The sequence below is a fragment of the Coregonus clupeaformis genome, unplaced genomic scaffold (genome assembly GCF_020615455.1).
Source record: "Coregonus clupeaformis isolate EN_2021a unplaced genomic scaffold, ASM2061545v1 scaf0010, whole genome shotgun sequence".
Taxonomy (NCBI): domain Eukaryota; kingdom Metazoa; phylum Chordata; class Actinopteri; order Salmoniformes; family Salmonidae; genus Coregonus; species Coregonus clupeaformis.
In genome coordinates, this window is record NW_025533465.1 from 886293 (window position 1) to 988075 (window position 101783).

At 43.9% G+C, this 101783-nt stretch overlaps 6 protein-coding genes across 15 annotated transcripts; 1 reads left to right on the forward strand and 5 right to left on the reverse strand.

The window, feature by feature from the left end:
• The first annotated feature begins 10508 nt into the window (after window positions 1–10508).
• LOC121551026 (telomerase RNA component interacting RNase) lies at window positions 10509–12573 on the forward strand. The gene is made up of 3 exons (XM_041863549.2): window positions 10509–11352; window positions 11716–11793; window positions 11881–12573. Exons 1-3 carry the CDS (start codon window positions 11089–11091, stop codon window positions 11983–11985), a joined length of 447 nt encoding a protein of 148 aa, XP_041719483.1. The 5' UTR covers window positions 10509–11088; the 3' UTR covers window positions 11986–12573.
• Window positions 12574–12686: 113 nt separating this feature from the next.
• On the reverse strand, window positions 12687–24592 carry LOC121551025 (ubinuclein-2). 4 transcript variants are annotated; one of them, XM_041863546.2, is made up of 17 exons: window positions 23964–24592; window positions 23462–23593; window positions 23242–23349; window positions 22447–22557; window positions 22230–22336; window positions 21583–22048; window positions 19386–19456; window positions 19131–19260; window positions 18858–18964; window positions 18596–18706; window positions 17581–17724; window positions 17432–17482; window positions 17272–17314; window positions 16013–17140; window positions 15376–15580; window positions 13693–13761; window positions 12687–13444 (listed from the first exon to the last, which is right to left on the reverse strand). In XM_041863546.2, exons 1-17 carry the CDS (start codon window positions 24273–24275, stop codon window positions 13398–13400), a joined length of 3342 nt encoding a protein of 1113 aa, XP_041719480.1. In that variant the 5' UTR covers window positions 24276–24592; the 3' UTR covers window positions 12687–13397. The 4 variants fall into 4 exon arrangements, 3 of the variants coding, with proteins under 3 accessions (XP_041719480.1, XP_041719479.1, XP_041719481.1); XM_041863545.2 differs by having other exon boundaries at window positions 12687–13465; window positions 23964–24591; XR_005997013.2 differs by having other exon boundaries at window positions 13438–13465; window positions 13693–13854.
• A 363-nt stretch (window positions 24593–24955) lies between these two features.
• Window positions 24956–36528, reverse strand: LOC121550672 (intraflagellar transport protein 56). 5 transcript variants are annotated; one of them, XM_045212401.1, is made up of 20 exons: window positions 36377–36528; window positions 35617–35751; window positions 31656–31742; window positions 31448–31562; window positions 31313–31362; window positions 31048–31193; window positions 30935–30982; window positions 30607–30778; window positions 30368–30442; window positions 30162–30264; window positions 29984–30039; window positions 29696–29734; window positions 29507–29560; window positions 28184–28247; window positions 27973–28061; window positions 26123–26206; window positions 25936–26005; window positions 25732–25838; window positions 25490–25623; window positions 24956–25287 (listed from the first exon to the last, which is right to left on the reverse strand). In XM_045212401.1, the coding sequence occupies exons 1-20, from the start codon at window positions 36377–36379 to the stop codon at window positions 25176–25178; spliced, it is 1743 nt and encodes a 580-aa protein (XP_045068336.1). In that variant the 5' UTR covers window positions 36380–36528; the 3' UTR covers window positions 24956–25175. The 5 variants fall into 5 exon arrangements, with proteins under 5 accessions (XP_045068336.1, XP_045068338.1, XP_045068337.1 ...); XM_045212403.1 differs by lacking the exon at window positions 30935–30982; XM_045212402.1 differs by lacking the exon at window positions 29696–29734.
• Window positions 36529–42736: 6208 nt separating this feature from the next.
• LOC121551023 (40S ribosomal protein SA) lies at window positions 42737–46139 on the reverse strand. Its single transcript, XM_041863543.2, has 8 exons — window positions 46062–46139; window positions 45526–45686; window positions 45074–45192; window positions 44464–44709; window positions 44072–44200; window positions 43784–43925; window positions 43479–43526; window positions 42737–43332 (listed from the first exon to the last, which is right to left on the reverse strand). The coding sequence occupies exons 2-8, from the start codon at window positions 45569–45571 to the stop codon at window positions 43238–43240; spliced, it is 825 nt and encodes a 274-aa protein (XP_041719477.2). The 5' UTR covers window positions 45572–45686; window positions 46062–46139; the 3' UTR covers window positions 42737–43237.
• Window positions 46140–50762: 4623 nt separating this feature from the next.
• LOC121550707 (mitochondrial glycine transporter B-like) lies at window positions 50763–56566 on the reverse strand. Of its 2 annotated transcripts, none has more exons than XM_041863066.2 (8): window positions 56496–56566; window positions 54799–54958; window positions 52821–52945; window positions 52345–52429; window positions 52048–52227; window positions 51750–51918; window positions 51347–51513; window positions 50763–51116 (listed from the first exon to the last, which is right to left on the reverse strand). In XM_041863066.2, exons 2-8 carry the CDS (start codon window positions 54934–54936, stop codon window positions 50994–50996), a joined length of 987 nt encoding a protein of 328 aa, XP_041719000.1. In that variant the 5' UTR covers window positions 54937–54958; window positions 56496–56566; the 3' UTR covers window positions 50763–50993. The 2 variants fall into 2 exon arrangements, with proteins under 2 accessions (XP_041719000.1, XP_041719001.1); XM_041863067.2 differs by lacking the exon at window positions 56496–56566 and adding an exon at window positions 55081–55172.
• Window positions 56567–57047: 481 nt separating this feature from the next.
• On the reverse strand, window positions 57048–92178 carry LOC121551022 (myosin-9-like). 2 transcript variants are annotated; one of them, XM_041863542.2, is made up of 41 exons: window positions 91936–92178; window positions 79357–79691; window positions 77801–77957; window positions 76794–76821; window positions 76538–76631; window positions 75784–75804; window positions 73856–73948; window positions 73676–73739; window positions 73366–73464; window positions 73143–73286; window positions 72961–73056; window positions 72460–72731; window positions 70487–70660; window positions 70043–70216; window positions 69811–69925; window positions 68418–68605; window positions 68126–68247; window positions 67893–67962; window positions 67612–67772; window positions 67384–67492; window positions 67122–67253; window positions 66778–66984; window positions 66549–66686; window positions 66306–66429; window positions 66056–66227; window positions 65693–65905; window positions 65294–65438; window positions 63626–63832; window positions 63414–63518; window positions 63137–63289; window positions 62752–63000; window positions 61599–61811; window positions 61250–61462; window positions 60967–61128; window positions 60693–60821; window positions 60300–60388; window positions 60064–60187; window positions 59736–59944; window positions 59415–59523; window positions 59012–59184; window positions 57048–58752 (listed from the first exon to the last, which is right to left on the reverse strand). In XM_041863542.2, exons 2-41 carry the CDS (start codon window positions 79684–79686, stop codon window positions 58644–58646), a joined length of 5886 nt encoding a protein of 1961 aa, XP_041719476.2. In that variant the 5' UTR covers window positions 79687–79691; window positions 91936–92178; the 3' UTR covers window positions 57048–58643. The 2 variants fall into 2 exon arrangements, with proteins under 2 accessions (XP_041719476.2, XP_045068321.1); XM_045212386.1 differs by lacking the exon at window positions 75784–75804.
• Window positions 92179–101783: the final 9605 nt, after the last annotated feature.

Below are 101783 nucleotides of genomic sequence, written 5' to 3' on the forward strand. Positions count from 1 at the left end.
GTAATTAAGTCATGTTTTTGTCATTTGAATAATAATTTAGTCTAGTTAATTTCAAAATTATGAAAATAGTGGGCCATTTTAGTCAACTAAATGTCCTTTCATTTTAGTCACATCATATTTGTATTGCCTCATTAACCTATAGTAAACATAAATCACTGACTTCCATGTGCACATACATAGCCTTGTCCTACCAACATATATTTCTGCTGTTGGGAAGAGAATAGGATGTTATGCAGAAAAATGACAAACAATAACAAATTCAGTTTACACAGATATTGCACATTACATTTAAATAAACAGACACGCTTGAGAGTAGCAAAATCACCAGTGTTACAGGATTTGGTTTTTATATTTTGAGGTTGGATGTTAGCAGGTGGGGCGCACCGATTGGTGTCATCTCGTTAGTCAGTCTGTATTACACCTGTGCTGGTTGGTCATCTCATTAGAGGGAATGTGTTTCACCTGTGCTGGCCCAGGTGCTATTGAAGAGTGGCTGGCCCAGTGCTCCAGTTGTCTTGCAAGACCTTCCTATTTGATTTGATTTCTAGACAAGCAATCCTTTATCTGATCTTCCCTGTTTTCGTTGTGTGCCACTTTTTTGACCAGATAGTACCAGTCAGGCAGCCAGATTGGATTAGTCTGCCGCCGAGTGTAAAAATCGTCTGTCCTCGGTTGCACCACTCACTACCGAGTTCCAAACTGCCTCTGGAAGCAACGTCCGCACAATAACTGTTCGTCGGGAACTTCATGAAATGGGTTTCCTTGGCCAAACAGCCGCACACAAGCCTAGGATCACCATGCGCAATGCCAAACGTTGGCTGGAGTGGTGTAAAACATGTTCTCTGGAGTGATGAATCACGCTTCCTATCTGGCAGTTGAACGGCCGAATCTGGGTTTGGCAGATACCAGGAGAGTGCTACCTGTGCCAATGCATAGTGCAGTTTGGTCGAGGAGGAATAATGGTCTGGGGCTGTTTTTCCTGGTTCGGGCTAGGCCCCTTAGTTCGAGAGAAGGGAAATCTTAACGCTACAGCGTACAATGAATTACATTCTAGATAATTCTGTGCTTTCAACTTTGTGGCAACAGTTTGGGGAAGGCCCTTTCCTGTTTCAGCATGACAATGCCCCCGTGCACAAAGTGAGGTCCATACATTTTAGTCATTTTAGCAGATGCTCTTATCCAGAGCGACTTACAGTTAGTGAGTGCATAAAAAAAAAATTCATACTTTTTCACACATTAATGGTTTGTCGAGATCGGTGTGGAAGAACCTGACTGGCCTGCACAGAGCCCTGAACTCAACCCCATAGAACACCTTTTGGATGAATTGAAACGCAGACTGCGAGCCAGGCTAATCGCCCAACTTCAGTGCCCGACCTCACTAATGCTCTTGTGGCTGAATGGAAGCAAGTCCCTGCAGCAATGTTCCAACATCTTGTGGAAAGCCTTCCCAGAAGAGTGGAGGCTGTTATAGCAGGAAAAGGAGGACCAACTCCATATTAATGCCCATGATTTTGGAATGAGATGTTTGACAAGCAGGTGGCCACATACTTTTGGTCAATGTTAATAGTTGGTGAAAGCATAGACTCCACACATGATAAGGATATGTTATTTGTCCGCCTGTGACCTACGATTATCGATTTACAGCCAGGAGAGTCAAGGATTTCATTTTATACTAAACAACAAACCTCTTCCAAGGTAAACTTAGATTTGGCCTGAGTTTGCGCTAGAGCTACATTGCACGTGTCAAATGAAGCGTTAGGTTATTACGAACTAAAGTAGCCTATTGTCAATGCTCTACGATAATGTATGGGTGAATTAGAACATCAAATGTCCACCCAGTGACAAGATTTTTACGCACGAAAAGCGTGGTGTTTTTATCGTTCAATCTTTTGTGTAGCCTTAGACTGGGAAGGGGGTAAAAGGAAAGATGGACAGTCATGTAGCAAATAAAATAGGCCAGATGGGGAGCGCCGGCCGGACAGGTAGGTAGGTCCGGCCGGGTAGGTAGATGGGACCAGTCGGCCGGCCAGGTAGGTAGGTAGGGCCGGCCAGATTGGACTAGTCGGCCGACTGGTACTAGATAGATAGGTAGGTATCTAGTAACAGCTATCTGGCAACCCATATCTACGCCTTGTACTAAGACACTGTAACCATTTGCTCAAGTGTCAGGCAAAAGCAAAACACCCTCCAAAATGAAGGACCGGGCCGCCCCAGTATCTTCCCCGGCTGCTTAACAGCATCGCCACTTTTTTGTTTGTTTTTTGTAACTCAAGCATGCATGGTGTGAAGGGGTTGGTGGTTTTATATCTGTATTTTTCATTGTATCACTTTTTAATCATTGCATAGAGGGTTATATAACAAATTAAGATATGAGACAAGTTTGTAGTCCAGTCTTTTCTACCATTTTCAACTACAAATAAAATGGGGACTAAAGCTACCACAATACTGGTGCTTTGTTTATGTAGCTCACTTTAACTGCTTTATAATAGAAATACCTACACAGACTCCGTTGATTTGACACTTCAAAAGATGAAGGGACATGGGGACACAGAATTGGAATATAATACTATAATATATTATGGGAAGCCATGGCTAATACTACTGAACGGATTCATTCGTGTCTCCTCTGTCATGAAAACAGGTTGTTTGGGCTAGTTGTCCTTGTATAAATGTCAGGAAAACAATATAAATGTGTTCACTGGCTCTGAGCTGTTTAATTAAATGAGAAAAGAAAGAGGGCTTCAGCCACCTGTATTTGAAAAAGCCAGTGATGAGGATAGTTTTTGTAAGTTGGCCTCCAGTACGGTAGAAGGCGCCATATGCATTAATTTACTAGGCTGATTGACGTGACTGAGGTGAAGAGCTTTTTGAGTCGATGCGACATGGTAGCGATTCAAGAAACATGAACCATTTGAACAGTTTGCTACTACAGCAGATGAAGGAGCAGAAAGATCGTGGAGATATGGGTATTGACAGTGAGGAAGAGGGAAAGGACCTCAGGGAAGCGGTAACAATGCAGAGAGAAAGAAAATAAAGAAATAATAGATACACAATGAGTAACGATAACTTTGCTATATATAATGGGTACCAGTACTGAGTCGATGTTTAAAAAAAAAAAATGTTTAACCTTTATTTAACCAGGTAAGCAAGTTGAGAATAAGTTCTCGTTTACAACTGCGACCTGGTTAAGATAAAGCAAAGCAGTGCGATAAAAACAACAACACATAGTTACATATGGGGTAAAACAAAACATAAAGTAAAAAATACCACAGAAAATATATATACAGTGTGTGCAAATGTAGCAAGTTATGGAGGTAAGGCAATAAATAGGCCATAGTGCAATATAATTACAATTAGTATTAACACTGGAATGATAGATGTGCAAGAGATGATGTGCAAATAGATACTGGGGTGCAAATGAGCAAAATAATTAACAATATGGGGATGAGGTAGTTGAGTGGGCTGATTTCAGAAGGGCTGTGTACAGGTGCAGTGATCGGTAAGATGCTCTGACAACTGATGCTTAAAGTTAGTGAGGGAGATAAGAGTCTCCAGCTTCAGAGATTTTTGCAGTTCGTTCCAGTCATTGGCAGCAGAGAACTGGAAGGAATGGCGGCCAAAGGAGGTGTTGGCTTTGGGGATGACCAGTGAGATATACCTGCTGGAGCGCATACTATGGGTGGGTGTTGCTATGGTGACCAATGAGCTAAGATAAGGCGGAGATTTGCCTAGCAGTGATTTATAGATGGCCTGGAGCCAGTGGGTTTGGCGACAAATATGTAGTGAGGAGCAGCCAACAAGAGCGTACAGGTCACAGTGGTGGGTAGTATATGGGGCTTTGGTGACAAAACGGATGGCACTGTGATAGACTACATCCAATTTGCTGAGTAGAGTGTTGGAGGCTATTTTGTAAATGACATCGCCGAAGTCAAGGATCGGTAGGATTGTCCGTTTTACGAGGGCATGTTTGGCAGCATGAGTGAAGGAGGCTTTGTTGCGAAATAGGAAGCCGATTCTAGATTTAACTTTGGATTGGAGATGCTTAATGTGAGTCTGGAAGGAGAGTTTACAGTCTAACCAGACACCTAGGTATTTGTAGTTGTCCACATACTCCCGTCGAGAGTAGTGATTCTAGTCGGGTGGGCGGGTGCCAGCAGCGTTCGATTGAAGAGCATGCATTTAGTTTTACTAGTGTTTAAGAGCAGTTGGAGGCTACGGAAGGAGTGTTGTATGGCATTGAAGCTCGTTTGGAGGTTTGTTAACACAGTGTCCAATGAAGGGCCAGATGTATACAAAATGGTGTTGTCTGCGTAGAGGTGGATCTGAGAGTCACCAGCAGCAAGAGCGACATCATTGATATACACAGAGAAAAGAGTCGGCCCAAGAATTGAACCCTGTGGCACCCCCATAGAGACTGCCATAGGTCCAGACAACAGGCCCTCCGATTTGACACATTGAACTCTATCTGAGAAGTAGTTGGTGAACCAGGCGAGGCAGTCATTTGAGAAACCAAGGCTATTTAGTCTGCCAATAAGAATGCGGTGGTTGACAGAGTCGAAAGCCTTGGCCAGGTCGATAAAGACGGCTGCACAGTACTGTTTATTATCGATCATGGTTATAATATCGTTTAGGACCTTGAGCGTGGCTGAGGTGCACCCATGACCAGCTCGGAAACCGGATTGCATAGCGGAGAAGGTACGGTGGGATTCGAAATGGTCGGTGATCTGTTTGTTAACTTGGCTTTCAAAAACTTTCAAAAGGCAGGGCAGGATGGATATAGGTCTGTAACAGTTTGGATCTAGAGTGTCACCCCCTTTGAAGAGGGGGATGACCGCGGCAGCTTTCCAATCTCTGGGGATCTCAGACGTTACGGAAGAGAGGTTGAACAGGCTAGTAATAGGGGTTGCGACAATTTCGGCGGCTATTTTTAGAAAGAAAGGGTCCAGATTGTCTAGCCCAGATGATTTGTAGGGGTCCAGATTTTGCAGCTCTTTCAGAACATCAGCTGTCTGAATTTGTGTGAAGGAGAAGCGTGGGGGGCATGGGCAAGTTGCAGCGGAGGGTGCAGAGCTGGTGGCCAGGGTAGTGGTAGTCAGGTGGAAAGCATGGCCAGCCGTAGCAAAATACTTGTTGAAATTCATCGATTATTGTAGATTTATCGGTGGTGATAGTGTTTCCTAGCCTCAGTGCAGTGGGCAGCTGGGAGGAGGTGCTCTTGTTCTCCATGGACTTTACAGTGTCCCAAAACATTTTGGAGTTAGTGCTACAGGATGCTAATTTCTGTTTGAAAAAGCAAGCCTTTGCTTTCCTAACTGCTTGTGTATATTGGTTCCTAATTTCCCTGAAAAGTTGCATATCGCGGGGGCTATTCGATGCTAATGCAGTACGCCACAGGATGTTTTTGTGCTGGTCAAGTCTGAGGAGAACCAGGGGCTATATCTGTTCTTAGTTCTGAATTTTTTGAATGGGGCATGCTTATTTAAGATTGAGAGGAAAGCACTTTTAAAGAACAACCAGGCATCCTCTACTGACGGAATGAGATCGATATCCATCCAGGATACCTGGGCCAGGTCAATTAGGAAGGCCTGCTCGCTAAAGTGTTTTAGGGAGCGTTTGACAGTGATGAGGGGTGGTCGTTTGACTGCGGACCCGTTACGGCGCAGGCAATAAGGCAGTGATCGCTGAGATCCTGGATGAAGACAGCGGAGGTGTATTTAGAGGGTAAATTAGTCAGGATGATATCTGTGAGGGATACGAGGTATCCCGATGTGCAGGGGTACGAGGTAATTGAGGTAGATATGTACACTACCGTTCAAAAGTTTGGGGTCACTTAGAAATGTCATTGTTTTCCATGAAAACATACATGAAATAAGTTTGAATAGGAAATATAGCAAAATGAATAGGAAATGTAGTCATTGACAAGGTTAGAAATAATGAATTTTAATTGAAATAATAATTGTGTCCTTCAAACTTTGCTTTCGTCAAAGAATCCTCCATTTGCAGCAATTACAGCCTTGCAGGCTTTCTAGTTGTCAATTGTTGAGGTAATCTGAAGAGATTTCACCCCATGCTTCCTGAAGCACCTCCCACAAGTTGGATTGGCCTGATGGGCACTTCTTATGTACCATACGGTCAAGCTGCTCCCACAACAGCTCCTATAGGGTTGAGATCCGGTGACTGTGCTGGCCACTCCATTATAGACAGAATACCAGCTGACTGCTTCTTCCCTAAATAGTTATTGCATAGTTTGGAGCTGTGCTTTGGGTCATTGTCCTGTTGTAGGAGGAAATTGGCTCCAATCAAGCGCCGTCCACAGGGTATGGCATGGCGTTGCAAAATGGAGTGATAACCTTCCTTCTTCAAGATCCCTTTCACCCTGTACAAATCTCCCACTTTACCACCACCAAAGCACCCCCAGACCATCACATTGCCTCCACCATGCTTGACAGATGGCATCAAGCACTCCTCCAGCATCTTTTCATTTGGTCTGCGTCTCACAAATGTTCTTCTTTGTGATCCGAACACCTCAAACTTCGATTCGTCTGTCCATAACACTTTTTTCCAATCTTCCTCTGTCCAGTGTCTGTGTTCTTTTGCCCATCTTAATCTTTTCTTTTTATTGGCCAGTCTGAGATATGGCTTTTTCTTTGCAACTCTGCCTAGAAGGTCAGCATCCCTGAGTCGCCTCTTCACTGTTGACGTTGAGACTGGTGTTTTGCGGGTACTATTTAATGATGATGCCAGTTGAGGACCTGTGAGGCATCTGTTTCTCAATCTAGACACTCTAATGTATTTGTCCTCTTGCTCAGTTGTGCTCCGGGGCCTCCCACTCCTCTTTCTATTCTGGTTAGAGCCCGTTTGCGCTGTTCTGTGAAGGGAGTAGTACACAGCGTTGTACGACATCTTCAGTTTCTTGGCAATTTCTCGCATATAACAACAATAGACTGATGAGTTTCAGAAGAAAGTTCTTTATTTCTGGCCATTTTGAGCCTGTAATCGAACCCACAATTGCTGATGCTCCAGATACTCAACTAGTCTCAAGAAGGCCAGTTTTATTGCTTCTTTAATCAGCACAACAGTTTTCAGCTGTGCTAACATAATTGCAAAAGGGTTTTCTGATCAATTAGCCTTTTAAAATGATCAACTTGGATTAGCAAACACAACGTGCCATTGGAACACAGGACTGATGGTTGCTGATAATGGGCCTCTGTACGCCTATCTAGATATTCCATTAAAAATCAGCCGTTTCCAGCTACAATAGCCATTTACAACATTAACAATGTCTACACTGTATTTCTGATCAATTTGATGTTATTTTAATGGACAACAAAATTGCTTTTCTTTCGAAAACAATGACATTTCTAAGTGTCCCCAAACTTTTGAACGGTAGTGTATACATATAACTAAGAATAAAATGACAGGTAGAAGTTGTTCAGGGTCCTGTTGGTTCCAGACATGGTGCATCGGTACCGCTTGCCTTGCGGTAGCAGACAGAACAGTCTATGATTTGGGTGGCTGGAGTCTTTTACCATTTTTAGGGCCTTCCTCTACCACCTTCGTGTCGTCTGCAAACTTAATGATGGTGTTGGAATCATGAGCAGCCACGCAGTCGTGGGTGAACAAGGTGTACAGGAGGGGACTAAGCACACCCCTGAGGGGCTCCCATGTTGAGGGTCAGCGTGCGGATGTGTTGTTGCCTATCCTCACCACCTGGGGGCGTCCCTTCAGGAAGTCCAGGATCCAGTTGCAGAGAGAGGTGTTCAGTCCCAGGGTCCTTAGCTTAGTGATGAGCTTGGAGGGCACAATGGTGTTGAACGCTGAGCTGTAGTCAATGACCAGCATTCTCACGTCGGTGTTCTTTTTGTCCAAGTGGGAAAGGGCAGTGTGCAGTGCAATACAAATTAAGTCATCTGTTTGGGCGGTATGCGAATTGGAGGGGGTCCAGGGTGTCTGGGATGATAGTGTTGATGTGAGTCATGACCAGCCTTTTTAAAGCATTTCATGGCTACAGATGTGAGTGCTACGGAGCGATAATCATGTAGACAGGTTACCTTGGCGTTTGTGGTCACAGGGACTATGGTGGTCTGTTTGAAACGTAGGTATTGCAGACTGGGTCAGTGAGAGGTTGAAAATGTCAGTGAAGACACTTGCCAGCTGGTCAGCGCATGCTCTGAGTATGCGTCCTGATAATCCGTCTGGCCCTGTGGCCTTGTGAATGTTAACCTGTTTAAAGGTCTTATTCACATTGGCTACGGAGAGCTTGATCACATAGTTGTCCGGAAAAGCTTGTGCTCTCACGCATGGTTCAGTGTTGCTTACCTCGAAGCGAGCATAGAAGGGATTTAGCTCGTCTGGTAGGCTCGCGTCACTGGGCAGCTTGCGGCTGGGTTTCCCTTCGTAATCCGTGATAGTTTGCTAGCTCTGCCACATCCGACGAGCGTCAGAGCCGGTGTAGTAGGATTCGATTTTAGTCCTCTATTGATGCTTTAACCCGGACGCTTATAAGAAATCCCACTACACCCTACGACGAACCATCAAACAGGCAGCTCCTTGTAAGCGGCATCTCTAGCCTTTAGCTCTGTGCAGATGTTGCATGTCATCCATGGCTTTTGGTTGGGATACAGTGGGGAGAACAAGTATTTGATACACTGCCGATTTTGTAGGTTTTCCTACTTACAAAGCATGTAGAGGTCTGTAATTGTTATCATAGGTACACTTCAACTGTGAGAGACGGAATCTAAAACAAAAATCCAGAAAATCACATTTTATGATTTTTAAGTAATTAGTTTGCATTTTATTGCATGACATAAGTATTTGATACATCAGAAAAGCAGAACTTAAGATTTGGTACAGAAACCTTTGTTTGCAATTACAGAGATCATACGTTTCTTGTAGGTCTTGACCAGGTTTGCACACACTGCAGCAGGGATTTTGGCCCACTCCTCCATACAGACCTCTACATGCTTTGTAAGTAGGAAAACCTGCAAAATCGGCAGTGTATCAAATACTTGTTCTCCCCACTGTATGTCCGTACGGTCAATGTGGGGACGTTGTTGTCGATGCACTTATTAATGAAGCTGGTCACTGATGTGGTAAACTCCTCAATGCCATCGGATGAGGCCCGGAACATATTCCAGTCTGCGCTAGCGAAAGAGTCCTGTACCTTAGCATCCGCTTCATCAGACCACTTCCGTATTGAGCATGTCACTGGTACTTCCTGTTTGAGGTTTTGCTTGTAAGCAGGAATCTGGAGGATAGAGTTATGGTCAGATTTGTCAAATGGAGGGCGAGGGAGAACTTTATGAATTTCTGTGTGTGGCGTAAAGGTGATCTAGAGTTTTTTCGCTTCTAGTTGCACAGGTGACATGCTGGTAGAAAATTTTGAAATCACCGGCCACTAGGAGCGCCGCTTCTGGATGAGCATTTTCTTGTTTGCTTATGGTGGTGAATAGACGTAACAGCTAACAAAAATATAGATTAAAACTCTCTTGGTAAATAGTATGGTCTACAGTTGATGACGTATTCTAACTCAGGCGAGCAGAACCTTGAGACTTCCTCATAGCCGCGGGATGTAGGGGTGTTGAGGGTGCTGCAGCACTCCCTGATTTAGCTTCAAGATGTACTTTTTTAGGTGCATTTATCATGTAGTGTGCGTGGCTGGTGTTACGAGACTATCCTGGTGACTGACCAATTGGACATGGCCAGCACTGAGTATGCACACTAATAGGATTGTCAAATTAGATTAATATAATAGTTTGATTTAAGCGTTTAGCCTACATGCTGAGCAAGAACAATGATTTCCCTATAAATAATCTTGTTTACATGACACATCTGAAATCAGGCTACCTGATGTGATGTTAATAAATGCACAAAATTTTGGCCCACTCCTCCATACAGCACAAAAATAAATGCCAATCAAAATAAACGTTCTACCACAGCGACCATATTATTTTGGGGAAGCCTATTTGATTTAGGGTTTGGACATTCACTCTGGAAATACCTTCAGTCTCTACTGAGTTAGGTAAATCAGCTTTTAGTTTTCTTGTACTGTTCCACAAATAAATCATAAAAATGTTCTTACATTTTATGTTTTGGTTCCTCTAGGGTCAATTCAGAAAGTTGACTGAGGACCCTATTACTGATGAATGTGTTTGTTTTTTATGACCGTGTTTTTCTTTCTGCTTGCATTTTGTGATGTGTGTCGTTTCTGTCATTCAGGGCTCATCTGTAAACGAGACCTTGGACTCAGTATGACTCACTGATAAAATAAAGGTTAAATAAAAAGATAGGGCCAAGTAGTGGAATAGTGGTGAAAGGTTTTAATGGGTGAAGGGTTAGTTGGTAGGGCATTTTTTCTTCCCTTTTCATTTCACCAAGTGTAATGAATTCACACTCCAGAACAGTAGGCGGACACAGCTCACACAGTAGATGGCGGCATGCACCTCTAACGAATGTTTGCGGACCACCATAATACCATAGAATAAGAAGATTGACGTGAGGTGCTGACGTAAATGATAAAATGAAATGCAACATGGCGGATAGCAAGTTAAAGAAAACCACATTTGGACAAATGTAGCCAATATATCCGTAATATACTTCACTTTGAGAGTCGTTAAAAAATATATATTATATATAGCTAATGTGGTTAATTTTTGTATTATGCAATAGTTTAGCTACTCATGACTTCACATAATTGTTTGGTCATTAGCTAGCTGACATTTTTCGAATAGCTGGCTACAACGCTTACGTTAGCTAGCCACCAACAACAAGCCTGCATTTTTTTTCGCCGTAAGGACATGTGCTAGCTAGCTGGGAGGTGGACAAGTGTCGCTCCGATTAATTTATGGATTTCCAAGTTTTTACTTTGAGACGCCCGTTCTTTTTTTAATTAGACGGCTTCGTATGCTAGCTACTTTGGCTCAAAGGTTGCTGCTTAGTTTGGGGCTCGGGTGGAGTCTGTCAACGATAGCATTTTTTTGTGAGGTAACTAACTAGTTAGCCGGCTTTAGTTTGTGTTATTGACACAAACGACCAGAGAGCACAGTTGCAGAAAGGAACTAAGCCCTGCTACGTCGAAAAAAAGTTAACATGGATCCGAAGCGTGGATACAACAGAAGACATCAAAACAGCAGCGATTCGAGCAGTAACAGCCCGGGGTCGCCTGCCAGTCCTGCACCGGGAGTCAGCAAAGCAGCGGCGGGCAATTCATTTGCCAATGATGGAAGTTTTATGGAGATGTTCAAGAAAAAAATGGAGGAAGAGAAAAGGAAAAAAGAAATGGACCAAGATAAAAGTACTGCTGACGAAGGACAGTCGACACAGGAAAAGAAGACTCCAAGTGTGACCAGCTTTGTAAGGGGTTTGGCAGTTGTTAGCTAGAGATTGTAGCCAATGGAATGTCTCAATTAACAAATTACAAACATGATTTTGTTTTTTATCCACCACACACAGCTCACGTTAGTGAATAGTTACGTCACCACCATAGGGATACATTCACACGTGAAGAGGTGCACTGCAGTGTCACCAACGATTAACCTGAAATCCACATCAGGTCTAGACATTGGAAAGCATTCATTAGCTACTCAAGACTTCAGGGATGTTTCCCGTGATAACATAGGCATGTTCTGTGTTCTCTCGTCTTGTGTAGTCTCCATCATTGGCAGTCCACCCGCAAGGGCTCGTATAACGGTTTCAGTCTTCTATCCCCTAACCCAGGTGGGGAAGCGCAGAGGTGGCTCTAAATTGGCCCTCAAGACTGGCATGGTTGCGAAGAAACAGAAAGTGGATCCTGAGGTTCAATAAATATTTTTTTCCAGATTGTCTTCATGAAATACCACTTGTGTCCTCTAAGCCCTTGTCTAATTATTTATTGTTTTCCAGATGGAGGGCAAGGGGGATGGCTGGACAAAATACATGGCAGAGGTGAAAAAGTATAAAGCCCACCAGTGTGGCGATGATGACAAAACCAGGCCTCTGGTCAAATAGACTCTGGAGGACCTTTAGAAAGAACAATCAACAGGAATTGGGACAGCCATCAAACCTTCTGCCAGACTTTTTAGTCATTACAGCTGTATAATTTGTCACCTATTTAATATTTGTTAAATCTTGTTTTTCTCGTTTGCGTTTTGGGTTTAAATGAATGTCAGCTTGTGTGCTGTGTGGGGCAATAGTAGTTTGATGTAGAGTTAAAAAGGCTTTTGGGACTATTGGAGTACATTAATGGTCCTGCTTGATTATTTAAGGTTTATACTGTCAGGATTGTAGCTCCTGGATTAAGTCATGAGTTATTTTTTGAGTTCGGTTGAGATATGGCATTTGATGTCAGCTAAATCAAAGTTGAAATTATAAGCACCGCCCATTGACCTGTGTGTTGTGCCTTGGGTGTGTTGGCTTTGTCTGGACCCCTAACCCTAAAGAACCTCTGCTGTTTCAACCTCAGTCTGGAGGAAGCACAGAAAGTTGTGCAGCCTTGAGTGTTGATTCATTTGCCTTTTTGGGCTGCTTCAGATAAGCAACCGTCAGGCAGTTTCTCCTGTTTGTTACCCCTGTCAAATAAACTTTTGATTAATCAGACTCCATTCCTTTACTCCAGGTAGCATGGCAAAGTGTTTCTTGGCAATACTGACCATTTATGGATTTTAAGAGCCGATATTGAGACTTACTAAAAGTATATCCGAGTGGGAAGAACTAACTTTCCACTATGTGGATGTTACTGGCTTGTTTTCCATTTTTATAGGTTATGTCGTGTTGTAGCACTTCATAAAAGCGAGTGAAGGCACAAGACATGAGGGAACCGACTTACCCATGCTGATGACCATAGAAAGTCACCAATATACAATTTTGTTATAATCCTGCATAGTTCATGGCTTTTTGTTTTATTGAATTTGGTGGAGTTATGTACAGCAAGAAATACAGCTCCGGTCCCTAAACAAATTCAACAATGTTCGCATTAGTATGCTTTCTTACAGGTCTTGATAATAATTACACTGAAAAAGAAGCACCAAATAGACACACTAACCCAGGTATCAGAGAGGGTTACACAAACATATTTGCACACTGACCCTAAAGAATAGTGCATTCACACACACACACCAACAAGCAGACCACTCATTCATTATCCCTCCCTGACCACAGTGATAAAGGTCTGTTCTGTAAACATTGACAAAAACAAACTTGTCATTAAGCCTTACAATTTACAATATTAAAACCGATATCAAATTGCTGTTAAAATAAGTAACGCAGCCGGAAGATTATCGAGAGGGTCCAATTCCCCATTTCAGCCCCATCCTGCGTTTGGGCAGTTCATCTGTCAGTCATTCAAAGTAGTCCTAGTTCCTGATTTGTCCTGATAGCTGTCATATCATAGTGGATGTCCTCAGTGTTCCAAACAGGTGTGGTCAAAGAGACTTCCTCTTCACATCCCCTCCTTGGGTTTGATTGACATCTGGACAGGAAGAGTAGAGTTCTTGAAATATTGATAGGAAACAAAAACAAATATTTAAACACATAACACAAATAACAACCACTGACATGACTAAAGCGACAGGCATGCAACCCACCACCAAACAAGCACAGAGACTACGGAGGGACAGACAGGGAAGATGTCCCCAAGAAAGAAAGAAAACACCAGACATTTGAAGTGACAGCGGGTTGAGAGCAGAGAGCGGGGTCACAGGGAGGGACAGATTTTACCTGAGAAAGCGAGCTGTAAGTGAGGAGGCAGAGCAACCTGAGACCCTGACTGGAGACTCTTTATCAGATCTGAGGAGAGACAGGAGGACATGGGAGGGAGGAGACGACACACAGAGGAGAGTGTAGGTCAAGGGCATGGTGGGATAGGAAAGGCAGTGTAGACTAAACAAGAATGGGAGGCAAGACAAGAAAACAAGTTGAAAGGAAAAAAGATGAGCCAGGTCAAATAGTAAATGGATGTAAAAGCACAGGAGAGCAGTAGATTAATGGAAGAATGACATTTTAAAGAAGAGGCACAGAGGGAGAAGGGGAGAAATGAACCAAAGAAACGATATGTGAGAATGTCAGACAATGGAGAAAAACCTTGCATGCTTCCAGACACAGCATGGGGATTTAACACAATGGTCCAACAACATAAAATACACAAAAACAAACTCTACACACATACCAAGACATCAACATACACACAGACTAGATTAAAGCAACCCCATCTCAATCAACAGCTGTTCTACATTCATCAACTCCATTCACCAAATGTCATAATCCTTAACGGGAGGATACAGGGCATTCGGAAAGTATTCAGACCCCTTCACTTTTTCCACATTTTGTTAATTTACAGCCTTATTCTAAAATTGATTAAATTGTTTGCCTCCCCCCTCATCAATCTATACACAATACCCTATAATGACAAAGCAAGAACATGTTTTTAGATTTTTTGGCAAAAAAACAGTCATTTACATAAGTATTCAGACCCTGTTCTTTGTTGAAGCACCTTTGGCAGCGATTACAGCCTCGAGTCTTCTTGGGTATGACGATACAAGCTTGGCACACCTGTATTTGGGGAGTTTCTCCCATTGTTCTCTGCAGATCCTCTCAAACTCTGTCAGGTTGGATGGGGAGCGTCGCTGTACAGCTATTTTCAGGTCTCTCCAGAGATGTTCAATCGGGTTCAAGTCCGGGCTCTGGCTAAGCCACAAGGAAATTCAGAGACTTGTCCCGAAGCCACTCCTGCGTTGTCTTGGCTGTGTGCTTATGGTCGTTGTCCTGTTTGAAGGTGAACCGCCGCCCCAGTCTGAGGTCCTGAGCGCTCTCTGTACTTTGCTCTGTTCATCTTTCCCTCGATCCTGACTAGTCTCCCAGACCCTGCTGCTGAAAAACATCCCCACAGCATGATGCTGCCACCACCATGCTTCACTGTAGGGATGGTATTGGCCAGGTGATGAGCGGTGCCTGGTTTCCTCCAGATGTGACGCTTGGCATTCAGGCCAAAGAGTTCAATCTTGGTTTCAACAGACCAGAGAATCTTGTTTCTCATGGTCTGAGAGTCCTTTAGGTGCATTTTGGCAAACTCCAAGCGGGCTGTCATGTGCCTTTTACTGAGGAGCGGCTTCTGTCTGGGCACTCTACCATAAAGGCCTGATTGGTGGAGTGCTGCAGAGATGGTTGTCCTTCTGGAAGGTTTCTTTTTTCATTTTTTACATTATCAAAAATGTCTAAAAACCTGTTTTTGTCATTATGGGGTATTGTGTGTAGATTAATGAGAACAATAAATAATTTAATCAATTTTAGAATAAGGCAGTAACGTAACAAAATGTGGAAAAAGTGAAGGGGTCTGAATACTTACCAAAAGCACTGTACATTTTTCAGTTTTTCATGTTTCTGTGGCCTGGCTGTGTCACTCACTCTGGGTCAGGGAGAATGCTGAGCTGTTGCTGGCTGAGGAGCCACTGGCCCCGGTGCTGGAGCCGGCTGTGCCCCCTAATGGGGGCAGGTTTAAGAGTGAAGGGAACTGGAAGGGCAGGGAGACGGGAACCAGCCCCCCCAACATCCCAAAACCCAGTGGGAGAGACGGAGCAGAGCCAAGAAGGCTGCTGCTGGCTGAGGACACCTGAGGACAAAGGCATATAATTAAGCAATAAGGCCAGAGGGGGTGTGGTATATGGCCAATATACCACGGCTAAGGGCTGTTCTGGATACAGCCCTTAGCCATAGTATATTGGCAATATAACACAACCCCCTGAGGTGCCTTCTTGCTTTCATAAGCTGGTTACCAACGTAATTAGAGCAGCAAAAATTAATGTTTTGTGGTACTCGTGGTATACGGTCTGATATACCACGGCTTTCAGCCAATCAGCATTCAGGGCTTGAACCACCCAGTTTATAATTAGAACTACAGACCCAGACAAAATATAAACATACACATAGATCAAATACATAAATACACAGATAACACAAACCACACAGACGATAAACTCATTTTGAACATTTGCTGCACCATGACCTTGTCCCACCCATCTACCCTCTCCTACTTCTCACTTACCTGTGGCAATTGAGAAGAGACAGACTGTGTGGAGACAGATTTAATAGGCTTAGCCCCCTGAATGGTTCCACCTGCCGGCCTTTGTCGCTGATTGGTCGAGGTTGTGGTAGGGGAGGGACTGGATCCCGAATGCTTGCTGATGGATGAGGTGTTGGTAAGGCTGGTGTTGGCGCTGCTGCTGATGATCTGAAAGGGGGTCTTCTGCCCTCCTGGAGGGGTGTAGCTGCCCTGGACAAGTTTGGCTGGCCCTCCCGGAGCACCTGAGAAAGGTGGGCGGAACCCTGCTGGGCTTTTGGACGAGTACTGGTGTATACTGGAAGCTGCCTGAGGCCTGGGATTGGGGGAGGGTGAGGAGAAGGTGGTGGGCGTTAAGGGGTTGGGGAGGCGAGGGGTGAGTTTGATGATGGGTGAGGTGCTGCTGTGGGAGGACTTGGTGAGAGTGGCCTGCATGGGGGTGATGAAGTTGGACTGCTGCTGAGCTTGGGCTCCTGAGAGAGAGTGGGAAAAGGAGGGAGAGGGGGAGGAGAGGGGGGGGTCACCGCTGTTGGCTTTAGTATTATTGCTGCCAAAGCCCTTCTGATTGGGGGGCGGCCGTGGCTTAGGCTGGGAGTGAGAGCCGGGAGTGTTGGCTTTACTCAGGCCCATCCCAGCAGGCCTCTGAGTGCTCAGCACTGATTGTCTGTGAGCCTGAGCCAGGGCACCTCCACCCTTCATCGACCCCAACCCCTCGCTCCTCACTGAGGACAGAGAAGGGGAGACGGTGGGAGGCCGAGAGAGAGAGGAGGGGGAGGAGGTAGAGACGTAGAGAGGTGTGTTGGAACTGGGCGTGTTGATGGTGTTCTTCTTGTGCTTCTGGAGAAGAGGTGAGGCGTGGAGGGAGGACGGGGCGGTCTTGGGCCTATCAGGGGAGGGGGGGCTGTCCCCTTGGACCAGGCCCTTGGCTGCGTTGCTGAGGAGGGCCAGGGCCTGAGAGATGGAGTCCAGGGCGGGGGCGGTCAGCTCTTCATCCAGGGAGTCCAGCAGACAGATGGGCTCAGCGGGGGACTGGGAGGGCCGACAGGCCACTGGGGCTACAGGGGAGGGGGTCGCACCAACTGAGGGGGTGGATCTCTGGACCCAACCACCCTCCTGGAACACCAAACAACATAGGAGATAGAAAGAGCAAACAATTAGTGTGATGATCTAAATCTATTCAAACAACAATGGTATTGAAATGACAAGCATGCAAGTAATGCATCAGTAGACTGCAAAACACTAACCTTGGGTTTAGACTTGGGAGTGGGAACCATCTTTTTCTTTGCTCTGGATAACAGTGAAATCAAAAGGAAAATGAGTGCATAATTAAGAACACCAGTGTTAACCTTCACTTAAATATAGTGATTTTTTAAATAAGCAAAGTATATCAAAGTAATGACTCACGGATTGCCTGTGAGGTGACCATGGACCATGAGGCTCTCTTTGAATAGCATCCTGAGGAGGAGAAGAACATGGAGAGATGTGGTGAAATGCAAACTAGGTTAAATGGTCAAATGTTACACTTCAACATGCAAACACACACACACACTGACCTGGCCTGCATCCAGCCCTTGGGCCACAGTGGTTTCACCTCAGTATCCATGAAGACCTTGAGATAGTCCTCTGGAGACAGGGAGCTCTGGCCCTCCAGCTCATAGCAGCCCAGCTTCACCCTCACCAGGTTACACAGCAACATCCTACAGACCAACACACGTTTCACCAACTATGCATTACAATTTGTGCTCCACTGTTGGCGAATGATTTGTTCTTTTTACTGAGTCATGATTCGCTTTTCTGAGTGACTCGTTCATTTTAGTCATTCGTTTGACTTGCTGGCTGCATTTAATTCTACAGCAGGATTAATACGCACTCCTTCTGTGACTCCGGAGATGTGCTCCGACCAACAACTGTTCGTCATATGCGCGCAGGCAAAATAGATAATGCTGCAAGCAGCATAGAGAAGAAAAAATACAAGTTTAGAACTGATAATTGATTGCATGGTGCAAGAATGAACACTATGATGGACACAGCTTTTTAGAACCAAAAGATACACAGCTTCTGCTCAACGAACTCGAGAACGAATCGTTGTGAACTGCAAACGATATTGTGCTTATCACCCTCACACCAGTCAAGCAATGCATTCCGCCAAGAGTTTTTCACAATCTAGTCCGGTTGCGGCCACAACTAGACCTTGTTTCAAATGTACCAAGAAATAATTGTATTTGTATGTCTAGAAATCAACAAATATACATTGTTTCAATCACACTTTTACAAGTCTGTCACAAATGACAGCTCCAATAAGCCCCTTATGGTGAACGACCTATGAACGAGAGGCTTGTAGAATCATGACTATTTCGAGTTTTCAGTTTATCGTTCGCCTGGGGTCCTGCGTGCTCTGGGCATTACTGACTCAAATGAACGAAATGAGTCGAAAGATTCATTCATTTGACTGAACGAGTCGAAAAGCTCTGAGTCAGTAAAAAGAGCCGAACTTCCCATCACTACACTAAACCAAAAACACCTGTATAACATAATTGTATGACATTACATTCACAAATGAGAGCTCACCTGAGCTTCTCATCCCAGACAAACTTCTTGCGAGGTCCCATCACTCTCTTCCCAGGCTTCTCCTCATCCTCCTCTTCTGATCCGTTCTTCTCCCCCTCTTCTGACTGCTGCCTGTAAATACACAACCCAGAGAGAACACTGACGAGGCATGGAAAAATAGACAGCAAGGGACAAAAGGGTGAGGACAAAAGGGGAGGTAGGAGAGGAAATAAGAGGTGAACAGAACGCAGGAGAAGAAAGGAGCCAGAGGAGAAGGCCTTACTTGGCCACTTTGGCGATGCAGTCCATGTTGTATCTGGCGATCTGCTCTGGCATCACGCTGCACACAGCCAGCTTCAGCTTCAGTAGAGGGGAACGCAGACGGTCATCCTGGATGACAGCGGATGGAAAAGGTTCCAATCACACACACCAGATGACACTCACGCCACACACTCCGTTAACAAACATCATCTACAATTAGATAGAAGCCAAGAACAGGCATATGTGCACACACAAACATACACATAAAATGTCAAACATTTTAGTGCATACACACCTGGATATTGAGGCTGAGTTTCTTTAGGCGTTTGAGCAGAGCCTCCTTGTTGCAGGGCACAAAGGCCTCGAGATGGGAGTAGACTGAAGAGCGCACTGCTGCCGGCTGCTCCTGAACCTGCAACTCAATACTGACCAACACACAGAGGCAGAGGGTTAGACATTAAGATAAACACTGACTAACACATGCAGAGAGATGGTCAGGGGAGGAAAGACAGTTTGTACAGTTGTAAAGACACTCAGAACTAAGACTCACTCCAGTAGGATGTTGTTCATGTCCAGCGTGAAGAACTTTTTCCTGCCCTCTTGATCAAACTGATGAGAAGCCTGTTTGTTGGAGAATAATTTAAATTCAGAGATTCTATAAAACAAAATCAATTATGCTCAATGGACACTGAAATGTAATGCACCGTAATACAACTTTGCTTCTTTAGTTTAGATTACCTATATCACTGGATACAGTGAGGGAAAAAAGTATTTGATCCCCTGCTGATTTTGTACGTTTGCCCACTGACAAAGAAATGATCAGTCTATAATTTTAATGGTAGGTTTATTTGAACAGTGAGAGACAGAATAACATGTCAAACATGTTATAAATTGATTTGCATTTTAATGTGGGAAATAAGTATTTGACCCCCTCTCAATCAGAAAGATTTCTGGCTCCCAGGTGTCTTTTATACAGGTAACGAGCTGAGATTAGGAGCACACTCTTACAGGGAGTGCTTCTAATCTCAGCTTGTTACCTGTATAAAAGACACCTGTCCACAGACGCAATCAATCATTCAGATTCCAAACTCTCCACCATGGCCAAGACCAAAGAGCTCTCCAAGGATGTCAGGGACAAGATTGTAGACCTACACAAGGCTGGAATGGGCTACAAGACCATCGCCAAGCAGCTTGGTGAGAAGGAGACAACAGTTGGTGCGATTATTCGCAAATGGAAGAAACACAAAATAACTGTCAATCTCCCTCGGCCTGGGGCTCCATGCAAGATCTCACCTCGTGGAGTTGCAATGATCATGAGAACGGTGAGGAATCAGCCCAGAACTACACAGGAGGATCTTGTCAATGATCTCAAGGCAGCTGGGACCATAGTCACCAATAAAACAATTGGTAACACACTACGCCGTGAAGGACTGAAATCATGCAGCGCCCGCAAGGTCCCCCTGCTCAAGAAGTTTGCCAATGAACATCTGAATGATTCAGAGGAGAACTGGGTGAAACTGCTGTGGTCAGATGAGACCAAAATCGAGCTCTTTGGCATCAACTCAACTCGCCGTGTTTGGAGGAGGAGGAATGCTGCCTATGACCCCAAGAACACCATCCCCAACGTCAAACATGGAGGTGGAAAAATTATGCTTTGGGGGTGTTTTTCTGCTAAGGGGACAGGACAACTTCACCGCATCAAAGGGACGAGGATGAAAATGGGTCGTGGATGGGTATTCCAGCATGACAATGACCCAAAACACACAGCCAAGGCAACAAAGGAGTGGCTCAAGAAGAAGCACATTGTGGAGGGAGCTGAAGGTTCGAGTTGCCAAACATCAGCCTCGAAACCTTAATGACTTGGAGAAGATCTGCAAAGAGGAGTGGGACAAAATCCCTCCTGAGATGTGTGCAAACCTGGTGACCAACTACAAGAAACGTCTGACCTCTGACTGCCAACAAGGGTTTTGCCACCAAGTACTAAGTCATGTTTTGCAGAGGGGTCAAATACTTATTTCCCTCATTAAAATGCAAATCAATTTATAACATTTTTGACATTCGTTTTTCTGGATTTTGTTGTTGTTATTCTGTCTCTCACTGTTCAAATAAACCTACCATTAAAATTATAGACTGATCATGTCTTTGTCAGTGGGCAAACGTACAAAATCAGCAGGGGATCAGATACTTTTTTCCCTCACTGTAAATAAATCACCTGCCCTTTCACTCCTCCAAGCCTCACCTTATTGTCTAAGCCTCTCTTTGACTCCCTTCGTTCCAGTACCTCTCGCTCTTGGCCTCCTCTCCTCCCTGCCTCCACTCCTCCTCTCTCTACCTTTCTCTCCTCTTCCTGATATTCCTCTCTTGCCCTTTCCCTTCACCCTCACCGTTCTGTCAGAGAAAGAGTGGGAACTTGTTTTCCCCTCATCACCTCCCTCAAAGAACATCACTGCTCTCTTGTTGCCACAGCAACCTCTACTTCTCACTCCTACTTGTGCCCCTGAGAGAATGCCTGTGTTACTCTTGTCTCTTTATGGAAGGAAATATCGGAACGGTGACAATCATCACTTTCCATTTTTAAGGGGGAAAAAAATCAATGCATTCCATGTAATGTGCTTGAACGTTTTCAACGAGCAGCGAGGGCCTTCAGACCCTACAAATCAAACAAAGAAACTGACTGAAGACCTAAAATATCTCTAAATATGAAATATATCTGCAGCTGGATATGATTGAAGATGTCAGTCACTTACCACTCGGAGGTCCTCAATGCGCTTACTGAGAGGAGCAGGCAGTCCATTGGGCAGAGGAGGAGGGGGCAGGAGACCTCCTTGTGCCCCCTGGACCCTACCCTGGACCCTACCCGGAACACCATTCTCCCCCTGTGCAGGGCTGGAGGGCTGAGGAGAGTCCAGCAGCCCAAAGTCCAGGTCGCCCATCATGTCCTGCAGCATGTCATTGTTATTGGCCGAGCCCAGCAGTGACATCATGGCAGGGTCGTTGGCCAGGTCGGCCATGCTGATGTCATTGGTTTTAGGGTGGGTGTTGAGTAGGGCACTGTTGGCGTTGTGCTGGCCACGGGGCAGACAGGGGTTCTTTTTGCGGTTCTCCTCCTTCTCCCGTGTGAAGCGGCGGAGCATGGCGGCCAGATTCAGAGAGTCCTTCATCAACTTCTTCCTCTTCTTCTTCTCTGGCCGGTGGACATTCAGGCCAGACACTCTGGAAGATAACATAAGACCGTTGCGTTGATACATGGAGGTTGTTACAAGCCATAGACATATAGAATGAATATGAAGCACACGGCTCAAGTCAAAGTTGGGCAATAAGTTCATACATCAAATATGAGCTTATACATCAGATAACTTCAGACGTGGCACAACAGACGTATAACATTGCTCACCCTTGCTTTGGCATCCTGATCTTCCTGGGCTTCTTCTCATCCATGTTACTGCCATCTTGCTTTTTCCTTCGCTTCTTTATCACATGCTCCTCGCCATCTTTCAACTTCTACAGACAAGAGGAACAAAAACTGAGCTTGTCACATGATATAGAAATAGAGTTTAACGCTGAATAATATTTGTTCATATATTGAAAAGGCATGTGTGTGTGTAACCCACCTTGAAGTCCTCTCCCTCTGACTCAGAGGCTGCTCTGAACTGCAGGGTGCCAGTGTTGATGTAGAACCCTCCCAGCTTGGTGTTGAGGGAGGCTGGCACCAGCTCATCATACTGAGGGGGAGAGAGTAGGTAAGGGATAATCAACAAGGGACTATGCATTCTCTGGAAATAATAAACTACATGGAAGGTGTGTTCGACGACGCGCTAGCGGAGTGGAACTAACCTTCCATGGAGTTGCATTATTTTCCAAGTTCATTATCCCTTTTATACCATGGCTATAATTTTACAAAGTTACAGTTAGAAATGTGTTCAACATCCACTGAAGTAGCTAGCAAGTTTACTAGATATAGTAGCTACAGTAGTTGCCTTGGTAACCAAACAAACAGACTTGCTAGTTTAGCTAACCAAACAATCAGTCCTAGCTTGCCATTATGAAAATTGAATTCAACAATGGCAATAATGTTCTCAATTCGACTTTTGCTTTCAAATGCAGCTCAAACATAGAACATGTAAGAATGAACTATAGCCATTGAATTCTACCGTGCTGATATACTGTGCGTTATAGGGAAATAATGCACGCTCTAGAATGCCCTTCAGGCCAATCAGAAAAAACTATTCAACAATGCCATGGTATAACGGGTTACAAACAGCAGAGAAACTAATATGCAAGTATGGGGGAGAGGAATGCAATGTGTTAATGAAAAAGTATCTATGATACAGTGGCTAAGGGTAAAGTGCAAATATGTTCAAGCATATGTTGACACTTGTTTACATGAGTCTGAAGAGGGTACTTACAGCCTCAGAGTTATCAATGAATGGGTCAGTCTCATCGTAGCCAAAACCAATGTCGATGAGATCCTGCACCCTGTCCTTCCTCTTCTTTTTCCCTGTATTGCCCTGTGACTAGAGGAAACAAACGATTACAATTGATTAGGTGAGAATATACAATGCAAATGTAACTAATTAAATCTATGTGTAGGCCTATTTGTTTCCACCACAAAGTAAAGAGACCTACATATTTGCTCTCAAATTTCTTGGCGAGCGCCTCTACTTCTCTTCTCTCCTTCTCGTTGTCTGCAAAGGGGTAGTTGGGGTCCAGGTCTGGCGTCAGGCCTTTAGGAGGTCCTGGAGCAGGAGGCTTCTTCACCTTCAAGAGACAATCACGAATGTCAGAAAATTAGAGTTGGTAAAATGGGTTCAAATGTGGGTTTTTAGTAACTTATTATTTAATCTTACAGAAGTTGTACATCCAGCAAGATGGGAACTAGATGTGTCATTACCATATTATATGATTTATATAACGGTAATATAAACATGCATATCAAAATTAGAATGGTATAGCCTAAATGAAGTTGGCATGCTTACATCATATCTAAGAATACTGTAGCTACAGTTGGCCAACATCGCTCTTGTTGACAACAGCACCAAAGCCTCGAGAGCTTACTTCAAACAGCCTACGCGTTCACCGGCCCGGCCTGTGTTAACACTTGTAGCCTTGACTGATTTCACGACTTTACCTGAGTAGATTGAACCAGTTCACTGTAGTTGAATTCAGCAGATCCCCGTTCGCTGGGTTCGGGCAAGGAGAGGTTCAAGCGCACTGTTACACGTTTTGTTTCCGCTGAATCCCCGTCACCGGCTTTCACGTTACCGAATGGACTAGCACCCGTACCACCTTCTGGCCCGGTTGCTGCACTTCCACCCCCTCCATCTTCCCCCAAACTGATTTCGGCCTCATCTTCCCGGCGGCGTTTCTTGGACTCCGAAGGCGGTGCATTGTTGTTAAAGGAAGAGATTGTGACAAACGGTACTTTTCTCGGCTCGGCCATTTGATGCTGACCGTCACAGAGCCCCTCGCTACGAACACACAAGGGAGGGCGAGACTTCACTGAACTAACGTTACTGTAGCTTGCTATTTAAAATTGGGAATGTTCGACAACTAACGTTAGCTAGCTGGTAAGCTATGTCAACTAATAAAATGACTTAAACCACACAGTGGTATCTTCTGTACCTCCCAGGTTAGCTCCAGGGCCTTTAAATCACGATGAAGAGTAGTTATAATTGTTTCAATGAAATTGTTAGGTAGCTACCGCAAAGAGGCATCTGAAGTAGCCATCTTGACCATTATTATCATTATTCAGTGAGAGTAGTAACTGGGCGTGCGTATGAAAAGAAAGCGGAAGCAGAACAGTCAGGGAGCAGTCTTTGACCAATTATAGAGTGAGAACGCCCCTCAAGAACCGCCCACTTCGCATACTAGCGCGAATATGGAGAATCGATTGTTCCCTGGCTCTGGCACGCACGCGGGATGTTTTGACGAGGTTGCTTGGAACACTTTTCCCTGGACTGAAGGCACTGGAACAACGCACGACTACCTTTCATTAGAAAATATGCATTGTAACCAACAAATTCGAATGTTTTATATTGCTGTATGCATGATAAGCACTGGTCTTTATGTGCTCTAAAACGTTATGTCAAGGTCAGCAATAGTGAAAGCACAGATGCAGTATAAGATTAAAATATTTATTCACATAGGCAAATATGTACAGAATAAATGTGCAAAAAAAAAACACCATACAAATGTACTTACAAAACAACAAACAGGAAAGAGATAAATGCATACTGAACAAACTGGCACTTATGGTGAATTATTGCACTTGACTGTCAGTTTGCCCAAAGGACCCTGTTCTTCATATATGCTATGCATTCTTAAGTAAGGAATGATAACATCACAGAGAAACCCTGTTGTCCTTGGCCCATTTCTTCAGAATCCTGATGATGTATTCCACCTGAGGGTTCCCAGTGTTTCTCAGCAAGGGCAGCACTTCCCTCAAAGCCTCCCTGTAAAATACATACAATTGCGCACATTATAGTAACAAACACTCACATTGTTAGACCTCAGCAATGCAAAATACAGCCCATCATGTCACAAAAATGTGTAGGTCACTGAGCGAAGGACAGATTATTTAAACGCTATTCAAAGTGGTGACATTCATGATCCCATATCAATCCAATAGATTGCTATGGTAGACATGGTACCTACCTGGGTTCTCTGCTGGCCAGAATTAGCTGAAAGATTCCCACACAAGCTCCCCTTTTGCCCTCCCAGTACTCAGGGTTGGGGTCTAATCTCTCTAAGACATCAAATGCTTTTGCTGAGTAGTAGAACTGGCCCATCTGTAGATGAGAGAGAAGAGTTACATATGGTGCAAATGCTCTCAGATTGAAGGTGAAGTGAAACATTTAGGAAGTTGAGTGATTTTGGAAGTATTGAAGGAGAGCAACCTTGTAACAGTCGTTGGCAATGAGCTGCAGGAGGCTGAAGGACTCTGCTGAGGTCTCCATCTTCATGTAGAGGTCCCAGGCCAGGCGGGCCTTCTGGTTCATGATGTCTAAAATAGGACAACAGTGTTCATTGACAACAATAGAACAACCACACAGTGTTATACCAGCAAATGTTTACATCTTTTAATGAGAAGGAGAACATACAGCAGCGTGCTAGCCAGCTCAGGTACACATAGTCACTCTTGTTCTTGTCATTCTGAATCAACAGGAAGATCTGGGAGACAAAGAGAAAGCACACACTTTTAACAGACACTAAAACACATACATTCGTATCAGTGAAAGGTAACAAAGTGATATCAAATAATCCCAAAATTACATGTCAAGGTTTTACCTCCTCTGCCTCCCTGTAGTTGCCAACAGCAGCTTTGGCTTGTGCATAGTTGAAGTTGAAGGCATCATCGTTGTAGAAGTAACTCTGCGCAATGAGAGTTGAGTATTTAGAATCCATTGAAGAATAATAATAGAACATCAATATTCTATGTGGACACATACAGTGCTGCTTGAAAGTATGTGAACCCTACAGGACTGGTCATTATTTTGCAATAAAATATTAAAATCCTTATCTAAACCCCAATTCGTAATAAAGACCTGCCAAGTAAATGACCGAAGCAAAAAAAAATGAAAAGATTTGTTTATTTAACAAAAGTGGTTCATTTCACAGAAACTCAGATTTGATGTGTGCAAAAATATGTGAACCCCTTCAGTAACATAAAGTCATTTAGCAGACGCTTTAGGAGGGTTATGTTGGGGACATCGATTACTGACGAAACCTGGCAATAGCTGGTGGCACCTCCATTAGCAGCGATAACTTGAACTAAATGTCTCCTATAGCCTGGAAATCAGTCTGACATCTGTTTTGAGGGATTTTTGCCCACTCCTCATTACAGAACTCCGCCAATTGAGTGAGGTTTGAGGGGTGTCTGGCATGAACTGCCCGCTTCAGGTCCTGCCACAGCATCTCGATTGGATTTAGGTCAGGACTTTGACAATCCAAAACACAAATCTTCTTCTCCTGAGCCATTCTTTGGTAGATTTGCTTAAATGCTTTGGGTCGTTGTCTTGTTGGAAGACCCATTTTCGGCCCAGCTTTAGCTCCTTGACTGACGACCTGATTTTCTGTTCAAGAATCTCGTGGTATACCGCAGAATTCATGGTTCCCTTAAAGATGTGGAGTCGTCCAGGTCCAGAGGAGGAAAAGCAGCCCCAGATCTTGACATTCCCACCACCATGCTTGACTGTTGGGATAAGGTTATTTTGGTGGTAGGTATTCGCCAAACATAGCAGTGTTGATTGTGACCAAAAAGGTCAATTTTGGACTCATCGGTCCAGAGAATGGACTTCCAGAAACCTTCAGGTTTGTCCAGGTGGTCTCTGGCAAAGTTAAGACGAGCAGTTTGGTTCTTTTTTGACAGCAGAGGCTTCTTCCTAGCAACCCTCCCATGAATGGCATTCCGATTCAGTGTTCTTCTTATTGTTGAAGCATGCAGTTACCTGAGATGCAGCAAGGGAGGTCTGCAAATCTCTAGAGGTTATGTTTGGGTTGGCTTTTACCTGATTTATTGTTCTTGTGGCTCTTGGGGTTATTTTGGAAGAGCGTCCACTTCTAGGCCAAGTTGCTGTCATGTTAAATGTTCTCCATTTGTAAATGATTTACCTCACCTTGGCCTGATGGAGCGCAAATCTTTTTTAGATGATTTTATAGCCTTCCCCAGACTGATGTGCTCTCACTACCCTCGTCCTGATGTCCTCTGAGATCTCCTTTCCTCTCGGCATGGTGTGCTTCGCATTCACCCGGATGGGTAACACCAAACTGACCAGGTTTCTTATCTCTATTTATCAGAGTCCCGCCCTAACGATCTCTCCTTTGATTGGTTCATTTGGTAGCTAATTATTTACCCACCTGATTCTACTTACCTACTTGATTTAACCAATGCAACTTGGGGTTCACTTATTTTTGCACCTGCACAAATTCCTTTTTAATTTTGTTTTTCTACTACACGCATGATTTCCTCTACACCAACATATGGTATTGGTAAATATAAACCTGTTATGTCAGATCAAAAAGACTGGTTCTGATTAAATGAAGATTTCATGGTAAAAAAAATGAAAAAAGTGTAATTGCAGAAGGGGTTCAGGTACTTTCAAGCAGCGCTGTATGTCAGGGTATTATGCTGTGCTTACCTTGACAGAGTTGAGGTAGATGAGCACATCCTCAAACTGCCTTAGCAGAAAGAAACAAGAGGCCATGCACTGTCTGCCAGGGATGGTGTCTAAGACACAGGGAAAGGAATTGTTAAAGAAAGCACCAGTATAAAAATGTATTTACCACTGAATTAGTGCAGTACAAAAATAAAATTCAAGTCAGTATATTAAATATCTGAGGAGCACTCACCACATTCGCTAGCTGAGCCACCAACCAGCTGGAAAAACTGCTGAGCAATCTTCAGATGATCTCTCTGTAATGGAAAAATAACATGATAATGTCACACAAACAAAATCAGGCGGGTATCAAGGCAGAACTATAGATATACTGTACATTAATCTATAGTTATATATATACACTGAACCAAAATATAAACACAACAATTTCAAAGATTTTACTGAGTTACAGTTCATATAAGGAAATCTGTCAATTTAAATAAAATGCATTAGGTCCTAATCTATGGATTTCACATGACTGGCAATACAGATATGCATCTGTTGATCACAGGTACCTTAAAAAAAAGGTATGGGCGTGGATCAGAAAACCAGTCAGTATCTGGTGTGACCACTATTTGCCTCATGCAGCACGACACATCTCATTCGCATAGAGTTATTCAGGCTGTTGATTGTGGCCTGTGGAATGATGTCCCACTCATCTTCAATGGCTGTGCAAAGTTGCTGGATATTGGTGGGAACTGGAACATGCTGTCGTACACATCGATCCAGAGCATCCAAAACATGCTCAATGGGTGACATGTCTGGTGAGTATGCAGGCCATGGAAGAACTGGGAAATTTTCAGCTTCCAGGAATTATGTACATATCCTTGCGACATGGGGCTGTGCATTATCATGCTGAAACATGAGGTGATGGCTACAGATGAATGACACGACAATGGGCCTCAGTATCTCGTCACGGTATCTCTGTGCATTCAAATTACCTTCGATAAAATGCAATTGTGTTCATTGTCCGTAGCTTATGCCTGCCCTTACCATAACCCCACCATGGGGCACTCTGTTCACAACATTGACATCAGCAAACCTCTCGCCCACATGACGCCATACATGTGGTCTGCGGTTGTGAGGCCAGTTGGACATACTGCCAAATTCTCTAAAACGACGATGATAGAGAAATGAAAATTATATTCTCTGGCAACAGTTCTTGTGGACATTCCTGCAGTCAGCATGCCAATTGCACGCTCCCTCAAAACTTGAGACATCTGTGGCATTGTGTTGTGTGACAAAACTGCACATTTTAGAGTGGCCTTTTATTGTCCCCAGCACAAGATGCACCTGTGTAATGATCATGCTGTTTAAATTAATCAGCTTCTTGATATGCCACACCTGTCAGGTAGATGGATTATCTTGGCAAAGGAGAAATGCTCACTAAATTTGATAGAAATAAGCTTTTTGTGCGTATGGAACATTTCTGGGATCTTTTATTTCAGCTCATGAAACATGGGACCAACACTTATTTTTGTTCAGTGTAGTATCTAAATGTATCTCTGGTACTCACCGACCCAATCTCCTGTCCCAGTGCAGCATTCACAACCCCCTTCAAGATGTACTCCTGAAAAAGAGGCAGGGAGAGGTTAGAGCACATATGCACTTACCATACACCACTTTATGGCTAAGACTGCACTAACCCTGGCAAAGAGAAGAGGAGGATAGGGAAAGAGAGAGCTGGCCGCACACACACACTTACTGTACGCTGATGTACATTAAGACTAACACTGCCCTGAACCTGAGAGAGAGAGAGAGACAGAAAGGGGGAGGTTAATACACAAACGCCTACCACAAATTACTACACTGCAAACGTAGAACTACACTATCCTGGTAGAAGGAGGAAGAGGAAAAGGGAGAGCAGGGAAGAGAGGATAAGATTACTGTTCCCTAAAAGAGCTGAGGGGCATGAGACGAATGATAGGCGGGTTGAAAAATGAAAAAGAGGGAGAGAAATCTGAAAATGGTGAATGGAAATAGAGGAACTAACCTGTGGTGTGGTGGGTTCTAAGTCTTTGATGAGCTGGTAGGACTCCTGGACATCATCTGAGAGAGATAGAAAAATACAACTACTGTCCATATATTAACAGTAAAACAACACACTTAGTTATCAATTAGTTATCATTAGATTGGCATTGCATTAGTCAGTGATAAAAGTGGAGGCCTACCTTGTCTGAGGTAGTAGATGACCAGATTGAGACGAGCCTCAGTAATGACATCAATCAGTGGAGGCAGCACTTGCAAGGCTCCCTCCCCGCCACGAAACACCACCTGAACACCAGAGAAAGAATAATTTGCTTGCATGCTGTTACACGTGAGGTGCAAACTGCTCAGCCTCCCTATGTTCCCTAGGCTGATAAGTCATGACTCTCACCAGGTTGTGTCGGATTAACTCCTTGGCAAACTCAAAGGAGCTGGAGGAGATATCTATCAGGTTCTTCAGCTCAGTCTGAGAGAAGGAAAATGTGATTTTAGTTGTTTAATACTACAATGTTATACGTCACTGAGTCACTGACTGAAGCCTTACAAACATTAACAAAGCAACATTCATAGCCAAACAAGGTTTAATTTTGAGAATTATTTGCTCAGGACTCTTGTGTCGAGTTGCGTTACCTCTGCTGCTTTTCCGTTGTAGAGCCTGAAGTGGTTGCAGGCCTTGAGGTTGAGAGCGATGGTGGAGTCTGGGACGCTCTGCAGGTAAACAGCCAGCACCTCCTGGGACACATCGTAGTAGTCCAGTTTGTAGTAGCATAGAGCCACATACACATTCAGGGCCAGGAAGTCTCTGCAGCAGACACAGGATGAACATAGCATGAGCTCCCTCGACTCACAGTAGGCACAATGAACCCACTCATTCGTGATAATATGTATGGACTGACTCTACGTGCATGTCGATTGTCCTTTCTAATCCTTAATACATCTCTCTTTCCCGCCCTCTCACCTGCATGAGCAGTCACTATCCTCCTCTCCAGTCTCTGTTATCTTCTCTCTAACTCCCCCTCTCCACTTGGAGTGTTGCCTGGTGTCTCTGTGGTGCATTCTGTTGCCTGTCACCTGTTCTGCAGCAGGATGCGTTTGTAGATGTCGATGGCCTCCTGGTAGTGAGAGCGCATGTAGTGGATGGAGGCCAGGCTGAGCTGGTCCTCTGTCACATCCTCCAACTCCTGGTGGAAACCCATCAGCTGCTTTTCATCATTGAACTGAATAAATAAAAAAATTGTAGACCAGAAATAAGGGTATAATAGAACAAATTCTGTTATATCAGTTGTTTGGTACCATAGCACTGTATGAATGAGTTAGCGATAAGGCAAAAGCTGACCTTGTGAGCCAAGTGGAACAGTAGTCGATTCTGCAGCTGGCATTTAGGGGCTGAATGAGACAGAGGAAGCACGTAAGGTCAGGGAGAAAAGGTCTTTACTTTTCCATATCACCTTTTGTAAGGTGGATGTGGTACCCTTGAGTGAAGCCTCCTCTGCTTCCTTGTAAAGCCCCAGGAAGAAGAGAGCACAGGCCAGGTAGACCCACACATCCGGGCGGCAGCCTGGTTTCTCTGTCAGGGCCTTGTATTCCTGAGGAAGAAATTGACACATAGGACAGGAAAACAGGAAAATACTTTCACACACCCAAACCAATGTTACTCAATTCAATAAAGGTTTTCAAACCTCCATGGCTCTCTTGTAGTCACCAAGGTGGAAAGCACAGTAGGCCAACCACAGGTCTGCATCCTCCCCTCGCTCGCCAAATTTGCGCTGAATATTGATAGGATGAGCATCATCTTCCGCAGACAGTAATGTAAGCACTGCATGGTTCAAATAAATATACAGTGAGGGAAAAACGTATTTGATCCCCTGCTGATTTTGTACGTTTGCCCACTGACAAAGAAATTATCAGTCTATAATTTTAATGGTAGGTTTATTTAAACAGTGAGAGACAGAATAACAACAACAAAATCCAGAAAAACGCATGTCAAAAATGTTATAAATTGATTTGCATTTTAATGAGGGAAATAAGTATTTGACCCCTCTGCAAAACATGACTTAGTACTTGGTGGCAAAACCCTTGTTGGCAATCACAGAGGTCAGACGTTTCTTGTAGTTGGCCACCAGGTTTGCACACATCTCAGGAGGGATTTTGTCCCACTCCTCTTTGCAGATCTTCTCCAAGTCATTAAGGTTTCGAGGCTGACATTTGGCAACTCGAACCTTCAGCTCCCCTCCACAGATTTTCTATGGGATTAAGGTCTGGAGACTGGCTAGGCCACTCCAGGACCTAATGTGCTTCTTCTTGAGCCACTCCTTTGTTGCCTTGGCCGTGTGTTTTGGGTCATTGTCATGCTGGAATTCCCATCCACGACCCATTTTCAATGCCCTGGCTGAGGGAAGGAGGTTCTCACCCAAGATTTGACGGTACATGGCCCCGTCCATCGTCCCTTTGATGCGGTGAAGTTGTCCTGTCCCCTTAGCAGAAAAACATCCCCAAAGCATAATGTTTCCACCTCCATGTTTGACGGTGGGGATGGTGTTCTTGGGGTCATATGCAGCATTCCTCCTCCTCCAAACACGGCGAGTTGAGTTGATGCCAAAGAGCTCCATTTTGGTCTCATCTGACCACAACACTTTCACCCAGTTCTCCTCTGAATCATTCAGATGTTCATTGGCAAACTTCATACGGGCATGTATATGTGCTTTCTTGAGCAGGGGGACCTTGCGGGCGCTGCAGGATTTCAGTCCTTCACGGCGTTGTGTGTTACCAATTGTTTTCTTGGTGACTATGGTCCCAGCTGCCTTGAGATCATTGACAAGATCCTCCCGTGTAGTTCTGGGCTGATTCCTCACCGTTCTCATGATCATTGCAACTCCACGAGGTGAGATCTTGCATGGAGCCCCAGGCCAAGGGAGATTCACAGTTATTTTGTGTATCTTCCATTTGCAAATAATCGCACCAACTGTAGTCACCTTCTCACCAAGCTGCTTGGCGATGGTCTTGTAGCCCATTCCAGCCTTGTGTAGGTCTACAATCTTGTCCCTGACATCCTTGGAGAGCTCTTTGGTCTTGGCCATGGTGGAGAGTTTGGAATCTGATTGATTGATTGCTTCTGTGGACAGGTGTCATTTATACAGGTAACAAGCTGAGATTAGGAGCACTCCCTGTAAGAGTGTGCTCCTAATCTCAGCTCGTTACCTGTATAAAAGACACCTGGGAGCCAGAAATCTTTCTGATTGAGAGGGGATCAAATACTTATTTCCCTCATTAAAATGCAAATCAATTTATAACATTTTTGACATGCGTTTTTCTGGATTTTGTTGTTGTTATTCTGTCTCTCACTGTTCAAATAAACCTACCATTAAAATTATAGACTGATCATTTCTTTGTCAGTGGGCAAATGTAGAAAATCAGCAGGGGATCAAATACTTTTTTCCCTCACTGTATATATATATATATACACACAGTGGGGAGAACAAGTATTTGATACACTGCCGATTTTGCAGGTTTTCCTACTTACAAAGCATGTAGAGGTCTGTAATTTTTATCATAGGTACACTTCAACTGTGAGAGACGGAATCTAAAACAAAAATCCAGAAAATCACATTGTATGATTTTTAAGTAATTAATTTGCATTTTATTGCATGACATAAGTATTTGACACATCAGAAAAGCAGAACTTAATATTTGGTACAGAAACCTTTGTTTGCAATTACAGAGATCATACGTTTCCTGTAGGTCTTGACCAGGTTTGCACACACTGCAGCAGGGATTTTGGCCCACTCCTCCATACAGACCTTCTCCAGATCCTTCAGGTTTCGGGGCTGTCGCTGGGCAATACGGACTTTCAGCTCCCTCCTAAGATTTTCTATTGGGTTCAGGTCTGGAGACTGGCTAGGCCACTCCAGGACCTTAAGATGCTTCTTACGGAGCCACTCCTTAGTTGCCCTGGCTGTGTGTTTCGGGTCGTTGTCATGCTGGAAGACCCAGCCACGACCCATCTTCAATGCTCTTACTGAGAGAAGGAGGTTGTTGGCCAAGATCTCGTGATACATGGCCCCATCCATCCTCCCCTCAATACGGTGCAGTCGTCCTGTCCCCTTTGCAGAAAAGCATCCCCAAAGAATGATGTTTCCACCTCCATGCTTCACGGTTGGGATGGTGTTCTTGGGGTTGTACTCATCCTTCTTCTTCCTCCAAACACGGCGAGTGGAGTTTAGACCAAAAAGCTCTATTTTTGTCTCATCAGACCTCATGACCTTCTCCCATTCCTCCTCTGGATCATCCAGATGGTCATTGGCAAACTTCATACGGGCCTGGACATGCGCTGGCTTGAGCAGGGGGACCTTGCGTGCGCTGCAGGATTTTAATCCATGACGGCGTAGTGTGTTACTAATGGTTTTCTTTGAGACTGTGGTCCCAGCTCTCTTCAGGTCATTGACCTGGTCCTGCCGTGTAGTTCTGGGCTGATCCCTCACCTTCCTCATGATCAATGATGCCCCACGAGGTGAGATCTTGCATGGAGCCCCAGACCGAGGGTGATTGACCGTCATCTTGAACTTCTTCCATTTTCTAATAATTGCGCCAACAGTTGTTGCCTTCTCACCAAGCTGCTTGCCTATTGTCCTGTAGCCCATCCCAGCCTTGTGCAGGTCTACAATTTTATCCCTGATGTCCTTACACAGCTCTCTGGTCTTGGCCATTGTGGAGAGGTTGGAGTCTGTTTGATTGAGTGTGTGGACAGATGTCTTTTATACAGGTAACGAGTTCAAACAGGTGCAGTTAATACAGGTAATGAGTGGAGAACAGGAGGGCTTCTTAAAGAAAAACTAACAGGTCTGTGAGAGCCGGAATTCTTACTGGTTGGTAGGTGATCAAATACTTATGTCATGCAATAAAATGCAAATGAATTACTTAAAAATCATACAATGTGATTTTCTGGATTTTTGTTTTAGATTCCGTCTCTCACAGTTGAAGTGTACCTATGATAAAAATTAAAGACCTCTACATGCTTTGTAAGTAGGAAAACCTGCAAAATCGGCAGTGTATCAAATACTTGTTCTCCCCACTGTATATACTACCATTCCAAAGTTTGGGGACACTTAGAAATGTCCTTGTTTTCGAAAGAAAAGCACAAAAGAAATTATGTTAAAATAACATCAAATTGATCAGAAATACAGTGGAGACATTGTTAATGTTGTAAATGGCTATTGTAGCTGGAAACGGCTGATTTTTTTATGGAATATCTACATAGGCGTACAAAGGCCCATTATCAGCAACCATCAGTCCTGTGTTCCAATGGTTTGCTAATCCAAGGTGATCATTTTAAAAGGCTAATTGATCATTAGAAAACCCTTGTGCAATTATGTTAGCACAGCTGAAAACTGTTGTGCTGATTAAAGAAGCAATAAAACTGGCCTTCTTGAGACTAGTTGAGTATCTGGAGCATCAGCAATTGTGGGTTCGATTACAGGCTCAAAATGGCCAGAAACAAATAACTTTCTTCTGAAACTCGTCAGTCTATTCTTGTTCTGAGAAATGAAGGCTATTCCATGCCTTCATTTCAACAGTAGTGTATATAACAGCTCTATAAACCTATATGTCACACTTCAGGAGGCATGCAGCCAGAGTGGCATTTACCTCCAGCAATGTAATGGCACCCAGATAGTCTCTTTGGATTAGGAAGTCCTCCACAAGGGGTGACTTTTTTTCTTTGATCTTCTTATTTACTGGGATCTCCCTACCAACAGCTGCTGGCTTTACTCTGGACAGAATCTGAGAGAATGAACATGAAAATTATAATTATTTTGATGATTTGGGTAGAACTCTACAGCTGGTGCTGTCCACAACAGAGCCAGACATAATTAGTAAGGGCCCATCCAACTAGTTACTTGCTGGGCTGCAACCTGGTCTCAGAGTATTTCGTATTATTCTGTATTTAAATCCGAGACACTCCATTTAGTATGATATGTTGTTTTTCATATGATATGTTGTTTTGTCGTATGTTATGTATTAATTTGTGGCTGTCCATCACCCATGTTCTATGATATGTTACGAATTAGAATTCGTATTATGTTACACATTTGCTAAATGTACAATTTAAATTATTATTGCATCAACCCTGACCACCCTAAGTAACCATACCAAACGTAACATACTCATTTCAGTATCCCAGATTTAAATTTACTGTTACCTCTAGTCTAAGAGACCAGGCTGGTGTGCTAGGTATATTAATCCAGCACGGCAATGTTTACAGACTATTTAGTGTGGTAGCTAACCTAACGTTAATGCTAAATTTCATAGACTAAGCAAAGGTTAAATAGCTAGCTAGCTAACAGTACGTTAATGTTAGCGAACGTTACGTTAGCGTAGCTATTCAGTACAGCAAACATAAACTTACCATGGCCAGTGGCGTTAGTCCTCACGAAAGCACAGTAACAGCGCTCAGATAATCAGACAAGATAAATGTTTTTCTAATCAAGAAATATATGTTAACCCAGCTAGCTAATGTAACAGATAGCTGTTGACAAGCATGGAAGCTCTGGTCGCCAAGCAACGTCCCCACCCCTCTTTATGTTAAATTCACACTACAATCACCCCAGATGTTTTTAACACCTCTCTATCAAGTATTTTATCTACTTTTCAGATGCATTTTATACCTCAATTTCACTATTTTGCCCTTGTCCCTGACCCAGCCTTTTGAGCTTCTACTATGTTTTTCTGTGAGAAAACATGAATAAACTACTAGAGAAAGAGTAAATTAAAGAAAATCTACAGTGGGGAAAAAAAGTATTTAGTCAGCCACCAATTGTGCAAGTTCTCCCACTTAAAAAGATGAGAGAGGCCTGTAATTTCATAGGTACACGTCAACTATGAAAGACAAATTGAGAATAAAAAAATCCAGAAAATCACATTGTAGGAGCTTTAATGAATTTATTTGCAAATTATGGTGGAAAATAAGTCTTTGGTCACCTACAAACAAGCAAGATTTCTGGCTCTCACAGACCTGTAACTTCTTCTTTAAGAGGCTCCTCTGTCCTCCACTCGTTACCTGTATTAATGGCACCTGTTTGAACTTGTTATCAGTATAAAAGACACCTGTCCACAACCTCAAACAGTCACACTCCAAACTCCACTATGGCCAAGACCAAAGAGCTGTCAAAGGACACCAGAAACAAAATTGTAGACCTGCACCAGGCTGGGAAGACTGAATCTGCAATAGGTAAGCAGCTTGGTTTGAAGAAATCAACTGTGGGAGCAATTATTAGGAAATGGAAGACATACAAGACCACTGATAATCTCCCTCGGTCTGGGGCTCCACGCAAGATCTCACCCGTGGGGTCAAAATGATCACAAGAACGGTGAGCAAAAATCCCAGAACCACACGGGGGGACCTAGTGAATGACCTGCAGAGAGCTGGGACCAAAGTAACAAAGCCTACCATCAGTAACACACTACGCTGCCAGGGACTCAAATCCTGCAGTGCAAGACGTGTCCCCCTGCTTAAGCCAGTACATGTCCAGGCCCGTCTGAAGTTTGCTAGAGTGCATTTGGATGATCCAGAAGAGGATTGGGAGAATGTCATATGGTCAGATGAAACCAAAATATAACTTTTTGGTAAAAACTCAACTCGTCGTGTTTGGAGGACAAAGAATGCTGAGTTGCATCCAAAGAACACCATACCTACTGTGAAGCATGGGGGTGGAAACATCATGCTTTGGGGCTGTTTTTCTGCAAAGGGACCAGGACGACTGATCCGTGTAAAGGAAAGAATGAATGGGGCCATGTATCGTGAGATTTTGAGTGAAAACCTCCTTCCATCAGCAAGGGCATTGAAGATGAAACGTGGCTGGGTCTTTCAGCATGACAATGATCCCAAACACACCGCCCGGGCAACGAAGGAGTGGCTTCGTAAGAAGCATTTCAAGGTCCTGGAGTGGCCTAGCCAGTCTCCAGATCTCAATCCCATAGAAAATCTTTGGAGGGAGTTGAAAGTCTGTGTTGCCCAGCGACAGCCCCAAAACATCACTGCTCTAGAGGAGATCTGCATGGAGGAATGGGCCAAAAACCAGCAACAGTGTGTGAAAACCTTGTGAAGACTTACAGAAAACATTTGACCTTTGTCATTGCCAACAAAGGGTATATAACAAAGTATTGAGAAACATTTGTTATTGACCAAATACTTATTTTCCACCATAATTTGCAAATAAATTCATTAAAAATCCTACAATGTGATTTTCTGGATTTATTTTTCTCAATTTGTCTGTCATAGTTGACGTGTACCTATGATGAAAATTACAGGCCTCTCTCATCTTTTTAAGTGGGAGAACTTGCACAATTGGTGGCTGACTAAATACTTTTTTTCCCCACTGTATATCAATATTTATTGTGAGTATGCCCTTTATATTTACACAAAATATACCTGTCCTTTGGTAGTGGTGTCATTTCCACCACTTAGGGCGGACAGTTGTTCCAGATATGATATCCAGAAGTTGAAGAAAAATATTGCTTGTGTAGAGAATATTTTTATTGTCAGTCATTTCCAAACAGGCTATAATTTCTTTAATTTGTGGTAGAATTTTGATTTTGTTTATAAAAAATGTAGTGTAAACTATATGCTAGCTGTAATACTAGCCAAAGCATGCTAAGCAGTCTGTAATTTTTCTACAAAAACTGTAGAAGCGTCATTTCCATCACAAACTTAACTGTGGTGGAAATGACAGAACGTGGTGGAAATGACAAAATCCATTATGTTATTAGTTTAAACTTTTTTTTTACTTTAGGCTTATTTAATCATGTTTTAAATTAATTTAATCTAGAAAATGCTCCAAGGTCACAGACACAGAAACAAAATAAAAGAATGATCCTATACCAGGAACATCTGCAAAAAAGACAGGGAGAGATACTGGAAGAAAAAAAGTGAAGGGAGAAGTGAAATCTGAGCTTACAAAGTGAGAACAAAGCAGCAAGAGAAGGCAATGGAAATGCAACCAACGGAATAGAAAACAGATTTTAAAGAGAACAGTTGCAATGGAGACCTACCTATCAGGCAACACACCACCTTAGTCACCAGATGACTTGCAGCCAGAGGGCAACATACCTGCCCCTAACTTACCTGCCCCTGATGCACGCCCTGATACCCCTTCCTCATCGTCTGCAACAGGAATGAGAAGTCGAATACTTGCTGGAAGGGAAAAGGTTGGAAGAGGTCATTCAAAAACGTACAGAGATCTTTGCATGACAAATGTCAAACTTGATAAAGCTTTACGGAAAGCTGAGAAATACAAAAAAAAAGGTATGATCAACTGATGAAGAAAATGGAGAGACAAGATTCCCCAAAGACAAAACCGCAAATGAAGGAAACTCTGAAGAACTTGAGAAGGATTTTATTGTATCAAAATGCCATCATTGCGGAGTTAAAGCAAAAGTATCAAAACATGTGCAGTACCAAGGACAAACAAGTGGCTTCAAAATGCTCAGCGGCAACATCCTGAGAAAGTATAGCCTGGTCAAAGCTGCAAACAGAGAATTTGGATTTTCAGCAAAAGCAATGAGGGCAAATGAAAACAGGCCAACAAGTCAATACTCCAGGAAAAAGCAGTGTAACAGAATTAGCACAGAAGAGAAAATCACTAGATTCTATGAACGTGATGACAACAGTAGAGCAATAACAGGGGAAAAGGACACACTAATGAGGAACAAGAAAAACAAGCAGAAGCACTTCTTGAATGGCACAATTCAGAACCTTTATCAGAATTTTAAGAGGGAATATTCAGAGATTAAAATGTCCTACTATGAATTCTGCAAAATACGGTGCATTCGGAAAGTATTCGGACCCCTTGACTTTTTCCACCTTTTGTTACGTTACAGCCTTATTCTAAAATGGATTAAATTGTTTCCCCCCCTCAATCTACACACAATACCCCATAATGACAAAGCAAAAACAGGTTTTTAGACATATTTGCACATTTATAAAAATAAACTACTGAAATATCACATTTACATAAGTATTGAGACCCTTCACTCAGTTGAAGCACCTTTGGCAGCGATTACAGCCTCAAGTGTATTTATTTATTTTTTGTCATTTAGCAGACGCTCTTATCCAGAGCGACTTACAGGAGCAATTAGGGTTAAGTGCCTTGCTCAAGGGCACATCGAAATATTTTTCACCTAGTCGGCTCGGGGATTAGAACCAGCGGCCTTTCGGTTACTGGCACAACGCTCTTAACCACTAAGCTACCTGCCACCCGTCTTCTTGGGTATGATGCTACAAGCGTGGCACACCTGTATTTGGGGAGTTTCTCCCATTCTTCTCTGCAGATCCTCTCAAGCTCTGTCAGGTTGGATGGGGAGTGTCGCTGCACAACTATTTTCAGTTCAAGTCCGGGCTCTTGCTGGGCCACTCAAGGACATTCAGAGACTTGTCCCGAAGCCACTCCTGCGTTGTCTTGGCTGTGTGCTTAGGGTCGTTGTCCTGTTGGAAGGTGAACCGTCGCACCAGTCTGAGGTCCTGAGCACTCTGGAGCAGGTTTTCATCAAGGATCTCTCTGTACTTTGCTCTGTTCATCTTTCCCTCGATCCTGACTAGTCTCCCAGTCCCTGTCGCTGAAAAACATCCCCACAACATGATGCTGCCACAACCATGCTTCACCGTAGGGATGGTGCCAGGTTTCCTCCAGACGTGACGCTTGGCATTCAGGCCAAAAACGTTTATTGGTTTCATCAGACCAGAGAATCTTGTTTCTTATGGTCTGAGAGTCTTTAGGTGCCTTTTGGCAAACTCCAAGCGGGCTGTCATGTGCCTTTTACTGAGAAGTGGCTTCCGTCTGGCCACTCTACCATAAAGGCCTGATTGGTGGAGTGCTGCAGAGATGGTTGTCCATCTGGAAGGTTCTCCCATCTCCACAGAGGAACTCTGGAGCTCTGTCAGAGTGACCATCGGGTTCTTGGTCACCTCCCTGACAAGGCCCTTCTCCCCCGATTGCTCAGTTTGGCTGGGCGGCCAGTGCTAGGAAGAGTCTTGGTGGTTCCAAACATCTTCCATTTAAGAATGATGGAGGCCACTGTGTTCTTGGGTACCTGCAATGCTGCATAAATGTTTTGGTAGCCTTCCCCAGATCTGTGCCTCGACACAATCCTGTCTCTGAGCTCTACGGACAATTCCTTCGACCTCGTGGCTTGGTTTTTGCTCTGACACGCACTGTCAACTGTGAGACCTTTTATAGACAGGTGTGGGCCTTTCCAAATCATGTCCAATCCATTGAATTTACCACAGGTGGACTGCAATCAAGTTGTAGAAACATCTCAAGGATGAGCAATGGAAACAGGATGCACCTGAGCAAAATTTCGAGTCTCATAGCAAAGGGTCTGAATACTTATGTAAATAAGGTATTTCTGTTTTTCATTTTTAATACATTTACAAAGATTTCTAAAAACATGTTTTCACTTTGTCATTATGGGGTATTGTGTGAATATTGATGAGGATTTTTATTTATTTAATCCATTTAGAATAAGGCTGTAACATAACAAAATGTGGAAAGAATCAAGGGGTCTGAATGTTTTCCGAATGCACTGTACGTCCTTTTATCTGTTTTTCATTTTTAATACATTTACAAAGATTTCTAAAAACATATTTTCACTTTGTCATTATGGGGTATTGTGTGAATATTGATGAGGATTTTTATTTATTTAATCCATTTAGAATAAGGCTGTAACATAACAAAATGTGGAAAGAATCAAGGGGTCTGAATGTTTTCCCAATGCACTGTACGTCCTTTTAAGGTTGTCAAACCAACAGTCCAGGATAGGGACACATGCCTCTGCAAAACCCAGGCCAACCTCCAGTTCGTGGCGGACCACAAAGTGATCAGTTGCAGCAACATTGAGAACCTTGAGTCTTTGTGCTGTGAGAACCTGAAGAAAAAGTGCATGTACACAGAGCGCTCCCTTTGCCAAGCAAAATAGCTTAAAACATCTGACTTTGATGCTGGTGAGCAGACATGGTGGTTTGAGTGGAAAAACAAAGCTGAAGAGAGAAGAAAAACAAAGAGGGAAACATGGAGAAGTTCCCTGTACATTTGATAGTAAAACAAAAGGTGTGTGGCACACTGCAGATTCTACTGGAGGACTTCTCCAAAGGATTGAAAGAGAAGTTGGGGAAACACATGTACAACATTCGACACCAATACTCCAAACTGAGAGAATTAAAAGATAATCTGCGAAGAGGAGATCATCGTGTATATTGACTTTGCAGAGAACTACCTGTGTAAATACATCAGTGAAATCCAGGCAGTTCACTTTGGTGATTGTCACAAGCAGGTGACCCTCCACACCTGTGTTGGATATACCACAAATGATAGTTTCACTTTGCTCACTGAGCTCTTCTATGCAGATGACCCCTCTGCAATCTGGGCCCATCTCTCAAAAACACTGGCCTACTTCCTTGAGCTCTGCCCATCGGCTACTTATGGAATTTTAATTTGTCTTATAAATGTTTAATGGTTGTTCAAAATGTTTAGAATAAAATATTCTCATACCTTTATTTTATTACATCATGTAATTTCCACCACACCCATATTTGATGTAAATGAGTATATTATGTGTAATGAACATTGATTTGTTTTAGATACAGAAATCATTTGGTTGTTATCACAAAAAAGGTTGGGTGGAAATGGTTTATACATTCATGCATCTGGTTGAATTATTAGTATTAGAAAAACCTTAAATCACTTAAAATATTCAATACAAGTTCATGTACAAATGTGTTATAAATTGTATCTTTAATTTAACTAAAATGGATCTTTAATGACAATGGAAATAACTTATCTATGGCAGTCTGAGAAATGACAAATATATAAATGAATAGTACAATCACAGCCGTTTCATTCCTGAATAGTACAATCAGACATTATTTCTAGACAAATCAAAGAATAATACTGGTAAAATTGTGTTTTAATTTCAGAAAGCTTGCAGGGCCAAAGTGCCCTAAGTTGCAGAATCACACAACAGTGCAATTATAGAGACGTTCCCCTTTTGACAGCAATAAGAGAGTTCAACATATGGCAGTCTAATTAAATGTTAAAGAATTCTTTCAATGTGAAATGTAAGCATAACAATCAGTTGTGTTAATATACTATATATAATGTAGTATTGCCGTTAAGGTCACTTGCCTACACTTGTGTTCATAAATTCAGTCAGGGGTCAGTTTGTACAACAACAAAAAAGCAATTTATTGTACTGCCAAACATTAGGCCACCATTGCTTAGGACCAAGCAGCAGTCTCCCCACCCCATTCAGAGGCCTGGGCAGTGGGGGCAGCTGACCAATCCTCAGTGGCTGGCTGGGCACTCCAGTCCTCTGCAAGAGAGAACGTTAGAGGTGCAAATACATGACCAACAATCACTCATTTCGGTATATTTGAGTAGATTAAACAATCAACCCAACTGATGACAATTATGTCACATCAATTACAGAGAAGCTGATGTTAAGCTCACGTCACTCACCAGTGAACCCCTCAACGGCTGCAGCAGATGGCTTGGCAGACGCAGCAGCTAAAAGTAAATTAGGATTACACCAAAACATGAGAACTTTCAGACAAACATCTGCTAGGTCCTGAAATCCAACACAAAATTATATTTTGAAAATGCTGCCAAGTGCATCAGTCAAGAACCTAAAACCAAGTCTCAGCATAGTGGTGTAGGCCATCATTGTAAATAAGAATTTGTTCTTAACTGACTTGCCTAGTTAAATAAAAGGTAAAATAAATTATAAATAGTGGAACCAGAAACCATATCTTCACTTTCCTTACCTGCAGAGAACTGCTGGATGGGGACAGAGGGCACAGCCACTCCCTCAGGCTGGGTGAACTCAGCTGCTGGAGCAGTCCACTCTCCCTGGAACTCCTCCTTTCCAACAGCCTTCTCAGCTGCAGCCTGTTCCTCCTTCTCAATCTACCAGGGAAAACAATGAGTGTCAGGCTAACAAGGCAAACAGAACATACAAGATCCATTACTGTTGAGAAATAAGGCAAGCTTGCCCTACCAGTAAATTTGGAGTATATTGGTTTAAGTATGTGTCTAAAAGGCCTGCTTCTTACCTCCTCTGGGTCCCTGTAGAAGTAGAGATCAGGCATGACCTCCCAGGGGTGCTCCCTGGAGATGGTGCCCCTCATCCTCAGCACCTCCCTGGACAGCATCCACCACATCAGACCCACAGAGTGGTGACCCTGGAGCACAGATCAGACCATGAACAACTACACCAATGAGACATGAACACCAGTCCTTTACAGAAATATGTAGCAAGGCCTATACCTAATTCCCCCTCCCTCTTACCCACGGATGGAGTAAGGGGAGAAAAAAGGCCCTGCGTTTTATGTAGCACACATCCTACACCCAGCACCGCACTGACAGGACTGCGCCGGGCTCTAACGGTGTGCAAAACAAACACCAACCAAGAAACTCACGTAGGTGTTACGTGTAAGAGTCTAACCTTGTTGTTGCAGGGGATGGCGATGTCGACATATCTGAGTGGGGAGTCAGTGTTGCACAGGGCGATGGTGGGGATGTTGACATAAGATGCTTCAGTCAGGGGCTGGTGGTCGGCACGGGGGTCCGTCACGATTAGGAGGCGGGGCTCCCTGAAGGCAGCCTGGATCTGATTGGTGAAGGTTCCGGGGGTGAAACGACCGTGGAAGGTGGTGGCGCCAGTGGCTGAGGCAAACTTCAGCACAGCTCTCTACAAAATGTATATGAAAGGTTATTGGAGACCAAGATGCCGACAGCATGTGTAACACCCATCACTGCCCTTGGAATCTAAAGGCAAGTGGCACTAGACAGCATGCAGATGGGTGGCTCAGGTCACTATCAAACTCCAGTCATTGGGCGGTAGCCCTACTGATTTTAACGAAAAGCCATCCCAATCCCTCTAGCAAACTTCCAACACCTGCACACCAGCATCAGTGCCAGGCTTTAATTGTGTGCATGCATGCAGCCATATCTATACAGAAACAGATGTCAAATTGATGGGTAAACACACATGGCAAGTAGTAGGTTAGATTAATTATTCACCGTGTCCACTACGCTGCCAGTTGGAGCTGTACCTGTCCAGTGTTCCTGGAGGAGATGACACAGACGTCAGCTGGGTTCTCAATGGCAACAATGGCACGGGCTGCCAGCAGTAGCTTCTCCCAGGTCTTCCTCAGGTTGATAATGTACACACCTGAGGACAGGGGGCAGTCAGTACACCCAGATCTGTGCCCAGTTTACCCTGCCCAAATGTGCTCCATCTAGTGAGGGAAAGAATCAGTGATCACCACTCTAGTTCTGTGAGCTGAAAGGGACAGAACCATTTGTTCCAGCCCAGCATTGAAGCAGAAATCCATTTAAACTATTCATCAAGACTTTTAATAGCTGAATCAGGCATGCTTGTGCCAGAACAGCAGCCTGAATAGACAGTATCCCTCCACAACCAGGGTGGGTTGACCACTGGCATATACCACAAGTAGTTTTGTTCCACAGAGTGTTTGGGTGTTCAGGACTGCCAACCACTCACCATCACTCTTCCTCTTGTATGTGTAGTGCTCCATTTGGAAGTCCATGTTGGTTCCTCCCAGATGGGTTCATGCAGCCAGGAACTTCAGCACATCCTCCTCCTTCATTTGAAGGACATCTAGATTTCCAGACATCTTGACCACTTTCCCTGTGTTATGAGTGCTGGAGGAAATAGAACAAGGGACCAGCAGTCAAAAGATAAGTAAACAATAACATTTATTCAACAATTATTCCAGGCCCAGACATTGTAGTTGATAGGGCCATCTACGCGATGCGCTTAAGCGCGAGGGGACCATTGCCTACAATTAAATGGCCTGGCTAGTGTACTTGGCAGGACACCGTGCCCTAAACAGCATGTCAGGCGCGTGTCTACTCGACACGTTAGCGTTAGCTTTCAAGTCATATATATATAACCTTCCAATTCAAACATCTAGAAAGACTAATGTGACACCTTCTACACATATTCACTGATTACTTCGTATATTTAAGTGACATTTGACAAGAGTTAAAAAGCGTGAAACGTAATTTAAAACTTACCACGAACCAACGTGAAATCTGTACCACGTGGCGTCAAAAAGGAAGATTGGAGGAAATTACGCCAAATATATACTCAAGTTTCCAAGCACATGATTGGTTGTTTCACTGACTGTAAATATAACCATCTACTTGCATATTTTATTCACTAGATGGCGCCAACACTCCAGCGCACTAGCAGCACAGAGTAGCGTAGGGCTTGGGTGAAGCCGGTAACTAGACGTCGGACGAGGAGCCCATATTAAGACAATGCGATGGAAAGACCATATTAAGACAATGGGGAGACGTTGACTTCTCGGTTAGAGTGGCCTGTGTTGCAACTTTATTTGCTAGAGATACGGAGTTCCAGGTGAAGGTATCACAATATGTACATAGTGATTTTGCCATTTGTTTTAAAATGCTATTATTGCGGGAAGTGGGGTTATGTGACTGAGTGAATAAAAAATAACAAACTTTTATGACTTATTGAATAGGCCACTTTTAAAAAAATGATAATTAAGTTAATAAGTAGACTGGGGTGTTCTCAAAGTCATTTCAGTGGCTCAATCTTAATATATGCGGTGCATCTATGTATTCTCCACAGCAAGTTTACACACATACATAATCTATGACCTCAATACACTCATAATCTGTGTCAAACTCACTTCACATGTCAGTGTTCCCTATCTAATGTAGTAAGCAAAGGCCACTGTGACACAGGCTATCACTGCAGTCTTTGATATGAGGTTTCCAATGAGAATAGCTGATTGGGATGGAACTGGGTGACATGTCATTAAGCTCCAAAAATAACCACAGTTTGTGTGCAAAAGTTTCCAATAGGTTAACAGTGTTTGTTTTACATAATGAGTCAGACATGTAATCCACAGACATTGAAATGTGACTCATACTTAGCTAATAACATATGAAATATGGCATACTTAGCTAATAACACTGTTTTAATGTACAACAAGGTTTCTAGATGAAAAAATTATCAAACACAGACACAGCCCTGAAGCAAACTGGTTTAGGTCAGTTGAAGATCAGTATAGCCTAATGACTTCTTTTTTGCTTGACTCTTGTCTTTCACCCACCTTATCATGAACTGTCCCTTTTGATGTCACACCCCTGCCCCCTTCTCCCAGTCTTATCTCTGTCTGACAGCTCTGTGATAAGCACATTATCATCATGCACTGTTATTACTGTGGGTAGGCATAATGGCTGTGTGTATAAGGTGAAATGAAAAGTAAAAGCTACCTCCGATATTGCTGTAGTAATATTGGAAACATCCACTGCTCTTAAGTACTGTGTGGGCTTATCATATTATCCCCTTTGAATAACGAGGGCAATGTTGGGTTGTAGGAGTAGTTATTAACGCTCCGAGACCAACTGTCATGTGATTTATGGGCCATATAAGTAGGGCATTGTTGGAACATGTGTCTGGACTAAGCTGAGCTGCCTGCGTGTCAGCCTGTCTCTGTCACAGTGACCGCCTACCCACCGCCTCAGCCAGGATTCAGTATGTCATGTGTAAGTTAATTTCCTTCTGAGGACGAATGGGTTGCAGTGGTGGAAAGGCACTAATGCCATGTCACTTTCTGTTGTATCACAGAGAGCGAGGAGAGAGAAAGGGAAGAAAAGAGGTGTAAAGGGATGCAAATACCTTATATAATGAAAACTAGCAGACTCATGTCGTATTCTTATATAATTTTATGAATTTTCTTTAAAAAATTGTAAAATGTTCTCTTCAACACACCAGCATAATTATTCACCATTACAATAAACAGTAATAAATTATATCAAATATGAAAACATGAAAAATTATAATACAATTTTAAGGCAAATCAACTGTACAGCTCAAATGGACAGCAAGCAAAGCTTATTATGTGTTACAACATCACTACCAGAATAATATCTTAGTACAGTGGCAATCGTTTGGCACAAAGGGAAGGCAGGCAGACTCCAACCAACTCACTGCGGTATGACACACTCCAGGGTTTTCAGATTACGGCAGCAGTTAAAGTGCATTTTCAGCTAAGGAGATTGGTCAGATCAGTATGTTAAGCAGTTAGTGTTCTTTGCCTTCAATTTAAAGACAAGCAGATACAAGTTGTGCTAAAGTCTAGGCAAAACAGGTACCTAACATTGTAGAATTCCACAGCTGAATTGTGCCTTGCAAAAGTATTAATCCCCCTTGGCGTTTATCCTATTTTGTTGCATTACAACCTGTAATTTAAAATGATTATTTGGATTTCATGTAATGGACATACACAAAATAGTCAAAATTGGTGAAGTGAAATTAAAAAAATAACTTCTTTCAAAAAATTCAAAGAAAATAATAACGGAAAAGTGGTGCGTGCATATGTATTCACACCCTTTGCTATGAAGCCCCTAAATAAGATCTGGTGCAACCAATTACCTTCAGAAGTCACATAATTAGTTAAATAAAGTCCACCTGTGTGCAATCTAAGTGTCACATGATCTCAGTATATATATACACCTGTTCTGAAAGGCCCCAGAGTCTGCAACACCACTAAGCAAGGGACACCACCAAGTAAGCGGCACCATGAAGACCACGGAGCTCTCCAAACAGGTCAGGGACAAAGTTTTGGAGAAGTACAGATCAGGGTTGGGTTATAAAAAAATATCCGAAACGTTGAACATCCCACGGAGCACCATTAAATCCATTATAAAAAAATGGAAAGAATACGGCACCACAACAAACCTGCCAAGAGAGGGCCCCCCACCAAAACACACGGACCAGGCAAGGAGGGCATTAATCAGAGAGGCAACAAAGAGACCAAAGATAACCCTGAAGGAGCTGCAAAGCTCCACAACAGAGATTGGAGTATCTGTCCATAGGACCACTTTAAGCCGTACACTCCACAGAGCTGGGCTTTACTGAAGAGTGGCCAGAAAAAAAGCTATTGTTTAAAGAAAAAAATAAGCAAACACGTTTTTGGTGTTCGACAAAAGGCATGTGGGCGACTCCCCAAACATATGGACTGGGAAACTGGTCAGAAATGAAGGAATGATGGATGGCGCTAAATATAGGGAAATTCTTGAGGGAAACCTGTTTCAGTCTTCCAGAGATTTGAGACTGGGACGGAGGTTCACCTTCCAGCAGGACAATGACCCTAAGCATACTGCTAAAGCAACACTTGAGTGGTTTAAGGGGAAACATTTAAATGTCTTGGAATGGCCTAGTCAAAGCCCAGACCTCAATCCAATTGAGAATCTGTGGTATGACTTAAAGATTGTTGTACACCAGCGGAACCCATCCAACTTGAAGGAGCTGGAGCAGTTTTGCCTTGAAGAATGGGCAAAAATCCCAGTGGCTAGATGTGCCAAGCTTATAGACAAACAAAATAGGAAAAATGCCAAGGGGGGTGAATACTTTCGCAAGTCACTGTACAGTACCAGTCAAAAGTTTGGACACACCTACTCATTCAAAGGTTTTTCTTTATTTTTACTATATTCTACATCGTAGAATAATAGTGAAGACATCAAAACAATGAAATAACACACATGGAATCATATATTAACCAGAAAAGTGTTAAACAAATGAAAATATATTTTATATTTGAGATTCTTCAAAGTAGCCACCCTTTTTGCCTTGATGACAGCTTTGCACACTCTTGGCATTCTCTCAACCAGCTTCATGAGGAATGCTTTTCCAACAGTCTTGAAGGAGTTCCCACATATGCTGAGCACTTGTTGGCTGCTTTTCCTTCACTCTGCGGTCCAACTCATCCCAAACCATCTCAATTGGGTTGAGGTCGGGTGATTGTGGAGGCCAGGTCATCTGATGCAGCACTCCATCACTCTCCTTGGTCTAATAGCCTTTACACAGCCTGGAGGTGTGTTGGGTCATTATACCAACTCTACCTTGTCACAACACAACTGATTGGCTCAAAAGCATTAAGAAGGAAATAAATTCCACAAATTAACTTTTAAGAAGGCACACCTGTTAATTGAAATGCATTCCAGGTGACTACCTCATGAAGCTGGTTGAGAGAAAGCCAAGAGTGTGCAAAGCTGTCATCAAGGCAAAGGGTGGCTACTTTGAAGAATCTCAAATATAAAATATATTTTCATTTGTTTAACACTTTGTTGGTTACTACATGATTCCATATGTGTTATTTCATAGTTTTGATGTCTTCACTATTATTTTACAATGTATAAAATAGTAAAAATAAAGAAAAAACCTGGAATGAGTAGGTGTGTCCAAACTTTTGACTGGTACTGTATATCTAAAGCCTGGAGTAGCTTAAACAGTCAGTGTGGCTGGGAGTCCAGTGGCTAGTCAGGGACCAGCAATATTATTATACGACTTATAGTGCAACATGGTATTTTGAAAGTAGTCCAGTAGAATAAGATACCATAAATTAAAGTCTAGTTTGGTGTAGCCTCACACAATGAAGACAGATAATATTGTGCGACGCAAAACTATTGCAATCCATTCAATTATACAGACATTTTAATAAAACGACTAGTCCCAATCTCTCTGTCAAAGTATCCATACCAGTCCTTGAAGTATCATATTTATGCAATGTGTTAATGATGTTATGTCAGAATACTGTATGTCAGTGAAGAAGTCCATTGGCACACTCTCACAACTAGGCAGTCTTAAGACACTACACAGCAGTGCCTTATATTTTTATATTTTAGTCATTTAGCAGATGCTCTTATCCAGAGCGACTTACAGTTAGTGAGTGCATACATTTTCATACTGGCCCCCCGTGGGAAACGAACCCACAACACTGGCGTTGCAAGCGCCTTGCTCTACCAACTGAGCTACAGTGCCTTTCAGGGCACTCCTCACTGTAATGGTTTGTCCTCCTTCAGTGACTTGACTTTCTCTTTCTTCCTCGATCCCCACACGTTCCTCATTTCATTCTCTCTCTTCAGGACTTGTCATCCCTTCTTCTTGTCATCCCTCCTTTTTGTCATCCCTCCTCAGGACTTGAGCCCCATGCGGGCCATCAGCTGTTCATACACCGTCCATGCCATGGCAGCAATCATGGTCCTCCTCAGAGAACGTGGCACCCCGCCCCGGAAGAACCCTTGAAACCCGTGCTCCTGAGAGAGGGAGTGAAATAATGGCACATGTCAACTACTGTAAATCAACCCTGATGTTTTATTACATAGTGTGACACTGTGTTCAAACTAGAGGTCAATATATAAACACATATAGACAACAATTTAGCCTGACCCACATAAGAACAACGTCAGTATATTATACAACAGTGCTATTGCCCTATGCTTAGTAATAGCGCTGTATTCAATAAAACACCCAGAGAGATAGTTACCATGTAAATGTATCGCACAGCGTCTGCAGTCCTCTTGTACAGATGTGGGCTGACTTGGACGTGGGTTTTGACCACGTCAGCTGGCTGGGTGACCAGGGAGGCCAGGACCCCAGCCAGAATCCCACAGCTGAAGTTAGCCAGGGGCGCGTAGGGAGATGTGCTTATCTCTGGGAGAAAGAAACAGAGAGACACTATAAATTCCACTCCACACCAAACAATTCACACTGAGAGAGATACGTCAAAGTTATCAAATGTGGCTACTAGTGTAACAAATACTACTGCTCTATGTTTATGTCATCAATGTCCCCATACTGACACTTCAAAGTGATTGCACACACAACTAGTGAAACAAATACTAGTGTTGAGCATTAGTGTAGTGTGTGTCCTGTGTCCTAATACTGACCCTGTGGCAGAGTGTTCTTGGCCTGGCTGTGGAACATGACATAGAGGCCTGAGAAGGGAGCATCTCTGAGGAGGGTGGCGGCCAGCCCTGAGAACAGAGCTCTGGGTCCCTCTGTCTGACACACACTGCGCAGAGCCCCTGCCACGCTCACGTAGTTATACCTGCCACTCTGAAACAACAACAGACAAGTATACACATTAAACAGTCCTCATGTAGTCACTGCAATCATATATAGAAAATACAAAGTATTTATCTTTTCCTTCCTGCCCCTCCCCTCCGTCTCTCTACCTGAACATACCTCAAAGCGAGTCTTGATGACAGTTACAGGCAGCATGCAGACCCCTGCCACAGTCCTGGCCCCAGCTCCCAGCAGCACAGACTCCATGGCCCCAGGGCCCTGCTCCAGGAAGTAGTGCTGCTTCAGAGAGTAGTAGGTGCTGAAGTAGATCCCTACGCCGGGGATGGCCCGCACAAATGACTGGAGGAGGAAGCAGAGTAGACATGCTGTCAGAGTCATACAGTATACTCAACACACAGATTCAACACAACTGATGTGTTTCTATTTATATTACTGATCATAAAGAGGCAGACTTACTGGTGAGACCCCCTTCCAAAGTCCTATGAGCTTCTCTGTCCGTACAACACTTAAGAACACAGTCACCATCCCCACTCTTGCTGAACTGAAAAAGAGAAAGAGAGAGAGAAATACGTATTAACACAAGTAACACACTGTACTCTGAAACGATCAAAAAGTGATTTTTAAGTGTCTTGCAACTACGCTTCATTTCAAAATAGCTGACGTGACATTGAGTTGGTACTAACATGCAGGCCATATGTAACCAGCATGAGTTTTATGAATCTTTGGACTCTCAATGTTCAGATCTACAATCTTGCTTATTCAATGAGACGAGTCAATAGAGTAATGCAATGCTAGTGGGTCTCATGGTCTAGTACAAGCATGTAATCTAGAGCCAGAAAACTTACTACAAACGTAACCTCACCTGATTACTATGTGGAAGTGTGTGGACTACGCTGTAGAGGTATTGACTGAGCCAGCTGAAGGCTACTCACCCAGGCTGCATGTTGCTCTGAAGGGTCTGCAGGCGGGTCTTGACCAGGTCCAGAGGCTGAAAGAGCAGGGTGGAGCATGTTCCACTGAGAGAGCCACACATAAAGGCCTTGAGAGCCGGGTGAGCCTGAGGGGAGAGACAAGCAGGGAGGAGAGGAAGGGAGAGTGTTAACACCGATCACACAGCAGTCATGGTAGAGTGCTCTTCAGTGAGAGCCCAAAGCGTGATGGGCTTTATGATTGTTTACGATGGAGAGCACCAGGCAGAGTGGGTTCTGGGAAATACGACAAATGCACATACACTCGCTACAGTAATTCACATTATATAAACACCCACAAAAGTAGTAAAACAAACATTCAGACTCAAGAATATGAGTGATTACAACACAAAGAAATGTTTACATTTTTTTGTGTAAGTTTACATGGTACCACGAAGAGAACAGGCAAATGGGTAAAGGACTCTCCATTGGAAAAACTAAGATGCATCAACCCATGAACCACACTATTCCCCTGCCTGCAAGTGTCACCCTACATCAGGTATGTGTTATAATGCATGATCATAATTGGCATGCTTAGTTCTCTAAACAATCTGCCAACACAAACATCAACAAAGAACTGGACGGCTGCAGAAAAAGCATCACATACACCATCCCCAGTCACTCCAATGTTCATATGCTGTATTATAGACAAAAAATAAGACGCCACACACACAATATACAAAACAACACACACATCCCTCCTACAGCTCACATCCCTACCTTCCCCGGGCTCCTTTTCAGTGGCTGAATCTGTTTTTCCTGCATTTGTCCGTGTTTTCCTCCCCTCTCTGGCTACGCTGTTATGAACAGTGGTGGGTTGTCAGGGCAAAAGCCTCCATCCCTCACTTCATTTCTCTATAAGCTTGCCTCAGTTTCCCTTCACAAATGCAGCTTAATCCACTGGCGTATGTTTCCACTCTCTCTCACACACAACCTCTCAATGCTGCTACTCCTACTCTACCCTTCGTCTTTCTGCTTCCAGCTAATGCACATCTCTGCAAAATGCCATGCGTCATACATTGTAAATGTCAGTATGTGTGTGTATGAGCGCATACGCATGTTTTTGTATGTTCTGGCTTCCATAAAACAACTTATCACGGTTTACATTCTAGAGCGTATATGGTTAGGCTATGTGCTGCTATAGAACTATAGAACTACTTGAGTGTAAAAATGCCTTTATTTCCTTATCACTGGGCATGAATTCTAGTACATTTCAATGTCCTCAGCTCTGGTAAATTACTAGGTAGTTCATGTACTGTGATGTAACATTGACAACCTGTACTCATTCACTTGGACTTGAAACATACAACACTTTCTCAAAATGTCCCTGCCCCTCCCTTAATGAGGGCGCTATGGCAACAGCCCACCAACAGTGCTTGTTGACCAATGGCAGTGTTGGCACAGTGGAGGCTTGGCAAAGCCTTGCCCACTTGTTTGGCATGTCTATGAAGATTTAAGGTGGCACCCCGGAGTTTGACCCACTTCAGGGCAGAGGACAATAGAGAACTTGTAAACACAGAAAACATTGAATTCTAGAACAGCCTGAGAAAGTGCATAGTATGAAAGTTGCCTGAAACTTCCATCAGGTTAGAGGGGGATGGACAACTGTGTCAATCAACTATGTCACAGGATGGTACTGTGATTAACATAGGGGCTGGATTGAGAAAGTAGGGCTGGGTTCCCTGATCCAAAATCACAGCCTGACATAAAATGCATGTGAAATCTTAACTGAGATCTTAAATATTAAAACCCAAGCCCTTAGACCACTGACACCCTGTCAATAAAACATACTCACCTATTCACAGTACAGTACATGTATATCAGTCACTGGAGTTACTCTAGAATTATTGTCCTTCAGACTTTCACTATGGATCAAATGCTAAATGATATATACAAAATATGTTTTAAAAAAGGGGGGAAAAGGAAAAAATATTCCACTCACCAGAGACAGTTCCATGGTTATTTTGAAAGTTGAGAATGAATTCAAATCCAATAATGTTGTCCTTGTATGATCAAAATCTTCGTATGTTTTTTCCTCTTTTTGAATCACTTTCTCAGTCCTTACTCTGCCGCTGTCCATTCAGCAACTTTCCCAAACGCTCCTGCACATGAGATAACAAGTGAAGATTTCAAGAATGGACATTTCAGCTGCGCACACCATTACATAACACAAAACAGGAGAACATTTCAAAACTGATATAGAATGTTACAGGCTGTAACTTACAGCACAGGGGTTTTGCAATGTTGATACAGTGTATCCCTTAAAGCAGATACTGGAGAGCTGCACTGCCTCTGACACTGACTGATACACTGTTGGGTTTGGGACACTCACCACAGCACAGACCTGACACACTATGGTACCAATTTAAGACACACAGTTACTTATTAACTAATCAAAGATCACCACCCAGCACATTAGCAAAACATACACCCTGATCATGCTGCACATGTTTCTCATGAGTGTGTGTGCACATCTGTGTGAGTATATGTCTCTCTGTGTGGTGTACACATGCATGTATATGTGGAGGGGGGCCTGAAGCCTCATGCTCTCAATACTTTTTGAAGAGGCATCGGTGGCCAAATGAAGTTTGAAAGTGCTTTTTAGTCCAGGACTGGGTTTAATAATGTGTCCATACTCCAGACTCTTGATATTCCTTTTTTATGGAATATGTTCTGTCATTTCAAGACATTACTTTAAATGGGTACAGACCCCTCAATCTCAATGGGCATACATCTATGTGACTGATTTTGTGAGAGAGTCAAGTGACTCATCACACTCATTTTATACACTGAAACAGATTAATACAATGACTATTGTTAATGTAACACAGACATCGCTAAATGACTAGTAGCACACTCATTCAGACATTAGGGAATTTGAGGATGTACAGTGTATACATATTTCAATAGCCTACACATTTCTGCGCGTAAGAATTAGCACGGGACAGGAGTGATTTTTATCCAGGGTTATAGAACTGTTGCGGGATCAGGACAGTACAGGAAAAAATGTACAGGTCAAGACGGGACAGTATGAATTTGCACTCCCATGTCAACCTCTAATGTACTAACTAACACTCAAGATAATTAAAAAGTCATATTTTTAACTTTCTTACAACTACAACAAATATGGGCAACATTTATCACAGGTCTCACACTGGATAATTTTTTTAATCATGATAAACATAGACCTACAGTGATCTTCTTTGGAACTCCTATGTATCTCAGGAATCCCACCCAGGAATTTAGGAGCTAATGCCGCGACTTTGAAACTTTCCAACGTGAAAGTACCAGAATCAACCAATAGGAAGCTCTACTACAATACCCTCGCTATCATGAGCAAGATAGTTGTCAGAAGCATTTCCCAGTCCGAAAATCGTACAATGTCTAATACTATTTAAATTAATTAGAATGAGAACACATTGTAGAGAACACAACTCGATGACAAGTTAGTTACAAAACGTGGACAATGAGAACAAATTTATAAATTCATAGGGCAAAGCATTGAAATGGAGAAAATACAAAATATGTAATCAACAGAAATATGTAATTATTTGATTAAACTATTATCAAGCAAGGCCATTCACTGAAATATTGTAGCCGTTGTATTTATACAATATAAGAACAACGCTCAGTTCTCACCCAAATCTGTCCATCCTTGTGTGCAAGATTCTGTTTAAACCGGTTTAGACTTGCTGCATTATTATCCCGAGCTTGTCCTGTGGAACCATTTCAATTGGGATTTTTCAGTCAAGACTGTCCTCTTGTGGTCATGTCTGAGATGACGTTGCTTCAAAAAAACAAAAAAGACCACTGCACAATATTAGATCAGATAGTATAGTTTAGAGTATTGCCAGTTTAAAGCAGCAATCAGCAGTAGAAACATTAACGCGAAATACCCGCCCCTGTTTCAGTAAACAGCTGAGGGATGGGGCTGGAGAAATGGAACCACTCAAATTCATTGACAATACTATGGATGTAAGGACTGACCATCCATTATATACATTTTTTAGTTTGAACCATGTTGAGGCTATTTGCTTGTTTACATTTACTTTGAACTAAGCTCAAATGCATTTATAAGTTATATTCTTTAAGAAGCAATAGATTTTTAAAAATGTAGCTAGGTACAAAAGCAACTGCTGATTGCCCCATTAATATGGACATAAAAAAAGAAATAGTCTCAGGAGTCAGTGGTAGCAGTTTAGAAAGCCATCTTTATTGCAATAATACCAACAACTCGCCTCACGATTTCATTTTCAGAGCTGCAGAGAAAATGAACAGTACAAAATGTAGATTTTTTTATATTTTCTTTTTTTTGCTTCCAAGTGTGAGAAAGAGAGTGATCCTTTGTCTGTTATCTGTAATTAATAACAAATTCCTCTCACTTCCCAGCAGTGTGAGCAAAAAAGGCAACCCTGAGCACAGCCTGCAGGGGTCATAGTTCACCCAGACCTAAAGCACCATCCCTCATCTACCTCACCCCATCCCTCAAACACAAAGGACTATCAACACCTGGCCAGGCATTTCAACAGGGAGTCATCTCATCTTCCCAATCTTTTTGTCAGAGAAAGTAAAAAGGATGCCATCAAGATATCATGTGATGTGTTAGACTACGGTGCTGCAAAATGTAACCACGTCCCACTCATCCCAACAACATGCTTGATTCTGTTCAACCACCCCTATACCCCGCCAAGCAGTGCTCTGAGAATACAGTGTGCCGTGAGTAATAAACTACCCCACCACCCCGTAACCTTTGCCCTGCGCATCAATAAAAACATTGATAGTAGTAAAGAAATGCATATAAAAATCAATACATGGATCCAGGAATTAACACCCTTTAACAGTAGAATTTGACTGTGTGTGTACGGCTTTAGTGTGTGTTGGCATGAATACATATGAGCCTGCAGTTACTCTCACTTTGTCTTTTCTTGTTTGAGGTGCATCTGCCCTGTCTATCAATGTCTTCAATTTAATGCACCTATGTAATGGTTTATAATTTCTAATCCAGTCTTAAATCTCAGTGCAAAAATTAGAAATTTCAGCACAATCAAATGTTTGTACATTACTGTGATTCTCCAATTATTTTTGTGTGCTTTGTGTGTTTTGTGTGTGTCTATAGATGTATCGGTTTCTTAAGCCCAAAAGCATATGTGTTTTAAGTACTATCCACAGCTAAATTAATCCGGTACAATTGAGCACATAAACCTCCATTATAAACTGAGGTGAGAGCGAGCAAGAGCCATAATAGACATGTAGTACTTTCATACTTAACCATTATAAAAACTTTCGAATAAAATACAAATCTATAGATTGCGATATTACTTTGGTCCCCTTCGAGTAATCCTTCTTCATTTATTTATACTTATTTCGTTCGTTCTTGCGTCAGTTAGAAAAAAGATCCCAAAACAGGACTATTTCTATTGGAATGTTTCCTTACAAAAATATCATTCATTTTAATTTTTTTCCCAGAGAATGAAGAATGAAGCATGAGAAAAGAAATTGGGCCCACAAGTTTGTATGCGTTATGTATGTCAGTATGGTGATTGTCTGAAGTACTATGTTGTATTGGCTTGTATGGATGTGTACGGAATACAAGTGTACATAGATTGTCAAGTCTCCCCATAAGGCTTAGAGAGAGACTGAGGTCTGGCTGTGAAAAAAGCCTATTTACTGCCTCTAAATCATACAGTATCATGATGTTTGTGTCCCTCTAAGTGCATGCGTTACTTTAAGTGGTATGTGTGTGTTGTGTGTGTATGACTGTTGCGGACAGCAGGGAACACTGGCTGTTCATTCAGGCTTGGGCTCGGGGGTCTCGCTCTTGGGCTCACTCTCCTCGTCGCTCTCAATGCCTGCGCGGCTGACAATGCGGCGCATGGTGAAGGGGAGGTCTCCACGCCTGGAACAGAGACAGTAGGGATCAGTGAGTAAGGCAGAGAGGTCGTGACAGGGACACAACACATATACCATGGAATAGAGTCATGGAGGGCCAACAAATCAAAATGGAGGCCCTCTGAGGACATATGATCAGTAATGTAGCAGATGAGGGAATGTGTTTGAAACATACATTGTAAATGCAAGTATGCTGTGTAGGGTGCTAGTACAGTGCTTCAGCATTTAGTCAGTTTGGGTGATGTGCAGTGGAGGAGTGTACGTACCTGAGCTTGCTCTTGAGGGTGCTGACCTCGCGGTTCATGGCGTCGGCTGACTCGGTGGCGTCCTCCAGCTCCCTCTGCAGTTTCCTGCGGTTGGCGTTGGCTCTCTGGGCCTCCTCCTCAGACTCCTCAAGCTGCCTCTTCAGCTGCTTCATACGAGAGTTCAGCTTGTCCGACTGCGTGCACACACACACACGCATTAGCATCAAGTACCAAGGTGGATGCTACATATAGGTGGTGGATGGGGTTTCAAGACAATGTAAAGTACACTGAAATCTAGTGAAACGCTTTATATAAATGTAATCCATTAAATCATTCATACAAACTAGAGAGTTACACAGAGACTTCATGTTGGCTGGTGTAAAGCTGTTGGGCTTGTGTTTAAGCTAGATATCCGAGCCCTGACCTGGTCTTTGTACTGCTCTGTGTTGCGTCTCTCATCGTCCACCGCGAGGACGACCTCCTTTAGCTTCTTCTCTGTGCGGCGCACCAGCTTGGACGCTTGCTGCCTCTCCCTGTGGAAAGAAACATTTGGGTCACATGGACAGGCTGAAACTTCTACTTAACTTCTCCATGGCTTGTGGGATTTTCACCATCTGACCTCACCCATGCTGCAATTTCAGTTAATATTTAGAATTATGCAGAGCCCAGGAGAGGCGGGTTATCTGAATGAGGATGCTGATGGTAGAGCCTCAGGGGGTCTAAGGTCAGGCTCAGACCCACTCACCTGGTCTCGATGTCCACCTGCTCCTCCAGCTGGGCGATCTTGGCCTCCAGGGCAGCGATAGTGGCCTTGTACTTGGACTTGACGGTTCCCTCCAGCTCCTGCAGCTTCAGCTTCAGCTCCTTGTTCTGGCGCTCCAGCTGGGAGCGGGCCCCCTCCAGGCGCTGGGAGGTACTGCGCTCTGCCGTCATCTCTACAGTCATCTGGTCAGTCTGACAGAGACAAGGGGTTAAACTGTACTTATGGCCTGACCCACCTTATCATTAGACGTAAACTATCCCGTCTGTACACATGCTGCATGAAAGTCAACTGCCGTCCTTGGCTGTCCTACCTGCAGCAGAGCTCTCTTCAGCCTATCGTTGACCAGCTCAGTGTTACACTGCTCCTCTTCCAGCTCCTCCTCCAGCTGTGCGATACGAGCCTCCAGTCTCCGTTTTTCCTCCGCAATCAGACCGCTGAGAGAAAAAGGAAGTGGAAAAGAAAGGAGGGAGAGGGATAGATATTTGGGTCATTATAGGCAGAGATAAACAACAGTAGGTTATGAAAGATGTAGAAAATGGTTCCTACTTCTTGGCGGCCTGGTTGTTGATCTCATCCTGCAGCTCGTCTCTCTCCTGCTGGGCCTGTCTCTTCACCCGCTCTGCAGCAGCCAGCTCCTGGGGGGGGGGGAGAACCAAAGAGTGTGTGTGGGAGTGGCATGAAAATGGAAGACACACAGGGCCAAATCCTAACTTGAGATAAGCGCTCATAACTAACTTTTCACATTAATCATGATTTTAGTGGAGCATTTGTGCAAAAGTTTGAGTTATGTGCAAATACAGTTTCTCACGGTAGGATTTATAAAAATAGTTAGAGTTACAGAAGTCGGTTTTTTACTGTTTGGGAGGGTGAGGTGTCAGGTGAGAATAAAACGAGAGACTAGTGTGAGATGTTAGATGAGGGGCAGCAGTGCAGACTGACCTCTGTCATCTGGATCATGTCGGCCTCCATGCTCTTGAGCTTCTTCTCGTTCTCCTTGGCCTGGGCCATGATCTCGTCTCTGGACATACGAGTGTCCTCCAGCTCCCTCAGCAGCTCCTTCATCTGGGCCTGGTGGAGAGGAGGGAGAGGTTCAAAACATATATTTCTAGCAAACTACTCACCATCTGCATGCATCTTGATTTGAATAGAATGCGGTCATGGTATAAAAACATACTACAGGTCAGAAGCTGGTGATAATGTAATTGGTTGTTACCTGAAGCTTCTTAAGCTGTTTGAGGGCCTCATCACGATTCTTGTTGGCCATGTCGATTGCTGCCTCCAGCTCCTTCAGGTCCAGCTCCAGCTTCTTACGGGCTGCCACGGCAACAGAGCGCTGCTTCCTCTCATCCTCCAACTCCAATTCCATCTCACGCACCTGAGGACCAGAGAGATTCAAGCTTTCAATCACTGGACTACGTGTCCCATTTTACAGTGGACAAATAACACACAGTAAGGAACCGTTACCTACCAAGTTAAGCCTGTAGCTACTAGTGTACCTGTTTGATCAGCTGTCTCTTCTTCTCCTCGCCCATCTCATCTCGTCCTGCCAGGTCTCTCTCATACTGGGCCTTCATGGCCTGCATGTTGACCTCCAGACGCAGCTTGGCGTCCTCCGTGGCCTGCAGCTCGTCCTCCAGCTCCTCCAGCTGAGTCCTCATCTCCTCCAGCTGCTGCTCCATGCCACGCTTGGACTTCTCCAGCTCGTGCACCTGAAGGAAAATAGTGGAGATTGTGATGAGAAATAGCAGGACTTTGGGACCAGTATGAAAACAAAGGATTTGAATTGAACAATTCAACATCTCCCAGCCCCCCCGCCCGGAAAAAAATGACACTCTGCTGTCTTACACTCTTGCCGACGTCATCCTTCGAGGAGACCAGGTCCTCCATCTCAGCGCGGAGCAGCTTGTTGGCGCGGTCCATCTCGTCCTTCATGTCAATGAGGGACTCCAGCTCGCGGGTCAGAGCCAGGGCCCGGGTCTCCTTCTCCCTGGCCTCAGCCTCAGCCTTGTCCCTTTCCTCAGCATAGCGGCATGAGATGGTCTTCTCCTCAGCCAGCATCTATAAGTAAAATGGAGGAATGTCATACAACATACTGTATTTCAAGACCCAGATCTTTCCCTAATAGTTATGGATTTTCATAAAATCAACACTTCCAAGTAATTTACCCTCCAGTTTGAGTGAATTAAATTGTGGACAGTAACCAGGTTTCCTACAACCTTTTAATGCGAGTAAAGTACATGTCTGGTAAAAAAATAAAAAGTCACGACAGGCCTGATGGAAACAGCAAAACAGGTGGGATCTTTTTGCGTCTAAAATTAATTATGCGAGAAATGGTGGTGGAAACGCCTTTATGCACAAATATTGATATAGTAACCATCATATCAAAGTAAACTTGGAGTAACGTGATGACGCGAGGTCCTCCCACTACGACTCGGGAAAGCATACAGTTTATTAGGTTAGATGAAATGCGTTATGATGAATGTCACAGGGTGGTGAAAGTGCACAGTAATGAGCTTGATGCTCCTTTCCAATAAATAATGAGGGTCTTACTCTTATTCTGGTGACATGATGGTCGATGCTTGGCTGCCGTTTAACAAATAAAATACTTGCTCTTCTGTCCATAATAACCGTATGTAGGTAGCTTACCCGAACAGTATCTGCGAGCTGTTGGCTAAAGCGCACGTATCAAGGCCAGAGTGGGCACATTCGCTATAGAACGCAAATAATAATAATCTGACAAAACCATCAGTAGAGTTGAAAATTCGATGGAAACCCATTTAACGTAAAAACATTTAAAAAATGTGTTACATTGGAATTTATCCGCAAAAGTTATTTTTACGTGCACTACGTCATCACGTACAGCCTTTTATCCGCAAAAGTCAATTTGATGGAAACATCTCTGCTGGGAAATCACATATTGTTTTTATGCAGATTTTAGAATATTCGCATGAAAATCTGTAACCAACTGGATGAAAACCTAGTTAGTGTTACTACTAACCTGGTCGAACTTCTTCTGCTTCTTCTCCAGATTGGTTACGGTCTGTCTGAGGTGGTCCTGGTCAACCACCATGTCGTCCAGCTCCTGCTGCAGACGAGTCTTAGTCTTGTCCAGTTTCTCAAAGGCACTGCACTTCTCCTCCATTCGCTGGCTGAGCCCCTCCAGGTCCCTCTGCAACCTCTTCTTCCCCTCCTCCGCGTTCTCCAGACAGCCCGCCTCCTGCTCAGACTTCTTCTTCATCTCTGCCAGCTATAGGGGGACACCGCCTGTCACTCAAACATTGTGGTGTGGTTTATGGGTTCTAGTGATGTGTTGAACAAATAAATCTAATAGCACATTTGAGTCAATCCAATTTTAAGGTGTATGCTGCTGTGTGTGTGTTTACCTGAGCCTGCACGGTGAGCAGCTGCTTCTCCACGTTCCTCTTGCTCCCCTCCTCCTCCTCCAGCTGTTCTCTCAGAGTGTTCTGTTCATCCTCCAGCTGACGCAGACGAGTGCCCATGGACAGCTTCTGACGAGTCTCCTCCTGGAGCAGCTCCTGTAGTTAGAAGAGAAACGCTGGCACGGTTATAGTCCGGTTATAGCAGCGTTTACAGATAACCATGACAAAACTAGTTCATTATTTAATACTTGGATCTGTTGTAGTCTATGGAGTACTGTACCTGTACATCCTGCAGCTGAGACTCCACAGAAGAGCAGTCCTTGGATGCTTTGATGGACTTACCCTCCACCTCACTGAGCAAGCCATTGACAGTCTCCAACTCAGCCTTGAGAGGAACACAATAACCAAAACAGTCATCAATATGGGCCTTACAGCTAGTGTACAGGTCACATATTTCAAATCGTCCCTGAAAGGAGATGAATGGTACTGTACCTGCATCTTGGCCACTCTCTCAGCCAGCTCAATCCTCTGGCGCTCGCTCTCTCCATGTTTGACTTGTAGCTCCTGGACCTGGCCCTCAGCCTTTTTCCTGCGGTGCTCAGAGTCTCCCTTCCCCTGCATCAGGCTCTGCAGCTCGATGGCCAGCTCGTTACGCTCACTCTCCAGAGCCTGCTTGGTCTTCTCCACTGACACCTTGTTCTGTTAGGGGAGGGGGATAGAACACCAGGGGTCAGTGCATGTACAGATACTGTAATACAAAGGAGTTCTTGAGGGCTTGTGTATGTATGCATGTATGTACAGTGAGGGAAAAAAGTATTTGATCCCCTGCTGATTTTGTACGTTTGCCCACTGACAAAGACATGATCAGTCTATAATTTTAATGGTAGGTTTATTTGAACAGTGAGAGACAGAATAACAAAAAAATCCAGAAAAACGCATGTCAAAAATGTTATAAATTGATTTGCATTTTAATGAGGGAAATAAGTATTTGACCCCTCTGCAAAACATGACTTAGTACATGGTGGCAAAACCCTTGTTGGCAATCACAGAGGTCAGACGTTTCTTGTAGTTGGTCACCAGGTTTGCACACATCTCAGGAGGGATTTTGTCCCACTCCTCTTTGCAGATCTTCTCCAAGTCATTAAGGTTTCGAGGCTGACGTTTGGCAACTCGAACCTTCAGCTCCCTCCACAGATTTTCTATGGGATTAAGGTCTGGAGACTGGCTAGGCCACTCCAGGACCTTAATGTGCTTCTTCTTGAGCCACTCCTTTGTTGCCTTGGCCATGTGTTTTGGGTCATTGTCATGCTGGAATACCCATCCACGACCCATTTTCAATGCCCTGGCTGAGGGAAGGAGGTTCTCACCCAAGATTTGACGGTACATGGCCCCGTCCATCGTCCCTTTGATGCGGTGAAGTTGTCCGGTCCCCTTAGCAGAAAAACACACCCAAAGCATAATGTTTCCACCTCCATGTTTGACGGTGGGGATGGTGTTCTTGGGGTCATAGGCATCATTCCTCCTCCTCCAAACACGGCGAGTTGAGTTGATGCCAAAGAGCTCCATTTTGGTCTCATCTGACCACAACACAGTTATTTTGTGTTTCTTCCATTTGCGAATAATCGCACCAACTGTTGTCACCTTCTAACCAAGCTGCTTGGCGATGGTCTTGTAGCCCATTCCAGCCTTGTGTAGGTCTACAATCTTGTCCCTGACATCCTTGGAGAGCTCTTTGGTTTTGGCCATGGTGGAGTTTGGAATCTGATTGATTGATTGCTTCTGTGGACAGGTGTCTTTTATACAGGTAACAAGCTGAGATTAGGAGCACTCCCTGTAAGAGTGTGCTCCTAATCTCAGCTCGTTACCTGTATAAAAGACACCTGGGAGCCAGAAATCTTTCTGATTGAGAGGGGGTCAAATACTTATTTCCCTCATTAAAATGCAAATCAATTTATAACATTTTCGACATGCGTTTTTCTGGATTATTTTGTTGTTATTCTGTCTCTCACTGTTCAAATAAACCTACCATTAAAATTATAGACTGATCATTTCTTTGTCAGTGGGCAAACGTACAAAATCAGCAGGGGATCAAATACTTTTTTCCCCTCACTGTATGCATGCATGTATGTATGTGTGTATGTATGTGTGTATATCACCCACTCTCTTGGCCTGCTCCAGTTGCTCGTTGAGCTCATCGAAGGCCTGGCTGTGTTTCAGTCTCATCTCCACCACCTGCTGCTCGTGGACCTTGGCTTCGTCCTCTAGAACCTTCTTCAGCTGGTTCACCTCAGTCTCACGCTTGGTCCTGACAGACAGAAGTAGAGAAATGAAGGAAAGCGGGAATAGGACATTGTCAGATTGTGTGCTAAGCTAAATACTGGGAAACAAGGAAAATAAACGAAGTTGAGAGTGTATGAGAATTGTCATCAACTCATGAAAACATTTTTCTAGAAGGTCAACATGATGGCATCCATTATGTGGCATCTTATTTCACAATAAACCAGTTTCATTTAAACACAGTGGACGACTATGTAACTGATCTCCCTCGGGTGTCAGTACCTGAGCTCCTGCTGGGCAGCAGTGGAGTCCAGTGTGTCCTCCAGCTCAGTCTTGAGGGCCTCCAGCTCCTCTCCCAGGTCCCTGCGGTTCTTCTCAGCCTTGGTGCGTGCGGCCCTCTCCAGCTCCAGGTCCTCCTGCAGCTCAGACAGCTGGGCTTCCATTTCCCGGATCTTCTTTTGGGCCAAGTTCTTCTGGGCTGCCTCCTCCTCAATCCTGAGGAGGGAAGGAGAGGGAAATGGAGGGTGTTATAACATTCATTATGCCATGTAAATACAATTTACAGAGTTCTTACAGAGTGATCACACTAAAGCCACTACGTATGTATGTTTATATGTGATTTCAGAGATCTTGTAGAGATCCCACCTGGCCAGGGCTGCCTGCAGCTCCTCCTCCTTCTTGGCCAGCTGGGCGCGGAGCTCAGCGATCTGGGCCTGCAGCTCAGCTATCTGGTCAAGGAGATCAGTAGAGTCTCCCTCCAGCTTACGCCTGTTCTTCTCCAGCTCCTGACGCCCCTTCTCCTCCCTGCGCAGGCGGTCTAAGGGAGAGAAGGAGAAGAAGAGTTAAGGAGGAAATAAGAGCAACTTGGTCAACATGGTGCGTGTGCTCCACCTACCCTCCAGGTCAGTGATCATGGCCTCGTGCTTGTTCTTGAGTTTCTGAAGGCTCTTGGACTTCTCCTCCTCCTCAGTCAGGTTAGAGGTGAACTCAGAGATACGCTCCTCCATTAGCTTTTTCTCCTGTGGGACACCCACAACACAACCAGGAGTTCACAACACAATTCTATCCATTTTACTTATACAGATCCATCCCTCTTCCATCCATACACCTGTCTGCCCATTGATGGTTGGATACGGACCTTCATGAGTTTGTTGTTCTGGTCTTCAAGAACCATGACGTCCTCCTCGATCTTCTTCAGCTTGGAGTCTGTGGTCACCTTTTCCAGTTGCAGCCTCTGCCTGGCAGCCTCCTCCTCATCCAACTGCTGCTCCAGGTCCTACACACACACAGGAGGAGAAAGAGTTTGCACAGTGTGTACCTGCCACGCTGCCCACAAAGTGTGTGTTGGTTTGTGTGGGTGTCCTCACCGTGATGTTCTGCTGCATCTTCTTCTTCTCTGTCTGTAGATGTGTAGCTCTCTCCTCCTCCTCCTCCACTCTGGCCTCCAGGTCATGAAGGATCTCCTCCAGCTCCTGCTTCTTAGCGGCCAGACGGGCTCTCATCTCCTCCGCCTCGGCACACAGCTCTGTCTCAGCCTGCAGCTGCTCCTGCAGGGCCTGCTTCTCGGCACTCAACTGGGGGAGACAGAGAAAATATGGTGTTAAGGGTTCATCAATGCCGTTTCAAGTTAGGTTGCGCAAACTATTGTTTTATTATAAATGATCAACATGTTACTTTAGGGCTGCTCCAGTGATGGAGGGCCTCCTCTTACCTGGTGCTGTTTGACCTCCATCTCCTGCAGCTGCCTCTCAGCATGCTCCTGCCTGTCCTTCACCTTGGTCAGCTCATCGTCCTTGGCCTGCATCTCCTCCTCCTGCCTGCTCACCTGCAGCAGGGGCTTCACCTGGGGGACGAGGGGAGAGGGACAGTTAAGAGGAGAATAGAAAGGCTATTGTACCCCAGTATTCCCAGGGGGTTCGGCTGAGTCCAGTACCACGGTAAAGGAACAACAGTAGCATAAGTACAGTGTGTACCTTGGTGAAGAGTCTCCACCACTGCCAGTTCCTGAGTTTGAGGTAGGCAGAACAGTTCCTCTGGATCACCTTCATGGCGGTCAGCTGCTGCTGTCTCCTGGCAAACGCCCTGCAGAGCGAGAGAGAGAGAAACACTTACGTATCTTCTAAATACAGTTATAAGACCTGAATCAAAACTTTTTCACTGCAGCCATATGATAAGACCGTTGGAGTCAGGGGTCTCCTTACCTGCGGGCCACGTAGCCTCTGCACCAGGCCTGGAAGCTGATGATGACGTCAGTGATCTTCATGTCCCTCTCCTCCTCCAGGTGAGCTAGCACTCCAGCCCTGAAGAACACCTTACTCTGACCAATCCTGAACAGGTTGGGATCCAGCTCCAGGCTTTTGATCTGACAGGAGGGTGAGGTATACAATCAGTTCAACTGTGACAATATTCATCTCTTCGTTCTGTTTCATTCTGAATGAGTGAGAATGTTCTAGAACAAGAGAATAACGCCCTTCTCTCTTACCATGAGCACACAGGCCTGTTTTCCATCCATGAAGCCCTTGGGGATGGAGTTGGGAGTGAGGATCTCGTACCTTAGAGAGAGACAAAGGCACATGCAGGGGATCATCAGAGTTGTACTCAACTCAACAGAAGCAACATACACAGCATGATGCAACAATAATATGAGGTTAAGTTGGGGAACTGGTGAAAAGACAAGACATTCGTATGCAGCCACAATGGGAGTGTTTACGGTACCTCTGTCTGAACTCCTGGAAGACGATACGGTTGGGGAAGCCCTGTCTGCAGATACGGATCCCCTCCAGAACACCATTACACCTCAGCTGGTCCAGAACCAGGTGGGGGTCTAGCTTACCAGCCTATAGGGGAGGGAAGAAAGGGAACCTGTTTAGCTGTGTAAATAAAAAGCTGCCAAGATAACACCACTAGCATAAGTTCTGGGTGCCTCTGTTGCCTACTGTGTTTGGAGGGCATCTTGAGAGAAACTATTGTTTGGATGTTTTCACTGGTGGAGGTGATCGACTGGTACCTTCTTCTCGTGGTTGGGGATGATGCAGCGGACGAAGTTGGGGTTGGTGTTCCTCAGAGTGGCCATGAGCTTGGACAGCTGCTCCTTGTAAAGCTGGCCCACCGTCCGGAACATGCCCTTACGGGTCTTAAAGGCACCAGGCATCTCAGACATCCCTGCAACCTTATCCAGGCCCACGATACGATCCACTGAGAGGGGGAAGACGGAGAGAAGAACAAGAGGAGAGGAGAGAGGGTGAAGTGAGACCAGAGAGGCTTGCACATTTGGGAATATCTAACCAGGCAAACACCACACAGTGAAAACAAACCACAACATAAAACACATGAAGCAGAGTATAATGGAGGTGGGGGGTCTCATCTCTCCATGGAGGATGGAGAGAGAGATGACTGACTGGTTCAAAACCAGTGCCACCACAACACTGGGTGAATGCAGAGGACAAATACAGTAGGAAGGGGGATTTGGGGAATGAGAGGAGAGGGGTCACAAAATGCCAGTGAAGCGTGGGGGGAGGAGAGGGAATCACACTAGAACGAGACGCAACTCGATGCAGTGAGTGAAGGGTGTGTGTGTGTGTGTGTGTGTGTGTGTGTAACTGCTTACACTATGTGACCATCTTAATACGTCAAATGTGTGGTGCGAACCTACATACTATTTGGAAATCAATGTTTGTGACAAACTGTGCATTTGTGGGCATGTTTTTATTGGTGATGACGGAACCAAACCCATGCAGTATATACCCATTGCTGCAGTACCCATGAGCAACACCAGGGGTCCCAAACCACACTATTACACAGAGGGAGAGAGGGAGAGTCCAATGAAAGAGCAACAAGTGGTAGATCTCACTGCACACAGAGCTGGGGGGGACGGTCATTACAACCCCTTGTAAAAAATATATCTGATAAATCAACATTGATCCACAGGGGAAACAGGGTATGAGCAAACAGGTTAAAAAACATAGGCAAAAGTTGATGCTGAGATGAGAAAGGTTTATATTCGTGTAACAACAGAAGGATGAGCAGAACAGGAGTAAATAAAGGAGACTGAAATGATGAAAAAGAAAAAACGGTCACCTGAATCTGAGTGGAGAAAAGGAAAACGCTGATAAAAAGAGGCTCTCTGAGACCTCTGTACCTCTGAGACCCAGTAAGAGAGGGAGGGAGAACAAACGAAAATGGGCCATACAGAGGAGCAGATGGATAGAATCCAAAACAGAGTGAACGGGTAAGAACAAAGGTCCAGACACCAGACATCGGATACGAGACGAGAGAGAAAAGTAGATATGAGACAGGAAGAGACCCTTTACTGAAAACATATCAGCAATTCCCAGCATGAGGGTTCATCCACTTAAGTCTGTTGTTCTTACTGGTTGGTAACTATCATTGGCTGCACTCACCGTCCTTCCACAGTTCAGACACAAACTTGTCAGTGGACTGGTTGAGCAGTGTGGCCACGTTGTCGTTCAGAGGATCCATGTTCTTCATCAGCCACTCGTCAGCCTTGTAGTCCACCTGAGGAGACAGAACACCATATAGACAGTATTACACAAGGTTTGCATGGGACATGATGTCCCAGGGCACACAGATTAAGCAGAGTCTAAACTTAGTCTTCATTACTGGTCCGTTTACCTTCCCGGCGTAGTGAATGATGCAGAAGTCTGCCTCATCCTTCAGTTTCTTGGGCTTGTGGAACTTGGAGTGGGTGCCCTGCTCCTGCAGGACCTTCTCCACAAAGCTCTTGTCAGTGGCTTTGGGGAACCAGCACTCCTCATCCAAAAGGGCCAGGATACCAGGGGGGCTAGCCTGAGGGAGAGCAGAGAACAGGGCTTACAGAGAGACCAGGGAGCCTGGAGCTGCAGCATAGCATGGGACTGAACTGAAAGAGATGGAGGGAGGGGGAGAGATGAAGGGAGGTGGCAGGTGGAGAGAGATATGAGAGAGGATTGGAGGAAAGGGATGGGACTGCAGGAAGTGAGAGGTTAACAGGGGAGGTATATACAGGAAAGGGTGGAGTGAGAAAGGGAGTATTCAGTACATGATGAAAGGTAGGGAGATACAAAGGGGTAGACTCACAGGCTTCTCAATGAGGTCGATGCAGGGCTGCAGGTCCAGGCCGAAGTCGATGAAGCTCCACTCGATGCCCTCCCTCTGGTACTCCTCCTGCTCCAGGATAAACATGGTGTGGTTGAACAGCTGCTGCAGCTTCTCGTTGGTGTAGTTGATGCACAGCTGCTCAAACGAGTTCAGCTAGAGGAGAAAGAGAAATTGTCAGAAAGTGCATTCATCATGACCAAAAACTAAAGTGTTTCTCTTTATTTGTCCCCGTTCCCCAATATGCAATGATGTGAAAGAACTTGACAGGTGAAAACAGATTCCCTGCAGGCATCCACCCCCATTCTGTCTTTCTAGATAAGTGGAGATCGAGACGAGAGGAAAATTGCTTTCAACAAATATACAGTCGTGGTCAAAAGTTTTGAGAATGACACAAGTATTGGTCTTCACAAAGTTTGCTGCTTCAGTGTTTTTAGATATTTTTGTCAGATGTTACTATGGTATACTGAAGTATAATTACAAGCATTCCATAAGTGTCAAAGGCTTTTATTGACAATTACATTAAGTTTATGCAAAGAGTCAATATTTGCAGTGTTGACCCTTCTTTTTCAAGACCTCTGCAATCAACCCTGGCATGCTTTCAATTAACTTCTGGGCCACATCCTGACTGATGGCAGCCCATTCTTGCATAATCAATGATTGGAGTTTGTCAGAATTTGTGGGGTTTTGTTTGTCTACCCGCCTCTTGAGGATTGACCACAAGTTCTCAATGGGATTAAGGTCTGGGGAGTTTCCTGGCCATGGACCCAAGATTGATGTTTTGTTCCCCGAGCCACTTAGTTATCACTTTTTCCAGCATCATGCTGGAAAAGGCATTGTTCGTCACCAAACTGTTCTTGGATGGTTGGGAGAAGTTGCTGTCGGAGGATGTGCTGGTACCATTCTTTATTCATGGCTGTCTTCTTAGGCAAAATTGTGAGTGAGCCCACTCCCTTGGCTGAGAAGCAACCCCACACATGAATGGTCTCAGGATGCTTTACTGCTGGCATGACACAGGACTGCTCACCTTGTCTTCTCCGGACAAGCTTTTTTTCCGGATGCCCCAAACAATCGGAAAGGGGATTCAGAGAAAATGACTTCCCCCCGTCCCCAGGCTTCCCTTCCTGTACTTTGCAGAATATCAGTCTGTCCCTGATGTTTTTCCTGGAGAGAAGTGGCTTCCTCGCTGCCCTTCTTGACACCAGGCCATCCTCCAAAAGTATTCCCCTCACTGTGCGTGCAGATGCACTCACACCTGCCTGCTGCCATTCCTGAGCAAGCTCTGCACTGGTGGTGCCCCGATCCCGCAGCTGAATCAACTTTAGGAGACGGTCCTGGCGCTTGCTGGACTTTCTTGGGCGCCCTGAAGCCTTCTTCACAACAATTGAACCTCTCTCCTTGAAGTTATTGATGATCCGATAAATGGTCGATTTAGGTGCAATCTTACTAGCAGCAATATTCTTGCCTATGAAGCCCTTTTTGTGCAAAGCAATGATGATGGCACGTGTTTCCTTGCAGGTAACCATGGTTAACAGAGGAAGAACAATGATTTCAAGCACCACCCTCCTTTTAAAGCTTCCAGTCTGTTATTCTAACTCAATCAGCATGACAGAGTGATCTCCAGCCTTGTCCTCGTCAACACTCTCACCTGTGTTAACGAGAGAATCACTGACATGATGTCAGCTGGTCCTTTTGTGGCAGGGCTGAAATGCAGTGGAAATGTTTTTTTTTAGATTAAGTTCATTTTCATGTCAAAGAGGGACTTTGCAATTAATTGCAATTCATCTGATCACTCTTTATAACATTCTGGAGTATATGCAAATTGCCATCATAAAAACTGAGGCAGCAGACTTTGTGAAAATTTATATTTGTGTCATTCTCAAAACTTTTGACCACGACTGGTTCTTACTCAAGACATTGTAATCCCTTTGGTCTTTGCCCCCACTCCAGTTTACCTCAAAGATCTCAAAGCCAGCAATGTCCAGGATGCCGATGAAGGAGGCTCCCTGTCGCTTGGTCTTGTCCAGGGCCTTGTTGATCCTCATCACCAGCCAGCGGAACATCCTCTCGTATGTGGCCTTGGCCAGGGCCTCAACCGCAAACTCAGCCTGTTCCTGGGTCTGGGCCTTCTGCACATAGTCCCTGCCCACCTTGATACGAGGGGACAGGATCGCACGGGTGAAGTCTGTCACGCTCATGCCCATCAGGTGGCACACCTTCTGAGCAGCTGTGACAGGGAGGGACAGGGGACGGAGAGATGAGATGGGGTTGAGAGGGAGGGATCCCCCAAGGGAATAAGAGTTTGATGCCTACAGCAGTGCATGGAACTAGACTTTGAAACCAAAAATAATGATTGTGGACTGAAAGGTGTATAGTCTGATGGTCAGTAGAGTGTAATTGATAGATACTATGATCTCTTTTAGGATAAGACCAGCCCACATAAAGGTTTGCTGTACCCGTGTCATCAGGCATGGAGGCCTGGTCTGAATGGCGTTCCTTCTTAAAGCTCATGTTGCCCAGCTGGAGCACGGAAGACACCACCTTCAGCAGACCTGCATTAGAGAACAACAAAGGTTAGAGTCACACCCCCCCCAAAATAAACCTGTGAGAGGGTAGTGCGTCCCGTCTTCCCACTCACCAATCTGCTCGTCGTCTGGGATGCCCATGATCCTAAAGGCCTCCAGGGTCTCGGTGAACAGGTCCTTGTCCTGCTGGCCAGGGATGGTCACGTTTCCATTTACCAGGAAGCGGTAGTTGTTGTAGCCCTCCAGACACAGCTCGGCTGAGGGGAGCACAGAGTTATTAGATCTGATATGCACAGTTACCTGTACTTGATAAAGGTGATAATGAAGGAGGCTTACAGCGCAGTTTGTCTCCAGCCCCAGTGAGCATGTAGTAGAAGACATGGAAGGTCCTCTCGTCTTTGGCCTGGCGGATGGCACGGGACTTCTCCAGCAGGTCTGGAGGTCAGGGAGTCAAGGAGCCACTCAGAATGGATTATGAGCTTCTACTGGCCGGGGCGAGTGTGTGTGTGACTTAATTGTCTAGTTTACCGTAAACACTAACCGAGTGGTGTCTGGAGTTAAACTACAGTTGAATCTATAGAGAAACCATTGTATATTTCAAATGAGGGAGTGAATTTCAGTGTAGTTAACATAGTATGAAGGATACAGGTTTCAATGTTGGCACCCACAATGTATCCATTGACATCGAAGTTGATCCTGATGAATTTTCCCTGGGAGAGAGAACACAGTGAATGACTAAGGAAGCAGGCAATAATTGTCCAACAGAAAAAAGTAATAAATAGAAGTCAAAACACAAGCATCACTAAGAGATGTTAAAATGTCTTACGAATCGGGAGGAGTTGTCGTTCTTGACAGTCTTGGCGTTTCCAAAGGCCTCCAGGATGGGGTTAGCTTGCAGCAGCTGCTTCTCCAGCTCGCCCTAGTGGACAAACACAGAACCCCTCCATCAACCAATGACTTCATCCCATTGGATCCTTTAAAATCACCACATCCATATAAGGACTTATCTAGATAAGTGCAAATTCTATAGTGACACCCTTACAGGACATGCCATTTGTCCTTTCTCAGCAGTGGGATCAAACTGTGAATACCTTTGGTGATTCCGATGGATAATTCATAGTCGTGCATTGTGAGAAATATACAGTCATCTGCTTTTAATTTACTCTAGTATCACATCATTGGGAGGATTTAAGTTGTTTAAACATTTGATTTGTATTTGGATGTTCCCTTTTTACGCCCAAGTCCATAATTGAATCATGAGTCGTAAGATAAAATCACACATTTGCCAACTGCCTACCTTACTTATGGAGAAAATAAAACAAACTGCATGCAGACCATTGAATATCACACACACACACACACGGGAACACTTACACAAGTACACAATTCCCCACACACAGCGCCGTGTTAGTACCCACACCTTGACACCCAATGGACGACCCTGTGGCCCTCATCAGTAACCCGTCACCTTTCACCCATAGCAGAGTAACCCCCAGACCCCATGCAGAGAACTGACTGTCAAGATTCACTACACGGACATTGTTAACTATACAAAAACCCTACAGCCCTAAACCTGCACATAGTTCACACTGAGCTCTACTTCAGACTGCTGTTGTACAGGTGGATCCATGCACATGAATCCATCTAAAATGCCACTAGTAATACTACAGTGTATTTTCATTTTTAAAGGATCTATACGTAGACAGGAAAGCCTACTGATGCCCTAAAGAGCCGGCTTCGTCAACATTCTTAATGTGAGGAGCTTGGAGCCCACTCAATACAAATACAGACTCACACTCATATTCTTACATAGCCTAGCAGTTAAGAGTGTTTGGCCAGTAACCGAAAGGTCACTGGTTCGAATCCCCAAGCCAACTAGGTGTAAAATCTGTCGATGTGCCCATGAGCAAGGCACTTAACCCTAATTGCTCCTGTAAGTCACTCTGGATAAGTATGTCTGCTAAATGACTAACATTTTTTAAATGTAGCTGCTATAGCAGGGGCGTTGTCAATGTTATCAATCTGAGGAGCTTGCTTAACCGGTAATGCGGTAATAAGGAGAAGGGAATAATGGATCTGTTGACTGGTATGAAGCATCCCCAGTGAACTCACTCACACATAGAGGTATACAATCACAGTTTACTCCACTGGCATCACAATGCACACAGCAACTCAATGAGTTTGTCCAGAGATCTTTAAAATGGTGTGGACAAAGAGTGAAAAATGGAGGGGGAACTGTGAGTGAACATTGACCAGATCTCTAAACAGACACACTGGAACACACACAGCAAGCAGACATGGAGTCTCACACACAGGTAAACACATCAAGCACACTTCTGGAACCACCAGGGGCAAAACAAAGGATCAACAGCGTTATGCAAAATTCAGCCAGACTTGTTAAACTGCAGAGTTGGTAACTCATTAAATACATTTTAACTTAGTATTTAAAGAAGATCAAATCAACAATACAAAAGGGATGTGCTCTTAGTTTTGTCTGGCTGAATTCAAAAATGGCAATTTCCCCTTTAATAATGAACATTCCTTCTTCCTCTTGACCAACACTGGTCATGTGACCTACACTTCCAATCGACCCACTAGCCCACCACAGAGCACGCTCCAGCAGCACGGGGGAGGAGGGAGAGAGACAGCGCAAGAGCCAGGGAGAGGGAGGAAGGGTGTGGAGGAGGAGATCCAGAGATGTGATGGGAGAGGAAGGAAGGGGGTGGTGGGGGGTGAAGGGAGAGGGTAACTCACATGTGACAGGAACGAGCTGGTCTGTTGATGGGAAAAGAGAAATACACAACCTCAAAAGGAATGATAGATACGGATACTGGTCTGCTTTCAGAAAAGACTGAGCCTCTCTTGAACCCTGTAGTTACAGCTGCATCTATCACAGGGGTGGCCAACTACAGCACTGCAGGGTTTTATTTTGTCTCATGGCTTTATAGAGCTCAGCTGCTGGAGGACAAATGTCAACAATAGGAATAATGACGTCAGTCCACTGTGGTTTAGATATCACACTATGAACCGGCTACCAAGGGAGTTTAATCTACAGCCTGCAGTGCTGTGCTACTGTCAGTCTTCAAGAACCAGGACTGGCCAACCCTTATTTAGTGGTACTCTATGGCTCTGGTAGCATAGAGCGGTGTGACTGATGTAGAAAACGCACCTATCCAAGACTTGGAACAATATGGTGATGGCTTGACAAGTATGTAATGTTAAGTATTACTGGCACCACTATTCTCACACACAATCACAGTACAAGTAGTTGAGCACTGATGACTCGGAAAAGCCTGGTTCCGAGCTGATAAAGGACCATAGGAAACCAGGCCCACTTCAGAGAGTGAGGGAGAGTGAGAAAGAAAACAGGTATAGGAAAGAGAGGAGAGGGTGAAGAGCAGAGGAGAGGGTGAACATCAGAGGAGAGGGTGAACATCAGAGGGAATTAGGAGAGAGAATAGTAAAGTAGTTGAGGTAAGGTTAGAAGGTAGAGGACTGACTGACTGACCTGGTCTTTCTTGGTCTTGTGGGAAGAGGCCACATGGGCCAGATACTGAATGACCTTCTTGGTGTTCTCTGTCTTCCCAGCACCAGACTCTCCTCTGTGGAAGAGAAAAGGAGAAAGAGGAGAGAAAGACAGAACCAAAAAAGTAACAAGGAAGTCAATCAGTTGTCAGCAACATCACAACTAAAACCAAGATATTTCAAGGTCATGTTGAGAGACAAAGATTTGCTGTTCATAGGGTTTTGTGCTCAAGACTCACGTGCAAAGAATGGACTGGTCTTCACGGTCTGTGAAAAGAGGTGGAGCCATGGTTTAAAAAAAGGTACATATTACATGCATTAAGTTTGGATTGAATAACATTGTGGTCCTCTGTAGCTGGTAGAGCACGGCGCTTTTAACGCCAGGGTAGTGGGTTCGATCCCCGGGACCACCCATACACAAAAATGTATGCACGCATGACTGTAAGTCGCTTTGGATAAAAGCGTCTGCTAAATGGCATTTATTATTAATTTATTATTATTAGGACGTTTGAATTCAATAGTGACAGAATAGTTTCTGTTATTATTTCAGCCCATCATGGGTGCTTGTTGTGCAGAGGAACTTCACAGTTCCATTGTCAGAATAACAGAAGTATGTTGTTGCCAGCTGGATTCATATAAAATGTGAATTCTACAGTGTGTATTTGTTATCTAAGGAGCACATGCACCACATTTGTCTCTCTGAAACAGGAAGTGCATTGGTCACACAGGAAATCAATATCCGGTTTCCTGTGACTGGAAAGGGTGCTGCCTTTTAACCAACAAGCCAATTAACTATCCCCCTGCACATACTGCGCGGTAACTCCCTCCCTCTCTCCTAGAGTTAAATGATTCCCTTTACTTCAATGGGGGCCAACAATGGACTAACAAGACAAGAGGGAGTGAATGGACAGCCTGACAATGCCCAACGGTACATCAAGATAATGGGTCTGGGAAAGAGAGTACTGAGAATGTACTGTAGGTAGCCTACATCCCCTTAGACTGACTAATGGCCTTTCCTTGGTTAAGGAAGGCAGGAGCCCTCAGAAATTGAGGCCAATGCTTCACTAGTTAAATGCAAACTTTCAGAGCTAAGTCTGCCTGTAGGAGTCTAAACCAATGCATATCTTAGACAAATTATCTTACTAAACATGGATGTTAAAATACTACCAATAACCCTTTTACTCAGTCTCATCTGAACACATTTGGTTACTTACGATGTTGTGGTATAACAAGGGTCTCCACTTACCCTGCATCATGCTCCTGTAGGCCGTGTCAGTGATGGCGTATATATGGGGGGGCATTTCATGCCTCTTCTTGCCCTTGTACATATCCACAATCTCTTCTGAGTAGATGGGCAGATTCTTATAGGGGTTTATAACCACACAGAAGAGGCCGGAGTATGTCTGTGATACAAAGAGAAATGCTTATTAATATTAACTACTGAGCATCTCTTCTATCCATGGCCTGAACAAAGAACACTAGGGATTATACAGTGGGATTTGACTGGCCTTCTTACATTGGATTTTAGCTAGTCTAGAGATGTCATTTCAAGCAAAATTCCACTGTCTATATCAGTGAGAGATTGCAGTAGATGCACTCGGACCTGCCAATGTAATAGTTTCAACTGACTGCATATCATATAAGACCCTCTTATGGTCTACAGCCGAGAACTAGAGTGGACAGATGTTTCAGGAGAGAACACATACGCTGTGAATGGGGAAATCATAGTGAACATTATCTTCTGAATCTAACCCTCTCCAAGTCTCTCGTCAACACCAGCTCCATACTTTATATCCCAATCCCCCTCCCTGACTACAGCTAGAGTCTGGGTTAGATCAGTCATGTTTCACAATCACCAAGACCTTCTACCAAACAGTGACATTATCCGAGGTGATGTCACCCCACCCCCCTCTGTCCCCTTCCATATACCCCTCATCTTGGTATGGGCATCTGGAGCATCTCTCCTCCCCACTTCATTTATGTTAATCCACCCTCCATATTTCTGTCTCCTTCCCTCTCAGCTACATTCCTGCACTCCCCTCCCCATTGCTCTGTGTCCTTGCTTCTGGTCTAGTAGTTGTCTCTGCCTCTCCCAGGAGAGGGGCTTTTCTGAACGGTACCTGGTCCAGTTGTGCGCAACACAGCAATACAAGAACCCCAAGAGGGCCAGGGTGTGTTGACTTGTCCGGGTCAAAGCCCAGTGTAGCAGGCACCAAGTCACTCCCAGTTGTGGACAGAGGCATAAGTGGCATTATGGGGGAACAATAACAATTGGAGCGCGATTTACATTCCATATCCATTTCATTTCCAGCTCCGCCTGAAACTCAACTCTGAACAGCTTTACTCTCTGACCCCCCCCCCCTCCTCCTCGTGTCCCTCTCTGACCCCCCCCCCCTCCTCGTGTCCCTCTCTCTCCCCCCTCCCCCTCCCCCTCCCCCTCCCCCTCCCCCCTCAGGAGAGTAATGTTTCCTGCTGATACAGAGAGTAAGAGAGGGAAGGGAGCCAGAAAGGGAGGACTGAACATACTCGTTCTGATTTTAAAAAAGCTTGGTAAACAGATTACAGCCTTTCGTTTGGGGTGACAACCTGCACACAATGGGTCATCTGAAACAATGGGCTTAATGGGGTAATGAGGCTGGATAGAAGGACTACCTGGTTTGGAACCAAGCCAAGTTGTGATATGAGCGAACAGTGCTTTCGTAACCACCATTAAGCAAGACCTTGGATAACATCTAAAAAAAAAAGACAATGATTTTCAGCTGTGTCCTTCAGCTCAGTGTGTGCCTGGTGTAAAATACTCACGTAGATGAGGCCAGAGTAATATCTCTCCTTGAGGTTGTGCAGCACTGAGGCCTCGTTCAGGCAGGTGAGCTCAGCCATGTCTTCCACCTTGCTGAACTTGGGTGGGTTCATCTTCTGGATGTCGTCCTTGTTGATTTTCACCTTCTTGCCAGAGTCTGCCAGCTCCACCAGGCACTCTTCACCGCGCTCCTCCTTCAGAGATCCCACCTCGAAGCCCAGCCGCTCCGACGGCACCCACACCAGCTTCTTGGTGGCCCAGTCTGCCTGGGCCAGAGGGTTGTTGACCATGTTGCGGTCCACGTACAGGAACTTGTCTGCGTCCGTCGCCATGGTTGCTGTGGAAAGAGAGACCCGGAAGTTGGTTAGGGCTAGGAAATGGAGCATTTAGTTGTAGTATCAATTCAATTTAGTTATACCTCAACCCACAAACAAACCTGATGTAAATGAGCAACAGTCCTGACATATACTGAGCCAAGTAAACAAAGACTTCCCTTAAACTACAAAGCATTATCTATACCCAAAACAAGAATGTGGGCATTACATTTCATTTCACCCTCGCATCAATCTACATCCTCAATACCCATGGGATTGTTCTGACCTAAAGATCGCCACTGCTCAGAAAATAATAATAATAATAATAAGCCATTTAGCAGACGCTTTTATCCAAAGCGACTTACAGTCATGTGCGCATAATTTTTACGTATGGGTGGTCCTGGGGATCGAACCCACTACCAAAGTTTGTTGGGTTGTGAGTTGGTGTCTGTCAGAGAGGTCTGGTCCCTGGCCGTTTGTCTTTATGTAATGTCTGAGGAACGCTGGGGACGCCAATGTTTCTCTACAACAGGGAGAGTGCTAAGGTTAAGTCAGGTCGACATAAAACACACTAATGTCAACTAGGCCCCCACGTTCCTGGCAACCGCTACAGATGCTAATCAAATTACGGGGCGCTCTCCCTCTCCAGCCAAGAAGACCTCACTAACAAATCGTAAGTCACAGTGCTGTAAAACTTACATTCGTGGTAATGTGCAACATGTGCTGACCATTTCATCTAAATACGTGGTTTTGGGAACGACTTTGTTGATTACACGCTTGGAGAACAATCTTCAAAACAATTTGCATTTCGCAACGTTGGGTTTTTTAGGGAGGAGGAGTAGGTCAGAGTGGGATGTTTGACTGTTGTACATAATAATAATAATAATAATAAATAATAATAATAATAATAATAATAATAAATAAATAATTCCATTTAGCAGACGCTTTTATCCAAAGCGACTTACAGTCATGTGCGCATACATTTTTACGTATGGGTGGTCCTGGGGATCGAACCCACTACCCTGGCGTTACAAGCGCCATGCTCTACCAATTGAGCTACAGAGGACCACAAGGCCTAAGGAACCTTCAATGTTCAAAAACAAAAGTTAGAGAACATTCAAGGGACTTCAAGTCTAAATATTCCATAAAAATGGGGTTAAAGGCCTAAACACAATGTTCAGACTTGAATCTTGTTTACAAAGCTTGTGTAAAACACAACCACAATGCCAGAGGTGAGCGACATCGTTTGAAGGCCCAAACAGGACCGGCTCAGCTTTTGCATGCCTCACAGCTCATGAACAACATCTAAGTCATTGAAGTCAGTTCCATGGAGTAACCCACATGGAGTGACTAGACAAGTATTACAAGAACCCAGTGGGAGAAAAAGGGAAGGGTGTCTCATAACGTTCAGCTATAGACAGAGGGACAGAGAAAAGGGAAGGCCATTATCTGAACGCGCTGTGCTTCTCACAGGCACTGGAGCCTTTAAAATCCCAATTATCATCATTCCAACAACGGAAACGTAGTGCTTTCCCACCACCGCCAGGGTCGTTAGCCTAAAACCTTCCTTTACTCCCCAGGGTAGAAGTAAACGTTGACATTTTACAACAACTAGCTCCGTTATTTTTACATATTCAATGTTGCAAAAAAGCAAACACTCAAAAAAGGTTAAAAGTTCGGGATATTTTTCAACTTTACCATACTTAGTGGGGAGAACAAGTATTTGATACAATGCCGATTTTGCAGGTTTTCCTACTTACAAAGCATGTAGAGGTCTGTAATTTTTATCATAGGTACACTTCAACTGTGAGAGACGGAATCTAAAACAAAAATCCAGAAAATCACATTGTATGATTTTTAAGTAATTCATTTGCATTTTATTGCATGACATAAGTATTTGATCACCTATCAACCAGTAAGAATTCCGGCTCTCACAGACCTGTTAGTTTTTCTTTAAGAAGCCCTCCTGTTCTCCACTCATTACCTGTATTAACTGCACCTGTTTGAACTTGTTACCTGTATAAAAAAAGACACCTGTCCACACACTCAATTAAACAGACTCCAACCTCTCCACAATGGCCAAGACCAGAGAGCTGTGTAAGGACATCAGGGATAAAATTGTAGACCTGCACAAGGCTGGGATGGGCTACAGGACAATAGGCAACCAGCTTGGTGAGAAGGCAACAACTGTTGGTGCAATTATTAGAAAATGGAAGAAGTTCAAGATGACTGTCAATCACCCTCGGTCTGGGGCTCCATGCAAGATCTCACCTCGTGGGGCATCAATGAGCATGAGGAAAGTGAGAGATCAGCCCAGAACTACACGGCAGGACCTGGTCAATGACCTGAAGAGAGCTGGGACCACAGTCTCAAAGAAAACCATTAGTAACACACTACGCCGTCATGGATTAAAATCCTGCAGCGCACGCAAGGTCCCCCTGCTCAAGCCAGCGCATGTCCAGGCCCGTCTGAAGTTTGCCAATGACCATCTGGATGATCCAGAGGAGGAATGGGAGAAGGTCATGTGGTCTGATGAGACAAAAAGAGAGCTTTTTGGTCTAAACTCCACTCGCCGTGTTTGGAGGAAGAAGAAGGATGAGTACAACCCCAAGAACACCATCCCAACCGTGAAGCATGGAGGTGGAAACATCATTCTTTGGGGATGCTTTTCTGCAAAGGGGACAGGACGACTGCACCGTATTGAGGGGAGGATGGATGGGGCCATGTATTGCGAGATCTTGGCCAACAACCTCCTTCTCTCAGTAAGAGCATTGAAGATGGGTCATGGCTGGGTCTTCCAGCATGACAACGACCCGAAACACACAGCCAGGGCAACTAAGGAGTGGCTCCGTAAGAAGCATCTCAAGGTCCTGGAGTGGCCTAGCCAGTCTCCAGACCTGAACCCAATAGAAAATCTTTGGAGGGAGCTGAAAGTCCGTATTGCCCAGCGACAGCCCCGAAACCTGAAGGATCTGGAGAAGGTCTGTATGGAGGAGTGGGCCAAAATCCCTGGTGCAGTGTGTGCAAACCTGGTCAAGACCTACAGGAAACGTATGATCTCTGTAATTGCAAACAAAGGTTTCTGTACCAAATATTAAGTTCTGCTTTTCTGATGTATCAAATACTTATGTCATGCAATAAAATGCCAAATTAATTACTTAAAAATCATACAAATGTGATTTTCTGGATTTTTGTTTTAGATTCCGTCTCTCACAGTTGAAGTGTACCTATGATAAAAATTACAGACCTCTACATGCTTTGTAAGTAGGAAAACCTGCAAAATCGGCAGTGTATCAAATACTTGTTCTCCCCACTGCAGGTACTTTGTTTGTTGGCAGAGTTTGTTTGGATAATTTGGAAACGCAATTTGTGAAATTTCACAGGTGGCAAGTTCTCTTATGGTGCCAGCCATCATAAAGCTATTCTTATGAAATAGCAAAATCATTGAGTGTGAGGTTTCCCTGCTGTAGAATGACAAACAAATATTTTATAGGTAAGTTAGCCTACACCGGGGGCAGTGCAGTCTACTGCACACAAAGACTAGGCTAGGGCAAGTAGATGTTTGGGAATGTATTGAGAAAGGCTGTACTGCGTTGGATATTGGCATTACAGACAGAGAAAGGGTTATGAGAAACACCAAATTGCACATTAACCCTTCTCTAAGTTAGGCACACAGGGAGGGAACCAGGGCTGTAGCACCATTCCTCTCACGCCCCTCTCCCCCCTCAGAGCTCTACAGCTGACTTCCATCACTACACCCTTCCCTTTCTCAACTCTGTTCCCCATCCTTACTCCCCAGTTTCCTGCTGTAGAGTGTGAGGTACCCCACAAATTAGTCCCCCCGGCCCCCTCTCGGTCAGCTCGTCTCCCTCCCCCCCTCCCCTCTGTTTATCCAGTCTTCCAGGGTCACATTCCTCCCATACTGACCCTTTATCAGAGACAGAGAGCAAAGGAATGCTGCACATTTCTTTCCTCTTATCCCCATCAGTCTCTCCTTGTCTTTATGCCTCTTATCCCCATCAGTCTCTCCTTGTCTTTATGCCTCTTATCCCCATCAGTCTCTCCTTGTCTTTATGCCTCTTATCCCCATCAGTCTCTCCTTGTCTTTCAGCCTCTATCCCCATCACCGGGTCAGTCGAGCCTCAAACAAGCAGCTCAAACATACACAGGCCATCTGTTGTATGTTGCCAGAGAGTTTAGCTTGCATTGTCTACCAGCAAGACATAGATAAGCCAGCAGGATAGGAATATAACCCACTGATATTGAATAGAGATAACAAGGATAAAATCAGACTTCAAAAAGGAGAGCATGCAGCCGTTTTGGACGGCCCTGGGGAGGGAGGGAGCAGAGAGGCCTGTGCTGGTGTTCTACACGTCTTCTTGACACAGATTAGTCAGTGACATACTTGCATCTCCTCCAATCATCTCCTGAGAGCAGCACAGGGCTACATTTATAACGACATCTATTCTTTTCACAGTCATTCTATGGAAGGTGCTCTACATTGAAAGAAAAGGTGAAGGCGAACCTAAAGTGTGATGGTCTGCCGCTGCCATTGCTAGACATTGCCTAGCCTGTACATGGCATTAAGATAACACTGGGTAAGCCTAGTAGGCCTCCGTCTTTTATTATGACTCAGTCTCAAACCGACATCACAGAGACTAGAATGTAGGCACAAAGGGAGGAAGTAAGGAGTGTCCTTGTTAACGCCTGGCCCCCTTGTTAAAAAGGCACACCAAGGGCTGCTTGCTCTTCAGAGTCATCCTTCACTCCCTCCCTCCTTTCTCCACTCTCATTCCATTCCAGCTCAGTGCCTTCCCCTGCTCCACCTCACCCAGAGCCATGCTGAGTAGCTGGAAAAGAGAAGGTCTTGATCCTCCATCTCGTCAGTCGGAGACCAAATAAGCCTTGTATCCCACCAGCCACATTATTTTACATGTATTTTACATTTTAGTCATTTAGCAGACGCTCTTATCCAGAGCGACTTACAGTTAGTGAGTGCATACATTTTTCATACCATTATAAAGCCGTTAAACAGCTGTGGCCAACTGGCCATGGTGTATGGCTCCATTGACTGGAATATTAATAGTACACAACCGTTAATACATCCTCCTCTCATACCACATCCTGTCTGTCCCTACTCTAGTCATCAGATGGTCTCTTGTTGGGTCCAGTCTAGCAGGGTCAGTCTTGTATGCATGTTAAGCTTCAAAACAGCCTATCCCTCCATCTCCCTCCCTCTCACCTTACCTCTGGCTCTCCTTGTCCTCTCCACTGTCTGACGCCCTGAGGGAGAGAGAGAGAGCGCCAGACGAGGCCAGAGAGGGCAGGAGAGTCTAAGTTCATTATGGACTCAGACACCGTCTTTCTGCCTAAAACAGGGGAGGGAGGGGGAGCCGAGGAGAGAGAGGGAAGAGGAAATGACAAAGAGGGAAAACTATTTTGCCATTTGTGGAACTTGTTGTGTGAATTCTTACAGAGTGCGCCAGGAGACACCGTTGAAACGAAAAGTTCTCTGCCCTCTGCTGAGCAACTTTGCAGTACATTAAGTGCTGGAAACTAACCACACTCCATGACAGACCCTTAGCCACATTCCTTGCTAGAGATGCACATATTAAAAAATGGAACTAAGCAACCTGTCAGTCTAGCAGCACCATAAAGTGAATCATTGATTTGAACTGTCCAGTTTAGATCTAATAACAGCCATTTCCTTCAGGATTATTCTATTAACTGTACTGGTTGACAGCCAGTAGGTGTTAGACTGACACATATCTACACCTACAAACGTAGAATGATTTGGGATCAAAGGGCTTATGAAATGGCTCATTTTCCTGTTGGCATTTTGACAGCAATATTGAACACGATTGGCTTTAAATTTGGCATGATATTGCACCCGCTTGCTGAACAAGTGAAAGCGCATTGGATATTAGATAATGGTTACAAAAGCCTTTAACAGTTGTGAAAGAATGCTGGAGGGAGTCATACATGCCTGCTTCCTCTGTCACTTAAATAAACATGTCCTTCTAAACCCTACTCAGGACATAAAAAAAAGCGTTCACCAGACCGTGAACACCTCTTCCTTCTCGTCGCATTATTTTCACTTACACTAAAACATCCACTCACTTTTGTCTGCTAACTCCTCTCTCTCCTGATCTCTGAATAGAAGTCTTATCTACAGTATAAGTGCACTCCCGTTGAATCACACTCTACAGTCCAGGCTACATGAAGACAACAAATTGAGTGTAACGTTTAAGGAGGCTATTCACCAACCAAACAAAAAGCACTCAGGGCCAGTTGAATGTGTGCTGTATTCAAAATAGTGGGGCATATAGTACCTGAACTGCATTTGGCTTGACAAGGAAATAAAATATGGAGTGGCAGTCAGAGGGACGTCCCTGTGCAGAGAGCGGTTCAAAGTTCAGTGTGAAACGGTGTTCGAGTGCTCAAGTTGAATGCGTTGGGCAATAGCCAGTCTGCCTACAAACAAACCACACATACACACCAGGTGCGCAGATCACACCCAACCCGGAACAAAGTCTATTTTCTGACATGCAAGGCAGCTTTTCACCACCGACATGGTTTCTTACAAAAGACCTCTACCTAACTAGTAATCTGTTTCTCTCTATTGGTTACACTGAATAAAAATATAAAATGCAACATGTCAAGTGTTGGTCCCATGTTTCATGAGCTGAAATAGAAGATCCCAGAAATTTCCATACGCACAAAGCTTCTCAAATTTTGTGCACAAAGTTGTTTACATCCCTCTTAGTGACCATTTCTCCATCGCCAATATAATCCATTGACCTGACAGGTGTGGCATATCAAGAAGCTGATTAAACAGCATGATTATTACACAGGTGCACCTTGTGTTGGGGACAATAAAAGGCCACTAAAATGTGCAGTTTTGTCACACCACAATTCCACAGATGTCTGAAGTTGAGGGAGCGTGCAATTGGTATGCTGACAGCAGGACTGTCCACCAGAGCTGTTGCCAGAAATTGTAATGTTAATTTCTCTATCATAAGCCACCTCCAACGTTGTTTTAGAGAATTTGGCAGTACGTCCAACTGGCCTCACAACCGCAGACCACGTGTATGGCATCGTGTGGGCGAGCGGTTTGCTGAAGTCAGCGTTGTGAACAGAGTGCCACATGGTGGCGGTGGGGTTATGGTATGGGCAGGCATAAGCTACAGACAATGAACACAATTGCATTTTATCGATGGCAATTTGAACGCACAGAGATACCGTGACGAGATCCATTGTCGTGCCATTCATCTGTAGCCATCACCTCAGGTTTCAGCATGATAAAGCACAGCCCCATGTCGCAAGGATCTTTACACAATTCCTGGAAGCTGAAAATGTCCTAGGTCTTCCATGGCCTGTATACTCACTAGACATGTCACCCATTGAGCATGTTTGTGATGCTCTGGCTCGACAGCATGTTCCAGTTCCCACCAATATCCAGCAACTTCGCACAGCCATTGAAGAGGATTAGGACAACATTCCACAATCAACAGCCTGATCAATCATATGCAAAGGAGATGTGTCACGCTGCATGAGGCAAATGGTGGTCACACCATATACTGACTGGTTTTCTGATCCATGCTCCTACCTTTTTTTTTTTTAAAGGTATCTGTGACCAACAGATGCATATCTGTATTCCCAGTCATGTGAAATCCATAGATTAGGGCCTAATTTATTCATTTCAATTGACAGATTTCCTGATATGAACTGTAACTCAGTAAAATCTTTGAAATTGTTCCATGTTGAGTTTATATTTTTGTTCACTATACCCCACATCAATAGGCCTACAGGAAGTAGTCCAATAGGTTTTTCCATTAGGGAACAGACATAGGCAGTATAAACATTTGTTTCTGGTATGCCAGCTTTATTCCAGCTCCAACAGGAAGTTACATCAGGTTGGATTTTCAGGGCAAGAGCAAGCTTGATGATCTCATCCCTCTACCAAAGAGCATAGGCCTAGCATGTATCATAAACCAAGCAGCAATCAGAGTTGCCACGGTTAAGAAAGTCCAGAGAAGTGAACAAGCCTTGTTTGTTTGGAACACCAGCCATAGAGAAGTCATTTCCTGCCATTGTTCCATTCAGTGGAACCCTACAGGTGTGCGCTATGAGGGGGAGGATGGGATGTGGCCTCAAATAGGAGGGATGGAGAGGAGGGAGAAATTGACAGAATGGAGTAGAGGAAGGAAGGAAGGAAACAAGCAAGCAAACAGTAGAATACACCTAGTAGTGGGATTTGCACTAGGCCTGCCAACTCCACCAATCTGATTGACCCAATTCAAATCACATTGTTCAAGCCAGACTGAACTAAGGAATGAGTTTATTACATATAAATAGATAGGAGTTGTTAGTGAGAGTAATGGCACTAAAATAAAAGTTTGAAAGAGGTTGACTGGCAGGCCAGCCGCAGTGAAATATGACTTAAGTCTGAATCAGACAGCACAGATGTACGTGCACGTAATATCCTGTGTTTGATGTCCGCATTACTTAGAATCCATGATATCAAACCTGTATGTTATTTAAAGTAGTGATGGGAAAGAAATGTAATCTAATACAGTTATATATAAATAATTTGACGATATAGCGCTGTACCGCTCACTGCCCGGGTTCAATTCCCGGTCAGGGAACTACGCTTTACCTCAATTACCTCGTACCCCTGCACATCGACTCTGTACTGATGCTCCCTGTATATAGCCATGTCATCTCCTACTCCCTGTATATAGCCATGTTAGTTCTACTCATTATTTTATCCAGTATTTTTCCCTCATAGCTTGTTCTCCATCTTTTTAAATAGGGAGACAATTTGTTTTCAGGACATTCATTTCCATTATGTATTTCTCATGCGCTCTCGTCTCTCTGCAGCAGACAAATGGTGAGCAATATACGTTTGGAACGTCGAATCCCAATAGAATCACAGTATCGAATCGCAATACAAATCGTATCGGCACCCAAGTATCACGAAAATATCGTGAGGTCCCTGGCAATTCCGAGCCCTAGTTTAAAGATGGAATCCGTATTAGGGGAAACGGTGCCACTGTCCACCCCAACGCCGTCACCGTTTTTGTTTTGTGGACGAAAAAGAGGTGAGGTGCGTGGAGCAGTGTAGTAAATAAAGATTGCAGTACATATTCTGCTGTTCTTTCACGCGTGCAATCTGTGGCTACTAGCCGGTCTGTATACATTACTCGACTGATATTGACTAATGTGGATGATTGATCTTTGCTTTCTACTTGCCCCTTTGCCTGGAGATGTACTGTACATTATATGAAAAGGCTCATAAATATTAATGAAACATACTGCATCCTGTCCAGATGATGACCTTTCATCTGATCAAATACATCTGATCTGATGTAGCTAGCTGGGACATAGGGCCTAAGATGAATATAAAATGATGAGGATTGTTAACTTGGGGAAATTGCATAATTGTGATGGTACGGTAAAAAAAATGCAGGGCTGTTTTTTTTGTTTTCTTTGTTTCCATTGTCTGGATTATCAGCAAGCATTTTCCCATTTACTGTCCCTCATCTCTGAAAGGGCAACTCGTCCTGTAAATCTAGTTAGGTCAGAGGGCCTCACCTGACAAACGCCTTGGGGTTGTGAAGTGAGCCTTGGGACTGACTGATAGCGTCAACTCAAGAATCCCAGCTACCACTGAACTTTGGCTAACTGTGGGACACTTTTGGGTGCCACAGTGCCCTTGCCCCAAATCATGTTTTTCATTGAAACAAAAGCAAGTTGATACCCAACAGTAATCTTCCTTAGCCAGGATGTCTGCATCCTAGCTGGCCTTCAACACATCAACAGGCATTTTCATTTGTCCTGTATGATTTTAAGCTGATTTTTAGGCTAGGCTACATATTAATCAAATGTGGTCGACCCACTGTTCATTACATTTTAGTCATTTAGCAGATGCTCTTATCCAGAGCGACTTACAGTTAGTGAGTGCATACATTTTTCATACTGGCCCCCCGTGGGAAACGAACCCACAACCCTGGCATTGCAAGCGCCATGCTCTACCAACTGAGCTACAGGAGGCCCATGAATTGGATACATTCTAGTAGGGACATCATTGAAACACAGTGGGTAGAATGTAAGAGGATCACCACAAGTAAGACTAATCAGTTTATATCCACCAGGTCATTTTAACTCAATCTAATAATAATGGTGAAAGCCTTTCCAATGAGCAATGTTGAAATCCAGAGGATTAGTTTCAGATGTTGCCATGGGTTTGATTCATAGTTTAGTGCAGTGAAAGCACAAACAGGAAATTGTTATTCTCACAGGAACCAACACCCTGCATTATTGAAACAAAAGACACCAACAAAAGAGACACCAAGGCTGTATGCAAGACAGTCATGAACTTGACTTTGCATACTATTGCCTTCAAAAGACAGAAAAACATGTAAGAAGTTGGCCTGTGTGTCACTTGAAATAACAAGTTTGAATCAATGGGCATGATATTCAAATGTGGCCATATCTGTAGGACAGACATTCACTCAGTTTAGTGGGAACAGACTTTTGCACAGGCCTAGAATGAGCCATGTTCCTATATCAGGAGAATTGCCCAAGCTGACGGGAGAACCATGCGCAATTTACTGTAATCTGTGAGTCCCGGATTGCCTGACGACTCAAACTGAATTCTTCCTCTGCTCTATATATTCGCTACAGTTCAGTTTGAGACTGCTAAAGTTGAAGTCCTTTGTGGTGAGGTCAAAATGAAGGTCATTAGTGATTGGATCATCTCTAACCATTCAGAGTATCAAAGCCAATGACATTTCCAAAATGCTGCTTCACCCATGTGTGTTCTGGCTCTGGCCCAAACCATTGGTTTCTGGGACCAATCAGAATGGGTTTGTGTTCTAGTAACCTAACTAGCAGGTGTGAAAGAAACACCTGAAACTAGATCCCCCTACATACTGGTCTTGATGAGAAAAACATACAAATAAACTTGGGAGAGGTTCTCTTCTGTACTGTTCAACCAATCCGATAAATGCGGAGGAGGAGTTAAGCTGGAGTGTCATATTGTTAATGTCCAAAAGCGGAAGTCGAGTCACAGGCTATTTCCATTTCCCCTGAAAACCGGAACATCCGGTTGTTGGGGACTCCGATTTCTAGAGCGCTAGCCTCTGCGTTGTGGAGCTATTCAGATCAAGACTCATTGTGGAGAAGAAACTAACGTCCGTGGGCGTGGCGTAGCGTTTGGCTGGAGCAAGGAGTTTGGGTAGCCAGGCAAAGTCCCTGAGGTCGAAATAATCCAAATCAAAGTATCGCAGTGATCTATAATCTCACAACACAAAACACTGACTCTATCCAAACCCAAATTACAGACAAAGCACTTCTTAAATAGACTGGTGTCATTGCATATATGCATATATACATGTCTGATAGTGTAACAAGGTTCACTAGGCCTACCGAGAAAAGTGAATCAAGTCCAATTTAATTAAATTACTTAGGCCAAGAAAGATAACATTTGAGAGTTAGGATCATTTGAGAAGTAATACATTAACTGCATACGACTGGCTACATAGCCATTTCACGCATGATCATGGGTTCATTGCAGTGTAGGATGAAATATGCAAACAGAAGACAAATTCAATGACGTAGACCTAAATCGGTCAATCGAAGAACATGAAGCGTGGACCGTACACAGCGAATCAATTAAAGAGTGACGTAATTGTGTGCAACAACACTCCCCGGGTAGCCTACAGACTTATTTGCTTGCCTGGCGGCTGACCACACAGCGAGACCTAAACTATACAACATGTTAGAAAAGTTAATCCACGATTAAATACACTTCAAAAGGGCTCTGACAGGCCCGTGCTCATAGTTGATGCATTCAATTATGTAGCGTTACTTTTCATTCCCTCCCTTTCTACAACTCATTCATGCGAATCACTTCCTGTAACTAGCAAGTTAGCATACGTGACTTGCTACGTCTTTTCTCGCCATTACTTCTTTAGTCGCTGATATGTTGCTTTGACACCGTGCCTGTTACAATGAAACTAATATCCACCTCAATTGTATCAACTATATAGACAAAAGTTGATACAGTTGCATGTTGAAAAGTTTTCAATAATCAATACATCTGGGTTATGAGGTCCCACCAAGTGAGGTGATGAAGTTGCAGTTCTCGTCCTTCCTGGTTAGGTACACTTGCTCACCGCGGGTGCTAGACACAAGCATGTGAAGAGGCTGAAGGAAATGAGAATGTAGCTAGAAGAGGTATCTAGCTAGCTGGAATAGTACCTGCTGTTGAGATGCAGACGCTTTTGGGGTTGGCTAGCTACAACCGGTGGCTGAGTCGGTCTCCGTGTCGCCGCGAAACAAACTCCTTTTCAGTCGACAACAGCCTCGCAAAGAGCTCGGATCAAACTATAGTGTTAGCTTCCTCCCTCTCTTGCTCTCCCTCACTCTTTCTTTTTTTCTGTCTTTCTTTTCCCCTCTCTCTTCCACTAGCTAGTTAAATTCTCTCTTCGCGTATTCAGTCGGGGTGCGGTCCAGAGGAGGAGGGGCCTATATGGTATGTCTCCGCCCTCCCAGCTTCTCCCAGCCAATGTTATAATAATCCTTACTGTCTGGGCCAATAATGTTATTGAAGGGGCGTTTCCCAGTGAAGAAACTAGTGCCACTGGGCAAAAAAAATCTTGAACTTGAAATAGTTGAGGGGAGGAGAAGGGGGGCACAGATAAGGTGGTGTTTAATGAAAGAGGTATGTGCACTGTAAGGATTTTTATGACCATATAAGTACCAGTCCATTCAGGATGGGCTACATCATCCAGGTTATCCCCGTGTGTCATTAGACTGGTGCTAGACTGTCTGCTTTGAAGCACACACACACAGTTTAGAGAGAACCTACCAAGGTTCATGTCAAGGAATCTACCACTACACCAACTAGTCTCCTACTGCAGCCTACTGTTTTACTGTTTATCCATTTACCTTTATTTTGACAGGTAAGTTAACTGAGAACACATTTTCAGTTAGTGATAGTATTACCATCACCACACTAATAATAGTGTTATTTAGGGACACAGAGACACTATTGTCTGGAGAAGCATAGTGAAACTAAAACCACACTGCAGCATAATAAATGTAGGTGTATGTGTATCTAAAAATACACACCAAATAGACAAACAACAATTCAGCTTATTTTTCCACCCTAAGAAAAAAATTGTCAATTGCACACAAAAAATTGTCAATTGCAATCCACATGACAGAAACTTGACCTGTGCTAAGCACTTATTGTGTGAATTGATATATTTCAGTTTATTGACAGGTAGACCTGGTACACAGGGAAGTGTCTATTGTCAAACAAAAACAATGTACATTGCTGATATCATAGAAAGCTGTCAGTAGTGTGTTGCTGAATGATCAAGAAACCTTCCAGGAAATATAAACACAGACAAAACAACAATAACGACTGAAAGAAGGAAGGTAGAGTCAACAAATACAGGTGCTTTCCTGTTGAGGTGCAAAAGCCCACTAAGCATTTATCGTCAGGCGCCGTCTTTTGGACGTCTTTTTTGGTCCTGTCCGGACAGACGGTCTTTTTTAGGTCTTTTCTTGGTGCGGTCCAGACCGGCCTTGATTTCATCGTCTACGGACGTCGATTTTTGACAATAGACACTTCCCTGTGTATCAAGTCTACCTGTCAAATCTGAACCAATCATAGATGTCTACACTGAGTGCACAAAACATTAGGAACACCTTCCTAATATTGAGTTGCACACCCTTTTGCCCTCAGAACAGCCTCAATTCGTTGGGGCATGAACTCTACAAGGTGTCAAAATGGTTCCACAGGGATGCTGGCTCATGTTGACTCCAATGCTTCCCACAGTTGTGTCAAGTTGGCTGGACATCCTTTGGGTGGTGGACCATTCTTGATACACACAGGAAACTGTTGAGCGTGAAAAACCCAGCAGCGATGCAGTTCAATGGGACAATGCAAACAGTCCGGGTATCCATTTGACTAGCTGTTCAGGAGTCTTATGGCTTGGGGGTAGAAGCTGTTACTTGGGCCAAACATAGACGTCTATAATTGGTTCAGATTTGACCTGGGCCGGCCTTAATTTGAACGTCCACAACATAGATGTTCAGATTTGGTCCGGTCCAGCCTTGATTTAGCCCAAACATAGACGTCTATAATTGGTTCAGATTTGGTCCGGCCCGTACCAGACCAAATCTGAACCGATCATCGGCATCTACTGTACAGTCCGGGTATCCATTTGACTAGCTGTTCAGGAGTCTTATGGCTTGGGGGTAGAAGCTGTTACTTGGGCCAAACATAGACGTCTATAATTGGTTCAGATTTGACCTGGGCCGGCCTTAATTTGAACGTCCACAACATAGATGTTCAGATTTGGTCCGGTCCAGCCTTGATTTAGCCCAAACATAGACGTCTATAATTGGTTCAGATTTGGTCCGGCCCGTACCAGACCAAATCTGAACCGATCATCGGCATCTACTGTATGTTGCACAAGTTTGGACAGCACAGTACAGTAGAGCACAACATAGTAAAGTATATTACAGTACACAGTACAGTAAAGAAAAGTAAAGTATAGTGTACTGTATTTTACCCTTCTTTAATGTACTCTACTGAACGAAACTGTACTGTACTCTACTGAATTAAACTATACTGTACTGCACTCTACTCTACTGAATTAAACTCTACTGTATAGTACTGTACTCTACTGAATTAAACTATACTGTACTGTAGTGTACGCTACTGTACTATACTCTACTGTACTAAATTAAACTCTACTGTACTGTACTCTACTGAATTAAACTATACTATACTGTCCTCTACTGCACTTTACTGTACTCTACTGTACTCTACTCTAATGAATTAAACTCTACTGTACTGTGCTGTAATGTACTGTACTCTACTGAATAAAACTCTGCTGTCCTGTACCATACAGTACTGTATTGTACTGTACTGTATTCTTCTGTGTTCTACTGTGCTCTACTGTACTAAACTTTGCCATACTGTACTGTGATGTTCAAATCTGTGAAACAGGTCTATGATTTGTTCAGATTTGGATCTGGTCCACACTGACCACATTTGTACTTGTTTGGGGGCACCGGGGCAGAGCTCATTAGAATAATACCCAGAATGTTTTGCAAGTGTGTTGTGACATTTACATTTTAGTCATTCAGCAGATGCTCTTATCCAGAGTGACTTACAGTCAGTGCATTCAACTAAGGTAGATAAACAATAACATATCGCAGTCATAGCAAGAAAATAAAATCTGTAACCGTTACACAGAATGTTATTGTAGTTGAATTGGACTTTTGGTTTATTCTGTATGACTACTTTGAACATCATCCCTGTCTGTTTTACAGCTTTTGAAAACTCTAACATAAGTGCATGTGATAGATGGGAGCAATAAAACAAATATTTAGTTGCAAACTTCAGTTTTCTCCTCTTTCCCATTTAGAGGTGTGAAAAAATGATTGTGTTTTATTGCTTACTTAATTGAGAATGTATAGCAGGTGAAATTTGGCCATAGAACCAATGATCGAAAAAGAAGTATTTTCAATGTCTGTAAATGTACTTCTGGAAAAGTCAAATGTTTTACTTTCATTCAGCACATAAGATGCACCTGATTTCAACGTCCGGAAAATGTTTCTTTTTGACATCTGGAATATATGTCTTCTAACCTTTCATTCAGCACCTGAAATGCACGTGCTGTCAACGTCTGGAAAATACGTATTTTCATCGTAAGTCTAGATATAGTAGCTGAGATTGGTAAAACTATGGCTGTAGTGAGAAGGGGAAGCTTAGCCCCCACTGAAAGCCAAGAGATGTACTATGGACAGCAGGCTGAAAAAGTGGAGAGAACCAGATTCACTCCCAGGTAGTGTAACTGCTGTGTGTGTGTGTGTGTGTGTGTGTGTGTGTGTGTGTGTGTGTGTGTGTGTGTGTGTGTGTGTGTACCGTACCGTACCAAGGCTACACAGCCTCAGCACATCCAGATGGAGATAAAACCTGCAGACTGGACAAGCAGCTCTGGACAAGTTCGCCTAGAAAGGAACCTTAAAATAACAATACTGGAAAACATAAGACAACAATATCAATTTCATGGCTAAGCGATGGGGGAAGGGCTGGTATTGGGGTAGAGTAGCAGAAGAGAAGTGAAGAATGAGAAGATGAAAGGATGAAAACGAAAGAGGGGATGATATGAGCTGATGGATGCTGAGAGGATAGAGAGCGAAAGTACATAGAGAGTTGTTCAGTACCACGTCTACCTGCTCATTCCATTGTGTGAGATCTGGAGAAGGTGAGAGACAGTCTGAGGGAACAAAGGCATTGGACCAGTATACAGGCCACTAACAGCAAGGAGACAATACCCTTCCAAAGGAAACAAAAATATTTTTCATGTGAGAACGGAAACGTGACAAAGGAAATATATTGAATAAATGCCCAGGTGAAAATGAGTATGGTGGAACAAGGAGAAAAGGGATAGAATAAAGCTGAAAGAGGAATAATTAGGTAATTTAATACTTTGCACTCCTGACCTCACGCATTCTCATCTTCACTCTCTCCTAGGGGTGACGCCGGCTCTGTATGCGTTCCAAAGGACCTGAACGTGAAACAGATGATGTTGTGACCTCATCGGATAAACAAGGGTTAACACAACCAACATTGGCAAAAACATCCTCGATACAGGTGGCATCAACATATTGACATACAGTGAGGGAAAAAAGTATTTGATCCCCTGCTGATTTTGTACGTTTACCCACTGACAAATAAATGATCAGTCTATAATTTTAATGGTAGGTTTATTTGAACAGTGAGAGACAGAATAACAACAACAAAATCCTGAAAAACGCATGTCAAAAATTTTATAAATTGATTTGCATTTTTAATGAGGGAAATAAGTATTTGACCCCCTCTCAATCAGAAAGATTTCTGGCTCCCAGGTGTCTTTTATACAGGTAACGAGCTGAGATTAGGAGCACACTCTTAAAGGGAGTGCTTCTAATCTCAGTTTGTTACCTGTATAAAAGACACCTGTCCACAGAAGCAATCAATCAATCAGATTCCAAACTCTCCACCATGGCCAAGACCAAAGAGCTCTCCAAGGATGTCAGGGACAAGATTGTAGACCTACACAAGGCTGGAATGGGCTTCAAGACCATCGCCAAGCAGCTTGGTGAGAAGGTGACAACAGTTGGTGCGATTATTCGCAAATGGAAGAAACACAAAATTTCTGTCAATCTCCCTCGGCCTGGGGATCCATGCAAGATCTCACCTCGTGGAGTTGCAATGATCATGAGAACGGTGAGGAATCAGCCCAGAACTACACGGGAGGATCTTGTCAATGATCTCAAGGCAGCTGGGACCATAGTCACCAAGAAAACAATTGGTAACACACTACGCCGTGAAGGACTGAAATCCTGCAGCGCCCGCACTGTCCCCCTGCTCAAGAAAGCACATATACAGTGGGGGAAAAAAGTATTTAGTCAGCCACCAATTGTGCAAGTTCTCCCACTTAAAAAGATGAGAGAGGCCTGTAATTTTCATCTTAGGTACACGTCAACTATGACAGACAAAATGAGAATTTCTTTCTCCAGAAGATCACATTGTAGGATTTTTAATGAATTTATTTGCAAATTATGGTGGAAAATAAGTATTTGGTCAATAACAAAAGTTTCTCAATACTTTGATATATACCCTTTGTTGGCAATGACACAGGTCAAACGTTTTCTGTAAGTCTTCACAAGGTTTTCACACACTGTTGCTGGTATTTTGGCCAATTCCTCCATGCAGATCTCCTCTAGAGCAGTGATGTTTTGGGGCTGTCGCTGGGCAACACGGACTTTCAACTCCCCTCCAAAGATTTTCTATGGGGTTGAGATCTGGAGACTGGCTAGGCCACTCCAGGACCTTGAAAAGCTTCTTACGAAGCCACTCCTTCGTTGCCCGGGCGGTGTGTTTGGGATCATTGTCATGCTGAAAGACCCAGCCACGTTTCATCTTCAATGCCCTTGCTGATGGAAGGAGGTTTTCACTCAAAATCTCACGATACATGGCCCCATTCATTCTTTCCTTTACACGGGTCAGTCGTCCTGGTCCCTTTGCAGAAAAACAGCCCCAAAGCATGATGTTTCCACCCCCATGCTTCACAGTAGGTATGGTGTTCTTTGGATGCAACTCAGCATTCTTTGTCCTCCAAACACGACGAGTTGAGTTTTTACCAAAAAGTTATATTTTGTTTTCATCTGACCATATGACATTCTCCCAATCCTCTTCTGGATCATCCAAATGCACTCTAGCAAACTTCAGACGGGCCTGGACATGTACTGGCTTAAGCAGGGGGACACGTCTGGCACTGCAGGACTTGAGTCCCTGGCGGCGTAGTGTGTTACTGATGGTAGGCTTTGTTACTTTGGTCCCAGCTCTCTGCAGGTCATTCACTAGGTCCCCCGTGTGGTTCTGGGATTTTTGCTCACCGTTCTTGTGATCATTTTGACCCCACGGGGTGAGATCTTGCGTGGAGCCCCAGATCGAGGGAGATTATCAGTGGTCTTGTATGTCTTCCATTTCCTAATAATTGCTCCCACAGTTGATTTCTTCAAACCAAGCTGCTTACCAATTGCAGATTCAGTCTTCCCAGCCTGGTGCAGGTCTACAATTTTGTTTCTGGTGTCCTTTGACAGCTCTTTGGTCTTGGCCATAGTGGAGTTTGGAGTGTGACTGTTTGAGGTTGTGGACAGGTGTCTTTTATACTGATAACAAGTTCAAACAGGTGCCATTAATACAGGTAACGAGTGGAGGACAGAGGAGCCTCTTAAAGAAGAAGTTACAGGTCTGTGAGAGACAGAAATCTTGCTTGTTTGTAGGTGACCAAATACTTATTTTCCACCATAATTTGCAAATAAATTCATTAAAAATCCTACAATGTGATTTTCTGGAAAAAAAATCTCAATTTGTCTGTCATAGTTGAAATGTACCTATGATGAAAATTACAGGCCTCTCTCATCTTTTTAAGTGGGAGAACTTGCACAATTGGTGGCTGACTAAATACTTTTTTTCCCCACTGTACATGCCCGTCTGAAGTTTGCCAATGAACATCTGAATGATTCAGAGGAGAACTGGGTGAAAGTGTTGTGGTTAGATGAGACCAAAATGGAGCTCTTTGGCATCAACTCAACTTGCCGTGTTTGGAGGAGGAGGAATACTGCCTGTGACCCCAAGAACACCATCCCCATCGTCAAACATGGAGGTGGAAACATTATGCTTTGGGGGTGTTTTTCTGCTAAGGGGACAGGACAACTTCACCACATCAAAGGGACGATGGACGGGGCCAGGTACCGTCAAATCTTGGGTGAGAACCTCTTTCCCTCAGCCAGGGCATTGAAAATGGGTCGTGGATGGGTATTCCAGCATGACAATGACCCAAAACACACGGCCAAGGCAACAAAGGAGTGGCTCAAGAAGAAGCACATTAAGGTCCTGGAGTGGCCTAGCCAGTCTCCAGACCTTAATCCCATAGAAAATCTGTGGAGGGAGCTGAAGGTTCGAGTTGCCAAACGTCAGCCTCGAAACCTTAATGACATGGAGAAGATCTGCAAAGAGGAGTGGGAGAAAATCCCTCCTGAGATGTGTGCAAACCTGGTGGCCTCTGTGATTGCCAACAAGGGTTTTGCCACCAAGTACTAAGTAATGTTTTGCAGAGGGGTCAAATACTTATTTCCCTCATTAAAATGCAAATCAATTTATAACATTTTTGACATGCGTTTTTCTGTATTTTTTTGTTGTTATTCTCTCACTGTTCAAATAAACCTACCATTAAAATTATAGACTGATCATTTCTTTGTCAGTGGGAAAATGTACAAAATCAGCAGGGGATCAAATACTTTTTTCCCTCACTGTACACAACCTATATCTCATGTGCACTTAACAGAGGCAGTCTGGGTAAACAGCTTTATCATAACCGTAGGATGACAAAACGATTATTAGGGAAAGGAGTTTTTCCAGACCACACAATATGATCAGCAAAAACTCAGGACCATAGTTATAGCCTATAACTAACTAAAAGTATGAGCCAATTAAGGTATAATGTCTGTTAACAAGCAGAAAAATATGTTCAATGTTCAACATGTTCAACATTATACTGTTCAATGTGTCAGTATGTGTGGAATGTGTCTGTGTTTAGGGGAAAATAATAAAGTAGGAACATATTTTATATATATATATATATATATATATTTACAAAAAATATATATAGGGGATTGGAAATTATGCAGACAATTACATTGAGAGAAGCCACAATCTATCTGCAATATTAAAGCTTATCTACACCCTAATTTTATTTTTTTTAAAGCAGAAAAACATGATAATGTTATACTGTTAATTGTGTGTGGAATATGTTTGTGTTTGTTCCTGCATATTTAGCAACTGTGCATCACATATAGCACACGACGACACTGACGAACATGCCATGCAGTTGGAAAAATCAATACATCGCCCAGTCAGGGCTGGTTGGGAAATACAAGGAATTTAGCCCGGGGGTCAAGGGTCACCTCTGAGCAGTACCAGATGCTGAGGGAGCAGACAGGAAGGGATTTGGGAAAGATATGTGCAGCCGCCCATCCAGACCTAATCTGAGTTGTACATCATACTCCGCTCAATCAGTCACAACAGTAGTGACAGGACACAACAAATTTATTTGGGCCCAGAGGGCAGCGACGAGGGATTAAAACAGAGGAAAATAGTAGATTACCAAATATGGAGACACACTCCTGACCTCACTCCATCCCTTCTCCCTTGCTATGACAGTCTCTCTCTCTCGCTCTCTTGCAGTTGTAATAGCAACAGGGTGTGTCTGTAATTCTGGGTGTGTAAAGTCATATAATCTGCTCAGAAAGAAAAGGACCCACTGACTCGCACTATGTGAACAGACTGGTATGAGTTCATTGAGCTCTTTTACACACCAATAGCTTCTGTGATTTAATGTGTGTGCATTCATATGTGAGAGTAATGTGTATGGGCCAGCCTGCATGTGTGTCAGATCTGTAAGTGATTGGGGTGCTGTATTCTGTTCATTCCAGATAAAAACCCTATCTAAACATGGTGTGACACATATTAAGCATACAACACATTTGAATATGAGCCTAATGGCTATCTGTAGAAACACATTGTTTTGGTTGACAGCATCCTGCACCTTGCTGTTGTTCTACACCATTCACCAATCATGTCAAACTCCCTGCCAAGACTATTTACGCAACTCACTTAAATTTAGCCAGCTTGTCTTGACATGACAAAGTATGGCTGTGTGAAAGTATTTTTGTATGTCCTTAAATGGCATAGAGCATCCCTTACAGCAATGTCCAAACACAACCGCAAAGTAATTAAAAACAGCTCCAGCATGCCAAATATGCTGTAATGAAATTATAGTAGTAGAACACATGGCAATGTATTCCTTCTTTTGTCCTTTTCAGCATCCCTCGCTTCTTACCTCCCCCTCCCCTAGTAATCAGTACACAGGAAGGGGTGATAAGAACCATGTTGACTCACAAAAGTCTGGAATGTAGAGAAAAGGGAAAAGGGGGAGGGTTCCTTCTTTTCTTTCATATTCTCTTTCCCACTCAGCAGTAATCAACTCTCATAGCCAAAATATACGTTCAGATCATGTATACTGTATGTACATGATGGGAAAAAGATGGGAGCGATAAAGAGAAACAGTGTCTGCTTTGTGTATGTTAAATTGACATTTGTCTGGAACAGAATGGAGATTTAACAAGCTGGAGGCCGGTATGTGTTTGAAATATAGAGCTATGTATTTACTATAAACACAATACGCTTGGGCTGTGCCAGGTATGGCTGTTGTTACAGCATCACCCACACACACACACTCCAAAGGCATTTTGACTATGTGGCACAGGCAGGGCCAGTCAAGTAATCACACAACAAACATTACAAGTTTTAGAGAGAGGGAGATGGCAGAGGAATTCTGCAACTCTCCCTTCTCAGCCCGTTTGTTCAACAGTCACTGGCTTCCCCAGTCTTTTTTGCCTTATATGGTAACAGAGTGGTTGAGAGAGAGAGAGAGAGACAGCGGGAGCGAGGATGGAGGTGTGGTCTATTGTTT

What these genes read in the sequence shown, in the direction of transcription:
- LOC121551026 (XM_041863549.2), top strand. Translation starts at nt 11,089, where the DNA reads ATGGATCCGAAGCGTGGATACAACAGAAGACATCAAAACAGCAGCGAT. An exon ending in CTCCAAGTGTGACCAGCTTT is followed by an intron (nt 11,353 to 11,715) that starts GTAAGGGGTTTG and finishes CCCCTAACCCAG; the next exon opens with GTGGGGAAGCGCAGAGGTGG. An exon ending in AACAGAAAGTGGATCCTGAG is followed by an intron (nt 11,794 to 11,880) that starts GTTCAATAAATA and finishes ATTGTTTTCCAG; the next exon opens with ATGGAGGGCAAGGGGGATGG.
- LOC121551025 (XM_041863545.2), bottom strand. Translation starts at nt 24,275, where the DNA reads ATGGCCGAGCCGAGAAAAGTACCGTTTGTCACAATCTCTTCCTTTAAC. An exon ending in TCATTGATAACTCTGAGGCT is followed by an intron (nt 22,558 to 23,241) that starts GTAAGTACCCTC and finishes TCTCCCCCTCAG; the next exon opens with TATGATGAGCTGGTGCCAGC. An exon ending in TCTCTTCTCAATTGCCACAG is followed by an intron (nt 15,581 to 16,012) that starts GTAAGTGAGAAG and finishes CTTTGTCCTCAG; the next exon opens with GTGTCCTCAGCCAGCAGCAG.
- LOC121550672 (XM_045212401.1), bottom strand. An exon ending in GTGCCATTACATTGCTGGAG is followed by an intron (nt 31,743 to 35,616) that starts GTAAATGCCACT and finishes ATCAATATTCAG; the next exon opens with CGCAAATTTGGCGAGCGAGG. An exon ending in CTGGCCAGCAGAGAACCCAG is followed by an intron (nt 25,288 to 25,489) that starts GTAGGTACCATG and finishes TGTATTTTACAG; the next exon opens with GGAGGCTTTGAGGGAAGTGC.
- LOC121551023 (XM_041863543.2), bottom strand. Translation starts at nt 45,571, where the DNA reads ATGGACTTCCAAATGGAGCACTACACATACAAGAGGAAGAGTGATG. An exon ending in CCTCCAGGAACACTGGACAG is followed by an intron (nt 44,710 to 45,073) that starts GTACAGCTCCAA and finishes TACATTTTGTAG; the next exon opens with AGAGCTGTGCTGAAGTTTGC. An exon ending in CATCCAGCAGTTCTCTGCAG is followed by an intron (nt 43,527 to 43,783) that starts GTAAGGAAAGTG and finishes ATTTACTTTTAG; the next exon opens with CTGCTGCGTCTGCCAAGCCA.
- LOC121550707 (XM_041863066.2), bottom strand. Translation starts at nt 54,936, where the DNA reads ATGGACAGCGGCAGAGTAAGGACTGAGAAAGTGATTCAAAAAGAGGAA. An exon ending in CAGAGCAACATGCAGCCTGG is followed by an intron (nt 52,430 to 52,820) that starts GTGAGTAGCCTT and finishes TCTCTTTTTCAG; the next exon opens with TTCAGCAAGAGTGGGGATGG. An exon ending in CTGTGCGATACATTTACATG is followed by an intron (nt 51,117 to 51,346) that starts GTAACTATCTCT and finishes TCCCTCTCTCAG; the next exon opens with GAGCACGGGTTTCAAGGGTT.
- LOC121551022 (XM_041863542.2), bottom strand. Translation starts at nt 79,686, where the DNA reads ATGGCGACGGACGCAGACAAGTTCCTGTACGTGGACCGCAACATGGTC. An exon ending in AGAGGCTACGTGGCCCGCAG is followed by an intron (nt 67,493 to 67,611) that starts GTAAGGAGACCC and finishes CTCGCTCTGCAG; the next exon opens with GGCGTTTGCCAGGAGACAGC. An exon ending in TGGAGGTCAAACAGCACCAG is followed by an intron (nt 66,985 to 67,121) that starts GTAAGAGGAGGC and finishes TGTCTCCCCCAG; the next exon opens with TTGAGTGCCGAGAAGCAGGC.